Below are 144,179 nucleotides of genomic sequence, written 5' to 3' on the forward strand. Positions count from 1 at the left end.
TGATTTTAGTGATTAGAATCTTCCCCCCCCCCTTGGTCATTCACGCTGTGTCAATTTTGCTGATCTTTTCAAAGAATCAGTATTTGGGTTCATTAATTTTCTCCATATATTTTCTGTTCTCTATTTCATTTATTTCTATTCCAGTCTTTTATTTCCTTCCTTCTTTTGCTTTAGGTTTGGTGTGCTTTTCTTTTTCTATTTTTTTTTTTAAGGTGAAAAGATAGGTTGTTGATCTCAGGCCTTTATCTGTTAATAGAGGTATTACAACTATAACTTTCCTTCTAAGAACTGCTTTACTGTATCCAATGTGTTTTAGTATGCTGTGTTTTCATTTACATTGATATTAAGGTATTTTTCCAATTTTTCTTTTTATTTCTTGTTTGTTTGGTTTTTCAGAGGTGTGAAGTTCTTTTTTTAAATTTAATTTTATTATATTATGTTAGTCACCATACAATACATCATTAGTTTTTGATGTGGTGATGCATGATCCATTATTTTCATATAACACCCAGTGCTCCATGCACTACGTGCCCTCCTTAATACCCATCACTGGGCTAACCAATCTCCCCTCCCCTCTCCCTTCTAAAACCCTGTTTGTTTCTCAGAGTCCATAGTCTCTAACGGTTCATCTCTCCTTCCAATTCCCCCCTCCCTCATTTTTCCCTTCCTTCTCCTAATGTCCTCCATGCTATTCCTTATGTTCCACAAATAAGTGAAACCATATGATAAATGACTTTCTCTGCTTGACTTATTTCACTTAGCATAATCTCCTCCAGTCCCATCCATGTTGATGTAAAAGTTGAGTATTCATCCTTTCTGATGGCTGAGTAATATTCCATTGTATATATGGACCACATCTTCTTGATCCATTCATCTGTTGAAGGGCATCTCGGCTCTTTCCACAGCTTGGCTATTGCAGACATTGCTGCTATGAACATTGGGGTGCATGTGGCCCTTCTTTTCACTACATCTGTGTCTTTGGGGTAAATACCCAGGGGTACAATTGCTGGGTCATACAGTAGCTCTATTTTTAAATTTTTGAGGAACCACCACACTGTTTTCCAAAGTGGCAGTACCAACTTGCATTCCCACCAACAGTGTAAGAGGGTTCCCCTTTCTCCAACCTCTCCAACATTTGTTATTTCTCTCCCTATCCAGTTTTGCCATTCTAACTGGTGTGAGGTGGTATCTCAGTGTGGTTTTGATTTGGATTTCCCTGATGGCTAATGATGATGAACATTTTTTCATGTGTCTGTTAGCCATTTGTATTTCTTCTTCAGAGAAATGTCTTTCCATATCTTCTGCCCACTTTTTGACTTGATTATTTGTTTTTTGGGTGTTGAGTTTGAGAAGTTCTTTATAGATCTTGGATACCAGCCCTTTATCTGTAGAGTCATTTGCAAATATCTTCTCCCATTCTGTGGGTTGCCTCTTTGTTTTGTTGACTGTTTCCTTTGCTGTGCAGAAGCTTTTAATCTTGATGAAGTCCCAAAAGTTCATTTTTGCTTTTGTTTCCCTAGCTTTTGGAGATGTATCTTGAAAGAATTTGCTGTGGGCGATGTCAAAGAGGTTACTGCCTATGTTCTCTTCAAGGATTTTGATGGATTCCTGTCTCACATTGAGGTCTTTTATCCACTTTGAGTTTATCTTTGTGAATGGTGTTAGAGAATGGTCGAGTTTCATTCGTTTGCTTGTGGTTGTCCAATTTCCCCAGCACCATTTATTGAAGAGACTGTCTTTTTTCCATTGCAAGTTTTTTCCTGCTTTGTCAAAGATTATTTGACCATAGAGTTGAGGGTCCATATCTGGGCTCTCTATTCCGTTCCTTTGGTCTATATGTCTGTTTTTGTGCCAGTACCATGCTATCTAGGTGATCAGAGTTTGTAATATAGCTTGAAATGGGGCAACGTGATGCCCTCAGCTTTGTTTTTCTTTTCCAACATTTCCTTGGCGATTCGGGGTCTTTTCTGATTCCATACAAATTTTAGGATTGTTTGTTCCAGCACTTTGAAAAATGTCATTGGAATTTTGATCAGGATGGCACTGAAGGTATAGATTGCTCTGGGTAGCATAGACACTTTAACAATGTTTATTCTCTGATCCATGATCATGGAGTATTTTTCCATCTTTTTGTGTCTTCTTCAATTTCTTTCATGAATGTTCTGTATTTCCTAGAGTATAGATCATTTACCTCTTTGGTTAGGTTTATTCTGCGGTATCTTATGGTTCTTGGTGCTATTATAAATGGAATTCTCTAAGTTCTCTTTCTATAGTTGCGTTGTTAGAATATAAGAAAGCAACTGATTTCTGTGCATTGATTTTGTATCCTGCCACATTACTGAATTGCTGTATGACTTCTAGTAATTTGGGGGTGAAGTCTTTTGGGTTTTCCACATAAAGTATCATGTCATGTGCGAAAAGAGAGAGTTTGACTTCTTCTTTGCCAATTGGAATACATTTTATTTCTTTTTGTTGTCTGATTGCTGTGGCTAGGACTTCTAGTACTATGTTGAACAATAGTGGCAAGCGTGGGCATCCTTGACGTGTTCTTGACCTTAAGGGAAAGGTTCTCAGCTTTTCCCCATTGAGGATGATATTTGCTGTGGGTTTTTCATAGATGGATTTTATGAACTTGAGGAATGTTCCCTCTATCCCTATACTCTGAAGAGTTTTAATGAGGAAAGGATCTGTATTTTGTCGAATGCTTTTTTCTGTATCAATTGGGAGGACCATATGGTTCTTCTCCCTCCTCTTATTAATCTGTTCTATCACATTGATTGATTTGCGAATATTGAACCACCCTAGCATCCCGGGGATAACTCCCACTTGGTCATGGTGGATGATCCTTTTAATATATTGTTGGATCCTATTAGCTGGGATTTTGTTGAGGATTTTGGAATCCATGTTCATCAGGGATATCAGTCTGAAATTCTCTTTTTTTATTGGGTCTTTGCCAGATTTGGGGATTAAGGTAATGGTGGCCTCATAGAATGCATTTGGAAGTTTTCCTTCTGTTTCTCTTTTTTGAAACAGTTTCAGGAGAATAGGTATTATTTCTTCTTTGAATGTTTGGTAGAATTCCCCCGGGAATCCATCAGACCCTGGACTCTTGTTTTTTGGGAGGTTTTGATCACTGCTTCAATCTTGTTACTGGTTATTGGCCTATTCACGTTGTCAATTTCTTCCTGTTTCAGTCTTGGCAGCTTATAGGTTTCCAGGAAGGCCTCCATTTCATCCAGATTGCTCAGTTTTTTGGCAGCTTATAGGTTTCCAGGAAGGCCTCCATTTCATCCAGATTGCTCAGTTTTTTGGCATATAGTTGTTGATAATAATTTCTAAGAATTGTTTCTATTTCCTTGGTGTTAGTCATGATCTCTCCCCTTTCATTCATAATTTTATTAATTTGGGTCCTTTCTCTTTTCTTTTGGATAAGTCTGGCCAGTGGTTTATCGATCTTATTAATTCTTTCAAAGAACCAACTTCTAGTTTTGTTGATCTGATCAATGTGTTTCTGGTTTCTAATTCATTGATTTCTGCTCTAATTTTAATTATTTCTCTTCTATTGGGTGGCTTAGGCATTGTTTGTTGCTTTTTCTCTACTTCTTTAAGGTGTAGAGTTAGTTGGTGAATTCGGGATTTTTTGCTTTTTTTGAGTGAGGCTTGGATGGCTATGTTTTTCCCCCTTAGGACTGCCTTTGCAGAATCCCATAGGTTTTGGACCAATGTGTTTTTGTTCTCATTGATTTTCATGAATTGTTTAAGTTCTTCTTTGATTTTTGGTTGACCCAAACATTCTTGAGCAGAGTGGTCTTTAGCTTCCAAGTGTTTGAATTTCTGCCAATTTTTTTCTTGTGATTGAGTTCCAGTTTTAGAGCACCATGGTCTGAGAATATGCAGGGAATAATCTCAATCTTTTGGTATCGGTTGAGACCTGATTTGTGACCCAGTATGTGGTCTATTCTGGAGAACGTTCCATGCGTGCTTGAGAAGAATGAGTATTCTGTTGTTTTAGGGTGGAATGTTCTGTAAATATCTATGAGGTCCATCTGGTCCAATGTATCATTCAAAGGTCTTGTTTTCTTGTTGATTTTCTGCTTAATTGATCTGTCCATTGTTGAGAGTGGAGTATTGAGGTATCCTACAATTAACGTATTGTTACCAATATGACTCTTTATTTTGGTGAACAGTTGGCTTATGTAGATGGCTGCTCCCATGTTGGGGGCATAGATATTTACAATTGTTAGATCTTCTTGTTGGATAGACCCTTTAAGAATGATATAGTGTCCTTCTGTGTCTCTAAGTACAGACTTTAGTTTAAAATCTAATTTGTCTTATATATGAATTGCTACCCCAGCTTTCTTTTGAGGTCCACTGGCATGGAAGATGGATCTCCATCCCTTCACTTCCAGTCTGGATGTATCTTTAGGTTTAAAATGAGTCTCTTCTAGACAGCATATGAATGGGTCCTGTCTTTTTATCCAATCTGCAACCCTGTGCCATTTTATGGGAGTGTTTAGGCCATTCACATTGAGAGGGATTATTGAATGATATGAATTAATTGTCATCATGTTGTCTGTGAAGACTTTTTTTTTATAGATTGTCCCTGTAAATTTCTCTTGTATATCACTCTTGGGGTCTTTCTCCTTTTATAGAACCCCCCTTAATATTTCTTGCGGGGCCGGCTTAGTGGTCACATATTCTTTCAGTTTCTGCCAGTCGTGGAAGCTCTGCATCTCTCCATCCATTCTAAATGAAAGCCTTCCTGGATAAAGTATTCTTGGCTCCATGTTCTTCTCATTTAGTACCCTGAATATGTCTTGCCAGGTCTTTCTGGCTTGCCAGGTCTCTGTGGATAGGTCTGACATTATTCTGATGTCCCTTCCTCTGTACATAAGGAATCTCTTCCCCCTAACTGCCCTTAAGATGGTTTCCTTGGTTCAAAGATTTGCAAGTTTTACTATTACATGCCGGGGTGTTGGCCTGTTTTCCTTGATCTTGGGAGGGGTCCTCTCTGTCTCTAGCACTCGAATGTTTTATTCCCCAGGTTATGGAAGTTCTCAGCTACGATTTGATCAAATACATCTTCTAGTCCTCTCTCTGTGTCCACTCTCTCCGGGATTCCAATTATTCTGACATTGGAATGCTTCATGTTGTCACTTATTTCTCTCACTCTATTTTCATGGATTGTGAATTGTTTTTCCTTGGCCTTCTCTTTTCCCTTTTTATCTATTATATTGTCTTCCAGGTCACTTATTCTCTCTTCTGTCTCAGTGATCCTAGTTGTTAGATTATCTAGATTGGATTGGATCTCACTGATAGCATTTTTAAATTCTGCCAATTCAGCTTTCGTTTCTGCCCTTAGAGACTCTATGTTGCCATTAATTGATTTCTCCATTCTAGCCATTGTCTTCACAATTGCTAGCCTGAATTCCATCTCTGACATCTTGGTTATATCTGCATCCATTTGTAAATCTGCACCATAAGTCATAATCTCTGAGTCTTTTCTATGTTGGGGGCTCCTCCTCCTAGTCATTCTGTTGATGGGTGTTTTAGGGAATATATAGAGTCCAAATTATTGACCAGATCCCAAGCAAGATCCACCTGTTTTCTTGGGACCTTAGGGTTGCTGGCCTCTTGTTTTCCCAGCCTGTCTTCTGGGGGAGGGGTCTGCCACGCTGTTACTCAGGCAAACCTGTTTGGGCGGAGTTGCCCTGCCCCCCTGTGGCCGGGGAAGGGCTCAGCGGAAATCAGGTTTTGGGGCTTTTGTTCTCTGGCAGCTTTCCCTGGTGGCTTTCTGTGTCTCTTCCATGAATCAGAGTAGAAGAAACTGTTTCCAACCCTCTGCCTCAGAGCAAAGAGACTGCAGTCTGTTCTTCAGTGAGCTCTCCAGGCCACACCATCTCCATTTCTGACCGTGCTGCTATAAACTGCAGCAGCCTGCGTTGTGCGACCCTCTGCAGCACCCCCAGTCTTGCCTCCCGTTCGGAGTATGTCTCTGCCCTTTGTGCTTCTAAAACCGCCAGCCACTCCCAGTTCGCCCATGTGACCCCGCCGCTCCGGGTTTCTGTCCCAGTGGCTGCCCTAAAGTGTTTTTTCTGCTGCTACGGGTCTGCGGGTCTGTGCCTCATCCCCAGTGCACGAGGCTGTAGCTCAGCGTCAGTGTAAGATCCCCATGGCCAGGCACCATCCCGCTCCCATTTATCCTCTGATATCTGCCTGCGGAGTCAGGGCTCCCCACTTCATACCTCAAAACCAACTGCCTGCGCTATTCTGCTTGTAGCTATCCAGATCTTCTTAGATCTCAGGCTGGTTTTGTGGGTGCTCAGAGTGGTCTGGTAGATATCCAGCTCAATTTTGGGGACCAGTTGAAATAGGGTCCCCTACTCCTCCGCCATCTTTTCTTCCATGAAGTTATTTCTAATTAAACTCCATTGTGGTCATGAAACACACATAGTTTTATTTCCATTCTTTGAAATGATTGAGGCTTTTAAAAAAGATTTTATTTATTTATTTGACAGAGAGAGAGGGATATAGCAAGAGCAGGAACACAAGCCGAGGGAGTGGGAGAGGGAGAAGCAGGCTTCACGCTGAGCAGGGAGCCTGATGTACGGCTTGATCCCAGGACCCTGGGATCATGACCTGAGCTGAAGGCAGATGCTTAATGACTGAGCCACCCAGGCGCCCAGAAATTATTAAGGCTTTTTATGGTCTAGCATATGGTCTCTCATGATGAACGTCTCATGGGCACTTGAGAAGAATGTGTTTTCTGCATCATTGGGTAAAGGGTCCTATAGATTTCTGTAGGGCTAGTTGATTTATAGTGTTTTTCAAGTCTTCTATTTACTTGTTAATCTTCTGCCTACTTGCTCTATACATTAGTGAAAATTGGGTATTGAAGAATCCATCTATTATTGTTGTATGGTCTATTTCTCCTTTCAATTCTGTTTTTGTTTCATGTATTTTGAGGCTGTTCTGAGGTGCATATATGTTTAGAATTGTTATCTTTTTGATGGATTTACCATTTTATCATAAAATATCCTTTTTTGCTTTGAAAAACTGCTTTTTCCTTAAATTTTATTTTGTCTGATGAATACCAGCATCCAAGTTCCCATGTCACTGTGTGTATGTTATGTCTCTTTTCCATCATCTTTCAATTTATTAGTGTCTTTGAATCTAAAGTGTGTTTCTTCTACACAAGTTATCATTGGATTCTTGGATTCTCTTGTCCCTGCCGTTCATTTAGAGGTTCTAATCCATTTACATTTAATGTAACTACTGATAAAATAAGATTTACAATTGCCATTTTGCTATTTGTTTTCTTTGTGCCTTGTCCTTTTTGTTCCTCTATTTCTCCATTACTGCTTTTTGGGGTGTGCTAAATATTTTCTAGTGAACAGTTTTAATTCTTTTTCTTACACTATTTTTGAGTCATTTTCTTATTGTTTCTTTCTTTCTTTTTTTTTAAGATTTTTATTTATTTATTGAGAGAGATAGTGATAGAGAGAGAGCATGAGAAGGGGAGAGTCAGAGGGAGAGGCAGACTCCCCGCTGAGCAGGGAGCCCAATGCGGGACTCGATCCCGGGACTCCAGGATCATGACCCGAGCCGAAGGCAGTCGCCTAACCAACTGAGCCACCCAGGCGCTCTTCTTATTGTTTCTGTGAGGATTACATTTAACCTCTTAACTTTAAACAATCTAGAATGGATTAATACCCACTTCATTTCAATAGAATATTTTTTTTCCAATAAAGCTCCATTTCTTCCTTTCTCCTTTGTGCTATAACTGTCATACGGACTAATTTAAAAAATATCATCAGGTGTATGTGGGTGATAAATCACTAAATTTTACACCTGAAATTGGTGTTGAACTGTATGTTAAATCACTTGAATTTAAATAAAAACTTGAAAAAATTATCTGCCACGAACAGAGTTTTATAACAATTGCTTTATGTAGTTGTCTCTTACATCTGCCATGAACACAGTTTTATAACTATTGCTTTATGTAGTTGTCTTTTACATCATTTGGAGAAGGAAAAGGTTACAAATAAAAATATTTTTTACTGTCTTTTATATATACCTATGTAATTACCTTTATTAGTGATCTTTATTTTTTCATGCAGATTTGTAATACTCTCTGTGTCTACTTATCTCAACCTATAGAATTTCCTTTAGTATTTTCGTAGGGAAGATCTGATAAAGACAAATTCTCTTAATTTTTTTTTCATCTGAGAAGTCTTAATTTCTCCTTTTTTTAAAATTTTTTTTTAATTTTTTTTAAAGATTTTATTTATTTATTTGAGAGAGAGAGAATGAGAGAGAGCACATGAGAGGGGGGAGGGTCGGAGGGAGAAGCAGACTCCGTGCAGAGCAGGGAGCCTGATGCGGGACTCGATCCAGGGACTCCAGGATCATGACCTGAGCCGAAGGCAGTTGCTTAACCAACTGAGCCACCCAGGTGCCCAATTTCTCCTTTGTTTTGAAGGATATTTTGTCTGAACATAGAATTCTTGGTTGACATATATTTTCTTTTAGCACTTGGAATATGTAATCCCACTGCCTTCTGGTTTCAATGGTTTCTCATAAGAGTCAGCTGCTAATTTTATAGGGATCCCTTGTATATCACAAGTTCTTTTTTTTTTTTCTTGCTGCTTTCATGATGCTCTCTTTTTCTTTATCTTTTGACAGTTTTAATATGATTTGCCTCACTCTGGATCCTTTGGAGTTTGTTGTCTTTCTTAGTTTTACAGATTGTTTTTCATGAAATTTGGGAAGACTGGTCATTTTTAATCAACTATTCTTTCTGTCCTATTCTTTCTTTCTGAGTTTTCCCCTTATAAGCATATTTGTATGTTTGATGATATCCTGCAAGTCTCTGAGGCTCTATTCATTTTTCTTCAGTCTTACTTCTTCTTGTTTTTCAGACTAATTTTAATTGACTTATATATTGGTATCCTATGGTTGTTGTAACAAGTTACCACAAATTTTGTGAATTACAAAAATTTACTGTTTAACACCTTTGGCCAAAAACTGAAATAATGGTGTCAGCAGTGCCATGCTCCTTCTAGACGTTCTAAAGGAACACCCATTTCTTGTCTCTTCCAGCTTCTGGTGGTTGCCAAACATTCCCTGGCTTCAAACTGTAGGACTGCAATCTCTGCTTCCATCTTCAAATCTTCTGTGTGTGTATATGTGTGTGTGCTTGTGTGTGTGTGTGCAATCTCCCTCTAAAATCTCTCTTATAAGGGCATTACAATGGCATTTAGAGCCCAAGAGGATATTCTTATCTCAAGAATTAAGTTTAGGAACTTAATCACATCTGCAAAGACTCATTTTCCAAATAATGTAACAGTTACAGGTTCCAGGGATTAGAACATGGACACATCTTTGGGAGCCATTATTAACAATCCACACCTTCTTCAAGTTCACTGATTCATTTCTGTGTCAGCTCAAAGCAGTTATTGAGCCCCTTTATTGAATTTTTCATTTTGGTTATTGCACTTTTCAACTCGAGAAAATATATTTTGCACCTTAAAATTTTTCAGTCTCCTTATTGATATTCTCTATTTGGTGAAACATTGTTCACATAATTTCCTTAATAATTCCTTTAGGTAGCACTTCCTGTAGTATTTTGAACATATAGCCTATTTAGTCTTTTTCTATTAAATCCAATATCAGAGAATTGTCCTCAGGGACAATTTCTATTAACTTTTTTTCCCCCTATGTATGGGCTATACTTTTTCTTTTCTTTGCCTCTATCACTTTTTTGTTGTTGTTGAAAACTGAACATTTTGCATGATATAATATGGCAACTCTAGATATCAGAATCCTTTCACCCTTCAGGATTTGTTGCTGTTGCTGTTTTGTTGTCATTATTATTGATGTTATAATTGTTCTTTGTTTAGTGAGTTTCCTTGACTAATTCTGTACAGTTTGTGTTCACTGTTATATTAAGACACTCTAGTCTCTGCTCAGTTAGCTTAGTGGTCAGCTAAGGATTGAGCAGAGATTTCCTTAAATTCTCTGAACCAGTAAGCTTGTCAGCCTTTACTGTGGGCTTCTGTATGTGCCTTGGGGCACACCTTCAATGTTCTGGCAAGCAAGTGACAACTCAGTCTTAGCCTTCACTTCCTGCCTGTGCAGAGCCTCAAGGACAGCCAAGGGTAACAGCTTATGGTCTCTTCTTTCCTGGACACACATACAGGCCTGCACATGTACATGTCCTTCTAAATGCCTAGGAATATATTGGAGTTTTTCAAAGCCCACTATAGGCATTTCATTACACAAATTTTCTTATTTTGGCCAACCTTTTATTTGACCCAACTAGTATCACTGCCTCAGGCATCAGCAATATTAAAAAAAATGCCAGTGATGGGGCACCTGGGTGGCTCAGTTGTTAAGCGTCTGCTTTCAGCTCAGGTCATGATCCCAGGGTCCTGGGATCGAGCCCCACATCGGGCTCCCTACTCTGCAGGAAGCCTACTTCTCACTCTCCCACTCCCCCTGTTTGTGTTCCCTCTCTCGCTGTCTCTCTCTCTGTGTCAAATAAAATCTTAAAAAAAAATGCCAGTGATTGATTTGAACAAATGCCTTGGGGATAGAACTTTGCCTACTGAGCAGAGGCACTGAGTCAGGTAAAATAATGACAAGCTCTATTAATGGTGATTTTCTAGGGAAATTCCTGACATATAAAATGAAAACTTTCTGAGGATGGGCCTTTTTGAGGTATTCCAGACTCACTCTACTAAACTACTTGCTTTCATAGCTACCATGTTTGTGATGCTGCTAGTTTTCAAGGCTACCACAGAGAACATGACTGACTGTGTGCCCTGGATTTCAAAAGGCTCATTTCTTTTTACCTTTTTTTTTTTTAAGTAAGCTCCACGCCCAGCATGGAGCCCAACCCAGGGCTTAAACTCATGACACTGAGATCAAGACCTGAGCTGAAATCAAGAGTTTGATGCTTAACCAACTGAGCCATCCAGATGCCCCTCAAAAGATTTGTTTCTTAAAGAACTTCAACCCAGGGTGCCTGGGTGGCTCAGTCAGTTAAGTGTCTGCCTTCAGCTCAGGTCATGATCCCAGAGTCCTGGGATTGAGTCCTGCATCAGGCTCCCTGCTCAGCAGGGAGTCTGCTTCTCCCTCTGCCCCTCCCCCCAATATGTGCTTGTTCTTGCTCTCTCAAAAATAAATAAATAAGGGCGCCTGGGTGGCTCAGTTGGTTAAGCGACTGCCTTCGGCTCGGGTCATGATCCTGGAGTCCCTGGATCGAGTCCCGCATCGGGCTCCCTGCTCGGCAGGGAGCCTGCTTCTCCCTCTGACCCTCCCCCCTCTCATGTGCTCTCTGTCTCTCTCATTCTCTCTGTCTCAAATAAATAAATAAAATCTTAAAAAAAAAATAAAAAATAAATAAATAAATAAATAAATAAATAAAATCATAAAAAACTTTAATCCACAGAAGTGTTGGCAGAACATCACCAAAGATTATGGGAACAGCAAGGTAATAATTGACTTATCTACTTTCTCAAATATAGTGAGCTACTTGGGATATTCCATCAAGATCAGACATGCACCAAACTGCACCAAAGAAGGGATCAGAGCTCCACAGAGTATCTCTACATACAGGAGGCTTGTTCAAGCAGGGCTCACAGAAATGGAATTTCCCACTGAAAATACAACCTAATCTCTCTCCCTTTCACCAAATCCACTCACCAGTGTATGATGACCTTGAGTTAAGTGTGCAGTGTGTGTGTGTATCTCTGTGTATCTGTGAGCAAAATTTTCAGATGAAATTATCATTGGGTAAGTATGAAATTATGTTTCCATAGGAAATTCAGCCTGTACTTTGTTGTTATTTGGCAAAATAAAAGATAATATTTACCTTTTCTTTGGCACAAGTGGGTGATGTGATAGCCAGTAGCAGTAGAAGCTGTTTTCAGTTAAGGAAGTCTGCTACATAGAAGAGGTTGCTGATGGATTCTATATAGATTCAGAGGGCAGAACAAGAAGGACTCATAACAAACTCAGAAAAAGCTACCAGAAGATTTCAGTTCATCTTAAGAATATAGCTTCTGAGGAGTTAAGATGGCAGAGGTGTAGTTGACCCTAATTTTGTCTGGTCCCTGGATTTCAGCTAGATAGTTATCAAATTCTGAGCATGAGCAAAATCAAGTGGAGATCTGAGAAAAGAATTGTTACAATTCTACAAATAGGAAAGTGACCACTTTTTGCAAGGTAGGAAGTGCAGAGATGTGAACCCGGGGTGATATTTGGAAGATAAACCATGGAGGGAAGGGTGCCTGCTTAAGGACGATACCAGAAAATATTATAAGCAGCAGAGCGCAAAAGCAAAACTTTTAGAAGTCTGCTACAGTTGGGGATGTCTCTGGCATAAAGGTGCTCAGGTGGCAAAGTGGGCCAGAATCCCAGGTGGGACAGCATGACCTCAGGATCCCTGGGGTCACAAAAAGAATGGGGGAGCCTGAGTGCAGCAGAATTCCCAGGCATTGGATTGGGGAAACCAGTTGAAAAGAGCCAGTATAGGTGCAGGCTTTCTGCCCATTATTGCCATAAACTGTAAACTGCTGCATAGTCACGCAACCACTCTCCCAGCAAGGGCCCAGTCAAAAGCAGAAGTGTGATGAGAACACCCTCCATTCCTGCGGAGGAATGAAATGGGTCCAGGCCAAAGGAGTCTGAAAAGTTTGGAGGCTGGAAACTGGGTTGTGTGCCTGAGATAAAAATGTTCAGTCACAGGTTTTTTGGGGTTTTTTGGGTTTTTTTTTTTAGGATTTTATTTATTTGTGAGAGAATTTTTTTGACAGCTTTGGTTCATGTTTAATGAAAAATAAGTTACATGAATAGAAATGGACATAAAACAAAGAGATCTACTTGGGCAAATACGGTGATAGGTGGAACAAGGGAAAAATCATTTTATTCCTGAATTTATTCATATATTCCTATTTGTTATTACTGATCCAAAATATCTCCTTAAATCCAAAACAAAGTCATAGTTTTAGTTTTACTGCTGTTTTCATGGGGACTCACCAAAGTAATGTCCAAACAATACTCTTCCATCCGCCCCTCCATGCCCCCAGAACACACACAAGCAAAAGCAGAGATGTTTACTAGCTGGTAACGTGGCGTGAAAGAAATGCAGCCTTATCAGCTTTTTATTACAACAGCAAGTTAGCACTGGCATGATGGAAACTTGGGAGAGAAGAGTGATTTCTTTTCTGTGAGAGCTCACTGAAGAGTGAGGGGAGTGAACTTTCAGCTCCTGGGCTAGAGATTGAGATGTCGCCATTTTCGCCACCCCTCCCAACAGTGCTGAAAGCTTTCAGAGAGCAAAACAGCACCACATAGTGCAATCTGGAGACACTTACACTGAACCTGGCCCTCTGACAAGGGAGGGGCAATTCTACCCTGGCAAAGACACCTGAGATTCAGTGCAACAAGTCCCTCCCCCAGGGACAATTCCCTAGCATCAACTTTACTGATCATAAGAACTGCAAAACTTCAGCACTTGGGAAAAAGGTATATAGCATTTGAGGTTTTTATTATTATTATTATTATTATTATTATTATGCAGTAGTTTCTCAGTTTTATTTTTTCAGCTATTTATCAATTCTTAATTTTTTTAAATTTTTATCCTTATATGTTATATATATACTTTTTTATTTTTGGTTTCCATTCATTCTATTTTAATGTATTATTGTATATATATTTCTTTCTTTCCTATTTTGGAATCCAGTTTCCTTTAATAAACAGAGCAAAATACACTCAGGATCTAGTTTGTTGTTTTGTTGTGTTTTACTTCTTGTTTGACTTTTAAAAATTTTGTTTTCTTTTGGTTTGGTTTGTTTCTAATTTTCTGTTGTTATTTTGTCTTTTTTCTCTCCTTCATCTATTCATTTCTGGACATAATGATGAGATGGAAAAACTTACCAAAAAAAAGAAAGAACAGGAAGCAGTACTCATGGCCAGGGATTTAATCAACATGGATAGAAGATGTCTGAATTAGAATTTAAAAAAAGATTATAAGGATACTAGCTGGGCTTGAAAAAGCATAGAAGACACTGGAGAATCCTTTATGTAGGAAGAAAATAACTAAAATCTAATCAGGCCAAAATTAATAATGCTTTTACTGAAATGCGATCACAAATGAAGGCCCTACAGTGAGGAGAAGAAAGACAGAAGAGAGAGTCACAAGAAGGTAATATGATGGAAAATAAAGAAGCTGTAAAGAACAGAGAAAGAGAACTAAAGGGTCTTCAAGAACTCAGCAATTCCATAAAGCAAATAATAGGGGTCCCAGAAGTTGAAGAGTGAGAGAGAGGGACAGAAGGTTTATTTGAACAATTTATAGGTGAGAAGTTCCCTAATCTGGAGAAAGAAACAGGCATTCAAGTGCAGCAGGCACAGAGAACCTCCCTCAAAATAAATAAAAATAAATCGACATCTCAACATATAGTAAGATAAAGTGAAAATCCTAAAGGCAGCTTGGGACAAGAGGTCCTAAACCTACAAGTATAGAACATGACGCTGGCATCAGACTTGTGCACAGAGACATGGCAGACCAGAAAGGACTGGCATGATATATTCAACATAATAAATGGGAAACATATGCAGCTAAGAAGACTTTATCCAGCAAGGCTGTCATTCAAAATAGAAGGAGAGATTAAGAGTTTCCAGAACAAACAAAAACTGAAGGAATTTATGAACAATAAACCAGCTCTCAAGACATATTACAGGGAGCTGAGAGAGAGAGCCCCAAAGTAACAAAGACCAGAAAGGGAAAAACAAAATGTAAAGGAAGAGCAACTTTACAGATAACACAATAGAAATAAATTCATATCAGTCAATAATGTCTGAATGTAAATGGACTAAATTCTCCAATCAAAAGATATAGGGTATTGGGATGCAGGGGTGGCTCAGTCAATTAAGCATCTGCCTTTGGCTCAGGTCATTATCCTAGGGTCCTGGATCAAGCCCCAAATTGGGCTCACTGTTTGGTGGGAAGCCTACTTCCCCCTCTTCTCCCTGCTCGTGCTCTCTCTCACTATCTCTGTCTGTCTCTCTCTCAAATAAATAATAAATAAAATCTTTAAAAATATATAAAAATAATAAATAAATAAATAAATAAATAAATAAATAAATAAATAAAGATATAGGTGTATCAGACTGGATAAAAAAAGTAAGACTAATCTATATGCTATCTAGAAGATACTCATTATAGACAAAAAGACACCACCAGACTGAAAATGAGAGTGTGTAGAACCATTAAAAGTGCTAATGGACCTCAAAAGAAAGTTAAGGTAGCAATCGTCATATCAGACAAATTAGATTTTAAACCAAAGACCATGGTATGGGATGAAGAGGGACTCTATATCATACTTAAAGGTCTATCCAACAAGATCAAACAATTATACATATTTATGGCCCTAATATGGGAGCAGCCAATTATATCAACCAATTAATAAGCAAATTCAAGAAACACATTGATAACAATACAATATTAGCAGGGGACTTGAACACCCCACTCAGAGCAATGGACAGATCATCTAAGCAGAAGATCAACAAAGAAACAAGGGATTTGAATGACACACTGGACCAGATGGACTTCACAGATATATAGAGAGCATTTGATCCTAAAGCAACAGAATACACATTCTTTTCAAGACCACAGGGAACATGCTACAGAATAAATAACATACTGGGTCACAAATTACGTCTCAATCAATACCAAAAGAGTATTATTATTCCCTGCATATTTTCAGACCACAATGCTTTGAAACTTGAACTCAGTCACAAGAGGAAATTGGAAAGAACATAAGCACTTGGAGGCTAAAAAGCATGCTACTAAAGGAAGAATGGGTCAGGCTAAAATTAACAAGTCAGGAAATGACAGATGTTGGCGGGGATGCGGAGAAAGGGGAACCCTCCTACACTGTTGGTGGGAATGCAAACTGGTGCAGCCACTCTGGAAAACAGTATGGAGGTTCCTCAAAAAGTTGAAAATAGAGCTACCATATGATCCAGCAATTGCACTACTGGGTATTTACCCCAAAGATACAAAAGTAAGGATCCAAAAGGGTACGTGCACCCCGATGTTTATAGCAGCAATGTTCACAATAGCCAAACTGTGGAAAGAGCCAAGATGTCCATTGACAGATGAATGGATAAAGAAGAAGTGGTATATATATACAATGGAATATTATGCAGCCATCAAAAGGAATGAGATCTTGCCATTTGCAACAACGTGGATGGAACTGGAGGGTATTATGCTGAGCGAAATAAGTCAAACAGAGAAAGACATGTATCATATGACCTCACTGATATGAGGAATTCTTAATCTCAGTAAACAAACTGAGGGTTGCTGGAGTGGGGGTTGGAGTGGGAGGGATGGGGTGACTGTGTGATAGACACTGGGGAGGGTATGTGCTCTGGTAAGCGCTGTGAATTGTGCAAGACTGTTGAATCTCAGATCTGTACCTCTGAAACAAATAATGCAATATATGTTAAGGTGGGAAAAAAAGAAGTAGATAGCAGGAGGGGAAGAATGAAGGGGGGTAAATCGGAGGGGTAGATGAACCATGAGAGACGATGGACTCTGAAAAACAAACTGAGGGTTCTAGAGGGGAGGAGGCTGGGAGGATGGGTTAGCCTGGTGATGGGTATTGAGGAGGGCACGTTCTGCATGGAGCACTGGGTGTTATGCACAAGCAATGAATCATGGAACACTACATCTAAAACTAATGATGTAATGTATGGGGATTAAAATAACAATAAAAAAAAGAAAGAATGGGTCAACCAGAAAATTAAAGAAGAACGTAAAAAATTCATGGAAACAAAATGAAAATACAGCTGTTCAAAACCTTTGGGATAGAGCAAAGACAGTCCTAAGAGGGAAGTACATTGCAGTACAAGCCTCTCTCAAATACAGAAGCTAAACTTACACCTAAGGAGCTGGAGAAAGAACAACAAATAAAGCCTAAGTCAAGCAGGAGAAGAGAAAGTATATTAATTAGGGGAGAAATCAATGAAATAGAAACCAGAACAGTAGAACAGAATAAGGAAACTAGAAACTGGTTCTCTGAATGAATTAGGATTGATAAAACCCTAGAAAAAGTTTTCAAAAAGAAAAGAGAAAGGACCCGAATTAATAAAATCATGAACGAAAGAGGAGAGATCACAACCAACACTGAATAAATAGGATCAATTTTAAGAGCACATTATGAGCAAATATATGCCAAAAATTAGGCAATTTGGAACAAATAGATGCATTTCTAGAAACTTATAAACAACCAACTCTGAAACAGGAAGAAATAGAAGATCTGAACAGACACATAACAAGCAAGGGAATTGAAGCACTAATTAAAAACCTACCAAAGGGATGCCTGGGTGGCTCAGATGGTTAAGCATCTGCTTTTGGCTCAGGTCATGATCCCAGGGTCCTGGGATTGAGTCCCGCATTGGGCTCCTTCCTCAGCAGTGAGCCTGCTTCTCCCTCTGCCTGCCACTACCCCTGCTTGTGCACACTCTCTCTCTGGCATATAAATAAAATCTTAAAAAAAAAATAATAGTAATAAAAATAAATAAAAAATAGAAACCTACAAAAAAACAAGAGCCCTGGGCCAGATGGCTTCCCAGGGGAATTCTACCAAACATTTAAAGAAGAAATAATACCTATTCTACTGAAGCTGTTTCCAAAAATAGAAATGGAAGGAGAACTTCCAAACTCGTCTATGAGGCCAGAATTATCTTGATCCCAAAACCAGACCAAGACTCCATCAAAAAGAAGAATTACAGACCAATATCTATGATGAACATTGATGCCAAAATTCTCACCAAGTTACTAGCCAGTAGGATCCAATAGTACATTAAAAGGATTATTCATCATGACCAAATGGTATGTATTCCTGGGATGGAAGCGTGGTTCAACATTCACAAATAAATCAATGGGATACATCACATTAATAAAAGAAAGAACAAGAAGCATATGAATCTCTCAATTGATGCAGGAAAAGCATTTGACAAAATACAGCGTCCTTTCTTGATTAAAATTCCCCACAGTGTAGCAAGAGAGGGAACATACCTCAATATCGTAAAAAGTATCTGTGAAAAGCACACAGTGAATATTATTCTCAATGGGAAAAAACTGCGAGCTTTTCCCTTAAGGTCAGGAACACAAAAGGGATGCCCATTCTCACAACTCTTGTTCAACATAGTACTAGATATCCTAGCCTCAACAATCATACAACAAAAAGAAATAAAAGGCATTCAAATTTGCAAAGAAGTCAAACTCTCTGTCTTTGCAGATGACATGATATTTTATGTGGAAAACCCAAAAGATTCCACCACAAAATTGCTAGAACTGATATAAAAATCCTGCAATGTGGCAGGATATAAAATCAATGCACACAAACCAGTTGCATTTCTATGCATTGCAATGAAAGAGAAGAAAGAGAAATTAAGGAATCGATCCCATTTACAATTGAACCAAAAACCATAAGATACCTAGGAATAAACCTAACTGAAGAGGTAAAGGATGTGTACTCCAAAAACTATAGAATACTTATGAAAGAAATTCAGGAAGAAACAAAGAAATGGAAAAAGGGATTGGAAGAAAAATATGTTAAAATATCTATGCTACCCAGAGCAATCTACACATTCAATGCAATCATTATCAAAATAACATCAACATTTTTCACAGAGCTGGAACAAAGAACTCTAAAATTTGGATGGAACCAGAAAAGACCGGAATAGCCAAAGGAATGTTGAAAAAGAAAGCCAGGGTGCCTGGGTGGCTCAGTTGTTAAGCATCTGCCTTTGGCTCAGGTCATGATCGCAGGGTCCTGGGATCGAGCCCCACATTGGGCTTCCTGCTTGGCGGGAAGCCTGCTTCTCCCTCTCCAACTTCCCCTGCTTGTGTTCCTTCTCTCGCTGTATCTCTCTCTGTCAAATAAATAAATAAAATCTTAAAAAAAAAAAAAAGAAAGAAAAAGAAAGCCAATGCTGGTGGCATCACAATGCCTGACTTCAAACTATATTACAAAGCTGTGGTCATCAAGACAGCCTGGTACTCGCACAAAAACAGACAAATAGATCAATGGAACAGAATAGAGAGCCCAGAAATGGACCCTCAATTCTATGGTCAACTAATTTTTGACAAAACAGGAATGAATATCCAATGGGAAAAAAAAAAAGTCTCTTCACAAATGGTGATGGGAAAACTGGACAGCCACATGCAGAAGAATAAAACTGGACCATTCTCTTATACCATACAGAAAGATAAACTCTAAATGGATGAAAGACCTAAAAGTGAGACAGGAATCCATCAAAATCCTAGAGAAGAACACAGGCAGTAACCTCTTCGACATCGGCCACAGCAATGTCTTCTAAGACACACATCTAAAGGTAAGGGAAACAAAAGCAAAAATGAACTATTGGGACTTCATCAAAATAAAAAAACTTCTGGGGGGGGGGGAAGATGGCGGAGGAGTAGGGGACTCTATTTCAACTGGTCCATGGAATCGACTGGATATCTACCAGACCACTCTGAGCACCCACAAAACCAGCATGAGATGTAAGAAGATCTGGATCTCTACAAACAGAGTATCTCAGGCACTTGGTTTTGAGGTATGAAGCGGGGAGCCATGATTCCACGGGCAGATATCAGAGGATAAGTGGCAGGGGGAGGGTGCCTGGTCGTGGGGAACCTACACCGCCAGTGAGCGACAGCCGCGAGTGCTGCAGACAGGGCACAGACTCACAGACCTGTAGTGGCGGGGAAAGGACTTTAGGGCAGCCCCTGGGATGGAAACCTGGAGTGGCGGGGTCATGTGCATGTGAACTGGGAGCGGCTGGTGGTTTTAGAAGTACAACAGGCAGAGATGTGCCCCGACCTGGAGGCAGGACTGGGAGTGCTGCAGAGGGGCACACAACCCAGTGCAGTTTATAGCAGCACAGACAGAAACGGAGACAGTGTGGCCTGAAGAGCTCACTGAAGAAAAGACTGCGGTCTGTGCTCTGAGGCAGAGGGTTGGAAACGGTCTCTTCTGCTCTGACTCGCGGAAGAGACGTGGAAAGCTGCTAGGGGAAGCCGCCAGAGAACAAAAGCCCCCAAACTGATTCCTGCTGAGCCCATCCCTACAACAGGGGAGCAGGGCAACTCCGCCCAAATATGGTTGCCTGAGTAACAGCGTGGCAGGCCCCTCCCAGAGAAGATAGGCTGGGAAAACAAGAGGCCAGCAAACCTAAGGTCCCAAGAAAACAGGTGCATCTTGCTAGGGTTCTGGTCAATAATTTGGAATCTATACATTCCCTCAAACAACCATTAACAGAATGACTAAGAGGAGGAGACCCAAAATAAATAAGACACAGAGATTATGACTTATGCTGCAGATTCACAAATGGATGCAGATATAACCAAGATGTTGGAGATGGTATTCAGGCTAGCAATTGTGAAGACATTGGCTACAATGGAGAAATCAATGGCAACATAAAGTCTCTAAGGGCAAAAATAAAAGGTGAATTGGCAGAACTTAAAAATGCTATCAGTGAGATCCAATCCAATCTAGATAAGCTAACAGCTAGGGTAACTGAGGCAGAAGAGTGAATAAGTGACCTGGAATACAATATAATAGATAAAAAGGGAAAAGAGGAGGCCAGGGAAAAAATAACTCAGAATCCATGAAAATAGAATCAGAGAAATAAGTGACACCATGAAGAGTTCCAATGTCAGAATTATTGGAATCCTGGAGGGAGTGGACAGAGAGAGAGGACTAGATGTATTTGAGCAAATCGTAGCTGAGAACTTCCCTAATCTGGGGAAAGAAACAAACATTCGAGTCCTAGAGGCAGAGAGGACCCCTCCCAAGATCAAGGAAAACAGGCCAACAACCTGGCATGTAATAGTAAAACACAAATCTTAGAACCAAGGAAACCATCTTATGGGCAGTTAGGGGGAAGAGATTCCTTACGTACAGAGGGAGGAACATCAGAATAATGTCAGACCTATACACAGAGACCTGGCAAGCCAGAAAGCCTGGCAAGACATATTCAGAGTACTAAACGAGAAGAACATGCAGCCAAGAATACTTTATCCCGCAAGGCTGTCATTTGGAATGGATGGAGAGATGCAGAGCTTCCACGACCGGCAGAAAATGAAAGAATATGTGACCACTAAGCCGGCTCTGCAAGAAATATTAAGGGGGGTTCTAAAAAAGGTGAAAGACACCCAAGAGTGATATACAACAGAAATTTACAGGGACAATCTATAAAAACAACGTCTTCACAGGCAACATGACGACAATTAATTCATATCATTCAATAATCCCTCTCAACGTGAATGGCCTAAACACTCCCATAAAATGGCACAGGGTTGCAGATTGGATAAAAAGACAGGACCCATTCATATGCTGTCTAGAAGAGACTCATTTTGAACCTAAAGATACATCCAGACTGGAAGTGAAGGGATGGAGATCCATCTTCCATGCCAGAGGACCTCAAAAGAAAGCTGGGGTAGCAGTTCGTATATCAGACAAATTAGATTTTAAACTAAAGTCTGTACTTAGAGACACTGAAGGACACTATATCATTCTTAAAGGGTCTATCCAACAAGAAGATCTAACAATTGTCAATATCTATGCCCCCAACATGGGAGCAGCCATCTACATAAGCCAACTGTTCACCAAAATAAAGAGTCATATTGGTAACAATACGTTAATTGTAGGATACCTCAATACTCCACTCTCAACAATGGACAGATCAATTAAGCAGAAAAATCAACAAGAAAACAAGAGCTTTGAATGATACATTGGACCAGATGGACCTCATAGATATTTACAGAACATTCCACCCTAAAACAACAGAATACTCATTCTTCTCAAGCACGCATGGAACGTTCTCCAGAATAGACCACATACTGGGTCACAAATCAGGTCTCAACCGATACCAAAAGATTGAGATTATTCCCTGCATATTCTCAGACCATGGTGCTCTAAAACTGGAACTCAATCACAAGAAAAAAATTGGCAGAAATTCAAACACTTGGAAGCTAAAGACCACTCTGCTCAAGAATGTTTGGGTCAACCAGGAAATCAAAGAACTTAAACAACTCATGGAAATCAATGAGAACGAAAACACATCGGTCCAAAACCTATGGGATCCTCCAAAGGTGGTTCCAAGGAAGAAATACATAGCCATCCAAGCTTCACTCAAAAAAATAGAAAAATCCCGAATTCACCAACTAACTCTTCACCTTAAAGAAGTAGAGAAAAAGCAACAAATGATGCCTAAGCCACACATTAGAAGAGAACTAATTAAAATTAAAGCAGGAATCAATGAATTAGAAACCAGAAACACAGTAGATCAGATCAACGAAACTAGAAGTTGGTTCTTTGAAAGAATTAATAAGATCGATAAACCACTGGCCAGACTTATCCAAAAGAAAAGAGAAAGGACCCAAATTAATAAAATTATGAATGAAAGGGGAGAGATCATGACTAACACCAAGGAAATAGAAACAATTCTTAGAAATTATTATCAACAACTATATGCCAATGAACTGAGCAATCTGGATGAAATGGAGGCCTTCCTGGAAACCTATAAGCTGCCAAGACTGAAACAGGAAGAAATTGACAACCTGAGTAGGCCAATAACTAGTAAGGAGATTGAAGCAGTGATCCAAAAACTCCCAAAAAACAAGAGTCCAGAGCCTGATGGATTCCCGGGGGAATTCTACCAAACATTCAAAGAAGAAATAATACCTATTTTCCTGAAGCTGTTTCAAAAAATAGAAACAGAAGGAAAACTTCCAAACTCATTCTATGAGGCCAGCATTACCTTAATCCCCAAACCAGGTAAAGACCCCATCAAAAAGGAGAATTTCAGACTCATATCCCTGATGAGTATGGATTCCAAAATCCTCAACAAAATCCTAGCTAATAGGATCCAGCAATACATGAAAAGGATCATCCACCACGACCAAGTGAGTTTTATCACCGCGATGCAGGGGTGGTTCAACATTCGCAAATCATTCAATGTGATAGAACACATTAATAAGAGAGGGAGAGGAACCATATGGTCCTCTCAATTGATGCAGAAAAAGCATTTGACAAAATGCAACATCCTTTCCTGATTAAAACTCTTTAGAGTATAGGGATAGAGGGAACATTCCACAAGTTCATAAAATCCATCTTTGAAAAACCCACAGCGATATCATCCTCAATGGGGAAAAGCTGAGAGCCTTTCCCTTAAGATCAGGAACACATCAAGGATGCCCACTCTCACCACTATTGTTTAACATAGTACTAGAAGTCCTAGCAACAGCAATCAGACAAAAAGAAATAAACGGTATTCAAATTGGCAAGGAAGAAGTCAAACTCTCTCTGTGCACACGACATGATACGTTATGTGAAAAACCCAAAGGACTCCACCCCGAAATTACTAGAACTCATACAGCAATTCAATAATGTGGCAGGATACAAAATCAATGCACAGAAATCAGTTGCTTTCTTATACACTAACAATGCAACTCTACAAAGAGAAATTAGAGAAACGATTCCATTTACAATAGCACCAAAAACCATAAGATAACTCGGAATAAACCTAACCAAAGAGGTAAAGGATCTACACTCTAGAAACTACAGAACACGCATGAAAGAAATTGAAGAAGACACAAAAAGATGGAAAAATATTCTTTGCTCATGGATCAGAAGAATAAATATTGTTAAAATGTCTATGCTACCCAGAGCTATCTATAACTTCAGTGCCATCCCGATCAAAATTCCAATGACATTTTTCAAAGTGCTGGAACAAACAATCCTAAAATTTGTATGGAATCAGAAAAGACCCCGAATCGCCAAGGAAATGTTGGAAAAGAAAAACAAAGCTGGGGGCATCACGTTGCCCCATTTCAAGCTATATTACAAAGCTGTGATCACCAAGACAGCATGGTACTGGCACAGAAACAGACATATAGACCAACGGAACAGAATAGAGAGCCCAGGTATGGACCGTCAACTCTATGGTCAAATAATCTTTGACAAAGCAGGAAAAAACATGCAATGGAAAAAAGACAGTCTCTTCAATAAATGGTGCTGTGAAAATTGGACAGCCACATGCAGAGGAATGAACCTCGCCCATTCTCTAACACCATCCACAAAGATAAACTTAAATTGGATGAAAGACCTCAATGTGAGACAGGAATCCATCAAAATCCTTGAAGAGAACATAGGCAGTAACCTCTTTGACGTCGCCCACAGCAACTTCTTTCAAGATACATCTCCAAAAGCTAGGGAAACAAAAGCAAAAATGAACTTTTGGGACTTCATCAAGATTAAAAGCTTCTGCACAGCAAAGGAAACAGTCAACAAAACAACGAGGCAACCCACAGAATGGGAGAAGATATTTGCAAAGGACACTACACATAAAGGGCTGGTATCCAAGATCTATAAAGAACTTCTTAACTCAACACCCAAAAAACAAATAATCAAGTCAAAAAGTGGGCAGAAGATATGAGAAGACACTTCTCTGAAGAAGATATACAAATGGCTAACAGACACATGAAAAAATGTTCATCATCATTAGCCACCAGGGAATTCCAAATCAAAACCACACTGAGATACCACCTCACACCAGTTAGCATGGGGAAAATGGAAAGGGAAAGAAACAACAAATGTTGGAGAGGTTGTGGAGAAAGGGGAACCCTCTTACACTGTTGGTGGGAATGCAAGTTGGTACAGCCACTTTGGAAAACAGTGTGGAGGTGCCTCAAAAATTTAAAAATAGAGCTACCCTATGACCCAGCAATTGCACTCCTGGGTATATACCCCAAAGACACAGATGTAGTGAAAACAAGGGCCATATGCACCCCAATGTCCATAGCAGCAATGTCTGCAATAGCCAAACTGTGGAAAGAGCCAAGACGCCCTTCAACAGATGAATGGATCAAGAAAATGTGGTCCATATATACAATGGAATATTACTCAGCCATCAGAAAGCCATGAGAAAGGATGAATACCCAACTTTTACATCAACATGGATGGGACTAGAGGAGATTATGCTAAGTGAAATAAGTGAAGCAGAGAAAGTCATTTATCATATGGTTTCACTTATTTGTGGAATATAAGGAATAGCATGGAGGACATTAGGAGAAGGAAGGGAAAAATGGGGTGGTGGAAATTGGAGGGAGAGGTGAACCATGAGAGACTATAGCATCTGAGAAACAAACAGGGTTTTAGAGGGGAGGGGGAGGGGGAATTGGTTGGCCCTGTGATCGGTATTGAGGAGGGCACGTAGTGCATGGAGCACTGGGTGTTGTACGAAAATAATGGATCGTGGATCACCACATCAAAAACTAATGATGTATTGTATGGTGAGTAACATAACATAAGATAAAATTTGAAAAAAGATAAAAAACTTCTACAGAGCAAAGGAAACAGTCAACAAAACTTAAAGGCAACTTATGGAACTGGAGAAGATATTTGCAAATGACATAACAGATAAAGGGCTGATATTCAAGATTTATAAAGAACGTCTCAAACTCAACACCCAAACCAAATAATCCAGTCATGAAATTGGCAGAAGACATGAACAGACAGTTCTCCAAAGAAGAATATAAATGGCCAACAGACACATGAAAAAATGTTCCACACCACCTGCCATCAGGGAAATACAAATCAAAACCACAATGAGATACCACCTTACACCAGTTAGAGTGGCTAAAATTAACAAGACAGGGAACAACAAATGTTGCTGAGGATCTGGAGAAAGGGGAACTCTCTTACACTGTTAAGGGGAATGCAAGCTGGCACAGCCAGTCTGGAAAACAGTGTGGAGGTTCCTCAATAATTTAAAAATAGAGCTACCCTAGGACCCAGCAATTGCACTACTGGGTATTTACCGCAAAGATACAGATGTAGTGAAAAGAAGGGGCACATGCACCTCAATGTTCATAGCACCAATGTCCACAATAGCCAAATTGTGGAAGGAGCCAAGATGTCCTTTGACAGATGAATAGATAAAGAAGCTGTGGTTCATATATACAATGGAATATTACTCAGTCATCAGAAAGGATGAATACCTACAATTTGCATCTCCATGAATGGAACTGGAGGGTATTATGCTGAGTCAAGCAGAGAAAGGCAATTATCATATGGTTTCACTCATATGTTGAATATAAGGAATAGTGCCGAGGACAATAGGGGAAGGGAGGGAATACTGAATGGGAAAAATCAGAGAGGGAAACAAACGATGGGAGACTCTTGACTCTGGGAAAAAAATTGAGGGTTGTGTAAATGGAGTTGGGTGGCAGAATGGGGTCACTGGGTGATGGGTGTTAAGAGGGCAGGTGAGGTTATGAGCACTGGGTGTTTCATGCAACTGATGAATCATTGAACATTATATAAAAACTATAATGATGTATTATATGTTGGCTAATTGAATTTAAATAAAAAAACCTCTATCAAAATACCATCATCATTTTTCACAGAGCTGGAATAAACAATCATATAATTTGTATTGAAACAGAAAAGACTCTGAATAAGAAAAGTAATGTTGAAAAGGAAAACCAAAGCTGTACGCATCAGAATTCCCCACTTCAAGCTGTGTATCAAAGCTTTAATCATAAAGAGTGTATGGTACTGGGATAAATACTGACCCATAGATTAATGGAATATAATTGATAACCCAGACATGGACCCTGAACTCTATGGTCAACTAATCTTTGAGAAAGCAGGAAAGAATATCCAATGGAAAAAGGACAGTCTCTTCAACAAATGGTGCTGTGAAAATTAGACAGCCACACACAGAAGAATGAAACTAGACCATTGTACACTGTACAGCAAAATAAACTCAAAATGGATTAAAGAATTAAATGTGAGACAGTAATCCATCAAAATCCTAGAGGAGAACATGGGCAGCAACCTCTTTGACCTCCACGGGAGCAATTTTTTGCTAGACATGTCTCAAAATTTGAGAGAAACAAAAGGAAAAATGAACTATTGGGACTTCATCTAAATAAAAAGCTTTTGCACAGCAAAGAAACAATCAACAAAACTAAAAGGCAACCTATGGAATAGGAGAAGGTATTTACAAATGATATATCAGATAAAGAGATATTATCCAAGATCTGTAAAGAATTTATGAAACTCAACACCCCAAAAACAAATAATCCAGTCAAAAAATGGGCAGAAGACATGAACAGACATTTTTCCAAAGAAGACATACAAATGGCCGACACATGAAAAAATGGTCAATATCTCTCCGCATCAGGGAAATCCAAGTCAAAACCACAACGAGATACCACCTCACACCTATCAGAATTGCTAAAGTTAAGAACTCAGGAAACAACAGATGTTGATGAAGATGGGGAGAAAGGGGATCCCTCTTACAGTTTTTTTTTTTGGGAATATAAACTGGTACAGCCACTTTGTAAAACAGTATAGATGTTCTTCAAAAAGTTAAAAATAGAGCTATACCACGACCCAGCAACCGCAGTACTAGGTATTTATCCAAATGATAAAATCATAGTAATTCAAAGGGGCACCTGCCCCCCCCCAGTGTTTATAGCAGCAATGTCCACAATAGCCAAAATATGGAAATTGCCCAGTTGTCTATTGACAGATGAATGGATAAAGAAGATGTTGCATATCTATCATCTATCTATCTATCTATCTATCTATCTATCTATCTATCATCTATCTATCTATCTATCTATTATCTATCTATCTATCTATCTATCTATCTATCTATCTATCTATCTATCTGGAATGTTGCTCAGCCATCAAAAAATGAAATCTTGCCATTTGCATGGACATCAGTGGAAGTAGAGGGTATTATGCTAAACGAAATAAGTCAGTCAGAGAAAGACAAATACCACATGATTTCACTCATGTGAAATTTCAGAAACAAAACAGATTAACACAGGGGAAAGGAAGGAAAAATAAGATGAAAATAGAGAGGAAGGCAAACTGTTAAGAGATGCTGAACACTAGGAAACAGACTGAGGGTTGCTGGAGGAGAGATTGGTGGGGGGAAGGCATAACTGGTGATGGGCATTAAGGAGGGCGTTGATGTAACAAACCCTGGGTGTTATAGGCATCTGAAGAATCACTAAATTCTACCCCTGAAACCAAGAATACAGTATACATTAGCTAAATTGAATTTAAATAATTTATATTTTAAAAAAAGAATAGTTAAAATTAACAACTGAGGAAAAAACAGATGTTGGCAAAGATGTGGGAATGGAGAACACTCGTACACTGTTGGGAGGAATGCAAACTGGTGCAGCCACTCTGGAAAACAGTATGGAGGTTCCTCAGAAAGGTAAATTGGAACTACTGTATGACCCACAAGTTGCACTCCCTGGTATTTATCCAAAGGATACAAAAATAGTGATTCAAAGAGGCAAATGCACCACAATGTTTATAGCAGCACTATCCACAGTAGCCAAAATATGGAAACAGCACAAATATCCACCAACGGTTGAATGGATAAAGAAGATGTGGTATATATATGATGGAATATTAGTCAGCCATAAAAAGAAGGAAATCTTGCCATTTGTAATGACATGAATGGAACTAGAGTGTATTATGCTAATCAAAATAAGTCAGAGAAAGACAAATACCATATGATTTCACTCATATGTGGAATTTAAGAAACAAAACAGATCAAAATAGGGGAAAGGAAGGAAAAATAAAATAAGATAAAATTAGAGAGGGAGGCAAATCATAAGAGACTCCTAGGAATAAGGAAGAAACTCATGGTTGCTGGAGGGGTCATGGGTCAGGGGATGTAGTAAATGGGTGATAGGCATTAAGGAGGGCACTTGTAATGAGCATTGGGTATTATACGCAAGTGATAAATCACTAAATTCTATCCCTGAAACTAACACTACACTCTATGTTAATTAACTTGAATTTAAGTAAAATCTTGAAATTAAAAAAAATGAAATATGGAAGGAAAACATAAATCTTCAGATTAAAAATAAATTCATCCCCACTGTGTCAAAAATGTAAAGAGGTACCCAGACTGGGTTATTACAAGATTGGAAGACGTGAGTTCTAGTTATGGCTCTAGTTGCTCTTAACTTGCTTTGTGCCTTTGATGAAGTCAGTTCCCCTCTCTGGGTCTCATCTTTAAAATGTGAATGATAATAATACATGCAGGACTAACAGTACAGGGTATTAACATAAGCATCAAATGAGAATATTGAAAAGGTGCTTGAAGTGTAAATGATTTTACCAGTGCAGTTAACTTCCTTTACTCTCCTCCTCCTCAATCTTTTCTCTTTTTTTTTCTTTTTTTAAAAGATTTTATTTATTTATCTGAGAGTGAGAGAGAGAGAGAGAGAGATCATGAGCAGGGGGGAAGGGTAGAGGGAGCAGGGAGTCTGATGTGGTACTTAATCCCAGGACTCTGGGATCATGACCTGAGCTGAAGGCAGACGCTTAACCGATTGAGCCACTCAGATGTCTCCAAACTTGTACATCCCCATTGTCTTCTTATTTCACTCTATTTTTATTCCTTCTCTTTCCTTCTTTTCCTTTAAGCAGGTCTCAGACTTCCTGTCAGCAGTGTAGTTAGGCAGAAGGAACACAGTCTTAGAGGAAAAGGGACCTGGGTCTGACTCCTGGCTGTGCCTTTTTCTTAGCTGTTGGGCAATTACTTTACCTCTTTGAGTCACAGTTTTATCATTTATAAAATGGGCACAAATAGCACCTTCCTTGCAAGGTTGTTCGAAAATGTGGTAGATTGTCTGCAAATATGGCCAACAATTCCTCCCATCTCTGACAAGCATGTAGCCCTTCCCATTAGGATATTCCCCACTTCTTAAATCTGGGCTAGCTGTGTGACTTGTTTAGACCAATTAGAGTACAGCAGCAGTGTTGCTATATCACTTCTGGTCTTATGCCACAACAGGCTTTGTTTTTTACCCTTTGGAAGCCTGTCATCATGTAAAAAATATCTGACTACTCAGATGAGAGGCCAAGTGGAGGAGAGGCTGTGGAGGATAAAATACTAACAAAGGAGGTGGGAAGCCCAGGCAGCCCAGCTGAGGTGCCAGATATGAGAGTGCAGACATCATGGATCCTCTAGACCTTGCCAAGCTGTCTGAGGCAACACCACATGGAATATAAATAAGCTATTCCCAGCAAATCTTGTACAAATTGCAGGTCATGAGCAAATAAATTGTTGTTTTAAGCCACTAAGTTTTGGGGTGGTTTGTTTCACAACAATAGATAAATGAACCAAAGAAACTAAATGAGGTAGTAGCACTCCACCCAGTGGTTAGCAGGTGTAGGTGCTCAACACATGATTGTTCCTTCCCATTCAGGAGTGTCTCTGGGAAATGGCTGATCTAGTTAGTGGTGCTACAATTGATGTTTAGAATTGACGAATCTGACCTCCAGTGTGCAAGGATGCAGAGCAATAACCACTCCTCATATACTTACAGGGACCTACTGAGGCCTATACAGGTTAAGATATACCCCAAGTCACACAGCTGAGTGTCCTCCCTTTGCCCACAATGAGCCTGGGCCACCTGAAAAGCAGGCTTGTAGATGAACAAAGTCTGGGGTGATGAAGTAATATCAGGTAAGAAAAATAGTATTTCTTTGACCAGTCATTCAATCTACTTGAAGGAAATTAACACTTATTGAGTGCTTAACTATGTACCTAGCATTGCTTAAAATAGCCTCAGAAGAGGGTATTATTATTTTCCCCATTTTCCAGATGAGGACACTGAGGCACAGAGGCATTTTTGTGAGCTATTGGGTTACTGGGAAGCACTGGGACTATTTAATGTACAGGATGTTAATTAGGGAGGTCTTGGGATTAACACCTGTAGAGGAGAAGCATTAGAGGAGGCAGGGTTGAGCAGAGGGTGCTGATGAACCGCAATGCAGTCTTAATGGAAACCTCAGTCCACCCTATAGAGAGCTCTGAAACTAGGATGGTCTTTCACTGTTCTTCCCTATAGTATTTCTATAGGGAACTAGGCCTTTGTATTCCTGCATCAGTCACTGGATTCCTAGTCCCTAATTTCTAGTTTAGAGTTACTTCAACTACTCCATCATCAAACCATCCCAAAAGGGAGAAAGGCTTAAAGAAAAAAAAAAAAATGATCGTAGAGAAAAGTAGAAAAAAATGGGCTCAAGAACCAAATCTGGATTCAAATCTTGAAATTTCTCTTACCAGTTATTTAACTCTGGGAAAGTTAATTTCTCTGAGCTTTGTTTTACCTTTTTGGAAAATGTAATAAAAATACTTAGCTTGAAAGATTGTTTTGAAAATCAAATACAATCATGTACATAAAGCATCCTGCAGAGACCTGGCACAGAGTAATTACTGAATAAATGGCAATTATAATAATAATAAATTACTGTGCACTGGTATGTTTGGTTTCCTCATTTGTAGGGTTGAGTGAATAAAAGTGAAGAGCTACCCAGAAGGGGAAAAATCACTATATCTTTTCTATTACTTGGTACTTATAGGCACTCATCAGCATTCACTCCAATGAACAAATGTTTATTTAAAAGAATTTGTACAGACATAACACTCTCACTTTCAAAGAGCAGAGGAACTTTTTATATTATGAATAAAAAACACTGTGGCAAATTAAAACTACAGTTAAGAAAAGAAAGGAAAATATCCCCTTTCCCAACCAGGGACTGAGACTTGGATCTAAAGCCAACCCCCATCTCTGTCCTTTAAGTCTAAGAGTGACTTGACTAGAGATCTGATTTTGGTAGAGAGGAGAACTGTAGGGCCTGGGGAGTCCAGTGCCTTTTCTTCTGTAAGGGAAGGCGATCAACAGAATCTATAGGAAAGGGGGTGGCCAGCAGCTGACCTGAGCTGAGGCTACCTTATAGAAGAGGGTGGACCCAAGAGAGGGAGAGATGAATGGAGGGGAAGTCCCACACTCTTACATATGTAAAATGGTTGGCATTCACTTGACTCTCAACTCACGCCTCTAACTCCTAAGATATATCATTGAGTAAGTGCCAGAATAATGGTTTTGAACAAAAATGGTTTTGGACACTTGGCAACACAGATGTCAGCCTGGGGCTCCTCTCATCCTAAGGTAGCCCCTACAGTAGAGCCCAATGATTTAGGCAGCAAGTTATTTAGGATTTGTGGAGTGGATGTGGGTCTCTGATTTCACTGTGGGGAACTTCTGCCACTGATTTGAAAAATGAGAGTTATGGCGATCTCAGGATCTCTAGACACACAACCTGTACCTGAGAACTTTAGCATATCTGGGAGACTGGCATGGGAGTGAACTCCATAACAGCCAGGCCTCCCAAATGAAGATAAAAAGGTGGGCTTGTCCAACTTACCTCTGGCCCTTGCTTAGATGAGATGAAATGAAGGGGCACATGGGGAAGATATATACACCAAGTTTACTGGAAAGTCCAGCAAGAAGACTGTTGTCCCTTCAGAGCCTAAGGCAAAAGTACAGAGAAGGGGCACACTGGAGCCTTCACCTGAAACAAGGGCCTCCTCCAGCCCTCAGCCCTTAGGCCCCAGGCATCAGACACAAGAGGCAGAGAATCACATCTGGGCCTTGTGCCCTTCCTTCAGCTTCAAACAAGGGCAGGGGTTGAAATATGAGTGGGAGAGAAGGGATCATCAGATACACTGTCATTAGCACCTGAACCATATCTCTTCTTAAGTCAGAAACCCCAAGAGAAGAAAGAAATAAGAGCAAAGTGAGAGGGGTTGTGCTTCCATCACATTAAATAGGAAATTCAGTAGAGGTGGGGTAGGGTGGTTTCAAATCAGGACATTAATCACTCTGGCCAAGGGGAGAGGTTATGAGTAGCAGGGCTCCATGGGTTCTCCATCTCTTCATTCATCCTGCTTCCGTTTTGGCTTTTTGGGGTTCCGGGACCGACTCTTGGCTTTGCACAGAGGGCATATAGGTGCATTCCGATGAATTTGCTGATGACATGACAAGCAGGCCTGGTGGGAGGACACAGGACAAAGAAAGTTAGTGATCAGATTCTTCTAGCCTATGGTTCAGCCTTCTGATCCCCAAGGGTCCAGAAAGCAATTGTGATTTCCCAACAGGAAGAGGTTACTAGTACTTCTCAACAAGTAGAGAGATCAGTGCCAGATGTAAGGGAAGTAAAGGCTATAAGGGGATGAGGGTCAAAGAGGGTTATTGAGGAAAAATATCCAGAATTTGGAAATAAGGCAAAATGAGAATTGCATATCATTTTAACATTATATTGGAGCATAGTCCAACAGGCTCTATTAAGGATTATTTAATTCTTTAGGATAGGTATCAGTAAACGTTCTCTACAAATGCCAAAAGAGTAAATATTTTAGACTTTTCAGGTTACATGATGTTAGTTGCAACTACTCAAATATAATTGTTCTACATGAAAGAAGTTACAGATAATACATAAACAAAAAAGCATGTGTGTTTACCAGTAAAACTTTATTTACAAGCAAGTCAGACATGGCCTGTGGGTTCTAGTTTGCTGACCCCTGCTCTAGGAGAATGTCCCTTTGTTTGACTATTTACTATTGATTAGGGCCCAAACTGTTATTTATGCTAATCAGCTACAAATGGTTGTTATCCAGTAGAGATGCAGATTATTTCTGTTCCAAGGAAAAGATAATCACAAAGGTTACAGTTTATTGCCCTGTAGGACATCAATCAGTTCTGTATTTAATTTTGCAAACTTATTTCAGCATTCCTTTCCTTTTCTTACTATATAGTTATCTGTTTCTCAAATGCTTTTGGAACCAGTTTTGTAATCCTGCTGACTCCCTCATTAACAACACATGCTCACTATATATTTGCACATGTCTTGTTTCTAACTTTTTAAAATTATGCTTTAGCAGAATCTGCCAACCTTCCTGCATTGTAGCCCCTCGGGGAATATAAAACAATAAAATCAGCTGGTCTGCTATAGCACATATACACCAACCCTTCCTCTGTGTCCCAAACAAAGTCTGTTTTAGAAAGGCACAAATAGGTAACTACAAAGCCCCAGTCCTAGACTTCCATGGGGCTGCTTGAAGATACCTTGCTTCCTCCACAACCCCTACCCAGCTCACTTACCTTCATAGGTGGGGGCTGCTGCCTAAAGGTGGCTGTCTGCCGAGTGTCCTGCTTTCTAGCCACTTGGAGTTGCTGGGCAGCAGCAGCGGCAGCGGCCAGAGACTCAGGGATGGGGGGCTCCTGAGGCTCCGTCTGCCACTCTGCTTTCTGCTTCTCAAAGTAACTTTGGAGATGAAAGACATTAGCTGGATCATTCTGAAAGCAAGGAGAACCTTGCCCCTCTTAAAGACTCCATGACACAGGACCAAAGGGGTTGAGCTGTGGCTCACTATAGAAAGTTCCTGTACCCTCCCCAGCACAAGGTTCTTCTCCTTGGGTACCTGGGCCACTGTCTGCTGGGAAGGGTAATCCTCCTCCTCCTTGGCTCTGACACACCCAGAAAATCAAGACTCCCAGGGCTAGCAAAGTCCTTAAAGGGCATTTGCCTGCTGTTCCTCCCATGTACCCTTGCAATATTCCCATTAAGTGTCCTCAGGCCTCTGTTGACATACTTCTAGGAATATGAAGCTCACCACTTCCACAGGCAACCTGTTCTACTTTAAGGAAGTGTGCTTCCTTCTACTGAACTGAACTCTCTCTGTAAGGTGAGTGTAGTTCTTAATTCTGGGTCTTAAGATGAAGTTCCAGGCTAGCCCCTGGAGACCATGAAAGCCCAGCCTTCTATGTTTTCAAAGGTTTCTAGACACCCCTGCTAGATCTTGACTTGGGAAGTGACCTCTTAAGAGTCACACACACACACACACACACACATACACACACACACACATGGTCATAGACACAGTCTTATGTTATCAAAATTGCACAGAGAATTTTAAAAACTAGCTGGTAATACTAGTCTAACCATCCTTATTTTGATACACAGAGACTTGCCCAAAGTCATACAATGAGTCAGTTACTGACAGGCCTGAAGCTAGGACTGGGTACTATGACTTTTAAACCAGGCTTTATGTGTGTGTATGCGCCTCTGTATGTGTGTGTGTGTTGTGTGTGTTGTGTGTATGTTGCAGGGACAGGGAATAGGCAGCTTACTCCAAGGAGAGCTTCTCCTCCTCTTCACATAGGTCAGGGAGCCTCTGCAGGCCTAGAGTCATACGTAGGGCATCCACATGTTCCTTCAGTGGCTTATACTCATCATGTAGCCGCCGAGTAGACTCTAGCAACTTATTTAAGTCATTCTCAGATTGTTTGATGGTGTTTTCCATCTGGAACACAGAGTGAGGTAGGTACAGAGAAGACACCATCATTCTCTGCAAAGCTAAGTGGATAAAATAACCCAGGCTCCAGATCCAGACCAATCTATGGCCAAGTCCTCATGTATTCTATGTGACTCTTGTCAAGCCTCAGTTTTTTTTTCATCTTTATGATGGTGATAATAGTTCCTACCTCATATAATCTTATGAATTTTCAGTGATTGAATTCATATAAAGCTCTCAGTACAAGGGCTACCACAGAGAAAAGGTTCAATAAATGGTAGTTATTATTCAAATATAGCACCTTAAAGCTAGAATGGCCCTTAGAGTTCATTTAGTCCACCCCACCATTTTACAGATCAGAGAATTGAGACTCAGAAAGAAGAAACTTAAGAAACTTCCCCAGAGAAATACTTCTTAGGGGCAAAGCATAGACAAAGACTCGGGGATTAAGCTTCCAAGGCTGGTGGCTTTTCTCTTAGATCAGTGGTTTTCAAAATGTAGTCACCAGATCAGCATCATTAGCATCACCCGGAAACTCATTAGGAATGCAAATTCTCAGGCATGGCCCCAGACATATAAAAATCAGAAATTCTGGTGTAGAGTCCAATAATCTGTTTTAAGAACCTCTTCAGGTGACTTTTATTCAAGTTTAAGTTAGACATCCACTGGCTTAGATTCTCAGTCCCTCTGTGGCTAATATTTTGTTATTTGTATTGGCTTTGTATCCTTTGTTAGCTGGCAGCAGCTCATGAAACCCTGGAATCCTGTGATCTTGTGACACAGAAAATACCAAGTACCTACTGTCTAAATCACATTCCTATTTCTTTTAAGATCCTAGGCTTTGCAATATCAGGAAATAAGTATTGTCATGGAAATGAGTTTCCCAAAAATAGAAACAACTCCTTCAAATGTAATTTTTTAAAAAATGTTTCTCACTGTCCTAGGCTCTAAGGATTGAAAGGACTTTGTAAGTCAGCACCTCCAACTTTCCTCCTGGTGCATCAATACTGCAGCCCAGACAGGTGATCATTCAGGCTCTCCTTGAATAACTCCAAAAATTGGGAAACTTATCAACTTAGCAGGCAGTTCATTTACCCTGTTCCAAGTATCTCCAAAAGAGAGACTCTATAAAGGGAGCTACACTTTAGTAGACTGGCAAGGATCGTTTAGCCTACTTGGAAGTTTTAGAGCCCTTTGAGCTAGACCCCAGAGGCAGCTGTCTGCTCTGCTTTACCCCAAGGCTAGCTCTCAACTCCCAGACTCCCAGGATGAGAGCACATCAGTGCTCTGAGGTGACTGAATCCCTGTCATAGTAAAGAGAGAGAAAATGAGGCCCAGGAGAAAAAGGGACTTGTCCGGTGATATATAGTCAATCAGTGACAGTACCAGAGCTAGATCTCAGAACTCTTGGATTCTTCCATTCCACCACAGCCTGATGCTTACTTCCCCAAGTTGGCCACAGCCACATCTCAAGAGAGGCCACAGTACTCACTACTGTCTAGTCTTCAAAGGGCCCATAGGTAGGCTTTGGGAAGCCAGCCACGTACCACATTGATATCAGCATGGATCAGTCGGAGTTCCTCCACATGGGCCATCTTCTCCTGTAGCAGCAGGTCCATCTCCTGCTTGTATTCCTTCAGGTGCCTCTCCTCTGATTCAAGGGCCTCAAACTCAGCTTTCAAACGTGCCTTGATCTTCTCCATCTGCATGGTCTTGTTCCTACAATTACCGAAAAGCAAGAAACAGACCAGCAGGAAAAGGGAGGGAAATGGGAATGAAGTAGAGATTTAGGCTCTGAGCCAAGGTTATTTTTCTAAGCCATCTTTCTAAGCTTTTCTTTCTCCAGGCAGATCCAACCTGAAGCCATCCCCCCAAAAGTAGAAGATCCTTTATTCTAAGACTGAAGCTCAGTGGATATCAAAAGGGGATAATTTTATTTCCTTATGGGACATTTGCAGATGTGGAGGTTTTTGCTATTAGACTGATTCAAGAGAGAGCACGACTGGTATGTAGTGGACATGGGTCAGAGATGCTAAATAGCCTCTCAATGCACAGGAAAGTCCCACACCACAAATAATTCCCACCCAAGATGCCAACCATGACCTTTGATAAACTCTTAAAGGAGCACTGTCCATTAAATTTTCTACAATGATGGAAATTTTCTATACCTATACTTTCCCATACACTAGGCACATGTAGCTACTGGGTAGTTGAAATGTGGCTAGTGCAGCTGAAGAACTGAATTTTGATTTTTAAAAAATTTTAATTAATTTAACTTTAAACCATCACATGTGGTTAATTGGACAGCACAACTCTACAGGGTCCACTCCTTGGTTCCAGAAGAGGAAGAGTAATGGAAGAACTATAGCTTATTTCTTTTCCTAAAAAATAAAACCTGCATCTGGCTGTTAAATCCTAGTTGTATACTCTCTGGTTCAGTAATCTCACACCTGTGAATTTATTCTAAGGACATAATTAAGGGAAACAAAAAGTTAACACACAGGAATGTTCATTCTGGACTATGAGCAAAATTGCAATATTTAGGAAGCCATTAAAAGGAATCACTATGAAGACTTGTGACATGGAAAATGTTGAAGATATGATACTCAATGAAAAAGTATATACCCTTAGGTTGCATTTTTCAAAATATATATGCACAAAATATACTGGCACAGTTTCAAAGACTTTTAAGACCATTTGAAGCCTGCCTAAATGAAAGAGCCACAAAGCTTTGGAAGGAGGCCCCTCTAGAGCACATTGTTGTCCTCCCACTGGCTTTCTGTACTCTCTGGTTTTCAGGTACTGCCTAGCTGTTACCCATCACTCAGATTTGGCATTTCTTTTCTTCTGCATCAGTATCTGGCTTTCACCTTTGCTCCAGCCCATCCCATGGGTGCTCTTGCTCTACACCCTAGACCCTGGTCTCACTTTAGCCTGTTTCTGTCTTTAGTCTCTCTCTCCTCTGGCTCCTGCCTTAAGAGGTGACCCTCAGTGGCACAGAACCACGAAGAGAATTGTGTTAGGTAGATAGGACAATGGGAGAGATTTTTCTTCCTTTATTCAAAACCTCTTTTCATGTTATTATATTGTTACCTTAGAAAAGGGTAAAAACGATGGGTGTTATTACCCCATTTGTAAAAAAAAAAAAAAAAAAAAAGAAAAAAAGAAATTGAGATTCTGGGTAGTAACTTGCCCAAGACCACAGAACTAGTAAATGGGATGTTGGCATTTGAATGCAGGGCTCTCTAATACTACCCACTATTCCACACTGCCTGAGTGGGGTTGCCCAGACTAAAGAGCATAAACATATTGAGGGTTCTTGGTATACCTATTCAACTGTCTTGCAGAGGATGAAACTGACTTGTATTGGCCAATTATTTAAAGCCCCTCCTATCTAGACTTCCATTTTCCTCTTCTAGATTACATGCAGAGCAATCTGAACTTTACCTATCCTTATCCCAATTTACAGATGAGAAACTAATAAGATTCAAAGTGATACAGTATATCACACTAAGTCACAGAGCCAGTTTGTGGCAGTGCTCACCCTACAACCCATTTCTGTATTAAGCAGAGCAATATTACTAAAGGAACACAAGTTTAGATTCAGACCTGGGTATAAATCTGGGTTCTGCCCTTGACTGGCTATTTGTTTTTGGACAATAATAATAACAGCTGTTATACACAACTGATGAATTATTGTACACTGCATCTGAAACTCATGATATACTATATGTTGGCTAACTGAATTTAAATTTAAAAAAAAAAGAAAAAAGGGGAGGCAAGATGGCAGCAGAGTAGGGGACCTCGTTTCATCTGGTCCCTTACATTTAGCTGGATATCTATGAAAACATTCTGAACATACACAAATTCAGCCTGAGATGTAAGAAGATATATCAGGAACTCTACAAGCAGAAAAATGACTGCTTTTTGCAAGGTAGGAAGTGAAAAGCCATGAATCTTTGGGAAATATTGGAAGATAAAGGGACGGGAGAGGGAGCCTCCATAAGCTGGCTACTGGAAAGTGATATAACACCAGAGCACAAAATCAGAACCCTTAGAAATCTGCTCCAGTGAGAGACATCCTTTTCTGAAAGAGGCACAGGGGATGAAAAGAGCAGAATTCTAGGTGCATCATTGTGGTCTCAGGCTCCCAGGAGACACAGAAAAATGGGGGTGCCTGATCCAATAGAGTGCCCAAGCAGTGGAGTGGGGAAACTGGTGATGGTCAGTGAGCCCAGGAAGGACTCCCAGCTCCAGTGGCTATAAACTGCAAGCCAGGTGAGTAGGGAGACTGCTGTCTTCCTGAGCACCCTGAAAAGGACTGGAATGTGTGGGCCATTTAACATCCCCTGGGAGTGACGAAATGGCTGAGCCCATGACTGAGCAACAACTCTCAGGGTGGTGGTGGCCCCAGAAAGAACAGTAGGATGGCACCCAGCCGTGACCTGGGAACAGTGGAGCAGGGTGCACAGGCGAACCCATAACAGCTCACAGTTGCAAAGGCACAAAGCGAAGTGTCATTTGTGGGCCCCAGGGAGTCCTCCTGGGAGAATTGCAGTGGGGGCAAACCATGAGAGTCTGCGAGTTTGGTGAACACAGAAGTGGAGATGGTTTGACCTGGAGGGTTTACTGAAGAAGGGGGACCACAATCTTGCAGCTCTGGGCCAGAGATCCCAGCACAGCTATTTTTGCTTTGACCCTCTGAAAAGGTGCAGAATGCCACCAGGGAACAAAAGCCACATAGAGGACCGGCTAACCTTAAGCCCATTCCCCTGACAAGGGGTGGGGCAACTCCACCCAGGCAAGACACCTGACAGGCAAAACAGCAGGTCTCTCACCTAGAAGACAGACTGGAAGAACAGGTGAATGACAAGCTTATATATCTCACAGGACTGTAAAACTCCAGAGCCAAAGGAAAACAATATATATTGATCTCCAGGTGTTTCCTCCTGAATCGTTTATCCTTCAGTCTAAAATTTTACATTTCTTTTTTTTTTATCTTTTTCCCATTGCGACTATATTCTTATTTCACCAACTTATGCTTTTATGTTTTTATTTTTTAAAAGACTTTATTCACTTGCTTGACACAGACAGAGAGAGAGAGAGACAGAGGGAGGGAAAGAGTACAAGCAGAGGGAGTAGCAGAGGGGGAGGGAGAAGCAGGCTCTCCACTGAGCAGGAAGCCCAATGTGGGGCTAGATACCAGGACCCTGGGATCATGACCTGAGCCAAAGGCAGATGCTTAACCAACTGAGCCACCCAGGCACCCCCCAACTTATGTTTTTAAGTTGCTTTTTAACTTTTTTTCCCCTCACATCTACATTTTATAGATTTATGCCTCACTCTAGTCCTTTTTTCACTTTACCATATATATATATATATATATGAACATTGCTTTCCTTGCAATTTTGGGATGTAGTATTCTCTAACACACAACCAAAATCCAATCAGGAAAAAGATCACCTTGCTTTGTCCACCCTGTGAGATTATAGTCTCCCCCTCCTTTTTTATTGTTTTGGTTCATGTTGGGTTTATTTGCTTTTCTGTGGTGGCTTCCAACCACTCCAGATTTTTTCTAGGTTGAATTTTGCTTGGTTCTTGGTTGATATTTTGGAATCTGTTCATTCGCTCACCCATCCTCCCCTAGGCAGAATGATTAGAAGGAGGAACTCATAATAAAGGAAAGAACCAGAGGCAGTGTTCTCTGCAACAGAGCTAATTGATATGGATATAAGCAAGATGTCAGAGATAGAATTCAGGATAGCAAACACAAAGTTAATAGCTGGGCTTGAAAAAAGCATAAATGAAAATACAGAATCTCTAAGCGTGGAAATGAGATCTAATCAGGCTGAACTTAAAAATGCTATGAATGAGATGCAGTCTAAATTAGATGCTCTAATAGCTAGGGTAAATGAAGCAGAAGAGAGAATAAGTGATCTAGAGGACAGGCTGATGGAAAGGAAGTTGAGGAAAAGAGAGAAAGACAACTAATGGCCCATGAAGAAAGGCTTCAAGAATTTAATAATGTCTTGAAACAAACCAATGTCCAAATTATCGGGATCTCAAAGTGGGTGGAGAGAGAGAGGGCTAGAAGGTCTATTTGAGCAAATCATTACTGAGAACTTCCCTAATCTGGGGAAGGAAACAAGCATTCATGTCCAAGAGGCAGAGAGGACCCCTCCCAAATCAATAAAAACAGACCAACACCCTGGCATATAACAGAGAAACTTGCAAATCTTAGAGCAAAGGAGCCTATCTGGAGAGGGGCTAAAGGTAAGAGATTTCTTAAGTATGGAGGGAGGAACATCAGAATAACATCAGACATATCCATAAAGATCTGGCAAACCAGAAAGGGCTGCTAAGACATATTCAGGGTACTAAATGAGAAAAACATGCAGCCAAGAATACTTTATCCAGCAAGGCTGTCATTCAGAATGGAAGGAGAGATAAAGAGTTTCCAGGACAGTCAGAAACTGAAAGAATATGTGACCACCAAGCCATCCCTGCAAGAAATATTAATGGGGATTCTATAAAAGAAGAAAGACCCGAAGAGTAATATAGACCAGAAATTTACAGAGACAATCTACAGAAACAAGGACTTTACAGGCAGTATGATGGCACTAAATTTATATCTTTTTTTTAATTTTTTTTTTAAGATTTTATTTATTTGCAAGAGAGAGAATGAGAGACAGAGAGCATGAGAGGGAGGAGGGTCAGAGGGAGAAGCAGACTCCCCGCTGAGCAGGGAGCCCGACGCGGGACTCGATCCCGGGACTCCGGGATCATGACCCGAGCTGAAGGCAGTAGCTTAACCAACTGAGCCACCCAGGTGCCCCTAAATTTATATCTTTTAATAGTTACTCTCAACATGAACGGGCTGAATGCTCCCATCAAATGGCATAGGGTTTCAGATCAGATAAAAAAGCAGGACCAATCTATATGCTGTCTATAAGAGACTCATTTTGAACCTAAAGACACCTCCAGGTTGAAAGTGAGGAGATGGAGAACAATTTATCATGCCAACAGACCTCCAAAGAAAGCTGGTGTAGGAATCCATATATCAGACAAATTAGATTTTAAACCAAAGACTGTAGTAAGAGATGTAGAGGGACACTATATTGTACTTAAAGGGCTTATCCAACAAGAAAATATAACAATTGTAAATATCTATGCCCCCAACATGGGAGCAGCCAACTACATAAACCAACTATTAACCAAAATAAAGAATCAAATTTATAATAATACATTAATACTAGGAGACTTCAACACTCCACTCAGCAATGGACAGGTCACCCAGGCAGAAGAGTAACAAAGAACCAAGAGCTTTCAAGCATACATTGGGACAGTTGGACTTCATAGATATATACAGTACATTCTATCCTAAAACAACAGAATACTCATTCCTCTCAGGTACACACAGAACTTTCTCCAGAATAGCTCACATATTGGGTCACAAATCAGGTCTCAACAAATATCAAAAGATTGAGATTATTCCCTGCATATTTTCAGACCACAATGCATTGAAACTGGAACTCACTCACAAGGAAAACTTTGGAAGGAATACAAACACTTGGAGGTTAAAAAGCATCATGCTAAAGAATGAATGGGTCAAACAGGAAATTAAAGAGGAAGTTAAACAGTTGATGGAAACCAATGAGAATGAAAACACATTGGTTCAGAACCTATGGGATACTGCAAAGGCGGTCCTTAGAGGGAAGTACATAGCCATCCAAGCCTCTTTCAAAAAATTGGAAAAATTCCAAATGCACAAGTTATCCTTACACCTAAGGGCTCTGGAGAAAGAACAGCAGATAAAGCTTAAAACAAGCAGAAGAGAAATAATAAAGATTAGACCAGAAATCAATAAAATAGAAACTAGAAGAACAGTAGAACAGAAAAACGAAACTGGAAGCTGTTTCCTTGAAACAATAAGATTGATAAACCAATGGCCAGACTTATCCAAAAGAAAATAGAAAAGACCCAAATTAATAAAATCATGAATGAAAGTGGAGAGATCACAACTAATACCAAGGAAATAGAAATAATTATTAGAACTTATTACCAACAGCTATAGGACAAAAAACTAGGCAATCTGGAAGAAATGGATGCAATCCTGGACACATATTAACTACCAGGAACTGAAACAGGAAAAAAAAGACAAACTGAATAGACCATAACTAGTAACGAAATTGAAGCAGTAATCAACAAACTCCCAAAAAACAAGAGTCCAGGGCCAGATGGCTTCTCAGGGGAATTCTACCAAACATTTATTTTTTATTTTTTATTTTTTTAAATTAAAAAAAAATATTTATTCTTATGTTAATCCCCATACATTACATCATTAGTTTTAGATGTAGTGTTCCATGATTCATTGTTTGTGCATAACACCCAGTGCTCCATGCAGAATGTGTCCTCCTCAATACCCACCACCAGGCAAACCCATCCTCCCACCCTCTACCAAACATTTAAAGAAGAAATCATACTACTGAAGTTGTTCCAAAAAATAGAAATAGAAGAAAAGCTTACAGGCTCATTCTATGAGGTCAGAATTATCCTGATCCCCAAACCAGAGAAAGACCCCATCAGAAAAGAGAATTAGAGACCAATATCCCTGATGAACATAGATGTGAAAATAATCAACAAGATCCTAGCCAATAGGATCCAACAGTACATTAAAAGGATTATTCACCACAACCAGGTGGGATTTATTCCTGGGATGCAAGGGTGGTTCGACATTCACAAATCAATCAACGAGATAGATCCCATTAACAAAAGAGGAAACAAGAGCCATGTGATCCTCTCAATTGATACAGAAAAAGCATTTGACAAAATACAGCATCCTTTCCTGATTAAAACTCTTCAAAATATAGGGATAGAGGGAACATACCTCAATATCATAAAAGGCATCAATGAAAAGCCCACAGCAAATATCATTCTCAATGGGGAAAAACTGAGAGCTTTTCCCTTAAGGTCAGGAACACGACAGGGATGCCCACTCTTACCACTACTGCTCAACATAGTACTAGATGTCCTAACTTAAGCAATCAGACAATAAAAAGAAATAAAAGGCTTTCAAATTGGCAAAGAAGTCAAACTCTCACTCTGCAGATGACATGATACTTTATGTGGAGAACCCAAAAAACTCCACCTCAAAATTGCTAGAACTCATACAACAATTCAGCAACATGGCTGGATATAAACTCAATGCACAGAAATCAGTTGCATTTCTATACATTAACAATGTGACTGAAGAAAGGTAAACTAAGGAATCGATTCCTTTTATAATAGAATCAAAAACCATAAGATACCTAAGAACAAACCTAACCAAAGAGGTAAAGGATCTTTACTATAGAAACTACAGAAGAGTTATGGAAGAAACTGGGGAAGACACAAAAAGATGGGAAAACATTCCATGCTCATGGATTGGAAGAATAAACATTGGGAAAAGGTCTATGCTGCCCAGAGCAATCTACACTTTCAATGCAATCCCTATCAAAATACCATCACCATTTTTTCACAGACCTGGAGGAAACAATCCTAGCATTTGTATGGAGCCAGAAATGACCTCGAATTGCCAGGGGAATGTTGAAAAAGAAAAATAAAGCTAGGGGCATCACAATGCCTGATTTCAAGTTATATTACAAAGCTATGATCATCAAGACAGCATGGTAGTGGCACAAAAACAGACACATAGATCAGTGGATAAGAATAGAGAACCCAGAAATGGACCCTCAACTCTATGGTCAACTAATTTTTGACAAAGCAGGGAAGAATATCCAATGGAAAAAAAGACATTCTCTTCAATAAATGGTGCTGGGAAAATTGGACAGCCTCATGCAGAAGAATGAAACATGTCCGTTCTCTTATACCATACACAAAGATAAACTCAAAATGGATGAAAGACCTCAATGTGAGACAGGAATCCATCAAAATTCTAGAGAAGAACACAGGCAATCATCTCCTCAACATCGGCCACAGCAACTTCTTGCAATACACGTCTCAAAGGCAAGGGAAGCAAAAACAAAAATGAACTATTGGGACTTTATCAAGATAAAAACTTCTGCACAGCAAATGAAACAGTCAACACAACTAAGAGGCAACCCATGGAATGGGAGAAGATATTTGCAAATGACATAACAGATAAAGGGCTGATATCCAAGATTTATAAAGAACATCTCAAACCCAACACCTAAAAAACAAATAATCCAGTCATGAAATGGGCAGAAGTCATGAACAGACACTTTTCTAAGGAAGACATACAAATAGCTAAGAGACATTAAAAGATGCTCCACATCACTTGCCATCAAGGAAATACAAATCAAAACCACAATGAGATACCAACTGACACCAATCAGAATGTCTAAAATTTACAAGACAGGGAACAACAAATGTTGGCAAGGATGTGGAGATAGAGGATGTCACTGTTGGTGGGAATGCAAGCGGGTTGAGCCACTCTCAAAAAAAACCATGGCGGTTCCTCAAGAAGTTAAAAATAGAGCTCCCCTATGACCCAGCAATCACATTATTGGGTACTTAACCCCAAAGATACAGATGTAGTGAAAAGGAGCACATGTACCCCAATGTTCATAGCAGCAATATCCACAATAGCCAAAATGTGGAAGGAGCCAAGATGTTCTTCAACAGATGAGTGGATAAAGAAGATGTGGTTTGGTCGGGGGTAAAGATGGTGGAGGAGTAGGGGACCCTATTTCAGCTGGTCCCTAGAATTGAGCTGGATATCTACCAGACCACTCTGAGCACCCATGAAACCAGCCTGAGATGTAAGAAGATCTGGATCTCTACAAACAGAATATCGCAGGCAGTTGGTTTTGAAGTACGAAGCGGAGAGCCGTGATTCTGCGGGCAGATATTGGAGGATAAACGGCAGCGGGAGGGTGCCTGGCCATGGGGATCTCACACCGCCGGTGAGTGACCGCCTCGCGCGATGCAGACGGGCACAGACTTGCAGACCGGTAGCATTGGGGAAAGGATTTTAGGGCAGACCCAGGGACGGAAACCCAGAGCTGCGGGGTCACGCACACGCAAACTGCAACCCCGGGGACAGAAACCTGGAGCACCGGGGTCACGCGGGTGAACTACAGTCCTCGGAATGGAAACCCGGAGCATCGGAGTCGGGTGCACCCGAACTGCAGCCCCCCGGTTGGAAACCGAACTGGTGGAGTCATATGCGCGAATTGGGAGGGGCTGGCGGTTTTAGAAGCACAAAGGGCACAGACATGCCCCGACCTGGAGGCAGCACTGGGAGCACTGCAGAGGGGCGCACAACCCAGGACGCTGCAGTTTATAGCAGCATGGACAGAAACGGAGACAGTGTAGCCTGCAGGGCTCACTGAAGAACAGACTGCAGTCTCTCTGCTCTGAGGCAGAGGGTTGGAAATGGTCTCTTCTGCTCTGACTCGTGGAAGAGACGTGGAAAGCCGCCAGGGAAAGCCGCCAGAGAACAAAAGCCCCAAAGACTGATTCCCACTGAGCCCATCCTCCACCACAGGGGTGCAGGGCAACTCCGACCAAACATGGTTGCCTGAGTAACAGCATGGCAGGCCCGTCCCAGAGAAGATAGGCTGGGAAAACAAGAGGCCAGCAACCCTAAGGTCCCAAGAAAACAGGTGCATCTTGCTTGGGTTCTGATCAATAATTTGGACTCTATACATTCCCTCAAACACCCATCAACAGAATGACTAGGGGGAGGAGCCCCTGAAACAGAAAAGAATCAGAGATTATGACTTATGCTGCAGATTTACAAATGGATGCAGATATAACCAAGATGTTGGAGATGGAATTCAGGCTAGCAATTGTGAAGACAATGGCTAGAATGGAGAAATCAATTAATGGCAACATAGAGTCTCTAAGGGCAGAAATAAAAGGTGAATTGGCAGAACTTAAAAATGCTATCAGTGAGATCCAATCCAATCTAGATAATCTAACAGCTAGGGTAACTGAGACAGAAGAGAGGATAAGCGACCTGGAAGACAATATAATAGATAAAAAGGGAAAAGAGGAGGCCAGGAAAAAACAACTCAGAATCCATGAAAATAGAATCAGAGAAATAAGTGACACCATGAAGAGTTCCAATGTCAGAATTATTGGAATCCCGGAGGGAGTGGACAGAGAAAGAGGACTAGAAGATGTATTTGAGCAAATCGTAGCTGAGAACTTCCCTAATCTGGAGAATGAAACAAACACTCAAGTCCTAGAGGAGAGAGGACCCCTCCCAAGATCAAGGAAAACAGGCCAACACTCCGGCATGTAATAGTAAAACTTGCAAATCTTAGAACCAAGGAAACCATCTTAAGGGCAGTTAGGGGGGAGAGATTCCTTATGTACAGAGGGAGGAATATCAGAATAACGTCAGACCTATCCACAGAGACCTGGCAAGCCTGAAAGGCCTGGCAAGACATATTCAGGGTACTAAATGAGAAGAACATGCAGCCAAGAATACTTTATCCGGCAAGGCTTTCATTTAGAATGGATGGAGAGATACAGAGCTTCCACCATCAGCAGAAGCTGAAAGAATATGTGACCACTAAGCCAGCCCTACAAGAAATATTAAGCGGGGTTCTATAAAAGGAGAAAGACCCCAAGAGTGATATACAACAGAAATTTACAGGGACAATCTATAAAAACAACGTCTTCACAGGCAACATGATGGCAATTAATTCATATCTTTCAATAATCACTCTCAATGTGAATGGCCTAAACACTCCCATAAAACGGCACAGGGTTGAGATTGGATAAAAAGACAGGTCCCATCCATATGCTGTCTACAAGAGACTCATTTTGAACCTAAAGATACATCCAGACTGAAAGTGAAGGGATGGAGATCTATCTTCCATGCCAGCGGACCTCAAAAGAAAGCTGGGGTAGCAATTCTTATATCAGACAAATTAGATTTTAAACTAAAGTCTGTACTTAGAGACACAGAAGAACACTTTATCATTCTTTTTTTTTTTAAGATTTTTTATTTATTTAACAGAGAGAGAGACAGCAAGATAGGGAACACAAGTTGGGGGAGTGGGAGAGGGAGAAGCACGCTTCCTGCTGAGAAGGGACCCTGATGTGGGGCTTAATCCGAGGACCCTGGGACCATGACCCGAGCCGAAGGCAGACGCTTAATGACTAAGCCACTCAGGTGCCCCAGGACACTATATCATTCTTAAAGGGTCTATCCAACAAGAAGATCTAACAATTGTAAATATCTATGCCCCCAACATGGGAGCAGCAATCTATATAAGCCAACTGTTCACCAAAATAAAGAGTCATATTGGAAACAATATGTTAATTGTAGGAGACCTTAATATTCCACTCTCAGCAACGGACAGATCATCTTAGCAGAAAATCAACAAGAAAACAAGAGCTTTGAATGATACACTGGACCAGATGGACCTTATAGATATTTACAGAACATTCCACCCTAAAACAACAGAATACTCATTCTTCTTGAGCGCACATGAAACTTTCTCCAGAATAGACCATATTCTGGGTCACAAATCAGGTCTCAACTGATACCAAAGATTGAGATTATTCCCTGCATATTCTCAGACCACAATGCTCTAAAACTGGAACTCAATCACAAGAAAAACTCTGGCAGAAGTTCAAACACTTGGAAGCTAAAGACCACTCTGCTCAAGAATGTTTGGGTCAACCAGGAAATCAAATAACTTAAACAACTCATGGAAATCAATGAGAATGAAAACACATCGGTCCAAAACCTATGGGATACTGCAAAGTCGGTCCTAAGGGGGAAATACATAGCCACCCAAGCCTCATTCAAAAAAATAGAAAAATCCCGAATTCACCAACTAACTCTACACCTTAAAGAACTAGAGAAAAAGCAACAAATGAGGCCTAAGCCATGCATTACAAGAGAAATAATTAAAATTAGAGCAGAAATCAATGAATTAGAAACCAGAAACACAGTAGATCAGATCAACGAAACTAGAAGTTGGTTCTTTGAAAGAATTAATAAGATCAATAAACCACTGGCCAGACTTATCCAAAAGAAAAGAGAAAGGACCCAAATTAATAAACTTATGAATGAAAGGGGAGAGATCATGACTAACACCAAGGAAATAGAAACAATTCTTAGAAATTATTATCAACAACTATATGCCAATATACTGAGCAATCTGGATGAAATGGAGGCCTTCCTGGAAACCTATAAGCTGCCAAGACTGAAACAGGAAGAAATTGACAACCTGAATAGGCCAATAACCAGTAATGAGATTGAAGCAGTGATCCAAAAACCTCACAAAAAACAAGAGTCCAGGGCCTGATGGATTCCCGGGGGAATTCTACCAAACATTCAAAGAAGAAATAATACCTATTTTCCTGAAGCTGTTTCAAAAAATAGAAACAGAAGGTAAACTTCCAAACTCATTCTATGAGGCCAGCATTACCTTAATCCCCAAACCAGGCAAAGACCCCATCAAAAAGGAGAATTTCAGACCCATATCCCTGATGAGTATGGATTCCAAAATCCTCAACAAAATCCTAGCTAATAGGATCCAGCAATACATGAAAAGGATCATCCACCACGACCAAGTGGGATTTATCCCTGGGATGCAAGAGAGGTTCAACATTCACAAATCAATAAATGTGATAGAACACAGTAATAAGAGGAGGGAGAAGAACCATATGGTCCTCTCAATTGATGCAGAAAAAGCATTTGACAAAATACAACATCCTTTCCTGATTAAAACTCTCCAGAGTATAGGGATAGAGGGAACATTCCTCAAGCTCATAAAATCCATGTATGAAAAACCCACAGCGAATATCATCTTCAATGGGGAAAAGCTGAGAGCCTTTCCCTTAAGATCAGGAACACATCAAGCGTGCCCCTCTCACCACTATTGTTCAACATAGTACTAGAAGTCCTAGCAACAGCAATCAGACAACAAAAAGAAATAAAATGTATTCAAATTGGCAAGGAAGAAGTCAAACTCTCTCTTTTCACAGAACACATGATACTTTATGTGGAAAACCCAAAAGACTCCACCCTCAAATTACTAGAACTCATCTAGCAATTCAGTAATGTGGCAGGATACAAAATCAATGCACATAAATCAGTTGCTTTCTTATACACTAACAACGCAACTGTAGAAAGAGAAATTAGAGAAACGATTCCATTTACAATAGTACCAAAAACCATAAGATACCTCAGAATAAACCTAACCAAAGAGGTAAAGGATCTATACTCTAGGAACTACAAAACACTCATGAAAGAAATTGAAGAAGACACAAAAAGATGGAAAAATATTCCATGCTCATGGATCGGAAGAATAAACATTGTTAAAATGTCTATGCTACCCAGAGCAATCTATACCTTCATTGCCATCCAGATCAAAATTCCAATGACATTTTTCAAAGTGCTGGAACAAACAATCCTAAAATTTGTATGGAATCAGAAAAGACCTCTAATCGCCAAGGAAATGTTGTAAAAGAAAAACAAAGCTGGGGGCATCACGTTGCCCGATTTCAAGCTATATTACAAAGCTGTGATCACCACGAGAGCATGGTACTGGCACAAAAACAGACATATAGACCAATGGAAGAGAATAGAGAACCCAGATGTGGACCCTCAACTCTATGGTCAAATAATCTTTGACAAAGCAGGAAAAAACATTCAATGGAAAAAAGACAGTCTCTTCAATACATGGTGCTGGGAAAATTGGACAGCCACATGCAGAAGAATGAAACTCGCCCATTCTCTAACACCATTCACAAAGATAAACTCAAAAGGGATGAAAGACCTCAATGTGAGACAGGAATCCATCAAAATCCTAGAGGAGAACATAGGCAGTAACCTCTTTGACAGCACCCACAGCAACTTCTTTCAAGATACATCTCCAAAAGCTATTGAAACAAAAGCGAAAAATGAACTTTTGGGACTTCATCAAGATTAAAAGCTTCTGCACAGCAAAGGAAACAGTCAACAAAACAAAGAGGCAACCCACAGAATGGGAGAAGATATTTGCAAATGACTCTACAGATAAAGGGCTGGTATCCAAGTTCTATAAAGAACTTCTTAACTCAACACCCAAAAACCAAATAATCAAGTCAAAAAGTGGGCAGAAGATATGAGAAGATACTTCTCTGAAGAAGACTTACAAATGGCTAACAGACACATGAAAAAATGTTCATCATCATTAGCCATCAGGGAATTCCAAATCAGAACCACATTGAGATATCACCTTTCACCAGTTAGAATGGCAAAAATGGACAGGGAAAGAAACAGCAAATATTGGAGAGGTTGTGGAGAAAGGGGAACCCCCTTACACTGTTGGTGGGAATTCAAGTTGGTACAGCCACTTTGGAAAACAGTGTGGAGGTTCCTCAAAAATTTAAAAATAGAACTACCCTATGACCCAGCAATTGCACTGCTGGGTATTTACCCCAAAGACACAGAGGTAGTGAAAAGAAGGGCCATATGCACCACAATGTTCATAGCAGCAGTGTCCGCAATAGCCAAACTGTGGAAAGAGCCGAGATGCCCTTCAACAGATGAATGGATAAAGAAGATGTGGTCCATATATACGATGGAATATTACTCAGCCATCAGAAAAGATGAATGCCCAACTTTTACATCAACATGGATGGGACTGGAGGAGATTATGCTAAGTGAAATAAGTCAAGCAAAGGAAGGAAATTATCATATGGTTTCACTTCTTTGTGGAACATAAGGAATAACATGGAGGACATTAAGAGAAGGAAGGGAAAAATGGGGGCGGGGAATTGGAGGGAGAGATGAACCATGAGAGACTATGGACCTGAGAAACAAACAGGGTTTTAGAGGGGAGGGGGGAGGGCGGATTGGTTAGCCCAGTGATGGGTATTAAGGAGGGCACGTACTGCATGGAGCACTTGGTGTTATATGAAAACAATGGATCATGGATCACTACATCAAAAACTAATGATGTATTGTATGGTGACTAACATAACATAATAAAATTTTAAAAAAAGTAGATGTGGTTCGTATATACAAAGGAATATTGGTCAGCCATCAGAACGGATGAAAACCTACCATTTGCATCAACATGGGTGGAACTGGAGGGTATTATGCTAAGTGAAATAAGTCAAGCAGAGAAAGACAATTATCATATGGATTCACTAATATATGGAATATAAGGAATAGCACAACAAAGCATAGGGGAAAGGAAGGAAAACTGAATGGGAAGAAATCAGCGAGGGAGAGAAACCATGAGCAACTCTGGAGTCTGGGAAACAAACTTGAGGGTTACAGAAGGGAGGGCGATAGGAGATGGGGTAACTGGGTGATGGGCATTAGAAGGGCACATGATCTAATGGGCACTGGGTGTTATATGCAACTAAGGAATCATTGTATACTACATCAAAAACTAATGATGTACTATATGTTGGCTAATTTAACTTAATAAAAATAAAGAAAAAAGAGAAATTAATAATAATAACAGCTATATTTATAGTTTATATTTATTGAGCATCTATTATGCCAATTACATAGGATTTATATATAAAGTCCATTTATTCAGCAGATATTTTAGGGACATTTATCATGCACCATGCACTGTACCACTTGCTAGGGACAGGGCAATGAATAGAATAGTCTGTGGACAGGATGCTTCATCTTATGACTAAAATGGACCCTGAACACTGGTTTCCAGGATCTATAAAGAATTTATCAAACTCAACACCCCCCCAAAACCAAATAATCCAGTCAAGTAATGGGCAGAAGACATGAACAGACACTTCTCCAAAGACATGCAAATGCCCAACAGACACATGAAAAAATGCCCCACATCACTGGTCATCAGGGAAATACAAATCAAAACGACAATGAGATACCACCTTACAGCAGTTAGAGTGGCTAAATTTAACAAGACAGGAAACAACAAATGTTGGTGAGGATGTGGAGAAAGAGGAACCCTCTTACACTGTTGGTTGGAATGCAAGCTGGTACAGCCACTCTGGAAAACAATATGGAGGTTCCTGAGGATGTTAAAAGTAGAGCTATCATACAACCCAGGAATTGCACTTCACCCCCAAGATACAGATTTAATGAAACGGAGGGGCGCTTGCACCCCAATATTCATAGCAGCAATGTCCACAATAGCCAAATTGTGGAAGGAACGAATATATCTTTCAACAGATGAATGGATACAGAAGATGTGGTTTATATATACCATGGAATATTACTCAGTCATCAGAAAGGATGAATACCTCCCATTTACATCGACATGGATGGAACTGGAGGGTATTATGGTAATGAAATAAGTCAATCAGAGAAACACAATTACCATATGGTTTCACACATATGTGGAATATAAGAAATAGCACAGAGGATCATAGGGGAAGGGAGGGAAAACTGAATGGGAAGAATTTATAAAGTGAGACAAACCATGGGAGTCTCTTGACTCTGGGAAACAAACTGAGGGTTGCTAAAGGGGAGGTGGGTGGGGGGATTGGCAACTGGGTGATGGTCATTAAGGAGGGCATGTGATGTGATGAACTCTGGGTGTTTCACACAACTGATGACTTACTGAACACTACATCTGAAACTGTTGATGTAGTATATGTTGGCTAATTGAATTTAAATTAAAAATAACTAGAAGGTTAAAGTCTATATTATCAGGAAGAGCATTTAAGGTAGTAATGTAGAAAGGAATGGCAGACACAGAGTGAAAAACTGTGATCTCAGAATTTCCTCTACAATAAAATTTTAAGAATGGCCAAAAAAAAAAAAAAAGGACCCTGTACAGGTTTTTTTTTTTTAATTTAAATTCCCGAACTCATTGTTTTATGAAAAACTATGTGATGAGTAGTAGGGATGAGATGTAGAATGCAATAGAAAAACACAACAAAGGGATCTAACATAGTCTGAGGGACATTTTAGAGTAAAGAGGGCAGTCAGGGGATGCTTCCCTGAGAATCTGTGGATGTGACATTAAGCTAAGACCTGGAAAATGAGTAGGATGTAGCTGGTGAGTGCAGGTAGTCACAGAGGAAAGCAGTCCAGGCAGAAAGAACAGCATGGGTAATGTCCTTGGAGCAGAAAAGAATATGGCACATCAGAGGAATTAAACAAAGGTCAGTGTGGCTGGAGCATTTACTATAAGAGGGAAGAGGCCTGAGATGAAATTAGGGAGGATGCCAGAATGTGGCCTGCAGATTGAGATGAGGATTTAGGACTTTTATCTTTAGGGAGAGGGGGAATCATTGTAGTATTTCAAGCATCAAGAGAGTGACATAAATCTAATTATCTCACTTCTCTCGGTCTTAGCTTCCTCATTAGTAACACAGGAATAAGAATAGCACCTACTTTACTGGTTATGTGGTGAGGGTTAAATGAGATAAGACACGTAAAGTCCCCAAGCAGAATATGTGGCACTTGGTGAGCAGTCAACAAATTATAGTACCCTTCTCTCCCCACTCTGCCCAACTCTTCTGCTATGGTTATCTCCCACAGTTGTTTTAACTTTGTTATAAAAAGTCTACAATGAGTAGGGTCTGTGTGTGTGCGTGTGCATGTGTGCATTTGTGTGCATATGTGTACATGTACTAGCATGAGCAGCAAGACATATTAGCAGTTACTAAGATTACAATAATAATTATTAGCATAACCCACCTCATAATTTCAATATAAATAATTATATAGAACTGCTAATAGAACTCCTAATTTGTACCCAATTCAATTAAGATGCCGACGACTACTAAATGAAATCAGGGTGAGAGGACTCTCACTAACACTTCATAGAAACCAGCATGGTACATCTTTCCCTGCTTGGATGAGTGCTTTTTATGTTATCCTCTCCTTCCTTCCTCCATGCTTAATTCTGCTTATAGAACCTCATGTTTTAAGGCAGGAGAGACACTATGGTCCCAGATTAAATCAAAATAAAGCAAAGACTTTTCACCCGATTGGTTCATAGTCAAGTGCTCCCTCTAATTGGAAAATCAAAGGCACAATCTTCCTTAAAGCATCAGTGTTATTTCCTCTCTCTGAAAAGGAGGGCTGTCACCAGCAAAATGGCAGCTTCATCCTTTGGATATGAGGCCCAGGGAAGCCACAATGTCTGCCTGTATCCATGGTGTTTTGGAGCATTCTTCAATTGTCCACTGTGACAAGAAATAGCAAGGACTAGAAACCTTGATTAAGGGGCAGAAGGCCCAAGACTCCTGGTTAGAGGAGGGAAGCAGTTATGAAAATGGGTTTCAGAAACAGCCTCTCTTTAATGCTATTTCTTTTTTTTTTAAGATTTATTTATTTATTTATTTATTTATTTATTTATTTATTTATTTATTGAGAGAGAGTGAGAGACAGAGAGCACAGAGGGAGAGTGAGAAGCAGACTTCCCGCTGAGCAGAGAGCTCATCACAGCCTGATCCCAGGACCCTGAGATCATGACATGAGCCGAAGGCAGACACTTAACTGACTGAGCCACCCAGGCACCCCTCTTTAATGCTATTTCTGATGTCAGTTTCTGTGGGGGGAGTCTGGCCCATGCTTTAGTGGAGGGAACTGAGGCTTTGGTGGTACTACTGTTACCTCTCAGCAGTGGTATACCAAGGGCAGGAAAGTGGAAACAGTCCACCCTGGGTGCAGACAATAAAAGGTACATTGTGTGTAGATATTTAAAAAATAATCATAGAACCAACTAAAGTTGGCCTGCTCTTTATTATCACAATGCACTGACAATTCTAAACAATGCCCACTAAAGGACATCTGTGCTGATTCTATGTATTGGCAATTATGAATAAAGCTGCTATGAATATCAATGTAGAAGTTTTAGTGTGACCATAGTTTTCATTTCTTTAGAATAAATGACCAAGACTGAAATTGCTGGGTTGTATCATAATTACATGTTTACTTTTTCTAGAAACTGCCAATCTGTTTTCCAGAGTGGCTGTACCATTTCACATGCTCACCAATAATGCATGAGTGATCCAGTTCCTCTACCTGGTCAGCCATTTTACTTGAGCTGTTTTAGTAGGCATGTGGTGATACCTCAAAGTGATCTTAAAAAAAAAAAAAGATTTTATTAATTTGACAGAGAGAGGGAACACAAGCAGGGGGAGTGGGAGAGGGAGAAGCAGGCTTCCCACTGAGCAGGTAGCCTGATGTGGGGCTCAATTCCAGGACCCTGGGATCATGACGTGAGCCGAAGGCAGATGCTTAATGACTGAGCCACCCAGGTCCCCCCCACAAAGTGATCTTAATTTGCAGTCCCCTAATGGCTAGTGATGTTGAATATCTTTTCATGTACTTATTTGTCAACTGTATATCTTTTTCCATAAAATGGCTATGTATGTCTTTGGTCCATTTTTAATTGGATTATTTGCTTTCTAATAGTTGAGTTTTGAGAGTCTATATATCCTAGACATGAGTCCTTTGTCAGATATGTGGTTTGCAAATATGTTCTCCCAGTCAGTAGCTTGTTTTTCATCATCTTAATCAGATTTTTAGCAGAACATTAAAAAAATTTATGAAGTCCAATTTATCAAAGTTTTCTTTTAAGGATAATGCTTTGGTGTCAGGTCTAAGGCTCTTCACCAAGCTCTAGGTTTTGCAGATTTTCCCTTATATTATCTTTTAAAATTTTTATAGTTACATTTATATCTACAATCCACTCTGAGTTAATTTTTGTATAAAGTGTGAGGTTTAGGCTGTGATTCCCCCGCCTTTTTATTTATTTATTTATTTATTTGCTTATGGCTATCCAATTGCTCCATTACCATTTGTTGTAAAGACTGTCCTTCCTATGTTGAATTACTTTGCATCTCTGTCAAAAATGAGTTAGCCATACTTTTGTGGGTCAATTTCTCAATTCTCAATGTTGTTCCATTTATCTATGTGTCTGTCCCTTTGCCAACACCACATAACCTTGATTACTGTAGCTATATAAGTTTATTAGATCTAGGACTTTTTTGGGTTTCTGTTGTTTTCAATTTATTGGGATTTCCTACATAGACAATTACGTTATCTGCAAACAAGGACGGTTTTATTTCTTCCTTTTCATTTGTAGGTATTTTATTTATTTTTTTGACTAATTGTCCTGTCTGGAGCCTCTAGTGCTATATTGACTAGCAGTGCTGAGAATGGACATCGCTGCTTTCTTCCTGGTCTTGGGGGGATAACATTATACTTCTTTCACAATCAAGTATAATGTTAGCTACCTGGAAAGTTTTTATAGGTACACTTTATCAAGTTGAGAAAATTCTCCCCTGTTCCTAGTTTTCTAAGAGATATTATCATAAATGTGTTGAGTTTTGTGAAATGCTTTATCTGTATCAATTGACATGATCATGTGACTTTTCTTTTTTAGTCCATTAATATGACAAGTAACATTGACTTTTTTTAGTAGCAAACCAGCCTTGCATCTCTGGAATAAATCCCACTTAATTATGGTATATGATTCTTGTTATATATTGCTGAAATCTATTTGTTAATATTTTTATAAAGGTTTTTATGTCTTTATTCTTATGATTTTATTAATGCAGAGAACACTCTGTTTTCCATTCTTTTAAATTTGTTGGGGATTATTTTGTATGCCAGGATATGGCCTATGTGTCGTGGTATATATTCCATGGGCACTTGAATATATAACTTGTCTTTGGGATAAGTGTTCTATAAATGTTAAGTAGATCTTGTTGCTGATGGTGTTGTGGAGTTCTATACCCTTGCTGATTTTCTGTCTAGTTCTACCAAATGATAGAGGAATGTTAAAGTCTCCAACTATAATTGGATTTATCTATTTTTTTCCTTTGGTTCTGTCAGATTTGCTTCATATATTTGGCAGTTCTTTTGTCTGGTGTACACCCACTTAGGATTACTATGTCTTCTTGGTGGATTGACACTTTTATCATTATGTAATGTGCCTCTACGTACCTAGTAACATTCTTTGCTTTGAAGTCTACTTTATCTGATATTAATATTTCACCCTATTTTCCTGATTAATGAACCCACTGTATATCTTCTTCCATTCTATGCACTTTCAACATACATATATCTATATATTTGAAGTGAGTTTCTTGTAGATAGCATATAAATGGGTCACATTTTTTAATTCTCTTGGCTAATCAGTATCTAATTATTTAAGCCATTTATATTTAGTGTACTTATTGATAAATTAGGGCTTAAGTGTACCAATTCATTTTTGTTTACCATTTGATCTTTTATTTGATTCTGTCTTTTTTTAGCTGCTGTCCTGTGGTTAATTAATTTTATTTCAGAAATATATTTTGTCTATAGTGGGTTTTTTTTAAAGATTTTATTTATTTATTTTTTAGAGAGCAAGCGAGAGAGAAACAGCATGAGAGGGGAGAGGGTCAGAGGGAGAAGCAGGCTCCCTGCTGAGCCGGGAGCCCGATGTGGGACTCGATCCCAGGATCCTGGGATCATGACCTGAGCCGAAGGCAGACGCTTAACCATCTGAGCCACCCAGGCGCCCTGTCTATAGTGTTTTTAAATGTATCTCTTTCTATAGTTTTTTAGTGGTTGCTCTAGATATTACATTTCATAATTTTGTATTCTATTGTGTCATCATTTTATTGGTATGATAGTAGAAACATTACCTACCTTTATGCCCCTTTACCTTCCACTTTTTATAATTATCTAAAATATTTCTTCTACATACATTGAAAACCATGTTAGCACTACATTACTGCTTTCACCATCAGAACTGATTTAGAAAACTAAACAGGAGAAGGAAAATGTATTTTAATCATATTTTTATTCTTCGTTTTCTTTCTTTCTGAAATTTCATGTTTTCTTCTTTTAAAAGTTAATTCCTTTATTTTAGGGTAGATATAGATATTTTTGCTACATATAAAATTTGGCGTTTGGTTATGAACTGTATTGTGTCTCTCAAAAATTCCCATGTTGAAGCCCTAACCCCCAATGTGAGTGCATTTAGTTTGAGGTCCTTTAGAGAGGAAATTAAGGTTAAATGAGGTAATAAATGTGGTACCCTAATCCAATTGGATTGGTGCTCTTGTAAGAAGAGAGACACCAGAGATTGCTGTCTCTCTGAATGCACAGAGGAAAGGCCATGTGAAGACACAGCAACAAGGTGGCCAATTACAAGTCAGAAAGAGAGCTCTCACCAGAAAGCTAGTTTGCTGCACTTTGACCATAACTGCCTCCATAAGTAAGAAAATAAATGTCCGCTGTATAAGTCACCCAGTCTGTGATATTTTGTTGTAGAAGACTGAGCAGCTTTTGGTACTTTGAAGTGGGGTGTTACCTTAATACCTAAAAATGTGGAAGTAGCTTTGGAACTGGGTGATGAGTAGAGGCTGGACATGTTTGGGGTGCATGCTAAAAAAGCCTATATTGTGGATGCCTGGGTGGCTCAGTTGGTTAAGTGACTGCCTTCGGCTCAGGTCATGATCCTGGAGTCCCTGGATTGAGTCCTGCATCGGGCTCCCTGCCTGGCAGGGAGTCTGCTCCTCCCTCTGACCCTCCCCCCATGTGCTCTCTCTCTCTCTCTCATTCTCTCTCTCAAATAAATAAATAAATAAAATCTTAAAAAAATAAAATAAATAAAAAAGCCTATATTGCATCAAAGGGATTGTTGATAGAAATATGGACATTAAAGGTGTTTCTGATGAGTTCTCACAGAGAAAAGAAGAACATGCTTTTGGAAGCTAGAGGAAAGGTAATCCATGTTATAAAGTGGCAAAGAATTTGGCTGAATTTTGTTCTAGTGTTTTGTGAAAGGTAGTAAATGTGAGCAATGACATTGGGTTTTTAGCTGAAGAGATTTTTAAAGAAAATGTTGAAGGTAAGGCTTGGCTTCTCCTTGTTGCTTACAGTTAAATGCAAGAGGAGAAGGAGAAACTGAAAGAATCATTAAGGAAAAAGGAACCAGAACTTGAAGATTTAGAAAACTCTAATTCTATCTATATTGCAAAATATGATAAAACATGTTATGGAAAGAACACCAAGGATGTGGCTGGAAATCACTCTATGAGGAGATTACTTATCATTTTAATCAGGTATCTCAGCAGACTTCAGGAATAGAAATGTGACACTGTCAGTATGGACCAAGGAAAGGAGAAATAGAAAATAAAATTTTTGGAACTCTGGGATTCTACAGGAAAGGGCAACAGAGTTATTTGGCTCAAACATGCTTTATCTTTCAAGTAAAGGGAAGAATTATGCTGAACATGATTCAGAGATCATCAGGGCTGCCCCTCCCACCATAGGCCCGGACCTAACAGACCCAGGGGCCAAAGCTGTTTTCTCCTCAGTTTCAATAGGCCAGGATGCCTCTGAGTAGTGCCTCAGGAAAAAGGTGACTGCAAAGAGCTGTCAGGGTGTGGCTGCCACAAGGAGTTGTAGGGGTGATGCTGCTCAAATTGTCTAGCCAAAGAAGTTGATTCTTGAACCTTAAAAATGTAATGGAACTTAACATGCTAGGTTTTTGTACTTCATTGGGACCCGTCAATCTGATCTTTCTGATTTTTCCTTCTTAAGAAGGGAATGTCTATCCTATACCTGCCCTACCACTATACTTGGGAAACAGATAATTTGTCTGCTTTCACAGATGGAGAGAAATTTTGATTCTGGATGAATCATACCACAAGTCTCACCCAAACCTAATTTAGATGATATTTAGATGAGATTATGGGCTCGGCATATATGCTGCAATGGATTAAGACATTTGGAGTTATAGAAAGGAATGAATGACCTTTGCACATGAGAAGAATGTGCCTGGGCGAGCATACAGTGGAAAGTAAAGAATGCATTGGTCCTTCTAAAACACATATATTCAAACCTTAACCTCCAAAGTGACAGTATTTGGAGAGAAGATTTTTAGGGAGGCATAAGGTTAAATAAGGTCTTAACAGTGGGGCACAAATCCAATAGTATTGATGGACTTATACATAGAGGCAGGGATATATGAGCTGTTTTTATACTCATACAAAAACAGGATAAACTCAAAGTGGATAAAAGATCTAAATGTGAGACCTGAAACCATAAAACTTCTAAGAAAGAACATGAGCAATAACCTCTTGGACATAAGCCTTTGCAACATATTTATGGATATGTTTCCTCAGGCAAGGAAAACAAAAACAAAAAATAATCTATTGGGACAATACTAAAATAAAAAGCAAAGGAAACCATCAATGAAATGAAAAGGCAAACTACTAAATGAAGGAAGATATTTGAAAATGATATATTTGATAAGAGGTTAAAATCCAAAATATATAAAGAACTTATACAAATCAAGAGACACATAAAAAAAAAAACAAGTAATCTGATTAAAAATGGGCAGAGAATCTGAATAGCTAGAATAAAAAAGAAAAGAAATAAGTTTTTGGTGAGAATGTGGAGAAAAAGGAACCCTCATACATTGTTGTTGGTGATGTAAATTGGTACACCCACAGTGAAAAACAGTTTGTAGTTTCCTCAAAAAAATTAAAAATAGTAATAACATATGATCCAATAATTCCACTACTAGGTACTTACACAAAGAACAAAATCACTAATTCAAAAAGATATATGAACCTCTGTATTTATTGAGTTTTATTTACAACATCAAGAAATGGGAGCAATGCAAGTGTCTACCAATAGATGAATGCATAAAGAAAATGTGGTATAGAAATATATAATGGAATATTAATCAGTCATAAAAAGAATGAGATCTTGCCATTGTAACATATGGATGGACTTAGAGGGCATTCAGCTAAGTGGAATAACTCAGACAAAGACAAATACCATATGATTCCACTCATAAGTGGGATCAAAAAATAAAACAAACAAAAAACAGAAACTATTAAAAATGGAGAACAAACTGGTGGGTACCACTGAAAAGGTGGAGGGGGAAGCTGGGTGAAATAGATAAAGGGTATTAAAAAGTACAAAGTCTAGTTATAAATAAGTCATGGAGATGAAAAGTACAGCACAACAAATATAGCCAATAATATTGTAATAATGTAGTATGGTGACAGATGGTAACAACAATTACAGTAGTGAACAATTAGTAATGTACAGAATGGTTGAATTACTCTTTTATATACCTGAGGCTAATATAACATTATAGGTCCATTATACTTCAGTAATAAATTTTAAAAGCAACACTGACATATTGTCATAAAGATACACAAATGGAACTATGAAGCAAAAAAGAAAGTCCAGAAGCAAACCCACAAATATATGGACAACTGATTTCTGACAAAGGTGTAAAAACAATGCCATGGAGAAAGAATGTCCTTTCAACAACTGGTCCTGATACAACTGTATATTCACATGCAGAATATAAATAAATAAAAATAAATAAATAAACAAACAAATAAATAAATTCGACTTACATTCTGCATCATATACAACAATTAAATGGAAATGGATCATAGGCCTACGTGTAAAACCTAAAAAAACAAACTTTCTGGAAGAAAACTCAGAAGAAAATATTTGCGACATAAACATAGGAGAAAATTTTTGTGAATTTTTCTTAGGCAAAGATTTCCTTTACAAAAATGCAACCCATAAAAGAAAATACTAAAGATTTAGACTTCTTCATCACTATTAAGAAATTCTGCAATTCAAAAGACAGTTAAGAGAATGAAAAGACAAGTCACAGATTGGGAAACCATCTTTGTGATGCATGTATCTAAAGGACTTGTATCCTGAATATACAAAAAAATTAATAGTAAGTAAACAAACAACTCAATTGAAAAATAGGCCAAAGGTATGAATAGGCATTTCACTAGAGAAGATATATGGGTGGCAAATAATCCCATGAAGGAGATGCTCAACACAATTGGTCATTAGGGAAATGCAAATTAACTATAGTAAACTACAAAGAATTACTACTTCATACTACTATGGTGGCTAAAACGTCCTTTTTTAGACACCCAACTAACAAGTGTCAGGGATACAGAACAAGTGCAATCTTCATACACTACTTCTAGTGATGGAAAGTTCCACAATACTTTGGAAAACAGTTTCCAATGCCATAAAATGTTACATGTATGCTTATCATAGGACCCAGAAATTCCACTCCTAGGAATCTAACCAGGAGAAATTAAAATGTATTTCCATGCAAATAATCAACAAAACTAAAAGGCAACCTATGGAATGGGAGAAGATATTTGCAAATGACATAACTAATAAGGGGCAGTATCCAAATATATAAAGAATTATAAATGTCAACACCCAAAAAAACGAATAAACCAATTAAAAAATGCGCAGAAGACATGAATAGATATTTTTCCAAAGAAGACATCAGAATGGCCAACAGACACATGAAAAGATGTTCAACACATCACTCATTATCAGGGAAATACAAATCAAAACTACAATGAAATATGACCTCGCACCTGTCAGAATGACTAAAATCAACAACACAAGAAACAACAGGTGTTGGAGAGTATGTGGAGAAATGAGAACCCTCTTGCACTGTTGGTGGGAATGCAAAGTGGTGCAGCCACTCTGGAAAACAGTATGGAGGTTCTTCAGAAAGTGAAAAATAGAACTACCTTATGATCCAGCAATTACACTACTAGGTATTTACCCCAAAATATAAAAATACTAATTCAAAGGAATAATGCACCCCAGTGTTTATAGAAGCATTATGTACAATAGCCAAATTATGGAAATATCCCAAGTGTCCATCAACTGATGAATGGATGGATCCACATGTGCACACACACACACACACAATGGAATATTATTCAGCCATCAAAAAGAATCAAATCTTCCCATTTGTAACAACATGGATGGAGCTAGAGTATATTATACTAATGAAATAAGTAGTCAGAGAAAGACAAATACCATATAATTTCACTAATATGTGGAACTTAAAAAACAAAACAAACAAGCAAAGGGGAAAAAAGAGAGAGGTAAATCAAGAATCAGATTCTTTGTGGAGATTAGAGAGAGAGAGAGAGAAGAGAAGAGCACAGGGGATCACACAAGGAAAACACTTCTCCAAAGCCATTGACTGGGAAAACAAGAGGGGCTGATTTTTTTTTTCAACCAGCAGAGCTCAAAGACTGGAGTTTTAGAGGTCCATGGTGTAGCTAGTATATAGCACTGAGGACACTGCAGTGCTCTTGTAGAGAAGGCAGTCAGGTTGTAACCCAGGGGGCAGATGTCACCACGTCAGGACATCCTGGGACACACTGGGAGAGACAGTTCCCCCTTCTTGGAGCACATCTGAGAGAGCTGGCATTGCCTCTCTGGGGACAAAGGAGCTAGCGGGGGACATTACCCTCCCCTGCCCCTCAGCATAGGCACAGAGACATCTGCTAAAGGTGGCTAACCCAGACACTAGCTGCTTAGCAAAACAACTTGCTTTGCTCCAAATTCCACGTGCCTGAGCTCTGGTGCAACTGCTCTTTTGGGTCAAATCTGCATCAATCCCAGCATGGTAAGACCCTCCCCCAGAAGACCAGAATGGGTCCCCACCATGCCAGGTCTCTAAACTTTGGAGTTTTAAAACTCAGCTGGCCTGGATGGGATAACCTCACTGCACTTCTCCAGACCAGCAAGTGACCTGGATACAGACAGTGTGTAAGCAGTGATCTGAAAAATGCTTAGGATGCATGAGGGAAATTTATTCACTCTTCTAGGAGGGCTTCCCTGACAGCAGTGAACATGAATTACCCTCTCTGAAGACAAAGAAGCTGGCTGGTGCCATTTCCCTCCCCTGCCCCTTAGCATAATTTAATTTCAATAAATAGCACAGGGCCAACACTGGAGGCCTAAATTTCTTAAATGAAGCCTTGCCTCCCCTGTGCTTTGCTGGTACTGCTTTTCTCAAGCAAGTGTGGCTGAGAACCAGTGTACTGGGACCCTCCCCCAGAAGACCAGCACAAACCCAATACACACCATGTCTACTGACCATAAAGTTCTGCAAAGCTTCAGCACTGGTGGAAATAGTATCAGGTCTTTTATAACAAGCAGACCAGAGCATACCTAAGTTAAAACTCGTCACACTTGGGCCAAGGTACAAACACTCCCCACTGCAGGTAAGAAAAAGCTCTGTAGAGGACTGACTTGATAGAGCAGCCATAACACAGAACCAGACTGCATGTGGCATACACAAGAGACAATTCCTGAAGCACCAGGCTCTGGACATTATATGACCTCTTCTTCATAAAGCCATTACTCTCAGGAGCAGGAAACATAACAGGCTTTCCTAGCACAGAGAAGATGACCAAGACCTAGACAAAATGCCAAATAGAGAAATTTATCCCAAAAGGAAGAACAAGAAAAGCTCATGGCCAGGGATCTAATTGAAACAGATATAGGTAATAGTCCTGATTCAGAATTTAAAGCAACAATTATAAGGATACTAGCTGGGCTTCAGAAAAGCATAGATGACATCAGGGAGATCCATACCACAGAGATAAAGGAGGAAAAATGAATCAGGCTGAAATGAAAAATGCAATAACCAAGATCCAAAACCAACTGGATATAATGAACTCAAGAATGGAAGAAGCAGAGGAACAAATAAGTGATACAGAAAATAGAATTATGGAAAATAATGAAGCTGATCAAAAGAGGGAAAGAAAAATCTTAGATCAGGAAAGTAGACTTAGGGAACTCCATAACTACATGAAATGTAATAGCATTCATATCATAGGAATCCCAGAAAAAGAACAGAGAGAAAAGGGGGTAGAAGGTTTATGTGAGGAAATTATAGCTGAACACTTCCCTAATCTGGAGAATGAACAGATTTCCAAATCCGGGAAGCACACAGAACTCTCACCAAAATCAAGAAAAGCAGGCCAACACCAAGATGTATTGTAGTGAAATTTGCAAAATATAGAGATTTAAACACAACAACTACAACAAAAAACAGTCAAGACAAACAAACAAAAAAACCAAGACTAAAAGCAGCAAGGGAAAAGAAGTCCCTAACTTACAAAGGAAGACAAATAAGGTTAACAGCAGAACTCTTCATAGAAACATGGCAGGTCAGAAGAAAGCTATCTAGCAAGGCTTTCATTAACAATAAAAGGAGAGATAATGAATTTCCCAGACAAACAAAAACTAAAGGAGTTTATGACCATTAAAATAGCCCTTCAAGAAATATTAATGGGGACTTGTTGAGTAGGAAAAAGACTAGAAAGGAACAGAGAAAATCTCCAGAAATAATGACAAAACAAGCAATAAAATGGCACTAAATTCACTTCTATCACTAATTATTCTGAATGTAAATGGATTAAGTGCTCCAATCAAAAGACATAGGGTGTCAGAATGGATACAAAACCAAGACCCATTTTACATGTTGCCTACAAGAGACTCATTTAAGACCTAAAGACACCTGCAGATTAAAAGTGAGGGGATGGAGAAATATTTATCATGCTCATGGATGTTAAAAGAAAGCTGGAGTAGCTATACTTATATCAGACAAACTAGATTTTAAACTGAAGACTGTAACAAGAGATGACGAAGGGGGGGAGCACCTGGGTGGCTCAGTGGGTTTGGCATGTGGCTCTTGATTTCAGCTTGGGTCATGATCTCAGGGTCGTGGGATCAAGCTGTGGGCTCTGAGCTCAGTTGGGAAAATGCTTGAGATTCTTTGCCTCTCCCTCTGCCCCTTCCCCCCATACACTCTCAGTCTCTCAAATAAATAAATAAATGTTTTAAAAAAGAGATGAAGAAGGACACTATATCATAATAAAGGGGTCTATGCAACAAGAAGATCTAACAATTATAAATTGTTATCCCCTTGACTTGGGAGCACCCAATATACAAAGCAATTAACAACAAACATAAAGGAACACATTAATAATAATACAGTGATTCTAGGGGAATTTAACACCCCACTTACATCAATGGACAGATCATCTAAGCAGAAAATCAGCAAGAAAACAATGACTGAATGACACACTGGACCAGATGGACAGAAAAGATATATTCAGAACATTTCATCCTAAAGCAGCAGGACACATACTTGTGAAATGCACATGGGACATTCCTTAGAATAGATCAAACACTAGGTCACAAATCAGGCCTCAACAAGTACAAAAAAATTGAGATCATACCATGTATATTTTCAGACCACAATGCTATGAAACTTGAAGTCAACCACAAGAAAACATTTAGAAAGACCACAGATACATGGAGGATAAAGAATATCTTACTGGAGAATGAATGGGTCATTCAAAAACCAGGAAATTAAAGAAGAAATACAAAAAAAAAATACATGGAAACAAGTGAAAGTAAAAACAGGATGGTCCAAAATCTTTTGGATGCAGCCAAGGTGGAAATAAGAGGGAAGTATATAATAATACAGGCCTACCTCAATAAGTAAGTTAAATCACAAATAAGCAAACTAACCTTACACCTAAAGGAGCTAGAAAAAGAAAAACAAATGAAGCCTAAACCAAGCAGAGGAAGGGAAATAATAACGACTGGAGCAGAAATAAAAGATGTAGAAACAACAACAACAACAGAAACCAGTAGAACAAATCAATGAAACCAGGAGCTGCTTCTTTGACAAAACTAATAAAATTGATAAACTGCTAGCCAGGCCTATCAAAAAGAAAAGGGAAAAGACCAAACAAATAAAATCATGAATGAAAAAGGAGAGATCACAATCAACATCACAAAAATACAAACAATTATAAGAGAATATTATGAAAACTTATATGCCAACAAATTGGGCAATCGGGAAGAAATGGATAAATTCCAAGAAACATATAAACCATCAAAACTGAAAAAGGAAAAAAAAAACTGAAAAAGGAAGAAATAGAAAAGCTGAAAAGACAAATAATCAGCAAAGAATTTGAATCACACATCAATATCTCCCAACAAAGTTAAGTCCAGGGCCACATGACTTCCCTGGCAAATTCTACCAAACAGTTATTTTTTAAAAGATTTTATTTATTTATTTGAGAGAGAGAGCGAGCGAGTGAAAGAGAGCAAGAGAGAAAGTATGAGCAGTGGGGAGGGACAGAGGGGGAGGAAGAAGCAGACTCCCAACTGAGCAGGGAGCCTGATGCCAGGCTTGATCCCAGGACATTGAGATCATGACCTCCGCCGAAGCCAGATGCTTAACTGACTCAGCAACCGAGGCGCCCCTTCTTACAAACATTTAAAGAAGAATTAATACCTATTCTTCTGAAACTGTTCCAAAAAATAGAAATGGAAGGAAAACTTCTAAACTCATTCTATGAGGCCAGTATTACCTTGATTCCAAAATGTGACAAAGACCCCACTTAAAAGGAGTATTACAGACCAATATCCCCAATGAACATGAGTATAAAAATTCTCGATAAAATACTAACAAAATACTAGCAAATCAAATACAACAGTACATTAAGAGAATTATTCACCATGACCGAGTGGGATTTATTCATGGGCTGCAGGAGTGGTTCAATATTTGCAAATCAATCATTGTGATATACCACATTAATAAAAGAAAGGATAAGAATACTCTCAATAGATGCAGAAAAAGCATTTGACAAAGTATAGCATCCATTCTTGATAAAAAACCCTCGGCAATGTAGGGATAGAGGAACATATCTCAACATCACAAAGTCCATATATGAAAGACCCACAGTTAATATCATCCTCAGTGGGGAAAAACTGAGAGCTTTTCCTCTATGGTCAGGAACAAAACCAGAATATCCACTATCACCACTGTTATTTAACATAGTACTGGAAATCCTAGCCTCAGCAATCAGACAACAAAAAGAAAAAAAAAGGCATTCAAATTGGAAAAGAAGAAGTCAAACTCTCACTCTTCACAGATGATATGATACTTTGTGTGGAAAACAAAAAGACTCCACCCCAAAATTGCTAGAACAGATACACAAATTAAGTAAAGGTGCAGGATACAAAAACAATGTACAAAAATCTGTTGCATTTATATATGCCAATAATGAAGCAGCAGAAAGAGAAACCAAGGAATTGATCCCATTTACAATTAAAGCCCAAGCCATAAGATACCTAGGAATAAACCTAACCAAGGAGGTAAAAAGATTTGTACTCTGAAAACTATAGAACACTTATGAAAGAAATGAAGATGACACAAAGGAATCGGAAAACATTCCATGCCCATCGACTGGAAAAATAAATATTGTTAAAATGTCTATACTTCCCAAAGCAATCTACACATTCAATGTAATCCCTATCAAAATACCACAGCATTTTTCAGAGCTAGAACAAATAATCCTAAAATTTGTATGTAACTGCAAAAGACCCTGAATAGCCAAAGCAATCTTGCAAAAGAAAACCAAGCTGGAAACATCACAGTTCCAGACTTCAAGCTATATTACAAAGGTATGGTCGTCAAGACAGTATGGTACTGGCACAAAAACAGACACATAGATCAATAGAACAGAGTAGAACACCCAGAAATGTACCCACAACTATATGGTCAACTCATCTCTGGCAAAGCAAGAAAGAATATCCAATGGAATAAAAGACAGTCTCTTCAACAAATGGTGTTGGGAAAACTGGACAGCCACATGCAGAAGAATGAAACTGGACCACTTTCTTATACCATATACAAAAATAAATTCAAAACGGATGAAAGACATAAATGTGAGACAGGAATCCATCAAAATCCTTGAGGAGAACACAGGTAGCAACCTCTTTGACATTGGCTGTCACAACTTCTCACTAGACATGTCTCTTGATGGAAGGGAAAAGAAAAAAAAAATTTAACTATTGGGACTTCATCATGATAAAAAACTTCTGCATAGTGAAGGAAATAATCAACAAAACTAAAAGGCAACTTTCAGAATGGGAGAAGATATTTTGAAGTAACATATCTGATAAAGGGTTAGTATTCAAAATCTATAAAGAACTTATCAAACTAAACACCCAAGAAACAAATAACCCAGTTAAGAAATGGACAAAAGATATGAAGAGACGTTTCTCCAAAGAAGATATCCAGATGGCCAACAGACACATGCAAAGATGTTCAACACATCACTCATCATCAGGGAAACACAAATCAAAGCTACAATGACATATCACCTAACACATGTCAGAATGGCTAAAATTAACAACAGAAAAAAAAAATAGGTGTTGCCGAGGATGTGGAGAAATGGGAACCCTCTTGAACTGATGGAGAAAATGCAAAGTGGTGAAGCCACTCTGGAAAACAGCATGGAGGCTCCTTAAAAAGTGAAAAATGGAGCTACTCTATGACCCAGCAATTGCAATACTAGGTATTTACCCAAACAGCCCCCTGATGTTTATAGCAACACTACCTACAAAAGCCAAATTATAGAACAGATCAAGTGCCCATTGACTGATGAATGGATAAATAAGTTATGGTATATATAGACAATGGAATATTGCTCATGCATAAAAAAGAATGAAATCTTGCTATTTGCAATGACATGAATGGAACTACAGAGTATTATGCTAAGTGAAACAAGTCAGTCAAGAAAGATGAATACCTAATGATTTCACTCATATGTGGAATTTAAGAAACAAAATAAATGAAGAAAGAGGAAAAAAAGAGCGAGACAAACCAAGAAATAGACTCTTAACCATAGAGGACAAAGTGATGGTTATCAGAGGGGAGGTGAGTGGGAGGGATGGGTTAAATGGGTGATGGGGATTAAGGAGTATACTTGTGATGAACACTGGGTGTTGTATGGAAGTGTTGAATCGCTATATTTTACACCTAAAACTAGTGTTATACTGTATGGTAACTAACTGGAATTTGAATAAAATCTTAAAAATAAAACGTATTTCCATGCAATGACTTATATGCCTATGTTCAGAGAAACATATTCATAGAAGCTGAAAGGTGGACACAATCCAAATGCTCATTAATTGGTCAGCAAATGAACAAAATGTGGTGTACCCATACAATGAAAAACTATTTGTCAATAAAAAGGAAAGAAACAGTGGCATATGCTACAATGTGTATAAGCCTCAAAACCAACATGCTAAGTTATATGCAAAGTCCTGTAATGGCAAATCCGTAGAGACAGAAAGTGCATTACTGGTTGCCTGGAGCTGTGGGTGGGAATGGAGATCAATTTAAACTGGGCATAAGGGCTTTTTATGGGATGATGGAAATGTTCTAAAATTGTATTGAGGTGATAGTTGTACAACTCTGTAAATTTACTAAAAGCCACTGAATTGTACACATAAAATGGATGTTTTCTACAGTATGTAAATTACAACTCAATAGAGCTGTTAAACATATATCCTCCAATGAATTCTTACTGTACTCAGAATTAAATTTAATTCACAACACCGTCTAAACCCAAATTCTAAGCTCTTTCTACTCCTCTGTTCCTGTTTCTCCAGGAAAATAAATGACACACCAGAAGGCTTGTGTAGAGGAAATAGATTTTTAATGGAGTTGGTCAATGGAGGTACCCAGGAGGACTAGGGAGGGGGTTAATGATGAAACAAAAAATGCAGATATGTTACCCTTGTGGTTAATTGCCTTTACTATGCTCTTCACATTCAGTATCTAATGCCCCACTTTCTATGCTCTGTCCAGTAACTGGATAGTTTGGGCTAAGATTAAATTTAAGGAAAATGTCCCTCCTTTCTCTAACCTACAGAGTAGACATCATGCTAGTTTCTTTCTCTTCACAGTTTCTATCAATCAAGTGGACAAAGAAAGTTTATTAAGCAAGTACCATTTACTCCAACAGTGTGCTGGATCTTGTGGGTGACTGATGAGTAGACCTCTTCCTTCAAATAAAAAATTGTGACCCAATATAGAAAATAGAACAAATTGTAACTGCTATGGCTGAAGTGGAAGTGGGACCCCCAGAGTTCCCTCTTCAAATCCAACTCTGCCTGACTCTATTAGAGTGGCCCGTGATATACCTCCATGGAACTCCCAGGGCTCCTCAGAGAATATTTCAAAGCTACCAATCAAATTCATCCTCTTCATTTCAGAGATGAAGAAACAAATGTCCAAAAAGAGCAAAGAACTAGCCCAAGAGAATGCAGCTATGGTCCTCTGGGTCCTCTACATGTACAGACTTACACATGAAGCCATTTAAAATCCAGATAATTATACACACAAGAGCTTTCTGGAAACCATCACAATTTCATACTTCTCTCTGTAAACTCCCCGTCATCCATCACACTGCTTTGGCCATAAGCAGGGCTCAGCAGTTACATTTGGAGTGACAAAATGAAACCAAATAGGTAGTAAGTTTAGGGTATTGACTGTAATTTAAGTAGCCTCAGAGAAAGAAAGACATTACCATGGGGGGGCCGCAGGATTTGATTCATTCAGTCAACATTTATTAAGAGTCTATAAGTGCCAGGAACTGAGAAGAAATTGGGTGTTCAGAAAAGTTCTGTTTAATAATAGTAGGTGTGTGTATGTGTGTGTGTCTCCTATGTTCCAGCAATTGTGCTAGGCATTTTATATGTCATGTAATTTAATCTCCATCATGATAATATCAATAGGTATGTTTAGCTTCATTTTTACAGATGAAAATTCTGAGGCTGAGAGAAGTGGCTTGCTAAAGATCACAAAGCCAGTAAGTGGAGACTCTATTGTGGTGAGCCTAATCAACCTTGCCACCATACCAAGGAACTTTCTTCATATGATAGATCTCAAGCGACAAAAAATAAACAAATGGAGGTGAATTCTTGTCCTGGTGTAGTCACCAATTTTCAGGGTGAAACAGGGCATATCATGGAACCTCCTGGAACCTTGGAAATTCTACCTGAGAAGTAGAACTCAGTGTAGCCTTGCACAGAGGTCTTAGATGACTCCATGAGGTAGAATCTGTGGCATATTTGGCCTTACAAGTGAGGAAAGCATCCAAGTCATTAAAGATGTGATTTTATGTGGAAAGTTTTATAATGAAATCCTCCCAAGAGGCTAAAGTACACCAGGTTTGACCACAGAATCACAGGAAAACAACAATATACTTCCTTAGGGTTACCCACAATCACTGGGGTCATAGTCTTTCTTAACTGTTGAACCAGGATATCTGACCTTCCTAGGCCACAGCTATCCAGACAGAATCCTGAGTCAAAACAAAAACCACTCAGCTGGCTGACTTCTTTCCAATGGCTTTTTGCTGGCTAACATAGAGTAGGAAGTGTAGAGAGGAGGGGAGGTTCTAGGGCAATGGAATATCATTCCTGGGCCAAACTTGGCAAGCTCATCTGTCATCCAGCTTCAGAGGTGACAGCCCCAATACTCACACAATAAGCAGGGTAGGACAGCTGGGACGTGTAGAACTTGAGGATGGGCTGATCAAGTGAAGCCACTGGGTAGTGAAGATGGATGGAAAACTGCACAGATTTGTTGATGAGCTATGAAAATGGTGAGAAGTGGACAGATTCAGAATATATTATATAGGTATAACCTACTAGGTCTTACTAATGCAGTGGTTTTTCAAGTGTGATCCCTGAAATAATAGTAACACTATTGCCTGGAAACTTGTTAGAAATGCATATCCGTAGGCCCCACCCCTGATCTACTGAATCAGAAACTGGAGATGGAACCCAGCAATCTATTTCAATGGTCCTCCAGGTAAAGCCTGATGCAAAACCAGTGTGCTAATGTTTGATTAATCACTACACTATTGTTTCAAAAAGAAAGAGGGAGGGATGAAGAATGGTTCCAGATTTGGGGTTGGGGAGACATTTACTACTGATGGGGTAGACTAGGAAAGGAGAATGTTGCTGTGGGAGTGGAATTGAAAGTTCTGTTGGAGGTTGTTTGAGATGCCAGTGACACATCCAATGGGGTTGGTTAAGTGGGAAGTTGGATATATGAGTCTGGAACTCAGGGGAGAGATCACAGCTATTCACCTTAATTCTAAGATCCTTGAGAACATGTCTAATTTACCTTAATGGTCCCCCAAAATATACCAGTCCAGTGTAGGGCCCAGAACAGGTGGTTGGTAAATGTCACTGAATGAAGAAAGGCGAGCAAGCTTTTCCTGCTTTCTCTAGTAGCCAGAACACTCCCTAAGTATCAAGTGTTCCTCCATTTAATATGTATTTGCTCATCTGGGAAAACAGCTACTCTGAGAAAAGCAGATACCTTAGAATAGATGAGTTTAAAGACTTTCTTACAGCTCACTGACAAATGTCAACTCCTTCCCATTCTTTTTCCTGTGATCAGCATTGTTTGGCTTGACTTACCCATATCTAAATTCCAGAGGTACCAGATCTCCTGTAACTGGCAGTTGAGTGAGCACTGAGGCTGTGTCATTTCTCAAGCTAGGTGACAGAGGAGCCTGCTGAAGCTGCCAGAGCAATGACTGAATGAAGGAAGAAAGGAAAGGAGATACATGCCAATTCAAACCTTGATAAGACAGAATAACCTGAGTGCAATAATAAATCTTCCTGTGGGAGCCCAAAAAGGTAGTGACCCATTTGGACTGGCGAATTTGGAAGGTTTTGGACAAGAAGTGGGGTTTGTTCTGGGTCTTCCTTGAAGAATGATTAGGAATTACAGGCTTGGAATGAGGGAAGGGTGTTCAAGGAGGGACTGACATTGGCAAAGGCCTGGGGGAGTAAAAGTGTATAAGAGAGCAAGGAACGTTCATGTAGATAAAGGATAGGTTGAATGAAAAGGAGTAGTAGCAGGTAAGATTGGAAATGTGGGTCTGGGCCAGACATGTGGAGAAGAGGGGCATGAATGCAACAAATGTATGCAAATATCTGTCCAGTAGACATACAGTAAGAAATGACCTACAGCAAGAAATGATTTTCATAGTGTGACCCAATACACACATACATAGATAAAAACTTGAAACAAAAGTTTCTGAAAAGAATACTTACCATTTCTTATGTATATATGCTGATATTTTCTATCATATTTTGTTATTTTAAAAAATGTTTTACAGGACTGGGACAAGATGGTGGAAGAGTAGGGGACCTCATTTCATCTGGTCCCTTGAATTTAGCTAGATATCTATTAAATCATTCTGAACACCTATGAATTCAACCTAAGATGTAAGAAAAGGATTGCTGGAATTCTACAAATAGAAAAGCAACCACTTTTTGCAAAGTAGGAGGTGCGGAGAAGAGAATCACAGAGGATATATTGGGAGATAAAGGGTGGGGGGGGGGGAGGGATCCTCCATAAGACAGCTACCAGAAAGTGATATAGCCCCTGAGTGCAAAATCAGAACTTTTAGAAGTCTGCTCCAGTGAGAGATGTTCCTGCCTGAAAGGTGCTCAGGTGGCAAAGCAGGGCAGAATTCTAGGTGGGTCAGTGTGGTCTTAGGATTCTCAGGGTAACAGAAAGAATGGGGGTGCCTGAGCTGGGAGAGTTCCCAAGCATTGGAGCAGGGAAATGGCTATGGTCAGCAAGTCCAGGAGTGGGCTGTCATCTCGGTTTGCCATAAACCACAAGCTGTGGCATGATCAGGTGACCGCTCCCCATGTGGTGGCCCTGCAAAGGGCAGAAACGTGGCAACCCTCCTCCTTCCCCTGGGAGTGGGGGCAGGGAGCACCAATGATTGGGCAACTGCTCTCAGTGTGAGGGGCTTGCAAGTGGCCGGCCCTCTGTGACCCTCCCTCCCCCAGGAGGATCAGTGAGGGTACGCACAGCAGTAGTCTGCAGAGTTTAGTGAAGACTATTTTTCCCTGAGGGTTTACTGAAGAGAGGGGGCCCTGATCTTTCAGTTCTGGGGCTGGAGATTGGGGTGCCACCATTTTTGTTTTCATCCCTAAAGCAGCTCAGAAAGCCTTCAGGAAACAAAAGCCACATAAAGCAACCTGGAGCAGCTTACACTGAGCATAGTCCCTGGAAAGGAGCAGTGCAACTCTGCCCAGGCAAACACACCTGAGATTCAGTGCAGCAGGCCCCTCCCCCAGAAGACCAGCTGGAACATCAGGCAAATACCAAGGTTACAGAGCACACAGAACTGCAAAACTCCAGCGTTAGGGGAAAATAGTATACAGAATTTGAGATTTTTTCCCATGATTCTTTTATCTTTCAGTTTAAAATTTTCCTTTTCTTTTTTTCTTTACAAGTTTCTTATTTTATCAGCACTTAGTTTTTAAGTCTTTTTTAATTTTTTTATTTTTTAAAAATATTTTATTTATTTACTTGACAGAGAGAGACACCGTGAGAGAGGGAACACAAGCAGGGGGAGTGGGAGAGGGGGGAGAAGCAAGCTTCCCGCGGAGCAGGGAGCCTGAGGCGGGGCTTGATCCCAGGACCCTAGGATCATGACCTGAGCCAAAGGCAGCCGTTTAACGACTGGGCCACCCAGGCGCCCCTTTAAGTCTTTTTTTTTAAATTTCAGTTTTACCTTTACATTTTCTAGATATATTCTTCATATTTGGCTTCCTATCAATGTATTCAAATTTTATACATATATATATGTATAAATATATACATATATTTAATGTAACATATATTTTATTTAACAAAAATATATACATATATGTATACATATATAATATATATATATATATTTTTTGCTTTCTTTACAATTTTGGGATTTAATGTCTTCTAACAAACAGAACAAAACACATGATGTGATGATTGCTGGGTGTTATATGCAACTAATGAATCACTGAACACTACATCAAAAACTAATGATGTACTATATGTTGGCTAATTGAATTTAAATAAAAAAAATACATGTAGGAGCAAGTGGATCACCCTGTTTTGTCCACCTGGGAGATTATATTCCCTCTTTTTTTCCTTTCTCTTTTCTTTTTTGGCCTCACCTCTTCAGATTTGTCTAATATGTATTTTGCTTGGGTCATGGTTGACATTTTTTATTTTGTTCTCTCATACATCCATTCTACTCTGGGCAAAATGACTAGAAGGAGGAATTCACAACAAAAGAAAGAACCAGAGGTAATACTCTCTGCCACAGATCTAATTGATATGAATATAAGGAGGGGTGGGTTAGGTGTGCCCATGAACAGGCAACAGCTCTCAGGGTAGTGGCCCTGTAAACAACAGTATGGAAACACTCAGCTGGGGGGGGGGGGCGGGGGCAGAGTGGGAATGTGCACTATCCCAGGACTGCTCTTAGCACCAGGGCCCTACAAAGGGCAGTAATGCAAGGCCCTCAGACTCCCCCTGGGAAGATTGCTGTGGGCATGCACCACACATTCTATGGAGTTTGACACAAAAGAAAGTGAAGACCTTTTATCCCAGAGGGTTTACTAAATAAAGGGGACTGTGATCTTTCAACTCTGGGGCTGGAGAATGGGGTATGGCCATTTTTATTTTGATCCTCTAAACAGGCAAAGAAAGCCTTCAGGGGACAAAAGCCAGGCAGAGGACCAGCTCATATTGAACCCCCTCCCCCCCAGCAAAAGGGTGGTGCAAAGCTGTCCAGGCAAAGACACATGAGAAGTACCACAGCAGGTCCCTCCTCCAGAAGACCAACTGGAAGAAGACATGCACAACAAATTTACGGATCCCACAAGACTGTAAAAATCAAGCGCTAGGGAAAAACAGCATATAGAACTTGTGGAATTTCTCATGATCCGTTTATCTCTCAGTCTAAAATTTTCCTTTTTTTTTTTTTCACTTTTCAACTAGTTTCTAATTTTATCAACACTTTGTTTCTAAGTTGCTTTTTAACTTTTATTTCTTACATCCACAGTTTATAGATATATGCTTCATTTTTGGCTGTTTTTCGATCTATTCAATTATATATATATATACGTTTCTTTGCAATATTGGGATTTTTAGTGTCTTCTAACACACAGACCAAAACTCATTCAGGAATAAGTGGATCACCCTGCTTTTTCCACCTGTGAGATTATATTCTTTCTCCCCACCAACTTTATTTTTGTTTCTTTTTTTTTTAATGTTTTGTTTTTATTTGCTTTTCTGTTTTGGTTTCTGACCGCTTCAGATTTGTCTAGTGTATATTTTGCTTGGGTCATGGTTGATATTTTTGATTCTGTTCACTCACTCATCCATTCTTCTCTGGGCAAAATGACTAAAAGGAGGAATTTGCAATAAAAGAAAGAAGTGGAGGTAATATTCTCTGCCACACACCTAACTGATATGGATATAAGTAAGATGTCAGAGGTGAAGTTCAGGATAACAATTATAAAGTTAATAGCTGGGCTTGGAAAAAGCATTAAAAGACACTAGAGAATATCATAGTGCAGAAATTAGATCTAATCAGGCTGAAATTAAAAATGCTATAACTGAGATGCAGTCTAAATTGGATGCTCTAACAGCTAGGGTGACTGAGGCAGAAGAGAGAGTAAGTAATCTAGAACACAGGTTGACGGAAAGAAAGGAAATTGAAGAAAAGAGAGAAAAACTACTAATAGCCCATGAAAAGAGACTTTGAGAAATCAATGATGCCATTAAATATACCAATGTTAAATTAACTGGGGTGCCAGAGGGTGAAGACAGAGGCCAGAAGTTATATTTGAGCAAATCATAGGTGAGAACTTCCCTAATATGGGGAAGGAAACAGGCATTTATGTTCAACAGGTAGAGAGGACCCCTCCCCAAATCAATAAAAATAGATCAACATCCTGACGTACAATAGTGAGGCATAGTTCAGAGAAATTTGCAAATTTCAGAGAAAAAGAGAAACTCCTAGAGCAGCTCGAAATATAAGTCTCCTTACCTACAGAGAGAGGAACATCAGAATAATATCAGACCTATCCACAGAGACCTGGCAGGACAGAAAGGGCTGGCATGATATAGTCAGGGTACTAGTAATGAGAAGAACATGCAGCTAAGAATACTTTATGCAGCAAGGCTGTCATTCAGAATAGAAGGAGAGATAAATAGCTTCCAGGACAGACAGAAACTGAAGGAATGTGAGACCACCAATCCCGCCCTCAAGAAATATTAAGGGGGATCCTGTAGTCGAATTGAGAGCCCAAGAGTAACACAGACCAGAAAGAAACAGACAAGCTACAGAAACAGGGACTTTATAAGTAATACAATGGCAATAAATTCATATCTTTCAATAGTTATTCTTAATGTAAATGGGCTAAATAAATGCTCCAGTCAAAAGACACAGGGTATCACACTGGATAAAAAAGCAAGACCTATCTATATGCTGTCTATAAGAGACTTATTTTAGACCGAAAGTCACCTCCAGACTGAAAATGAGGTGGTGGAGAACCATTTATCATGCTAATGGACCTCAAAAGAAAGGTGGGATAGCAATCCTCATATCAGACAAATTAGATTTAAACAAAAGACTGGAGAAAGGGATGAAGAGAGATACTATATCATATTTAAAGGGTCTATCCAACCAGAAGACCTAACATTTGTAAATATTTATGCCCCCAACATGGGAACAGCCAATTATATAAACCAATTAAAAACCAAAGTAAAGAAATATATTGATAAGAATAAATTAATAGTAAGGGACTTCAACACCACACTCACAGCAATGGACAGCTCATCTAAGCAGAAGATCAACAACGAAACAAGGACTTTGAATGACAGACTGGACAAGATGGACTTCACAGATATATGAAGAACATTCCATCCTGAAACAACAGAACACCCATTCCTCTCCAGTGCACAGGGAACATTCTCCAGAATAGATCACATACTGGGTCACAAATCAGGTCTCAACTGATACCAAAAGATTGGGATTATTCCCTGCATATTTTCAGACCACAGTGCTTTGAAACATGAATTCAATCACAAGAGGAAATTTGGAAGGAACTCACACACATGGAGGTTAAAAAGAATCTTATGAAACAATGAATGGGTCAACACAGAAATTAAAGAATTTTCATTGAACACTTCACCAAAACTAATGATGTACTATATGTTGGCTAATTGTATTTAAATAAAAAAGAAAGAATTTTAAAAATTCATGGAAACTAATAAGAATGAAAACATATCTGTTCAAAATCTTTGGGATACAGGAAAGGCAGTCCTAAGAGGGAAAGTACATTGCAATACAAGCCTCTCTCAATAAATTAGAAAAATCTCAAAAACACAAGCTAACCTTACACCTAAAGGAGCTGGAGAAAGATCAGCAAATAAAGCCTAAACCAAGCAGGAGAAGACAAATAATGAAGACTGGAGGCAATTTCAATGAAATAGAAACCAGAAGAACAGTAGAACAGATCAATGAAACTATAAGCTGGTTCCTTGAAAGAATTAATAAGATCGATAAACATCTGGCCAGACTTATGCAAAAGAAAAGAGAAAACACCCAAATTGCTAAATTCATGAATGAAAGGAGAGAGATCATGACCAATACCAATGAAATACCAACAATCTTAAGAATATATTATGCGCAACTATATGGCAACAAATTAGGCAATCTGGAAGAAATGGATGCATATCTAGGAACCTATAAACTACCAAAACTGAAACAGGAAGAAGTAGAAAATCTGAACAGACCCATAACCAGGAAGGAAATTGAAGAAGTATTCAAAAACCTCTGAGAAAACAAGATTTCAGGGCCAGATGGCTTCCCAGGGGAACATTTAAACACATGTTTAAATAAGGAAATAATACCTATTCTACTGAAGCTGTTTCAAAAAACAGAAATGGAAGGAAAACTTCCAAACTCATTCTTTGAGGCCAGCATTACCTTGATACCAAAACCAGAGAAAGACCCCAACAAAAAGGAGAATTACAGACCAATATCCCTGAATAATACGGATGCCAAAATACTCACCAAGATACTAGCCAATAGAATCCAAGAGTATATTAAAAGGATTATTCACCATGAACAATTGGGACTTATTCCTGGGATGGAAGGGTGGTTCAACATTCACAAAAAAATCAACGTAATAGAGTATATTAATAAAAGAAAAGGCAAGAAACATATGATCCTTTCAATTGATGCAGAAAAAACATTTGACAAAATACAGCATCATTTCTTGATTAAAACTCTTCAAAGAGTAGGGATAGAGGCAACATACCTCAATATCATTAAAGCTATCTACGAAAAGCCCACAGCAAATATCATTCTCAATGGGGAAAAACTGAGAGCATTTCCTATAAGGTCAGGAACATGAAAGGGATGCCCGCTCTTACCATTGTTGTTCAACATAGTACAAGAAGTCCTAGCCTCAGCAATCAGAAAATAAAAATAAATAAAAGGCATTCAAATGGGAAAAGAAGAAACCAAACTCTCACTCTTCATAGATGACAGGACACTTTATGTGGAAAACAAAAAGACTCCACCCCAAAAGTGCTAGAACTCATACAGGAATTGAACAACATGGCAGGATATAAAAATCAATGCACACAAATCAATTGCATTGCTATACAATAACAATGGGACTGAAGAAAGAGAAATCAAGAAATTGATCCCATTTACAATTGCACCAAAAACCATAAGATACCTAGGAATAAAAGTAACCAAAGAGGTAAAGGATCTGTAATCTAAAAACTATAGATCACTTATGAAATAAACTGAGGAAGATACAAAGAGATGGAAAAACATTCCATGTTCATGGATTAGAAGAACTAATATTGTTAAAATGTCGGGGCACCTGGGTGGCTCAGTTGGTTAAGCGACTGCCTTTGGCTCAGGTCATGATCCTGGAGTCCCAGGATCAAGTCCCGCATTGGGCTCCCTGCTCAGCAGGGAGTCTGCTTCTCCCTCTGACCCTCCTCCCTCTCATGCTCTCTGTCTCTCATTCTCTCTCTCTCTCAAATAAATAAATAAAATCTTAAAAAAATATATTGTTAAAATGTCTATGCTGCCTAGAGCAATCTACTCATTCAATGTGATCCCTGTCAAAATACCATCAACAATTTTCACAGAGCTAGAACAACCAATCCTAAAATTTGTATGGATCCAGAAAAGACCCTGAATTGCCAGGGGAATGTTGAAAAATAAAACCAAAGCTGGGGGGCATCACAATGCCTGATTTCAAGCTATATTACAAAGCTGTGACCATCAAGACAGCATGGTATTGGCACAAAAACAAACACATAGATCAATGGAACAGAAGAGAGATCAGAAATGGACCCTCAAGTCTATGGTCAACTAATCTTTGACAAAGCAGGAAAGAATATCCAATGGAAAAGGACAGTCTCTTCAATAAATGGTGCTGGGAAAATTGGACAGCCACATGCAGAAGAATGAAACTGACCATTCTCTTACATCATACACAAAGATAAATTATAAATGTATGAAAGACCTCAATGTGAGACAGGAATCCATCAAAATCCTAAAGAAGAACACAGGCAACAACCTCTTCAACCTCGGCCACAGCAAATTCTTGCAAGGCATGTCTCTAAAGGCAAAGGAAACAAAAGCAAAAATGAACTATTGGGACTTCATGAAGATAGAAAGTTTCTGCACAGCAAAGGAAATAGTCAACAAAACTAAAAGGCAACCTATAGAATGGGAGAAGATATTTGAATATGACACATCACATAAAGGGCTGGTATCCAAGATCTATAACAAACTTATCAAACTCAACACCCAAAAACCAAATAATACAGTCAAGAAAAGGGCAGAAGACATGAACAGACATTTCTCCAAAAAAGACAAAAATGGCCAACAGAGACCTGAAAAATGCCCAAGATCACTTGTCATCAGGAAAATACAAATCAAAACCATAATGAGTTACCATCTCACACCAGTCAGAATGGCTAAAATTAACAATAAGGGAAGAACAAATGTTGGCAAGGATGCAGAGAAAGGGGAACCCTCTTACACTGTTGGTGGGAATGCAAGCTGGTACAGCCATTCTGGAAAACAGTATGGATGTTCCTCATGAAGTTAAAAATTGAGCTACCCTACGACCCAGTAATTGTACTATTAGGTACTTACCCCAAAGATAGAAATGCAGTGGGGGCACCTGCACCCCAATGTTAATAGCAGCAATGTCCACAATAGCTAAATTGTGCAAAGAGCCAAGATGTTCATCGACAGATGAATGGATAAAGAAGTGGTATACATATACAATGGAATATTACTCAGCCATCAGAAAGGATGAATACTTACCATTTACATGGACATGGATAGAACTAGATGGTATTATGCTGAGCAAAATAAGTCAATCAGAGAAAGATAATTATCATATGGTTTCACTCATATGTGGATTATAAAAAACAGTGCAGAGGACTATAGGGGAAGGGAGGGAAAACTGAGTGGTAAGTCATCAGAGAGGGAGAAAAACCATGAGAGACTCTTAACTATAGGAAAGAAACTGAGGCTTGCTGAAAGGGAGGTTGGTGGGGGGAAGGGGTAATTGGGTGATGGGCATTAAGGAGGGCACATGATGTAATGAGCACAGGGTGTTATACGCAACTGATCAATTATTGAACACTACATCTGAAAGTAATGATGTACCATATGTTGGCTAACTGCATTAAATAAAAGAATAATAAAAATATTTTAAAAATATTTTATAGATGCTACTGGCAACTGATTGATTTTCTCATGAAACATATTGTTCATGACCTGTGTTTTGAAAAATATTGCTATAGGCAATGGGAAGTTGATAAATGTGTTTGAGAGAGAACATAATAATAACCAGTGCTGGGGCACCTGGGTGGCTCAGTTGGTTGGGCAACTGCCTTTGGCTCGGGTCATGATCCTGGAGTCCCTGGATCGAGTCCCGCATTGGGCTACCTGCTCGGTGGGGAGCCTGCTTCTCCTTCTAACCCTCCCCCCTCTCATGTACTCTCTCGCTCTCTCTCATTCTCGCTCTCTCAAATAAATAAATCTTAAAAAAAATAACCAATGCTTTAGGAAGATAGTTCTTATAGCAATGTGGATGGCATTGAATACAGGGAAGGAGAATGAAGACAGGAAAGTAAGTCTATAGGTAGAATTACAAACATGCAGTTCAGTCTTGATGAAGGCATAAAATGTGGCAGTTATTGTGGAAGTGGAGGGTGGGGCAGGGATTTAACCCATATGGCAAACATAGAAACAGTAGGACTTGCTAAGAGTCAGAGACAATTTGTAAAAAAGAAAGTGTAAGCAACACTGACATTTAGGTTTCAATAGTTATATTCGGAGAATAATGGCATTAAACCAGAACCTGGACTGGGGTAGGGAGAGACAAAGTCATAAGAGTTGGCCAACTTAAGCACCATCTGTGGAACAACCAGGTGGACAAACCCACTGCAGTGTGGGATGTATTGGGCTGAAGTTTGGAAGGAAGGTAGGGGGATAGAGATTGGGGATTTGAAGGTAATATTTGAAGTCGTAAGAGTATAGCTGGTCACCCAGGAGAATGTGTAAAGAAAAAGAGAGGACCCAGAACAGAAACTTACACTTAAGGAAATCTACTTCACACCACAAAACAGGCATGTCTCTGAGATATTGTGGATTCTGTTCCAGATCACTGCAATACAGTGAATATTGCAATAAAGAGAGCCAATATTTTTGTTTGTTTCCCAGTCCATAAAAAGCTGTTTACACTGTACTGTAGTCTATTAAGTGTACAATAGCATTATGTCTAAAAAAAGATGCCCCTACATTAATTAAAAAATACTTTATTGCTAGAAAACTGCTAACCATGATGTGACCTTTTAATGAGTCATAATCTTCTAGCTAGTGGAAGGTCTTGCCTTGATCTTGATGTCTGCTGAATGATCAGGGTGATGGTTGGCAAAAGGTGTGGTTGTTTTGTCAATTTCTTAAAATAAGACAATGAAGTTTGCCATATCAATTGACTCTTCCTTTCATGAATGATGTCTCTGTGGCATGTGATGATGTTTGATACCATTTTACCCACAGAAATTCTTTCAAAACAAGTCAATCCTCTCAAAAGCTGCTGCTGCTTTATCAACTAATATTTATGTACTATTCCAAATCTTTTGTTGTCATTTCAACAATCTTCACAGCATCTTCACAGGAGTAGATTCCATCTCAAGAAACCACTTTCTTTGCTCATCCATGAGAAGCAACTCCTCATCTGTTGAAGTTTTATCATGAGATTGCAGCAACCCAGTTACATCTTCAGGTTCTACTTCTAATTTCAGTTCTCCTGCTATTTCTACTACATCTGCAGTTACTTCCTTCATTGAAGTCTTGAACCCCTCAAAGTCATCCATGAGGGTGCAATTAATTTCTTCCAAACTCTTGTCAATGTTGATATTTTGACTACTTCCCATAAACCATGAGTGTTCTTAATGACATCTAGAATGAACATTTTCCAGGTTTTCAATTTACTTTGCCAAGATCCATCAGAGGAATCACTATCTATGGCAGCTATGCCCTTAGAAAATGTATATCTAAAAGGTGAAATTACTTCTTGATCCATAGGCTACATAATGGACGCTGTGTTAGCAGGTATGGAAACAACATTAATCTCTTGTTTGTTTTCATCAGAGCTCTTGGATGACCAGGTATCTTGTCAATGAGTAGCAATATTTTGAAAGGAATCATTTTTTTTTTCTCAATAGTAGGTCTCAACAGTAGGCTTAAAATATTCAGTAAGCCATGTTGTAAACAGATGTGTTCTCATCAAGGCTTTGTTATTCTGCTTATGGACCACAGGCAGAAAAGATTCAGGATAATTCTTAAGGGCACTAGGATCTTCAGAATGGTAAATGAGCCTTGTCTTCAACTTAAAGTCACCAGCTGCATCAGCCCATAACAAGAGAGTCAGCCTGTTTTTTGAAGCTTTGAAACTAGGTGTTGACTTCTCTCTAGCTATGAAAGTCCTAGATGGCATCTACTTCCAATATAAGGCTATTTAATTTACATTGAAAATCTGTTGTTTAGTGTACCCACCTTTATTAATTATCTTAGCTACATTTCTGGATAACTTGCTGCAGCTTCTACATCAGTGCTTGCCTTCACCTTATACTTCTGTGTTATGGAGAAGGCTTCTTAAAACTCATGAACCAACCTCTGCTAGCTTCAAACTTTTCTTCTGCAGCTTCCTCACCTCTCTCAGCCTTCACAGAAATGAAAAATGTTAGGGCCTTGCTCTGGATTAGGCTTTGGCTTAAGGGAATGTTGTGGCTTGTTTTATCTTCTAACCAGACCACTAAAACTTTCTCCATATCAGCAATAAGGCTGTTTTTATTTCTTATTATTCACTGGAGCAGCACTTTCAACTCCTTCAAGAAATTTTCCTTTGCATTCACAACTTAGTTAACTGGCACAAGAAGCTTAGCTTTTGGCCTATCTCAGCTTTTGACTTGCCTTTCTCAATAAGTTTAATAATTTCTAGCTTTTGATTTAAAGTGAGAGATGTGTTTCTCTCACTTCAACACTTAGAGATCATTGTAGGCTTATTAATTGGCCTAATTTCAATATTGATGTGTCTCATGGAATAGGGAGGCTCAAGGAGTTGGAGAAAGATGGAAAAACAGTTGGGCAGTAGAGCAGTCAGAACAGACATTTACTAAGTCCACCATTTTATATGGGTGCAGTTCATGGCACCCTCAAACAATTACAATAGTACATCAAAGATCACTAACCACTGATCACCATAACAAATACAATAATAATGAAAAAGCTTGAAATATTACAAGAATTACCAAAATATGACATGGAGACATGAAGTGAGCAAATGCTATAGGAAAAATGTCACCCAAAATCTTGCTTGATGCAGGGTTGACACAAACCCTTAATTTGTAAAAACAAAACAAAACAAAACACTATCTGCAAAGCACAAGAAAATGAGGTACACCTGTTTATACTTCCAAAATGTGTTTTCCTTTCTTAAGCAGGGAAAACTCATTGTGTATAGATATGTGTGCACCAGGGCATGGTTGGATGTAATGTGTGTGTATGAATGGAATGTGCATGATAAGGAGATATTAGTATGCATCTGGGGAGCTGGTGAAGGGCTCTGGTTCATTTAGTGATGGCTGCACTCACTTTCTCTCCCTCATAGCTTCTTTTCTTCCCTCTTTTCTATCTCCTTTCTTTTGTTCTATTCTCCCTGTCCCCTTTCTACATATCTGCATGTTCCATCACCACCAATTGAAAGCCTAACGAATAGGTTGGCAAAACAGACCAGTGTGAGATTTGGGGGCTATGGTATGAAGCATAGTATTGGGAGTGTGGTTGGGATTGAGAGAAAAGACAGGGCTGGACCTGTGGTCAGAGTCAGGAGTAGGGAATGGTCTGTGGTTGGAGAATCTATTCCTGAAACATTTCCCATTTCAAATTCTGCCACTGGTATGCATGAACACTGAATATGAATGAGTTTCTTTCTGGGCCTGGGCCTGGGGGGGTCTGTCTAGCTTCCAGCTTGTCTTAATCATGTCTTTTGATGATGTTGCCATCATCACTGCTACTTAAGCTCAGAAGTGACATTATTATTATTTTTTAACAGAAATAGGCTGCTCTGCTCATACCTTCTAGGGATTTGAGACTAGAGCAGTTAAAGAACTGTAAATAATAGTTAATGAGAGTATCAGCATTTGTTGAAATGCGTATGCCATGTGAATAGGAGGATGTATTCTCTCTTCCTTTTCTTAGCTGTGTGACCATAGATAGGTTATCTAACCTCTCTGAACCTCAGTATCATTACTATAAAATGGGGATAATAATTCCTACCACAGATTTCCACTAGGACAATCAAATATAAATGAGCCAAGAGCTCTGAAATTAGGTGATCAACAAATGTGAGCTCCTTTCTCCAGTTCCTTCTACCCCTTCCTTTGCTCCCTCCTTCTTTCCCCCTCCCATACATGTTTACCTGTCCCATGTGTGAACATCAGGTATGTATTTATAGTACTTTCCCCACTTTAAATTCTTAAACCAAGTGATGTAACCTTTGTATATTACTATAAAATTGTCTAAAGCAAGCTAATTTAAATGACTTTGGGGGCATACATATTTAGAATTGTTATGTCCTCTTGGTGGTTTGACCCTTTCTCATTATGTAATATCCCACTCTGTTCCTGGGATTTGTCTTTGCTCTGAAATCTGCTTTATCTGACATTAACATAGCTGCTCCTGGTTTCTTTTAAAGTTTCCATGGTATCTTTTCCCCTCCTTTTACTCTTAGCTTCCCTATATCATTATATTTGAAGTGCATTTACTTATAGATAGTATATAGTTGGATTGTTTTCTTTTTAAATCCACTCTTTCACATTGGTGTCTAGACCATTTATATGTACAAAATTATCGATATGTTAAGGCTCAGCCTGCCATTTTAGTTATCTGTTTGTTCTATCTGGTTTTAGTTTTTGTTCTTTTTGTTTTTGTTTTTTTGTTTTTTGTTTTGCCCTGCTTTCCTGTGGGTGACTTGAAAATTTTTTTAATTCCATTTTGATTTATCTATAATGTTTTTGAGTGTATCCCTTTGTACAGCTTTTTTAGTGTTTCTTCTCATTATTACATTATGTATACATAATTTATCACAGTCATCTAATGTCATCATTGTATCAGCTCAAGTGAAATATAAACCTCACCTCCCTTTACACTCCCCTATTTGTGACATGAATGTCTTAAGTGTTTACATACACTGAGAACTGCATGAGACAGTGTGATAAATTTTGATCCAATCATCAAGCATAATTCAGACAACTCAAGAGGAAAAGACTTCTCTTGTATTTACCCATGCTTTTGCTCACTGTATTCTTCCTTGCAAAATTCCTTTTATTGTTTGTTTTGTGTTTGAAGAACTTACTTTAGTCATTCTTATAAGGTAGACCTCCTATTGGTAAATTCCCTGCTTCAATTCACTTTAAAATGTCTTGATTAATCCTTTTATTCATGTAGGATATTATCACTGGACATAGGATTTGGGGTTTCATTTGGGATTTCATTCAGGATTCATGATTCTCTTCTTTCAGCACTTGGAAAATGTGTCACTTTCTGCTAGGGCCTCATCAGTGTCTGATGAGAAATCTGTTGTCTTCTAAACTTTTTCCCCTGAAGGTATAGGTAAAGTGTTGTTTCTCTTTGGTTGCTTTCTAGATCTTTCCTTTGCCTTTGTTTTCAGAAGGTTGATTATGATGTGTCTTGGTGTGAATTTCTTCACATTTATCCTGATGGTGTTTGTTTTGCTTGTTGAATCTGGAGGTTCATGTCCTTTGCTCAATTTGGGAAGTTTTACCCACTATTTCTCTAGGTACTTTCCTAGTCCTGAATTTTTCTCCTCTCTTCCTGAGATTCTGTTGACATAAATGTTAGATCTTTTGTTATAGTCCCACAGGCCTGGAGGCTCTGCTTAATTCTTTCTTTTTTCTTATTTTTTTGGAATCTAATTTTCCTTCATTCAGATTGTGAGATTTCTACTGTTTGATGTTTAAGTTGTCTTATTTTTTTTCCTATCTTCTCCATCTTGCTGTGGAGCCCATCCACTAGTTTGTATAATTTTTTTTGGCCATTGTATTTTTTCAGTTCACAAATTTCTATTTGGTTCTCCTTTATGTTTTATATAACCTTGCTAAGACTTTCTATTTATATGCTGAGGTATTTGATTTTATCATTTGTTTTAAGTGTGTTGCAATCACTTAGTGAATACTTCAAAATCTTTGTAAGATAATTCTAACATCTGTGTCATCTCAATGTTCACAAGGATTTACTTTCTCTTGTCATTTAAATTGATAATCTTGGTATGGCAAGTGATTTTTCTAAAAATTATATTTGGACAATGGATCTCTTTTAAAACTTTTGGTTATGCAGACCTGCCATGTTCCTTTTGCAGCAAGTGAGCAGTTTAATCCAGGTTCTCCACTGGGTCTCTGGTTGACATCCAGGTTTGCAAGGGGCTCCTTATTACTGCTGGCTGCTGGTGGGAGCTCAGCCCTCTCTGTAGGCCACTGATGTAGCCATCCCAGCTAGCAGTAGGAATGCCTGACTTATAATGGTAAGGGTAAAGGCTCCCCATGTGGTCTGCACTGGGAAGGGTTACTTCCCTTTCTCCCAACTGTACCTTCTTTTGGGGTGGGAAAGAGGTTTCTTTAAAATCCAGTAAGAAGGGGCGCCCGGGTGGCTCAGTTGGTTAGGCGACTGCCTTCGGCTCAGGTCATCATCCTGGAGTCTCTAGATCGAGTCCCGCATCGGGCTCCCTGCTTGGCGGGGAGTCTGCTTCTCCCTCTGACCCTCCCAACCCTCCCCCCTCTCATGTGCTCTCTCTCTCTCAAATAAATAAATAAAATCTTTAAAAAAATAAAAATAAAAATAAAATCCAGTAAGAACAGAAATCTAGGCTCTTCACTTGCAGGCCTAAGCTTCTTATTAGCTATATTGTTATTATGATAGCTGGCCTTCTGACACACCAAAGTATCTCACTCTTTATTTCCTTATGATTTTGCAGAAAAATATTGCAACATAACCGCCCACCCCCCCAGCCTTTCCTAGACCCTCTGTGGGATAGAGTGGGAAAACCAGCACCTCTGCACACAAATTGACTGGGTTCCTGTCAAAATCTGGCATTTTCAAGCTGTTTGACTCTGGGAAAGTTACCTAAATGTTCTGACCTTCCATTTTCCCAGTTGTAATGAGGTGTAGGAAGCTCTCAGGACTCTTGCTGAAATAAGCAGTAGTGGGTCAATGAACTTGGCATACCATGTGCTCAATAAATAATAGTTCCCTTCCCTTTACACCCCAGCAGAAGTAGAGATGCAACCCCTCCAAAGGACAAAAAAGCTCAAGTACTTCCCTATACCACCTACATGTGTGAGTTTCACCAAAGACATCAACTCCAAGGGTTAAGTCTCTTGGTCTAAAGTCTTATTTCTTAAAGAGACACACTTGATATCCACATCCTTTCCCCCAGGTTCCATGAAAGCTCTAAAGGGAGACTGTCCAACCCAGGCCACCCTCAAAATGAGGGTGGAAGCTGGGGCGGGCGAGGGGGACTGGTTCTGGCAAAGCAGAGTAGGTGAAGGAAAGCCTGGTGTGATCCCAGACAGTCTACTTGACTGGCGATACTGTGTTCTGAGCAAGGACAACACCATCACCTTGCCAAAGCTGCGCCTGGAAGGAAAGGGTCAGTACGCAGGCAACTCCCACTTTGCTGGCCTGCCCTTCACCTCTGGCACCTTAAAGCTGCAGCTGAGTTCCCACCATCTGGCACAGCCACCGCCTCCCCCCATCTCCATTGCTCCCATCCCCCTTACAGAGCACCGGGTAGGAGAGGAAGAAGGTGGTGAATGTGTGAATGCAAAAAATAAACACGCGCGAGTGCTTGCAGTCCCACCAGTCCCAGCTTGCCGGATACTTCTGCACCCCCAGCTCTCAGTCCCTGGCGGCCGCCACCAGCCCCAGTGTGCTGGACTTTGCTCTCAAAGGCTAGCCTGAGCTCTAGGTCCTGAAGTTGATCAGGAGACTGAAAAAAATCTTGACTCCGAAAGAGCAAGGAGTCACATACACCATGGAGCCAACAAACCCTAAAAAAATAATGGATCTAAGAATGCTGTCCCCCAACTACCACCCCAAGATGAAAAAAGCTGTCTTGGAACCAACACCACCACCACCACCCACCGCCCACTCCCACCCCGTCCTCCCCAACCCCCGTGTGTCTCCATCTGGCTTTCTCTCTGACATCTGGCAAGAGGTCTCTCTTGGTCAGTTTCTCCGCTAGCCTCAGTCCCGACACCTTCCAGCCTCCCTCCTATCCTTGAATTCCGTGAATGTGTTCCTTTCCCGCCCCTCTCCACAAGTAGCTTAACAATAGATACTTTCCGTAGGTAACTCAGCTCTCTCCCGCAGCGGGGTATTTCGGGGGCCTCAAGGGGTCTGAGGGGGCGCTGCAATGTTCCACTTACCTGATCTCTTTAATGCTTTCCAATTTGCACATGATTTCTTGCTCATCTGCCATGATTTTCACTCTCAATTTCACGTCCCGAGAAATGTACAAACACACACGACCAGGGATACAATAGACACAACGTAACCACCGCCTCCGGGCATGGGGCTCTGAGCTTGTGCGGTAGGGATTCAGAGCAGCCCTGGGAGCTGTAGTCCGCAGCGCCTGGACCAGCCAGGCAGCCCAGGGACCAGCGGGACTACAACTCCCAGAAGGCCAAGCGAGACGTTCCTGTTTCTCTTCCTGCTGTCATGTTTTAAATCAATTTGTCACAGATAATTATGTCAAAGGTTGTGAGGTGTTCAAGGGAACGAGGATATTCGTCTGGCCCATGCGGGAAAAATGGGAAAAAGTACCCCAGAAGGCAACTGGAGAGATAAGAGACGTACTCACACCCTTCCATTCCCGGGGCCCTTATGCCTACCCACTCCCAAAAGATAACCAGGAGTCCCTAATTAGTGGACGCTTTCTCGCTGGAGAGAAACCCTGCAGAAGAATTCTCTTTTGAGATGTTGAATGTTCTGGCTGCTGCATGGGAATTAGTGGCTTTGGCATTCAGATGGAGATGAGGGGGGTGGGATTAGAGAAGAGGCGGGGGAGGAAGGAGGGAGCAGCTGCTAAAGCTGGGGGAATGGGGGAGTGACCTAGTTCCTTCCAGCCCTCCATTCATTCTAAAAACAGTTACTGAGCTCAGATCTTTTTATTCTTTTTTTTTTTTAATTCAAATCGGTGTAGTGTTTAATGATTTATTAGTTGTATATAACACGCAGTGCTCATCAGATCAGGTGCCCTCCTTAATGCCAATTACCCAGTTACCCCATCCTCCCACCCACCTCTCTTTCTGCAACCCTCAGTTTGTTTCCCAGAGTCAAGAGTCTCTCATGGTTTGTCTCCCTCTCTGATTTCTTCCCATTTAGTTTTTCCACCCTTCCACTATGATCCTCCCTGCTGTTTCTTATATTCCACATATGAGTGAAACCATATGATAATTGTCTTTCTCTGATTGACTTATTTCACTTAGCATAATCCCCTCCAGTTCCATCCATGGTGATGCAAATGGTAGGTATTCATCCTTTCAGATGGCTGAGTAATATTCCATTGTATATATAAACCACATCTTCTTTATCCATTCATCTGTTGAAGGACATCTCAGCTCCTTCCACAGTTTGGCTATTGTGGACAGATTTTGCCAGTCAATGAAAGAGGTACTGGGGGGGGAGGTCACTGGGTGAGGCAAAAATAAATAAAAACAAGTCCTTGGCTTTGAGGAACTGGAGACTGTAAGGTGACCCATTAATTATAGTGCAGTATTCTATCATAATACAGGAATGGATAAGGTGTAACCTGAGCAGAGAAGATGTAAATAGGTCTCAAAAAGTGACTGAGAATTTGCCAGATGATTGAGGAGGATGGACTTTCCAGGAGAGGGCACAACAGATATAGGAAGGAAAGAACAAGTGGGCCATGGTGTCGAGGTATAAGGTTCATAATCTGGCATGTGGAGATGGGAAAGAGGAGTGGGAAAAGTATGTAGAAAAGGTAGGTTGGAGCCAGAATGTGAAAGACCTTGAATGTCACACTAAAGAATTTGGACTTAATCATATAGCCACACATTTATTCAATATACATTTATTAAATGCTTACTGTGTGCCAAATAATGCCAAATTATTTTATGTTTCAAAGCATGGGAGTAATAAGATTGCAGGATGTCTTAGGAAGGTGACTCTAGGGGCAAAGTGGAAAATGATTTAGAGGCGATGAGAGTATGTAAGAAATAGTTACTCTCAGAGCACAGGCCCAGAGAGCTGGGCTTCAGACAAAAAGAGGAATTTGGTTCACTCCCAACTAAAGTGAATCAGAACTCTCTCTGAGCTTGTTCTTTCTTTTTCTGGGCCTCAGTTTTCTCATTTGAAAAATGAACCTATTTAGCCCCACTTTAAGGGCTTGTTGTGAGTACTCAAAGAAAACATCCCCAATGGTGCAGAATACAGGGCTTGATATTTTTTAGGTGCTAGAGAAAAGTTAGTGGAATATAAATCTCAGGACATTCTGGGAATGTCCACACTGATTTAAAGAGTTCTCTAGGGAAAAAAATAAAGCCCTTCTCTTCTTTGGATCCCAGACATACCTTTCACAACCAGGAAATTCTCAAGGTGTTGTCTAATACTTTTTTCATGGTCTTGAAGATCCCTGTCATGTAGTGCTACTAGCAAGCATTTGAAGACTATACAGTTAGTTGGTCACAAAGACTGTGGGTCTGAGCTACCCTACCATAGAGTCCAGAGGCAAGAAGTGGCCCCAGCCCTATCTTATAAGAGGAGGGTAAAGGGAACAAGTCCGTGTAAATGTCTGGCCTGTATCAGCTACTGTGCTGAGAGGTGCATGTGCAGTCCCTTATTTGATCTTCACAACCACTATGAAGGTGGTAAGTAGATTCATCCCCTTTGACAAGGAAGAAAACTGACTCATATAAGGACAGTGGCTTGGCCCAAGGCCACATGTTAAGTTACAAAGCTAGAGCCTGGGCTGGGTTGGACCAAGTTAGTTGGAGATTAAAAAGGGTGTATGTGGGTGCCTGGGTGGCTCAGTTGGTTAAGCGACTGCCTTCGGCTCAGGTCATGATCCTGGAGTCCCGGGATCGAGTCCCGCATCGGCCTCCCTGCTCGGCAGGGAGTCTGCTTCTCTCTCTGAACCTCCCTCCTCTCATGCTCTCTATCTCATTCTCTCTCTCAAATAAATAAAAAAAAATCTTAAAAAAAGGTGTATGTATGAAAAAATATGGAGATCAAAAGTAAAATGGGGTCTTAGATGTATGTACTTATGTCAAACATACATTGCTTTATACTATGAGTTAACTCTGGTTTGAAGAGAAATGGAAGGTGTGTTTGGTAATGTGTGGGAAGCAGTTTAGGAATTTCCTTAGAGATTTTAAAACTAATATTTCTTCTTTCACTATCCACTTACTCTTTGAATCTTAATCTTGCTCTGTTCACATATCTGGTAAGGGTCTAGATGTGGCTTTGCATCTGTTTAAATTAAATGTATTAATAGCTTCACAGTCTGATTTTGAAAGTAATTTTGCAAATATCTTGTCTTTCAAACCTCACTAAAACTAAGGAAACAGGCCAAGAGGGGCAAAGGACTTGTCCAAAGTCACCCACCCCATCTGACACAGAAACAGGACTCCTAACTCAGGACCTTGTGCTCTTCCTATAGCCCCACATGCCTTTATCAAGCTGCTGTGGTCCCCATGGAATCCAATGTCTCTGTTACTTTAGCCAGATGGTATTCTCCAATATGGGGAGCCTATGGAGGGCCAAGTATGTCCTATGCCCCCAATCCATAGACATTAAAAGGAAATTACAGTTAATGTGGAAGGAGGGATCTTGGGAGCACCTAAAGCTTGGAAGGTTTGTGCTATGTGTAACAATCAAGGTATCCAATCAAGGAAAGGGTTCTTAAGCCTCTTAACTTCTATGAGTTTATCTTGGCTTCTTGACCTCTTAAATGACAGGTATCTCACCTGCTGTTTACTGAGTTGTAAGAAACCAGGCTAGCAAGGAAGGGAAGGAAAACTTTAAAGATAAGAGAGGGGAATAGAAAGAAATTGTAGCCCTCTGCCCCTTCTCCTGAAGCAGTACTTAAAACAATACCTTCAAGCCAAGCTGGTAGCCTTCCTATAGTAAGTGTTCAATAACTCTCAATTGATTAGAAGTCTGTAATGGATGAGAGAATATATAGGAGCTGTACTAGTGGTGAGTTCTAATGCATTATTTTATTAGAAAAAATGATTGATTTGGGGTGGCGAGGGAAAAACAAACTTAGTCCTATCAGGACCAACACTGTCCTTATTAGTAAGACATAGGTAAGAAGGGCAAGGAATGTTGGGGTGAATACCATTAAAATGCAAGGAATTAGCAAAGGAGAAGCCAGCCAGTTGCTTGTTGACATGATGCTTTCAGGAAGTAGATCAAGAATTAAGAGTAGAGGCCAAAATGTTTGAATTCATGTATCTTTTTCTGTGCTTCAATACTGAACTGAACAAAAAGAGGAGGCAGAGGTGCAACAACAACTTTAAATCTGAATTACCTTTCAAAAAGTGCTGCCAAGTACTTATTAAGTTTCTCAAATCATGTTTCTTTTTTTTTTTAAGATTTTATTTATTTGACAGAGAGAGACACAGCGAGAGAAGGAACACAAGCAGGGGGAGTGGGAGAGGGAGAAGCAGGCTTCCCACCGAGCAGCGAGCCCAATGCGGGGCTCGATCCCAGGACCCTGGGATCATGACCTGAGCCGAAGGCAGACGCTTAATGGCTGAGCCACCCAGGAACCCCTCAAATCATGTTTCTTAAGTAGCATTTCTTAGAGAAAAATGAGTCAAAGTTTTTGGGTCATTCAGCTAAAAAATATTTATTGTATACCTATTATGTCAGGCATTATGGTATGCAGGCGAGATTCCATAATAGATATAACAAACATAGGCCCTGCCCTCAGAAAGCTTGAAGTTTTTTTGTAGAGAGACCAGTTATATTACAAAGATCACATACAAATATATAGCTATACCCAGCAATTAGGGATTGGAAGAAGTCTGGGTTCTGTGAGTAGACATAACAGGGGAACAAACTTAGTCTTGGGCAGAGGGCAGGGTTATAGTCAGAGAAAATCTTCCCAAAGGAAACTAGGAAGGAAAGGAGAGAAGGAATAGAAGGCATCAAGGATTCATTCATGCAGTCAGCCTTCAAATATTTCTTGGCCACCTACTACATGCCAGACACTCTTCTAGATACTGAGGATATAGTGCTTTGCATGCATTCAGATTAATTTTTGCAACAACTCAAAGAAGTATTACTGTTATTATCCCCATTTTATAGAAGAGCAAGCTAAGGCATAGAGAAGTTAGGTAACTTTCCCAGAGTCACTCAGCTAATAAGTGGCAGAACTGAGATTTGAATTTAGACAGTTTAGCTCTGGAAGCCATGCTCCTAACCACTATGTTCTATTGCTTCCCTAAGTTTCCTGTCCTCATGAAGTTTACATTCTAGTGGGAGGAACAAGACAATAATCATGGAAAAGAAAAAAATATATAATTTTAGGTAAAGATAAAGCCAATAAACACACTAAAAGAAGACAATGGAATTAGAGTAGTATAATATTTTAGGTAGAATGGCCAGGGAAGGGTTCTCTTTAGAGATGACACCAAAAAGGAATTCCTGAGAAGGAATCAGTCATGCAATGATCTGAAGAAAGAGTATTCCAGGCAGAGGGAACAGCCAGTGTAATAGTGTCCTGAGGCAGAAACATGCTTGATCTATGAAAGAAAGTAGGCAGGACTCTGGCTGATTGAGGGGAGCCGTAGTAGATTGAGGAGATAGGCAGAGATAATATCTTGCAAACCCTAGTGAGAAGTTTGGATTTTATTCTAATAATTACAATGGCATCCATTGAGGGTTTTAAGTAGTGGAGTCCATGATCTAGTTTTATTTTTATTTTTTTAAGATTTTATTTATCTGAGAGAGAGAGCTCATGTGAGCACCAGCAGGGGGAGGGGCAGAGGGACAAGCAGACCTCCCATTGGGTGTGGAGCCCAATGCGGGGCTCCATCCCAGGACCCTGAGATCATGACCTGAGCCAAAGTCAGACTGAGCCACCTAGGTGTCCCATGATCTAGTTTTTAAAGATCACTCTGACTGTTGTGAGAATAATAGATTGTATTGGGTCAAGAGTGGAAGCAGGAAAACCATTGAAAGGCTATTGCAGTTATCCAGGAAATAGATGATGGTGGCTTGGATTGGGGTAGTAACAGTAGGTATGAAGAAAAACAGACTGATTGGAAACATATTATTGGATGCAGAACTGGTATGATTTGCTCACAAACTGGATAAAGAAGTATAGAGGGAAAGATGGGGCATCTTATATGACTCCTAGATTTTTAGAGTGGATAATAGGGTAGTGCCATTCATTGAGACAGGGAAGAATGGAAGAGAACCATAGGATATTAGATATAGAAGGGCTCCCACATGTGGCATATGGAAAAACTGAAGATCAGAAATGGTAATTGACCTGTCTGGGGGGTCAACCAGTTAAGTTGGGAGCAGAGATAGGCAATCCCATTTTCACAGAAATGTTTATGTTCTCCATGTCTCCAATTAATCTGGCCTAATAATTCTTATAGTGTGTGGGGGGGGAGGGGAGTAATTGAAAACTTACTCAAGATTCCCTCAGGAGATGGGAATTGTGGATGATTAGCATATAATTTGCATCTGCCTACATGGATTGTGCTAGGTATCTTCCGGCAATGTTTCAGCTGAGATTCTTGCTATTTTTGATGGGTTTTTGTCACTGAACTTTCTGGCTCCTCTATCCTTTCTCACCTACCCAATGTCACTGACCTAAATCCCCCAAAAGAAAGTGCAGAGTATAAAGAAATGCTGTCAGAATAGGGAAGCTCCACTCCAAGTCTGTAAACCCTATTGTGAAAAACCCTATTATAAAAGTAGCCTAGTGAACCTCTACTGAATTTTCTTAGTAAACATTCATCAGCTTCCTCCAGAACTAAAGGAAAAAGATACACTGACTACTGAGCCTATGACCTTGGATTTAAATCCCACCTTTCACACTGCCTCCCTGTGTCTTGGGAAAGTCCCTTCCCCTACTGGGTCTCAGTTTTCCCATCTTTAAAATGATAGGACGGCATTCTCTAATGTACCCTGGAACATAAAAGAAAATATCTAACAGAGTGTACATGCTTAAAAGCCCCATTTTCTAAGCCCAACAAAATGTGAACCTAGGGCCCTCTCTTATTTGTTTCCCTGTGTCACCCATTCCTCCAACTCCCAGTAGATGTGAGTCATTTAAGCCATCTGCCCTTGCTCTTTCCTGTTTATCCTGTTCTAAAGTATACAGTCATTCTCTCTTTCCTTGAACTTTCTCCTACGTGCTTGTTCCCACAGCACTTGTATTCTGACTAGGACAGGTGAGAAATCATGTGAACAACTGCTTTGTTGTATTTATTTCTTGAATGTATGCAGGTTTTCTAAATCTGTATGGATTAGCTTCCATGGAGGGGCAGGGTAAGGAAGCAGGAGAACTGCGTTGAGGGACTGGCTGCACCACTAACCAGCCAAGCACTCTCTGGGCCTCAGTTTCCTTATTTGTAAAATAACCTTACAGTAGATGATGAACTCCAGGGCCTGCTCTATTAATAACATTCTGAGATTCTATTTTTTACCACATATACTTTTAAAAATTCATCAACTTACTGGGAACATTTGCCACCATTCCTTTCCTTGTTCATTTCTCATTTACTCTGAATCATGCAAAGGAGAGAAGGAGGGAGGAGAACTGGTTTCTCTGCCCAGCTTTACCATTAACTCTCTGTGTGACCTCTGCAGGTCTGTTTCCTTCTCTATGTTTCCAACATTTCTAACACAAAAGGGTTAGACTAGCTGGTCTGGTATTCTAGTTAATCACTTTGGGATTCTATGATGCTGTAATTGACTATCTTTGAGGATTGCTGGGTAGACAAAAGAGCTGGATAACTATATTTGTCACTTTTCTTACTCCTTGGATATTGCCCCCCAAACACATAAGCTGGTAATGGTCAGAATTTTCCGACATGTGTGTTCACCTGTGTGTGAATATGTTTGCTGTTCTACTAAATGATTTCATCTATATGTTTCATTTTTGCTGCAACCTGTCCTAGTTCTCATTTGGCTTCTGTGGTAGAGGAGTAGCAGGCTTGTTGCTGGGCTCCATCTATGTTGCTGCCCAGGGAGATGGTCAGAGCCATGTTCCCAGAATGACATCATACTGAACTGTCTTTCCTTCCCTTGGCTTTCAAGCTACAGCACAGCTCTTACTGCCTTTTTCTCTGAGTGCATTTCTCCTCCTTTGCTCCTTTTCTTCCCCCTGACTTCAAAATAGAAGCAATCCCCAAGGTATTGACATCAAATCTCTTCTTTTTTTCTGCTGTCTCCCTCAGGAAACTGACAACAGCCCTCCCTCTTTCTTTAATTCTTACCTCTTTAAGGATGACAAACTGCTCAGATCACCTTCAGACCCTCATTACCAAATGCCTGCTTTATATCTCCAGGACCGAGTATGGAGCTAGGCTTCCAGAAGGGCTGAATGTTACCAGGGTCCTCTCACATTTTTCTCAGTTTAGGGCACCTTGGAACCACCCATAGGTCCTTCCTCCCCCTCATACAGCTGTTTAAGGATTAAATGGAAAAAGATGAGGTGTGAAAAACACCCAGCACAGTGGCTGATACATAGTAGGCATTCAGTACCTGTTAATACATTTACTGTCCTCTCCACTTCTCCTAATTCTCAGGGTTGCTTTGTGCCCCCAAATTCGGAGAGAATTTAGTGAATAGAAATAGGAGCAGAGCATGAAAAATGATAGTTTGTCTTGATTTATGCATAAGAAGACAACGATAGAGGTTTCACTTAGAAATCTCAAAACAGACAGAGCAGCATATGATATGAAGGTTGGAGTCATTGTCCCTCCCTGAATATAAGGCAAAAACAGCTTTAATTATAGTAGTCTTAGAGGTATGATAACTTGTAAACAGAGAAACAACCCCAAAGGAAAATATGGACAGATTCAACTGTATAAAGATTGAAACTGTACAATAAAAAATGATACTCATAAAATAAAAATAAAAACAGACTAGGAAAATAAAAATAACTCCTAAGTCTTACTGTTACCTCACCCAAGGGTTAGTTGCATTATGAACAGCAGACCAAATCTTAACTGAAAGGAATGAATCTCAATTAATGAAACATCATCAGGCATCTTCAAGTGAATGAATTGAGAGATAAGTGAAAAGGAAAATGTCTTTTCCCTGAGTTTTCAAAATCCCCTTGCATAGAGCCCATATAATTGCCCAGCTTGACTGCCCCATATATCCCTTCCTTTCTTAGCACAGGTGGCAGTATGCAGAGTGCTGAGACACCCAGAATCTGCAGTCAGGCTGCATGTCTGTGCCCCAATATGTTTATTTTGTTTGACTTATGGGCAAATCACTTGCTTTCTCTGAATTTTGTTCTTCTTATCTGGAAAATGTGGATAATAGTAATTATAACTACCTTTTAGAGTTGCAAAGAGAATTAAATTGAGTTAATATTTGGAACTGGCTTAAAACCAGTTCCAGTTACTGGCATAATAAGCAATATAGAAATATTTGCTATTATAAGATGGATATATTTCAATAAACTTCTTGTCATCATCTTATTTACCACCATTGGCAGCCTAGCCCCACATCAGTCAGGTTCCCATTTTCCTCTAAATCCTAAGGATTGAAAGGAAGGATTGAGCCTATTGTAGCCATATCACCAATATGTCATAAAATTGAACATTCAAAAAACTTAAATTTCTGACATCATTTAAAAACAGAGAAATCATGGGACACCTGGGTGGCTCAGTCAGTTAAGCAACAGTCTTTGGCTCAGGTCATGATCCCGGCGTCCTGGGATTGAGCCCCAAGTTGGGCTTCCTGCTCAGTGGGGAGCCTACTTCTCCCTCTTCACCCCCATGCCCACCCCCCTATGCTTTCACTATCTCTCTCCCTCTCAAATAAATTAATATAATCTTTAAAAAAATAGAGAAACCATATTCCTGGTCCTTTAAAATGGCCATCAATTTACTATACACATTGATCACATGATCTTTTATTCATGTTAATAAAATAATATTAGATAAACCCTACATATAGTACACTGGCACATAAAAATGCATCTCAACTTTATCATAAATCAGATTAAAAATTAATACACTAACTCTATTGAAGACTAAAAATTTAATTAATATAGTTTGCTTTCTTTAAATTAAGATATGCTTTTTGGAGAATGATTTGGATGATTTGGGTTTCTTAGGGGGAAGTATTCAAGGAAGGAACAAAGGAATTCAAGAAACATTTTTTTCTTTTCTTAATTTTATTTTATTTAAATTCTAAATTGATTAACATATAGTGTATCATTAGTTTCAGAGGTAGAGTTCAGTTATTCATCAGTTGATTATAACACCCAACGCTCATTACATCATGTGCCCTCCTTAATGCCCATCACCCAGTTACCCCATCCCCCCCACAACCCTCCAGCAACCCTCAGTTTGTTTCTTATAGTTAAGTCTCTTGTGGTTTGTCTCCCTCTCTGATTTTGTCTTATTTTTCCCTCCCTTCCCCTATGATCCTCTGTTTTATTTCTTAAATTCCACATTGAGTGAAATCATATGCTAATTGTCTTTCTCTGATTGACATATTTCGCTTAGCATAATACTCTCTAATTCCATTCACGTTATTGGAAATGGTAAGATTTCATTTTTTTGATGGCTGAGTAATATTCCGTTGTATTTATATACCACATCTTCTTTAGCCATTCATCTGTCAATGGGCATCTGGGCTCTTTCCATAGTTTGGCTATTGTGGACATTGCTGCTATAAACATTGGGGTGCATGTGCCCCTTCAGATCACTATGTTTGTATCTTTTAGGTAAATACCTAGTAGTGCAATTGCTGGCTTATAAGGCAGCTCTATTTTTTTTACAGTGTGTGAATGATTTTATTTACATTGACTCTTCTTCTTTTTTTTTGTAGTGTTCCATGATTCATTGTTTGCCTATAACACCTAGTGCTCCATGCAATACGTGCCTCTATTTTTAACTTTTTGAGGAACCTCCACACTGTAGAAACATTTTTTTCTTGATCCAACATTTCACTTCAACAAATATTTATTGAATAAGCTCTCTATTTTTGGTGTTATTCTTGGGGCTGGGGGTCCAGAGAAATAACAGTTCCTACTTTCAGAAAGTTTAAAGCCTAATTTGAGATGGACTGGTAAACAAGCAATAGCAATACATTGTCAGTTGTGTTATAATGAAGAAGTGGATTGCATGCTCTAGGATCACATAGAAAGGATGAAGGAACTCCAAATTGGATAATCAGGAGGGTTTTCCCAGACAGATATTATCCGAACTGGGTCTGCTGCAGGCACCATTAAAAAGCTTGAATTAATTTCCCTATGGCAGGCAAAGGCATGCATATTCCTAGAACCCATGCCCCTCTAAACGAACACATCTTGAATAAAGACTGACTCAACATTTCTCCTTCTCTTGACCCTCTTACTTCTTGGTTTATTTAATGCTACAAAAGCTAGTAATATCAGCTCTGGAAAGGCTTCTCAGAAGTCAACTAGATCAGTGGTTTTCAAATTGGGTTTGAGAAAGCTCCAAAAATTTCAGAGTAAAGGAAAGCCACCCCATTCCTGGTTCAACTAGAGCTCAGCTGGTATTGTTTTTATATTTGGGGTTTTCATAAAAGAGATTTTCAACATAGTACTCTGTTGCTTAAAACAATACTGGATTTTAAAGAAAAACAGTATTTTAGTCCTACTTGTCTTTATTTTAAAGATAGGTAAATTGAGGATCAGAGTAAGCAGGACCTGACCAAAGACCAAAGAAATGCAAGAAGAAAACAAGTGCTGTGAAGACAAACATGCTTATCTTCTATTTGTCAAAAACAGCTTTGCCAAAGTGCCTTTTTTAGACTCTAAGTCCTCCAGTCCCAAGCCAGAGGCCCTGCCTAGAGGTACCTGGGTGGCTCAGTTGGTTAAGCATCTGCCTTTGGCTCTGGTCATGATCCCAGTGTCCTGGGATGGGATCCAACCCTGGGTCAGGCTCCCTGCTCAGTGGGTCTTCTTCTTCCTCTCCCTTTGCCCCTCCCCTCAAATTGTGCTCCCTCTTTCAGTTACTCTCTCTCTCTCTCAAATAAATAAATGATTTTTTTTTTAAAGAAGCCCTGCCTAGTGTGGCCTTGTTAGCAGTGGAAAACCAAGTAAAGCTGAAGGGGACCAGAATCCAGAGCCAAGAATCCTCCTCATTCCTCTGTTACCACATATGCACATTGGTGTTAGATGAGTGTTTGGGGAAGACTGAGACCCCACATAGAAAGCTGGACTCAGTACATTAACTGACAAGCCACAGACCAGAGAGTTAGTTGGAGTGTGATGTGAATTAACAAGAGTATCCCCACAGGTGGGAGATGCAGAGCAAGAAGGTTCCAAAGGAGTAACATATTTGGAAGATCCTAGTACGCAGCTGCCTCCAAAATGGTGTGTCCATAAAGACAAGAGCTCTATCCACTAGACTTCAGTTAGTCTCTGATATGAAAGCAAAGGAGGAAGGTAGATACACTGTCCAGTGAGATAAAAGCAGGTCTCTGTTGTAGAGAGATTGGTGACCTGGGCAACAAATAAGGCATAGGGAACAAGGTGAGAGCCTAATGATTAACACTGGGACAAAATGTTGACACTTTTCAAATTGATACATAAGTTTAATGCAATTTATACCAAAATACAGGTAAAAAATGGGAGTAGCTAGAGGCAAGATAATTCTAAAATTGATATGGAAAGGCAAAGGAACTGAAATAGCTAAAAACACTTTTGAAAGAGAAGACTGAAGTGAAAGAAATCATTGTAACCTATTTCAATACTTATTAAATAGCTACATTCTTTAATACTATGTGATATTGGCAGAGGAATAAACACAGAAATCAATGGAATAGCATAGAGAGCCTAGAAATAGACCCAGACAAATATACCCAACAGATTTTTGGCAAAGGTACAAAAGCATTTTAGTGGAAGAAGGATGGGTTTTCAATAAATGATGCTGGGCCAAGTGGCCATCCAATGGCAAAACAACAACCAAAAAATTAATCTTGACCTAAACCTCACATCTTATGCAAAAATTAACTCAAAATTGATGATGGACTTAAATGTAAAATGTAAAACTATAAAAATTTTAGGAAAGAAAAACAGGAGGAAATCCTTGGAATCTAGGGCTAGGCAAATATTTCCTAGATTTATGCCAAAGGCATAAGCCATAAAAGGAGAAATTGATAAATTGGACTTTATCAAGATTTAAAACTTCTGTTGAGAGAAGATGAAAATACAAGCTCTAACCTGTAAGAAAATATATGAAAAAGACATATTCAACAAAGGACTAGCATCTAGAATATATAAAGAACCCTCAAACTTCAACAGTAGAAAACAACCAATCTGATTAGAAAATGGGCAAAAGATATGAAGAGATATTTCACAGAAGAGGATATACAGATGGCAATTAAGTACATGAAAAGATGTTCAACATCATTAGCCATTTAGGAAGTACAGATTCAGACCACAATGAAATATGCTACACAATGATCATAAAGGCTAAAATTTTTAAAAATATTGATAATACCAAATGCTGGCAAAGATTCAGAGAAACTGGATCACTCATATATTGCTGGTGAGCATGTAAAATGGTGTGGCCACTCTGGAAAACAGTTTGGAAGTTTCTTTTAAAAAAGGAACATGTAACTATCATAAAATATGGTAATTGCACTCCTGGGCATTTATCCAGAAAAGTGAAAATTTATGTTTACACTAAACCCATACGTTTATAACTGTTTTATTTTTAATAGCCAAAAACTGGATGTTCTTCAACACATGAATGTTTAAACAAGCTGTGGTACATGCATACCTTGGAATACTACTCAGCAATAAAAGCATAATTATGCTAAGTGAAAAAAAAAAAAGCCAATCTCCAAAGGTTACATGCTATATGATTCTATTATGTAACATTCTTTAAATGATAAAATTATAGAAATAGAGAACAAATTAATGGTTGCCCGGGTTAAGAGAAAGGATGGTGGTAAGAGGGTATAGCTATAAAAGCGTAACATGAGGGATCCTTGCAGTGGTAAATATGTTCTGTATCTTGACTGTGTCATCAGTATCCTCTTTGTGATATTGTACTATAGTTTTTTGCAAAAGTTACCATTGGGAAAAACACAGTAAAGGGTACCCAGGATCTATCTGTATTATTTTTGCAACTGTATACGAATCTACAATTATCTGAAAACTAAAAAAAAAAAAAAAAAAAAAACTAAGAAAAATATTGTTTATCTTAATTACTATATTTGTTGGGTCCCCTTAAAATTCTTCCCAAAGCAAATACCTCACTCATTTCACCTTAGTTCCAGCCTTTCTCCTTCTCTTTTGTGTCTCAGGGCCTAGCATAGACCAGGCTCTCAGTGGATTCACACTGTACAGGTGGGGAGTGGATAATTCCCTTCAGATAAGTTATTCCCAGTAATGCTACCTTCACAAGGAAAAACAGAATTCCTTGTCTCCTTCTGTCCATGTTTATTTATTTTCCTTTTGTCATAAAGATTAATTTTCAACATTGTTGAGGTAATCTGGATTCAGTTTATGAGCCCAAATGTATCAGTGATCTTCCACCTTTTCTAGAGATGTTATAGGGCATACACTTTAGTGTAAAAGGGTCTAGACCAGGTGTTGAAAGCCTTAGCATCTAATGTAAGACTAGAAACTCACTGATTTTAGACAAGTCACTTTGACTTGTCACTTTACCTCTTGGAGCCTCAGTTTCCTCATCTGCCAAATGGGAATAATGATGCCTTCTTGTCAAAAAAAGCTTTGTAACCTGGAAAATACAGTGTATCTGAAAGACATATAAAAATCCATTTTACACCTCCCTATCTCCATGAAGTAAATAGATACAAGAGGGAAGGTGTGGGAAGAATGGAAGTAAGACCTCATTTGGGGGTGGCAGTGTTATATTGGTATAATTCTTTCTATTGGACCTTGAAGATCATCCCAGTAGTGAAAATTGGTTAAGGGCAGGATTTCTCAGTGGTGAAGAGTCTCAGATTTATTTCCATTTTTGAAGGCTCTTGGGAATATTAAAAAGGAAAAGTTGATAGTTCCTCAATAAGTCAAAGTTATCATGTAACCCATCAATTCCACACGTAGGCATATACCCAAGAGAAATGAAAACCAAATTAAAAAAAGAAAAAGAAAAGAAATGAAAACATATGCCTATGTCCATACAAAAACTTGTATATGAATATAGCAGCATTATTCATAAAACCCCAAAAGGTAGAAATAAACCCCTAAAGTCCATCAACTGACAAATGGATAACTAAGATATAGTCTGTCCTTACAATGAAATATTATTTATCCATAAAAGAATGAAATACTGATCACCTGCTAAAACATGGATGAACCCTGAAAACATGCTAAATGAAAGAGGTCAGATAGAAAAGACCACATATTGTATGATTCCATTTATATGTAGTATTCAGAATAGACAAATCTGTAGACAGAAAGTAGATTGCCAGAGGATCGGAGGGGTGAGGAATACAGAGTGACTTCTTAATGGGTATGGGTTTTCTTTTGGTGGTTATGAAAATGTTCTAGAATTAGACAGTGGAAATGGTTGCACAATACTGTGAATGTAATAAAAGCCACTGAATTGTACATTTAAAAAGTAACTGTACATTTTAGGGGCGCCTGGGTGGCTCAGTTGGTTAGGCGTCTGCCTTCAGCTCAGGTCATGATCTCAGGGTCCTGGGATCAAGCCCCGCATCAGGCTCCCTGTTCTGCAGGAAGCCTGCTTCTCCCTCTCCCACTCCCCCTGCTTGTGTTCCCTCTCTTTCTGTCTCTCTCGCTGTCAGATAAATAAATAAAATCTTAAAAAAATAAATAAAAAGTAATTGTACATTTTAAAAAGGGTGAAATTTATGCTATGTGAACTATATCTCAAAAAAACAATGTCAAATCATGTCTTATACCAGTGACAGTATTTAAACTCATTTGGAGAAAATGCCACAATTCTTAAGACTCTACATGAATGTGACTTTTAGGCCAAATGAGTCTTCTCATCCCCCATACCTCCTGACCCTCCCCTATGATAGGCTGTGATTGAGAAACCCTCAATGTATGCCACCTACATGTCTGTTAAAATTGTAGCTGAATCCACTAATGCTGCTATCCAGGCTCAGATCTGCCTGTGTCTGAGCACTTGGCAAGACATATAACCCTGCTGACTGCTCTGTGGGGCTTAGAATTACATTCTCAAATTTGGATGTCCCTTCACAATAGCTGAACATCCCAAGCCTTCTTTCTCCCCGGCATACTCATGATTCAGTAATCTCAGGGACCAGACCTGGTCATGTTATTGATCTTATTCCCTAACTCCAACTTGCTCGCTCTGCCCCACTTGTGCTCAAGTCTGCAGAGCCAAGTTTCTGCTACTTTCCCATTTTGGTATTGATGGTTACTGTGGTTGATACTGCCAAGTTTCACTCCCTCTTTTCCTCCCACAGATACAAAGCACTACCATGGCTTGTTATTCTTCACGCTGCTTGTATTGCTTGCCACTGCCTTTACTTGGGACGGATCTGACCCCCACCCTTCCTAGCCACTGATTATGTCCTGAAGTAGACTATTCCAGAGCCCAGGTCCTACCTCCCTGATGATTCCTAAGTATTGTGCAAGCGTCTGGATACATGGCTGCCTGACCCACCCACCACAAGGCTTAACTTAATGCTGCCACGTCAGGAACTGGGCCTTGATCTTAGACCACTTAACTGTGCAATCTTTAGCTAACCTCTGCAAATGGGACTATTGCATCCCTCCCCCCAGATACGATTGTTAGATTTAGCAAATAAAGTACAGGTCACCCAGTCAAATTTAAATTTCAGGTAAACAATACTTCTTTAGTATGTCTCATGTGATATCTCAAACATACTAAATTTTTTGTGCTTTGTCTGAGATTCAAAGTTAGCTGGGCATCTTGTATTTTATTTGACAACCCTGTCACTATGGGAGTTGGCATCAGCTTAGCCACCCCATCCCTTTAAGCTCCTTATCTTTGTGTTATCCCTGCTCCCTTTATGTGCTGCCTGATTGATTTATTTAATTCTTAATCTCAGACTTACTGGTTATTTATTGTTAAGGGTTCTCTTTTTCCCCACTCTCCTAGGGCTCCTCTCCTCTATTTTAAACCTGCCTATTCTTTATTCCAGAATAATAATAAAAGCTATTTGAGCACTTATGTGTCAAGCACTGTGCTGGGTATTTTATTTCATCCTCAAAGAAGTTATTATTTCAATGCCCACTTTACAGTTGAGGAATCTCAGGTGCAAATAGGTGAAACAAAATTACCCAAAGCCACTTGCTAAATAGCAAAGCCAGGATCCTAGTCATACTTATTTTCATGATTCTAAGATAATTATTTACCGTTAAAAGGGGTCTATATCAGAATTTCTAAAATTTTGTTTTCATTTTAAAAATTAACTCTTTTTGGGCGCCTGGGTGGCTCAGTTGGTTAAGCGACTGCCTTCGGCTCAGGTCATGATCCCGGAGTCCCGGGATCGAGTCCCACATCGGGCTCCCTGCTCAGCGAGGAGCCTGCTTCTCCCTCTGACTCTTCCCCCTCTCATGTACTCTCTCTCTCATTCTCGCTCTCTCAAATAAATAATCTTTAAAAAAATTAACTCTTTTCTAGCTAGTTATAGAAACACAACTTCATTTTTTTGCATGTGATTCATCATTAAATAATAACTAACATTTATTGAGTACTTACTATATTCTAGGTACTATGTTAAACCTTCACATATATAAACAAATTTATCTTAAAAGAACTTTATGAATTATACATTACCATTACATTCATGTTAAAGCTGAAGAACCAGAATCAGGGAGAAGTAGGGCATATAACTAGCCCAAGATCACTTAGTTAATAAGCGATGCCCCTAGGATCAAACCTAGGCAAACTGGCTGAAGAGGTCATGTGCTTAACATTATGTAATATTCTATATGAATAAGTTAAATAAAATTTTAGTTTATTAGATCTGTGTTTTTTAAATCAAGGTGTTCTTAGGGATCCAAAATGCATTTTTCTTTATATTAGTCAATGTCCAGAAACTTTGTACTCCTTTGTATTGCTGAGTTGTTGCAGTAATCTTCATCTCTTCCATTTTATGGGCTTTTATTTGAAAGGCAGGTTCAGGAACACAATTATGAATTATTAGCTATGATATTCTTTTTTGTTCTCTTCTTGCCTTTTTTTTCACTGATGCAATGATATATTGTTAAAGCAACAGGATTTCAACAGATACTTAAGATGAATTCTTTCCCAGTTTTAAGATGGTTAGGTAGTAAGTGAAAATATTGGAATTTTAATCATATTCTCTTCTTTATATCTCACCTCCTTCCACAAAAAGAATTTCATGCAGCTTACAAAGATACACACATTGTAAAATAAATAAATAAATAAAGTGAAAAAAGAAAGAGGAACAAATGGGAAATAAATGCATAAAATAAGATAAAGGCAGAGGTAAATACAATCTGTTTGTGTAGCCACAATCTATCTTTGAGTTTCTGAACAGCCAAGGTTGGAATGAAATTACAAATTCAATCATGCTTCCCATAGGATTCTTTGGAGAAAAAAAAAAAGCAAATTAATTTCTCAGGATTCCCTTTTCCTTAAAAAAAAAAAAAGATTCTAGGTGACATCAGGAAAATGACAGAGCAAGCAGCTCCATTCCCATCCCATTAACAAAACAATGAAAAACAAACAAAATATTGTTAGAACCAACTTTGTTAGAATTCTGGAAATCAGTCAAAGGTTCACAGCAATCAAAAGATTTTTAATCAAGAAATTCTTGTGGAAAATTATTGCAGGAGTTTGTGGTGTTTTTATTTGTCATTGTCCCACCCTCTCCTCAGATTGACAATGATGTTGAAGAGGGCAGTTACATTTACAGAGTGAGACTCTGGTACCTGGTTCCAGGAGAAGCACAACGGACTTCATTTGCAATTTATCATATATGCTGTTCTAACCTGTCTGTGGGTTAACTAAAAGACTGATGAAGGCATTCATGTCTGTTTTGCCTAACTTGGAATTTACCCAAGCCAGCAAAGTCACTAGACAGACTATTACAGCTTTAAGAAGCCCATAACAGTAAATCCTGGGAAAGAATGATAATTGACCATGTGAAAGATGGTGGAAGAGTAGGAGACTTCATTTCATTTGGTCCCTTGAATTTAGTTAGATAACTATCAAACCATTCTAAACACCCATGAATTCAACCTGAGATGTAAGAAAAAGTATCTGGAACTCTACAAGTAGAAAAGTGACCACTTTTTGCAAGGTAGGAGGTGTGGAGAAGTGAATCTGAAGGGAGATATTGGAAGATAAATGGAGGAGGAAGGGAGCCACACCCAGAAAGTGTGTTATAGCCCTGGAGAGCAAAATGGATATCCTTAGAAATCTGCTCCAGTGAGAGTCACCCCTGCCTGAAAGGTGATCAGGGGATGAAACTGGCAGAATTCCAGGTGGGTCAGTATGGTCTGATCAGGATCCCAGGAGTCAAAGAACTATAACAGGGGTGCCTGAACCGGTGGAGTTCCCAAGCAGTGGAGCAGGAGGGGGTTCCCAGCTCTATTCACCATAGACTGCCACCTGGGGCCGATCAGGTGATTGCTCTCTGCCCAGAGACCCTATGCCATCCCCCAGGAGGGGCAGAATGAGTGCACACATGACCAGGGAAAAGCTCTAAAGGTGGGGTCCCTGTAAAGGACAGTACAGGGTGACCCTCCATCTTCCCAGGAAGGGGGCAGAACAGTACGTGCAAGATCCCATGACTGCTTTCAGTGTTGGGGCCCTACAAAGGGCAGTAACAGGGGACCCTCTGACTTCCCCCAGGAAGATCACTGTGGGCCTGCACAGCAGGAGTCTGTAGAGTTTGGCACACACAAAAGTGAAGACCTTTTATCCCAGAGGGTTTATTAAAGAAAGGGGACTGCGATCTTTTGACTCTGGGGCTGAAGATTGGGGCACAGCCATTTTTATTTTGATCCTCCAAAGAGGCAAGGAAAGACTTCAGGGAGAAAAAGCCACACAGAAGATCAGCTTACACCAAGCCCAGCCCCCTGGTGAGGGGCGGTGCAACTCTACCCAGGCAAATACACCTGAGAAGCAGCGCAGCAGGCACCTCCCCCAGAAGACCAACTGGAAGAACAGGTGCACAGCAGGTTTACGGATCCCACAAGACTGTAAAACTCCAGTGCCAGGGGAAAATAGTACATAGAATTCAAGGTTTCTTCTCATGATTCGTTTATCTTTCAGTTTAAAATTTCCATTTTTTTCCTTTTCAACTAGTTTCTTATTTTATCAACTCTTTGTTTTTAAGTCTTTTTTTAACTCTCATTTTTTACATCTACATTTTATAAATATATTATTCATTTTTGGCCTACTTTCACTCTATTCAATTATATATATATATATATTTTTTTTTTTTTGCTTTCTTTGCAATTTTGGGATTAGTGTCTTCTAACACAGACCAAAATACACTCAGGAACAAGTGGATCACCCTGTTTTGTCCACCCTGTGAGATTATATTCTCTCCCCCACCCCCATTTTGTTTTTGTTTGTTTTTCTCTTTTGGTTTCTGACCTCTTCAGGTTTGTCTAGTGTGTATTTCACTTGGGTCGTGGTTGATACTTTTGATTCTGCTCACTGGCTCATCCATTCTTCTCTGGGAAAAATGACTAGAAGGAGGAATTCACAACAAAAGAAAGTAACAGAGGTAATGCACTCTGCCACAGATCTAACCAATATGGTTATAAGTAAGATTTCAGAAATGGAATTCAGGATAACAATTATAAAGTTAATAGCTGGGCTTGAAAAAAGCATAGAAGACACTAGGGAAACTCGTAGTGCAGAAATGAGATCTACTCAGGCTGAAATAAAAAATGCTCTAATTGAGATGCACTCTAAATTGGATGCTCTAACAGCTAGGGTAAATGAGGCAGAAGAGACAGCAAGTGACATAGAAGACAGGTTGATGGGGAAAAAAAGGAAATTGAGGAAAAGAGAGAAAAACAACTAATAGCCTATGAGGAGAGGCTTCTAGAAGCCCACTGATGCCATAAAATGAACCAACATCAGAATTATTGGGTTGCCTGAAGGTGAAGAGAGAGAGAGAGGGCCAGAACATATGTTTGAGCAAATCACAGCTGAGAACTTCCCTAATCTGGGGAAGGAAACAGGCACTCATATCCAAGAAGTAGAGAGGACCCCTCCCAAAATCATTGAAAATAGATCAACACCCCAACATATAATAGTGAAGCTTGCAAACTTCAGAGATAAAGAGAAAATCCTGAAAGCAGCTTGAGACAAAAGGCTCCTAACCTACAGAGATAAGAACATCAGACTAACATCAGACCTATCCACAGAGACCTGGCAGGCCAGAAAGGACTGGCATGATACATTCAGGATACTAAATGAAAAGAACATGCAGCTAAGAATACTTCATTCAGCAAGGCTGTCATTCAGAATGGAAGGAGAAATAAAGAGTTTCCAGTACACACAGAAACTGAAAGAATACATGACCACGAAGTCAGTCCTGCAATATTAAGGGGGATCCTGCAAGTGAAGAAAGACCCCAAGAGTAACATAGACTAGAAAAAAACAGAGACAATCTACAGAAACAGGGACTTTACAGGTAATACAATGGCACTTTTGGGATGCAGCAAAAGAGGTCATATGAGGGAAATAGATAGTAATACAAGCATACATCAAGAAGCATGAAAAATCTCAAATAAACAACATAATCTTACACAGAAATAAACTAGAAAAAAACTACAAGTGAAGCCTAAAGCAAACAGAAGGAAATAAATAATAAAGACTGGAGCAGAACAGCAAAGGAAATAATCAACAAAATTAAAAGGCAGCCCATGGAATGGGAGAAAATATTTGCAAATGACTTATATGATAAAGGGTTAGTATCCACAAAGATTTTACTAAACTTTGCACTCAAAAAACAAATAATCCAGTTAAGAAGTTCAATTAGCCAACATATAGTACATGATGTACTATAAAAAAAAAGAAAAGATAAAGAAAAGAAAAAGAACAATAATTAAAAAAGAAGAAGAAGAAATAAAAGAAAAAGAAATGGGCAGAAAACATGAATGGATAATTTTGCAAAAAAGCCATCCAGATGGCTAACAGACACAGGAAATATGCTCAACATCACTCATCTTCAGGGAAATAAAAATCAAAACCACAATGAGATACCACTTCACACCTGTCAGAATGGCTAAAATTAACACAAGAAAGAACAGGTGTGTGTGAGGATGCAGGGAAAGGGGAACCCTCTTGCACTGTTGGTGGGAATGCAGATTGGTGCAGCCACTCTGGAGAACAGTCTGGAGGTTCCTCAAAAACACTAATAAAATTAATAAACCCTTAGCCAGACTTATCAAAAAGACAATTGAAAGGATCCAAATAAATAAAATCACAAATGAGAGAGGAAAAATAACAACCAACACCACAGATATACAAACAATTTTAAGAGATTATAAAAAACTATATGCCAACAAATTAGACAAACTGAAAGAAATGATCAACAACAAGACAGGGATGTTTACTCTCACCACTGTTATTTAACATAGTACACGATGTCCTAGCCACAGCAATCAGACAACAAAAAGAAATAAAATCATCCAAATCATCAAGGAGGAAGTAAAGCTTTCACTGTTTGCAGATGACATGGTACTCTATATAGAAAACCCCAAAGTTTCCGCCAAGAAATTGCTAGAAGTGATACAAAAATTCAGTAAAGACACAGGATAATAAGTAAACCTACAAAAATCTGTTGCATTTCTCTATACCAATAATGAAGCAGTAGAAAGAGAATTCAAGGAATTGATCCCATTTACAATAGCAACAAAAACCATAATATACCTAGGAATAAACCTAACCAAAGAGGTGAAAGCCCTGTACCCTGAAAATTACAAAACAGTGGTGAAAGACATTGAAGATGATACAAAGAAATGGAAAGATAGTCCATGCTCATCAATTGGAAAAACAAATACTGTTACAATGTGTATACAACCAAAAGCAATCTACACTTTTAATGCAATTCCTATCAAAATAACCACCAACATTTTTCACAGAGCTAGAACAAACCATCCTAAAATTTCTAACAGAACACAGAAAACCCTGAATAGCAAAAGTAACCTGGAAAAAGAAAAGGAAAGCTGGAGGCATCACAATTCCAGACTTCAAGTTATATTACAAAGCCATAATCATCAAGAAAGTATGGTACTAGCACAAAGACAGACTCATAGATCAATGGAACAGAATAGAAAACCCAGAAATGAACCCACAAGTATATGGTCAACTAATCTTCAGCAAAACAAGAAAAAATATCCAATGGGGGAAAAGAGAGTCTTTTCAACAAACCATGTTGAGAAAACTGGACAGCAGCATGCAGAAGAATGAAACTGGACCACTTTCTTACACCATACACACACACAAACATTGCAAAATGGATTAAAGACTTAATCTGAGACCCAAAACCATAAAAATCCTAGAGGAGAACACAGGTAGTAACCTCTTTAACATCAGCCATAGCAACTTCTTTCTAAATATGTCCCCCGAGGCAAGGGAAACAAAAGCAAAAATAAACTGTTGGAACTTCATGAAAATTAAAATATTCTGTATAGCAAAGGAAACAATCAGCAAAACTAAAAGGCAGCCTATGGAATGGCAGAAGATATTTGCAAATGACATATCTGATAAAGGGTTAGTGTCCAAAACATATAAAGAACTTATAAAACTCAACACCCACGGGCACCTGGGTGGTTCAGTTGATTGAACATCTTACTCTTGGTTTTGGCTCAGGTCATGACCTCGTGGTCATCAAATCAAACCCTGCATTGGGCTCCATACTCAGCATGGAGTCTGCTTCAAATCTCTCTCCATCCCCCTGTCCCTCCCTCTCTGCCCCCCTCCCCATTCATGCATGTGCATTCTCTCTCTCTCGAATAAATAAATAAAATCTTAAAAAACCCCTCAACACCCCAAAAATCCAGTTAAAAAATGGGCAGAAGACATGAATAGGTATTTTTCCAATGAAGACTTAAAGACGACCAACAGGTACATGAAAAGATGCTCAACATCACTCATCATCAGGGAGCTGCAAATCAGTAGTACAATGAGATATCACCTCACACCTGTGATGTTGGCTAAAATCAACAACACAGGAAAGAAGAGGTGTTGGTGAGGATGTGGAAAATGAGGAACCCTCTTGCACTGTTTCTGTGAATGCAAACTGGTGGAGCCACTCTGAAAAAATGTATGGAGATTCCTCAAAAAGTGAAAAATGGAACTACTCTATGGTCCAGCAATTGCAGTACTAGGTATTTACCCGCAGAATACAAAATACTTATTCAAAAGTTTACATGCACCCTGATATTTATAGTGTTATCTACAATAGTGAAATCATGGAAAGAACCCAAATGTCCATTGACTGATAAAGAAAATATGTAAATATATATTAATATCAATTAATATTTATAATGTCAATATATAGTTAATATATTAATATATAGTTAATATATTAATATTAAATATATTATATATAATGGAATATTACTCAGCCATAAAAAGAATGAAATCTTGCCATTTACAACAATGTGGATGGAGCTACAGTGTATTATGGTGAGCAAAATAAGTCAGTCAGAAAAAGACAAATATCATATGATTTCAGTCATATGTGGAATTAAGAAAGAAAACAAAGGAGAGGGTAGAAAAAAGGGAGAGGCAAACTGAGAAACAGGCTCTCAACCAAAGAGAACAAACTGATGGTTACCAGAGGAGAGGTGGATGGGGAGATGGGTTAAATAGGTGATGGGATTTTAGAAGTGCACTTGTTGTAATGAACACCAGGTGTTGCATTTAAGTGTTGAATCAGTAAATTGTACACCTCAAATGAGTATTACACTGTATGCAATCTAACTGGAATTTAAATAAAAACCTGAGTGAGCTAAGACAGTGGAGTAGTAGGGGGACCCTAGGATTGCCTCCTTCCTTGAACACAGCTAGATAAATATCAAATCATTCTGAATACCCAAGAAATCCATCTGAGCACTGACAGAACAAACTGCCCAACTAGAGGAAGAGAAGAGGCCATATCATGGAAGGTAGAAGGTGTTGGAGATGTGATTTGGTGGATAAAAGGATTGCAGGTACTGCAGAGAGGATGGAGCCCTGATCATGGAGAGAGGTGAGAAAGAGACAGAAAGAGAGGAGTGCATAGGGGATCACAAAAGGAAAACACTTCCCCAAAGCCATTGACTGGGAAAACTAGAGGGGCTGATTATCATGAATTTTTCCAACCATTGGAGCTCAAAGACTGGTGTTTTAGGGATCTGGGTTGTAGCAGGTTTTGAGCCCAGCCGACACTGCACTGTTCCTGTGGAGGAGGGCAGATAGCACAGTAGCAGACTGCATGATTTGAGGATCCTCTGGGATGCATTGGGAGAGACAGCTCCCCCCTTCTTTTTAAAAAATCTTAAAAAAAAGATTTTATGTATTTATTTGAGAAGAGAGAGCAAACACAAACAGGGGGAGGGGCAGAGGGAGAAGTAGACTCCCTGCTGAGCAGGGAGCCCAAAGCAGGGCTTGATTCCAGGACGCTTGGATCATGACATGAGCCGAGGGCAGATGTTTAACTAATTGAGGCACCTAGGTGCCCTGACAGCTCCCCCTTCTTGGAGCACATCTGAGAGAGGTGGCATTGCCTTTCGAGGGACAAAAGCACTGATGGGCATCATTACATTCCCTTGCTCCTCATCATAGGTGCAGAGACACCTGTTGAGGGTGGCTAGCCTGGACACTGGCTTTTCCTGTGCCTTACTCCAAACTCCAAGCTCTTGCACACTGGTGCAATTGCCCTTCTGGACAAACTGGCACCAGCCCCAGTGTAGGGAGAACTTGCTGTAGAGGACAACTGCAGGTCCAGGCCATGCCAAGTCCCTAAAGTTTGAAGTTTTAAAACTCAGATGGCCTGCCTGGGATAAAACACAGGTTCACTGCACTGCTGGGTGGGCAGATGGCCTGGACACAGACAGGGTGAAGGCAGGGATCTGTGGGATGCCTGGGACACATGAGGGGAGATTGTTCGCTTTTCTGTTTGCTTTCTGGACAGCAGCAGGCACAAACTACCTTCTCTTGGGATGAGGGAGAGGGCTGGGGACACTTCCCTCCCCTGCCTCTTAGCATAAGCTAACTTTGGTAAGCAGCACAGCACCAACAGTGGTGGCTAAAACCACTTACACCAATCCCCTCCCTGCTGCACTCTGCAGGTATAGCTTTCCTAGGGCAACAGTGCCTGGGAACCAGAGCAGTGGTCCCCTACCCCAGACTACTAGCACAAACCTTCCCACCTGCACCATGTCTATAGACCACAGAGTGCTACAAAGCTTCAGCTCTAGTGGAAATATCATCAGGTTTCTTTTAACAACCAAACCAGAGTACACCTAGTTAAAACTCACCACACTCTGACCAAGGTCCAAACACTCCCCACTGTTGGCAAGGAGAAACACTGCAGAGAACTGACCTGAGGAATAAAGCAGACACAACACAGCAGCAGAGTGCCCACAGCACACACCAGAAACACTTCCTGAAGCACCAGGCCTTGGACATTATATGATCTCTTCTTCATAAAGCCATTACTCTCAGGAGCAGGAAACATAAGATTTCCTAACACACAAAGAACACAGACCTAGACAAAATGCCAAGATAGAGGAATTCATCCCAAAAGAGAAAACAAAACAAGGTCGTGGCCAGGGATCTAATTGAAACAGATATAAGTAATATGCCTGATCCAGAATTCAAAACAAAAATCATGAGGATACTAGCTGGGCTTGAGAAAAGCATAAAGACACCAGGGAGTCCATTAACCCAGAGATAAAACACCTAAAAACTAATAAGGCTGAAATTAAAAATGCTATAATCGAGATGTGAAACAGACTGGATGTAATGACCACAAGGATGGAAAAAAACAGAGAAATGAGTAAGTGATATAGAAGATAAAATGATGGAAAACAAATAAGCTGACAAGAAGAGGAAAAGAAAAATATTGGATCATGAAGGTAGACTTAGGGAACTCACTGACTCCATAAAGCATAATAACATTCATATCATCAGGGTTACAGAAAAAGAAGAAAAGGAAAAAGGGGGGCAGAAGGTTATTTAAGCAAAAGATAGCTAAAAAATTCCCTAATCCGAGGAAGGAAACAGGCATCCAAATCCAGGAGGCACAGAGAACAGCCATCAAAATCAACAATGGATGGCGAACACCAAGACATATTGTAGTAAAATTTGAAAAATACAGAGATAAGGAAAGACTCCTGAAAGCAGCAAGGGAAAAGAAATCCCTGACCTACAAGGGAGGACAAATAAGGTTAGCAGCAGATCTCTCCACAGAAATTAGACAGGCCTGAAGAAAGTGGCATGATATATTCAATGTGCTGATGGGAAAAATATGCAGCCAAGAATATTCTATCCAACAAGGCTGTCATCCAGAATAGAAGGAGAGGGGCGCCTGGGTGGCTCAGTCATTAAGCGTCTGCCTTCGGCTCAGGTCATGATCCCAGGGTCCTGGGATCGAGCCCCACATCTGGCTCCCTGCTCTGCGGGAAGCCTGCTTCTCCCTCTCCCTCTCCCCCTGCTTGTGTTCCTTCTCTCACTATCTCCTCTGTCAAATAAATAAATAAAATCTTTAAAAAAAAAAGAATAGAAGGAGAGATAGCTTTCCAGACAAACAAAAACTAAAGGAGTTTGTGAACCTTAAACCAAACCTGCAAGAATTATTAAAGAGGACTCTTTGAGTGGGAAAGAAAGGCCAAAAGCAACAAAGACTACAAAGGAACATAGAAAAAATCTCCAGAAACAATGAATTAACAAGTAATACAATGGCACTAAATTCATATCAATGAATTGCTCTGAATGTAATGGACTAAATTCTCCAATCAAAAGACATAGGCTGTCAGAATGGATTAAAAAAAAATAAGAACTATCTATATGCTGCCTACAAGAGTCTCATTTTAGACAGAAATACAGCTGCATTTGAAAGTGAGGGGATAGAGAGCCATTTATCATGCTAATGGAGGTCAAAAGAAAGTGGAGTAGGCATACTTACATCAGACAAACTAGATTTTAAACCAAAGACTGTAACAAGAGATGTAGAAGAGCACTCTATCATAATAAAGGTGTCTATCGAACAAGAAGATATAGCAATTGTAAATATATATGCCCCTAACTTGGGAGCACCAAAATATATAAAACAATTAAAAACAAACATGAAGGAACTCATTGATAGTAATACAATAATAGTAGGGGACTTTAACACCCCACTTACAGCAATGGACAGGTCACCATACAGAAAATCAACAAGGAAAAATGGCTTTGAATAACACACTGAACCTGATGGATGTAACAGATAGATTCATAACAGTTCATCCTAAAGCAGCAGAATACACATTCTTTTCAAGTGCACATGGGAGATTCTCTAGAATAGATCACATACTGGGTCACAAATCAGCTGCCAAGAAGTACAAAAATTTTGAGATCATACCACGTTTATTTTCCAACAAGAACACTATGAAAGTTGAAGTCAACCACAAGAAAAAAATTGGAAAGACCACAAATGCATTGAGGTTAAAGAACATCATACTTAAGAACGAATGGGTCAACCAGGAAATTAAAGAAGAAATAAAAAATACCAGAAAACAAATGAAAGTGAAAACAGGATGGTACACAACCTTTGGGATGCAGCAAAAGCTGTCATTAGAAAGAAGCATATAGCAATACAGGCCTACCTCAAGAAGGAAGATAAATCTCAACTACATAACCTATCCTTTCACCTAAAGGATCTAGAAAAAGAAAAACAAATGAAGCCTAAAGCCAGCAGAAGAAGGGAAATAATAAAGAATAGAACAGAAATAAATGATATGGAAAAAACAAACAAACGAAACCCCAGTACAACAGACGAATGAAACCAGAAGCTGGTTCTTTGAAAGAATTATTAAAATTGGGGTGCCTGGGTGGCTCAGTCGTTAAGCGTCTGCCTTCGGCTCAGGTCATGATCCCAGGGTTCTGGGATCGAGCCCCGCATCGGGCTCTCTGCTCTGTGGGAAGCCTGCTTCTCTCTCTCCCACTCCCCCTGCTTGTGTTCCCTCTCTCGCTGTGTCTCTCTCTGTCAAATAAATAAATAAAAAAATCTTAAAAAAAAAAAAAAGAATTATTAAAATTGATAACCCCCTAGCCAGACTTATCAAAAAGAAAAGAGAAAGAATCCAAATAAATAACATTTTAATGAGAGAGGTGAGATGACAACCAACACCACAGAAATACAAGAAATTATAAGAGAATATTATGAGAAATCATATGCTATCAAATTGGGAAATCTGGAAGAAATGGATAAATACCTAGAAACATATAAACTACAACAACTGAAACAGGAAGAAATAGAAAACTTGAACAGACCAATAACCAGCAAAAAAAAAAGTTGAATCAGTAATGAAAAATCTCCTAAGAAAAAAAGTCCAGGGCTAGATGCTTTCCAAGGGGAATTCTATGAAACATTTAAAGAAGAGTTAATACCTATTGTCAAACTGTTCCAAAAAGTAGAAATGGAAGGAAAACTTCCAAACTCATTCTACGAGACCATCATTACCTTGATTCCAAAACCAACGATCCCACTAAAAAAGAGAATTACAGGCCAATATCCCTGATGAACATGGATGCAAAAATTCTCAACAAAATACTAGTAAATCAAACCCAATAGTACATTTAAAGAATCATTCACAAAAAAAAAAGGAAGGAAGGAAGGAAGGAAGGAAGGAAGGAAGGAAGGAAGGAAGGAAGGAAGGAAGGAAGAAAAGAAAAGAAAGAAAGAAAGAAAGAAAGAAAGAAAGAAAGAAAGAAAGAAAGAAAGAGCACTCACCACAATCAAGTGGGATTTATTCTTGCTCTGGATAAGTGGTTCAATATTTGGAAATCAATCAAAATGATAAATACGATCCTCTCAATGGATGTAGAAAAAGCATTTGACGAAGTACAGCATCTTTTCTCAATAAAAACCCTCAACAAAGTAGGAGTAGAGGGAACACACCTCAACATCAAAAGGGCCAGATATAAAAGACCTACAGCTAATATCATCCTCAGTGCGGAAAAACTGAGAGCTTTTCTTCTTTGGTCAGGAACAAGACAGGGATGTTCACACTCACCACTGTTACTTAACATAGTACTGGAAGTGCTAGCCTCAGCAATCAGAAAACAAAAAGAAATAAGAGGAATCCAAATCATCAAGGAAGAAGTCAAACTTTTACTGTTCACAGATGATATGACACTCTAGGTAGAAAACCCAAAAGGCTCCACCAAATACTTGATAGAACTGAGGCACGAATTCAGTAAAGTTACAGGATATAAAATTAATGTACAGAAATCTGTTGCATTTCTCTTTAAAAAAGATTTTATTTATTTATTTGAGAGAGAGAGAGAGAGCACAGCAAGAGAGAGCATGAGTGTGGGTGAGAGGCAGAGGGAGAGGGACAAGCAGACTCCCCGTTGAGCAGGGACTCCCTGATGCGGGACTCCATCCCAGGACCCTGAGGTCATGACTTGAGCCGAAGGCAGATGCTTAACCAACTGAGCCACCCAGGTGCCCCAAATCTGTTGTGTTTCTATACACCAATAATGAAGCAGCAGAAAGAAAAATCAAGGAATTCATCCCATTTGCAATGGCACCAAAAACCATAAAATACCTAGGAATGAACCTAACCAAAGAGGTAAAAGATTTGTACTCTGAAAACTATAGAACTCATATGTAAGACATTGAGGAAGACACTAAGAAATAGAAAAACATTCCATGCTCATGGATTAGATGAACAAATATTGTTACAATGTATGAAAGCAATCTGCACTTTTTTAAAGATTTTATTTATTTGTCAAAGAGAGAGAGAGCGAGAGACAGCATGAGCAGCAGGGAGAGGGAGAAGCAGGCTCACCACTGAGCAGGGAGCCAGATGTGGGGTTCAATTACAGGACCCCGGGATCATGACCTGAGCCAAAGGCAGATGCTTAACCAACTGAGACACCCAGGCACCCCAGCAATCTACACTTTTAATGCAATCCTTATCAAATAACAACCAGTACTTCTCACAGAGTAGAACAATCCTAAAATTTGTATGGAACCAAAAGACACCCCAAATAGCCAAAGCAATCTTGAAAAAGAAAAACAAAATTGGAGGCATCACAATTCTGGAATTCAAGCTGTATTACAAAGATGTATTCATCAAGACAGTATGGTACTGGCACAAAAACAGACACATAGATCTATTGGAACAGAATAGAAAACCCAGAAATGAACCCGCAACTAATCTTCAACAAAGCAGGAAAAGAATATCTGATGGAAAAAGGACAGTGTCTTCAACAAATGGTGTTGGGGAGACTGGACAGCAACATGCAGAAGAATGAAACTGGACCAACTTCTTACACCATACACAAAAATAAATTCAAAATGGATGAGAGACCTAAATGTGAGACAGAAAACCATGAAAATCCTCTAAATCCTAGAGGAGAACACAGGCAGCAATATCTTTGACATTGACCATAGCAACTTCTTACTAGACACGTCTCCTGAGGCAAGGGAAACAAAACAAAAAATGAACTATTGGAACTTTATCATGAGAAAAATCTTCTGCAAAACATAGGAAACAATTAACAAAACTAAAAGGGGACCTTTGGAATGGGAGAAGATATCTGCAAATGACATATCTGGTAAATGGTGAGTATCCACAATCTATAACAAACTTATCAAACTCAACACCCAAAAAACAAGTAATCCAGTTAAAAAATGGGAGAAGACAGAAATACATATTTTTCCAAAGAAGACATGCAGATGGCTAACAAACATGAAAAGGTGCTCAATATCACTCATCATCAGTGAAATACAAATCAAAATTACAATGAGATATCACCTCACACCTGTCAGAATGGCTAAGTTTAACAACAGAACAAGCAATAGATGTTGGCAAGGATGCACTGAAAGAGGAACCCTCTTACACTGTTGGTGGGAATGCAAAGTGGTGCAGCCACTCTGGAAAACAGTATGGAGTTTCCACAAAAAGTTAAGTCAACTACCTTATGATTCAACAATTGCACTACTAGTTATTTACACAAATAATACAAAAATACCGATTCAAAGGGACACGTGCACCCCGATGTTTATGCAACATTATCAACAATAGCCAAATTATGGAAAGAGCCCAAGTGTCCATCGACTAATGAATGGATAAAGAAGAGGTGAGTTATATATATATATAATGGAATATTACTCAGCCATAAAGAAGAATGAAATCTTGCTATTTGTAATGACATGTATGGAACTGGAGTGTATTATGCTAAGTGAAAAAAGTCAGAGAAAGACAAATACCATGTGATTTCACTCATATATGGAATTTAAGAAACAAACCAGATGAACATAGGGGAAAAAAGAGAGAGGCAAACCATAAAACAGACTCTTAAGTGTAGAGAACAAACTGAGGGTTACTGGAGTGGAGGTCAGTAGGGTGATAGGCTAAAGTGGTGATGTGTATTAAGGAGGGCACTTGTTTAAATGAGAACTGGGTGTTGTATATAAGTGATGTATCAATATATTCTATTTCCAAAACTAATATTAGTTAACTAACTGTTAACTACTTGGAATTTAAATAAAAACTTGAAAAATTTAATTAATTAATTAAAACTTAGAAAAATAGAATTGCCCCATGATCCGTTCATTGTACTACTGGGTATTTATCCCCAAAATACAAAAACACTAACTTAAAGTGATACATGCACACCTATGTTCATAGAATTATATTCAGTGTCCAAATTATGGAAACAACCCTTTTCTTTCCTTTTTTTTTTTTTTTGTTTAAATTCAATTTAGTTAACATCTAGTGTACTCTTAGTTTCAGGGGTAGAATTTAGTGATTCATCAGTTGCTCATAACCCCAGTGCTTTTTACATCAAGTGCCCAATTACCCCATCTCCTTACCCAACTCCCCTCTAGCAACCCTGTTTGTTTCCCATAGTTAAGATCTCTTGTGGTTTGTCTCCCTCTCTGATTTCATCTTATTTTGTTTTTCCTCCCCTTCCCCTATGTTCCTCTGTTTTCTTTCTTAAATTCCACATACGAGTGAAGTCATATGGTATTTGTCTTTCTCTGACTTTTTCACTTAGCACAGTACCCTTTAGTTCCATCCATGTCATTGCAAATGGCAAGATTTCATTCTTTTTTATGGCTGAGTAATATTCCATTGTATGTATATACCACTTCTTCTTTATCCATTCATCTGTTGATGGACATCTGGACTCATCTCATCCCATGTTTGGGCTATTGTGGACATTACTGTTATAAACATTGGGGTGCATGTGCCCTTTTGAATCACTATTTTTGTATCCTTTGGATAAATACCTAGTAGTGCAGTTGCTGGGATGTAGGGTAGTTCTATTTTTAATATTTTGAGGAACTGCATACTGTTTTCCAGAGTGGCTGCGCCCAGTGTGCATTCCCACCAACACTATAAGAGGGTTCCCCTTTCTCTGCATCCTCACCAACATCAGTTGTTTCCTGAGTTGTTAATTTTAGCCCTTCTGACTGGTGTGAGGTGGTATCTCACTGTCATTTTGATTTGTATTTCCCTGATGCCAAATGATGAGGAGCATTTTTTCATGTGTCTGTTAGCCATTTGTATGTCTTATTTGGAGAAATATCTGTTCATGTTTTCTGCCCATTTCTTGACTGGATTTTTTATTTTGGGGGTGTTGGGTTTGATAAGTTCTTTATAGATTTTGGATACTTATATGTCACTTGTGAATATCTTCTCCCATTTCATAGGTTGCTTTTTAGATTTGTTGATAGTTTTCCTCACTGATGAAGTCCAATAGTTCATTTTTGCTTTTGTTTCCCTTGTCTCTGGAGACGTGTTTAGCAAGAAGTTGCTGTAGCAGAGGTCAAAGAGGCTGCTGCCTGTGTTCTCCTCTAGCATTTTGATGGATTCCTGTCTCACATTTATGTCTTTCACCCATTTTGAATGTATTTTTGTGTATGGTGTAAGAAAGTTGTCTAGTTTCATTCTTCTGCATTTGGCTGTCCAGTTTTCTCAACACCATTTGTTGAAGAGACTGTCTTTTTTCCATTGGATATTCTTTCCTGTGGAAGCAGTCCTTTTTCATGGATAAATGAATGGATAAAGATGTTTTAAGTACATACAATGGAATATTATACAGCCAGAAAAAAGAATAAAATCTTGCTCTTTGCAAAGAAGTGGATGGAGCTAAAGAGTATAATTTTAAGCCAAATGAATAAGTAAGAGAAAGACAAATACCATATGATTTTACTCATAGGTGGGATTTAAGAAACAAGCAATCGAGCAAAGGAGGAAAAAGAGAGAGACAAACCATGAAACTGACTCTTATCTATATAGAACAAAGTAATTGTTAGCAGAGGGCAGGTAGGTGAGGGTTTGTGTGAAATAGGTGATGGATATTAAGGAGTGCACTTGTTGTGATGAGCACTGGGTGATCTATGGAATTGTGTAATTACTATATTAAACACCTGAAACTAATATAACACTATATTTAAAAAAGATATCATACAGATTTTGCAGCTTAGAAGTATAATAACTGAAATAAAAATAAAACTACAGGGGTTCATAAATGAATTTGAGCAAGCATAAGACAGAATCAATGAACCTGAACATATGATAACTGAAGCATCCAGTCAGAGAAGCATGAAAAAACAATAATGAAAAGGGGGGATCTGTGGTATACCATGAAGCAAAGCAAGAGACATTCCATGTGATTCCCAAAAGGCGAATGGGGAAAGAGAGAGAGGGAGCGAAAGAGACAGAGGGAGAAAAAGAGAGAGTGAGGGAAGGGCAAAAATATATTTGATGAAATATTGGCTGTAAACTTCACAGATTTGATGAAAGACATGACAGGACACATTCAATAAATTTAATAAATCCCAAGTAGGATAAACTCAATGTGATCTGCATTAAGACATATTATAATCAAATTGTCAAAGGCTAAAAAGAGAAACTTAAAATCTGTAAGAGATAAGCAAATTGTCACATACAAGTGACCCTCAAGAAGATAAACAATTCATCCCTTTTTTTTTAAAGATTTATTTATTTATTTATTTGACAGCCATATAGAGAGAGCACAAGTAGGCAGAGCGGCAGGCAGAGGGAGAGGGAGAAGCAGGTTCCCCACTGAGCAGGGAGCCTGATGTGGGGCTCGATCCCAGGACCCCGGGATCATGACCTGAGCCGAAGGCAGCTGCTTAACCGACTGAGACATCCAGACACCCCTAAAAAAATCATTCTTATCAGAAACTATAGAGTACAGATGGCAGTGGAATTACATATTTAGAGTGTTGAAAAAAACCAAAATGTCAACCATGAATACTATATTCAGCAAAACTTTCCTTCAAGAATGTGGGAGATATTGAGACAAATACAGAAAAACAAAAGTTGAATGAGTTTGTTACCATTACACCTAACCTGTAAGAAATGCTAACAGGTTAAGATGCTTCTTGCTGAAATGAAAGGACATGAGGCAGTAAGTAGCTTAACCCCATATAAAGAACTAAAGGTCTTTGGTAAAGGTAACTATATTGGGAAATCTAAATGCCATTATTATTGTTATATTTTTGATTTGTAACTCCACTTTTTATTTTCTACAGGATTTAGAAGATAAGTCCATAGAAAAGAATCACAAGTCTTTATTATTCAGAGCATATTATATAAACATAATTTGTGGCAACATAAAAGGGGAGCAGAGATGCACAGAAGCAGTTTTTATATGCTATTGAAGTTAAATTGGTATAAATTCAGACTAGATTGTTATAAATTTAAGCTGATAAATGTAGTCCTCATGGCAACAGCAGAAATATCCAGAAATAAACATAAAAGGAAATGAGAAGGTAATCAAAATGGTGCACCACAAAAAGTCAACTAAACACAAAAGAAGGCAGTCATCAAGGTAATGATGGACAAAAATGTTTATGACATATTGAAAACAAATAGCAAACTTATAGAAGTGAGTCCTTATTGGTAATTACATCAAATGTAAGTGAATTAAACCTTCAACCAAAATGCAGAGATTGGAGGATGGATTAAAAACATGATAAACTGTATACTGTCTACAAGAGATTCCCTTTAAATCCAAAGATGCAAACATGTTAAAAGTGAAAGAATGGAAAAGATATTCCATTCAAATAGTGTCCAAAAAAGCTGGGTGACTATACTAGTGAAACAATTAGACAATAATAAAAAACTGTTACAAGAGAAAAAAATAGGACATTATTTTCTTTAATTTTTAATTTTTAGTTTTTTTATTTTTTAAATTTTATTATGTTATGTTAGTCACCATACAATACATCATTAGTTTTTGATGTGGTGATCCACGATCCATTGTTTTTGTATAACACCCAGTGCTCCATGCAGTACGTGCCCTCCTTAATACCCATCACTGGGCTAACCAATGCCCCCTCACCTCTCCCCTCTAAAACCCTGTTTCTCAGAGTCCATAGTCTCTCATGGTTCATCTCTCCCTCCAATTCCCCGCCCCCATTTTTCCCTTCCTTCTCCTAATGTCCTCCATTCTATTCCTTATGTTCCACAAATAAGTGAAACCATATGATAATTGACTTTCTCTGCTTGACTTATTTCACTTAGCATAATCTCATCCAGTCCCATCCATGTTGATGTAAAAGTTGGGTATTCATACTTTCTGATGGCTGAGTAATATTCCATTTGTATACATGGACCACATCTTCTTTATCCATTCATCTGTTGAAGGGCATCTTGGCTCTTTCCACAGTTCGGCTATTGCAGACATTGCCGCTATGAACATTGGGGTGCATATGACCCTTGTTTTCACTACATCTGTGTCTTTGGGGTAAATACCCAGGAGTGCAATTGCTGGGTCATAGGGTAGCTCTATTTTTAAATTTTTGAGGAACCTCTACACTGTTTTCCAAAGTGGCTGTACCAACTTGCATTCCCACCAACAGTGTAAGAGGGTTCCCCTTTCTCCACAACCTCTTCAACATTTGCTGTTTCTTTCCCTGTCCATTTTTGCCATTCTAACTGGTGTAAGGTGGTATCTCAATGTATGTGTGGTTTTTTTAAAGATTTTATTTATTTGACAGAGAAAGGCACAGCGAGAGAGGGAACACAAGCAGGGGGAGTGGGAGAGGGAGAAACAGGCTCCCCGCTGAGAAGGGAGCCCGATGCGGGGCTCGATCCCAGGATGCTGGGTTCATGACCTGAGCTGAAGGCAGATGCTTAACCGACTGAGCCACCCAGGCACCCCTCAATGTGGTTTTGATTTGAATTTCCCTGATAGCTGCTGATGATGAACATTTTTTCATGTGTCTGTTAGCCATTTGTATGTCTTCTTCAGAGAAGTGTCTTTTCATATCTTCTGCCCACTTTTTGACTTGATTATTTGTTTTTTGGGTGTTGAGTTTGAGAAGTTCTTTATAGATCTTGGATACCAGCCCTTTATCTGTAGTGTCATTTGCAAATATCTTTCCCCATTCTGTGGGTTGCCTCTTTGTTTTGTTGACTGTTTCCTTTGCTGTGCAGAAGCTTTTTATCTTGATGAAGTCCCAAAAGTTCATTTTTGCTTTTGTTTCACTAGCCTATGGAGATGTATCTTGAAAGAAGTTGCTGTGGGCGATGTCAAAGAGGTTATTGCCTGAAAAGAAATGAAATCCTAGTACTGGGGAACACTGAACAAGACATGTGTGTACCTGTCATATCAGTGTCCTAAACTTGTTTCTGCAGTACTTCATTAAATAAAGCACCCACTTCTAAATAAAAAAAAAAAAAAGAGGTTACTGCCTATGTTCTCCTCCAGGATTTTGATGGATTCCTGTCTCACATTGAGATCTTTCATCCACTTTGAGTTTATCTTTGTGAATGGTGTTAGAGAATGGGCAAGTTTCATTCTTTTGCATATGGCTGTCCAATTTTCCCAGCACCATTTATTGAAGAGACTGTCTTTTTTCCATTGCATGTTTTTTCCTCCTTTGTCAAAGATTATTTGACCATACAGTTGAGGGTCCATATCTGAGCTCTCTATTCTCTTCCATTGGTCTATACGTCTGTTTTTGTGCCAGTACCATGCCGTCTTGGTGATCACAGCTTTGTAATATAGCTTGAAATCGGGCAAGGTGATGTCCCCAGCTTTGTTTTTCTTTTTCAACATTTCCTTGGCGATTCGGGGTCTTTTCTGATTCCATACAAATTTTAGGATTGTTTGTTCCAGCACTTTGAAAAATGTCATTGGAATTTTGATCGGGATGGCACTGAAGTTATAGATTGCTCTGGGTAGCATAGACATTTTAACAATGTTTATTCCTCTGATTCATGAGCATGGAATATTTTTCCATCTTTCTGTGTCTTCTTCAATTTCTTTCATGAGTGTTCTGTAGTTCCTAGAGTATAGATCCTTTACCTTTTTGGTTAGGTTTATTCTGAGTTATCTTATGGTTTTTGATGCTATTGTAAATGGAATCGGTTCTCTAATTTCTCTTTGTACAGTTGCATTGTTAGTGTATAAGAAAGCAACTGCTTTCTGTGCATTGATTTTGTATTCTGCCACATTACTGAATTGCTGTATGAGTTCTAGTAATTTGGGGGTGGAGTCTTTTGGGTTTTCCACATAAAGTATCATGTCGTCTGTGAAAAGAGAGAGTTTGACTTCTTCTTTGCCAAAAAATAGGACATTATATAATATAGAAGTGTCAATTCATCAAGAAGATATTAAAACTGTAAACATACATACACCAAACAACAGAGCCGCTAAACATGAAGCAAACACTGACAGAATTGAAGGGAGAAATAAATAATTTTACAGTAATAGTTGGAGACTTAAAAACAATACTTTCAATAATGGATAAGGAAAGTAGTCAGAAAGCAATAAGAAGGCCTTGAACAACAATATAGATGAACTAGACCTAAGAAATGCATACAAAACACACTGCCCAGCAACAACAGAATACACATTCTTTTCAAGTGCACATGAAATGTTATCCAGAGCAGATACGATAGGCCACAAAACAAGACCCCTACCTCATACTATGTACAAAAATAATTCAAAATGGATCAGTGGCATATATAATCTAAAACTGTAAAACTCTTTTTTTTTTTTAAAGATTTTATTTATTTATTTGACACAGAGAGAGAGAGCACAAGCAGGGGGAGCGGCAGGGAGAGGGAGAGGGAGAAGCAGACTCCCTGAGGAGCAGGGAGCCCGACGCGGGGCTCGATCCCAGGACCCTGGGATCATGACCTGAGCCGAAGGCAGACGCTTAACGACTGAACCACCCAGGCGCCCCTAAAACTGTAAAACTCTTATGAAAAAACATATGTGTAAATCTTTGGATTTGGCAATGGATTCTAAGACATCATAAAAAAAAGTCATGAGCAACAAATTAAAAAAATAGATAAATTGGACCTAATCAAAATTATGTATGCATACATATGTTACATTGTACATCAAAAGAATTATTAAGAAAGTGAAAAGACAACTTACACAATGGGTGAAAATTTTGCAGATCATATTTCTGAGAAAGGAGTAACATAAAAATATAGAAAATAACAAGTGTTGACAAAGTTGTGGAGAAATTGGAACCCTCATACATTGCTAGTAGGAAAGTAAAAGGTATAGCTTATGTGGAAAACATTTTGGTACTTTTTCAAAAAGTTAAACAGAATTTCTATATGACACATATATACCGCAAAGATTTCATAACAGGGACTCAAACAGATACTTGTATGCTAGTGTTCATTGCAGCATTACTTGTAATAGCAAAAAGATGGAAACAACCCAAGTGTCTATCAACAGATGAAAGGATAAACAAAATGCATTATATCCATATAATAGAATTATTATTCAACCATAAAAATTGGAGTTGTGATACATGCTACAATATGAACGAACCTTGAAAACATGCTAATTGAAATAAGCCAGGCACAAAAGGACAAATATTGTATGATTTCATTTATATGATATAGCTAGAATAGGAAAATTCATAGAAACGGAGTAGATTAGAAGTTACCAGGAGTTGGGTAGAAGGGGCATAGAATGGGGACTTATTGCTTAATGGATACATACTTTCTGTTTGGGGTGATAAAAAAGTTTTGGAAATAGTGGTGATGGTTGCACAGCATTGTGAAAGTAATTAATGCCTCTGAATTTTACACTTAACAATGGTTAGATTGCATATTTATGATATTTTTTACTGCAATTGAAACCGTTAAAATGATTTTTTTCCTTCTCATGTTTTTCCTTCATTAATTAAAGCACAGCAGTAGAAGAATCTCAAATCAAATCAATAAAGACTTATTAATTGCATAATAGGAAGTCAGTCTCCTATCAGTCAGTAAGAATTGAAAGTATATTTAAATGTACCTAAGTGATTGGGTTGAGAACTTAGGGCTTGAGAGGTATCCCACAGTTATAGTACCCTGTGCCATGGTGTCCATTCAATCGGTCAACAAATATTTACTGTGCATACTCTATTCAAATGATTTATCCACTCCCATTATATAATGACTATTTGTATGTTGATGACTTCTAAGTCCATACCTTCAGTTTACAACTCTCTACTTCAGATTCATACACCCCACAGCTTGTTGACCATCTGCCCTTCAATGTACTATAGACATTTCACATTCAACATATCCAAAATTTATCAATTATCTTCCCCCATACACATTTACCTCTCTTCCTTTCCCGAATCTCAGTGACTACACCAAAGTGCAGTCAAGAAACAGGAAGGAAACCAGTTATTTTTTACAAAATATACAATAATATAAAGAATTGTTTTGGAGAACTTGAAAAAGCAAAAAGGAGACACTGAGGTATCACAAAAGTAGTAACTGCAGGAAGCAGCTACCATCTCTAGAACTGGGAAAATAAAGGGAAGAGTTTGGGGTTATTAGACATTAGAAACTTAAAGTAGGAGTGCTAGGAAGATTAAGTCCCCTTGAGAAGGGGACCCTGCTCTGATGGTGCTGGGATCTCTGAGGGAGCATAAAAAGGCTGGTTGTGGGAGTTCTGGGAGTGTGGCAGAAACTGGAGATTAGAATGACTTGCTACTAAAACCAACTGCCACCAACTAGTGAAAGTCCTTCGCAGAGGCAACATGAACAGGAACAGAAATCATGGCAAGAAGGAAAAGTTTCTTTTCCTTCCTCCTGCCCTGCAGCCTCATTCTAGTACCCACTGTTGGCAGAGCCTAACAGAAAGCCAGTTGGCAAAGGAAAATTTGGTTTGTAGTGCCCCAGGTCATAAAGCAGAATTTATAAGGCTGGGTTTAGAGCTGAGAGATAATTTCCTCCATGGTATCAATTATCTTCACCGAGACAGCTGTATCATGGAGGTTTCTTTAATTGCAAGAAACAGAAAATGCCTCTGGTTAATTTAAGTAAAAAGGAAATGTTTCAGAGAGCTACAGAATCAATAGGAATTCTGGAAAAGCATAATAAGGGTAGCTCCAGAGACCAGATAACCAGAAACTGACTGTTTCTTCAGGGTGCTATCACTTGAGTGAATCAGCTCCAAATATTTTTCTTCATACATGCATTACTTTATTGAAGCTTTATAGTTTCAGAAAAGGCATTCTAATTGGCCCAGATTTGGTCATGAGACTACCCCTCAGCAAGGATGGGCAGGTTATCTTCCTGAATTAATAATCTTACCAAGTTTACACAGAATGGTGTAAAAAATTCATTTTTAAAATTATTTTCTTGAATAAAATCAGAGTGATACTACCAAAGAAAGGTGCAATGAATACTAGGTAACCAAACAGCCACAAAAATCCACTTGGCATCCCAAAAATAAAACTAGGAGTCATCACCGACTCTTCCTTTGCCCTCATGACTCATTTTCAGTAAGGCCTAAAGTTTGTTCATTATTACTCTTTCAAATCTCTTGAATCTACTCACTTATATTTGACTCTAAATACTATATTTTAAGCCTTTAATTTCACATCTTGATTAATGTAAAAATTTCTAGTCTTGTTTTCCTTCTCTTTCTTGCCTCCAATTCATGCTCCACACAATTGCCAGTGGCCTTTCTAAAGTGTTAATCTTAGCATGCCACTCTGGTAAACCTGTAATCCTACTTCTATCTAATCCCTTTCCTCCTGTCCATCAAATTCCATCTATGGATCCTTATAGCTTTCAGGATAAAATTCAGAGTAATTTGTTGGCTTTTGCCTAACTCTCTAGCTTCATTTAACACCACTTTCCAGAAAACCCCTTATCTCCAGCCATAAGTAACTACTTTTTATTAGATAGGACATCCAAACAGAATTAGACATCTTAATGACAGCATCCTGAAAAGAGTCCTACCTGGTTTTATTATCTCTGGGCATCAGAATCTTGGCTCTAATGGTAAGGAAGAGTCTGCATGTTAGGAGATAATTCTTCGTGGGATTCTTATACCTCTGTACATTTTGTAAGCAGAGGTACTAATGGCCCTTTTGTTTTCAACTATCTTTTCAAGTTTATTTGTATAGACAACAACCTTGAAAATTAGAGATACTGTCTTCCTCCAGAGCAAACAACAGGTTTGTTTACTGTCCAGTATAATAAAGGTAATGTCTCCCTCCAAAGCAAAAGTCAGGCAAGTTTTCTTACCACTCATTATAAAAACTAAGGATTCCTCAGTTTGATACAAATCCACTGCATATGCAGTATCCAACCTGGCCCCTCTATATGAACTCTGTGGGACTTGGGTGGAAAAGGGAACCAACACAAGCATGATGCTCATGATGCTTGCTATGCTATAATGAATTTCTTTGTCTTTAACCCAGGAGTTCATGTCTTCTGTCAATACTTATGAAACTGTCAAGGTAACCCTTACAAGATAGGGTAAAGTTCTCAGACTCTGTAGGTTTTGGCACTAAACAGCTTAGGTAGGAAAGACTGGAGGAGTCACATTTAATTCCAGAATTTGAAAAGATACCAAAGGGATATATTGAGAATTATTAAACCTATTCTCTTGAATAAGAACAATATGAATTTTTACTCTCTGTTAACCTAAGCTAATGTATAAAACAACTGTTAAAAGATGTGTATCAGGGGCGCCTGGGTGGCTCAGTCATTGGGCATCTGCCTTCAGCTCGGGTCATGATCCTGGAGACCTGGGATCGAGCCCGCCTCGGGCTCCTTGCTCCTCAGGAAGCCTGCTTCTCCCTCTCCCACTCCCCCTGCTTGTGTTCCCTCTCTTGCTGTGTCTTTCTCTATCGAATGGATGAATAAAATCTTAAAAAAAAAAAAAAGATGTGTATGAACCTCCAAGTACCCACCACTCACAAATTAGTGTAAACCCTTATTTTCTCTTTTGGTCCTAGCTAAATTTCTCTTTGTTTTGGCTCTGTTGAACTTTATCTTGGAATTGGATGTCTTATTACTTCAGGATCCTTATTTATTTATCGCTCATATGTGTAATAGACATGATATTTTCAATCTGTATACTCAGATGTGCAAAAAAGTATAACTTTATTGCTCCACAACCAAACTTATGTTAAGTCACATCAGGGTTTTCCTCAGTCACACTCAAACAATTCAGGATTTTCTAATCTTCCTTTTCATTTTTCTTTGGGTTTAAGTTCCAAGAACATACATAAGGAATATATCTGGCATTCTGGGCTGGCATCCACTGAGAGGTATATCTTTTTGTTCCTTGGGCATGGTCAGGAAAGTTCAGGTGCTCTTTCTACCACTCCAGGTCTATGAAATATTTTGCTTTAAGCTATCTGCTTCTGTTACCATACTTAGCCCTCTCCGTTTTTATACCATAATATCACAGAAACCCTTGCAAGGCTGTCCCCCACTCCCAAGTTTTCAGGTAAAAAGCAGGCATGAGTATTGTCTGCTCTTGATCCCCAATCTTTCTGTAGGCTCCACTCTTCCTGAAGCCATTTCTTGATAGGAGTAGGGGAGGATTAAGTAATGGGGTACTTTTTAAGAGAGCCCATGAACTAGCTTGTTTTCTTCTTCTATTCTCTCTTACTCTTACTGAAGTTCAGAGGATCTCTATCTAGTCTTTTAAAGAAGGTAGGTAAGCAAGAATTTTTCCAAAATATTTATATTCTAGCCACGTAAATAATTTAATTTAATTTGGGAGAAAGATCACATGTTTATTTATTGACTGCTTTTGGATTATGTATTTCCTTAGATATATTCAGTAAAATATATAATATAAAGCCAATATAAAGAAAATATCATTGATAGAACATAAAAGGGTTATTTTATATAAATACAGAATTTATTTCCATAGTTACTATCTTCAAACTACTATTTCGATCCTTAAAAAAAATAGTACTTAATTTAGTCCAATCACATAAAATGAGGACATTTAAAAAATTTAAGTAACATTGTTGGTAAGTTGTTTTTTTTTGTTTTTTTTTTTTTCAATTTCAATATCAAGGCTTACTGAATAAATGGAATTTGAGCTTGGTCTTGAGAGTTGGATAAGACTTCACTAGGCAGAGAAAAAAGGGTAAGCTTTAGATACTTTTTCACTGAAAGTACACCTTATCATGCCAGGCACAAGATAAGGCAATGTACTTTTTAGAAACATTGCCAGTTTTATTCCTCATTATCATTACCTCACTAGATATTATTATTCCTATATTACTGTTGAAGAATCTGAGGCTCAAAGAGGTGACCTACTTATTTAGAATCACTCAGCTAAGAAGTGGTTGAGCCTGGATTTGAGTCTGTTAGACTCTAAAGCCCATGCTCTTTTCCCACTGTGTTATGTTACCTCTTCACTCAAACCTTTCTCTTAGCTCTGTTCTTCTGATCTGATTCTTGGCCCAGTGGCCTGTGAAAGAATCAGCAGGATTTAGAGAGGCCCCAGGAGAGGGAGAGGTCTGGGACCTAGTCTTGTTATTTATATAAGGTGTGAGGCAGCAAAGGTATTCTCCCAGAGTTCTTATGGCCTTTGTGTGACCATCAGATTATGAGTGGTAAACAAAAAGGTGACATCCCTATAGATCAGGACACAAACTGAGATCTACATATGCACATCAAGGAACTAGGTATTCTGTGGGGGCTGAAGAGTTCCCTTTTGACTCAATTTACAGTGACTTGGCCAGTAAGGTTTAGAGGCAGGGGATAAACTATGCCATCTTTGATACAGCTTTCTGATAGACTCCAGTCAAAGATTGTTCTAGAGCTATAGAAGCCATTGGGAAATTTAGTACGTTGGACTATTTGCAATCTTTCAGTCTCCTGCCTTTTTTTTTTAATTTTTATTTATTTATTTATTTATTTATTATTATTATTTTTTAAAGATTTTATTTATTTATTTGACAGAGAGAGACAGCGAGAGCAGGAACACAAGCAGGGGGAGTGGGAGAGGGAGAAGCAGGCTTCCCGCCGAAAAGGGAGCCCGATGTGGGACTCGATCCCAGGACCCTGGGATCATGACCTGAGCCGAAGGCAGACACTTAATGACTGAGCCACCCAGGCGCCCTTTTTTTTTTTTTTTTATTAACTCAAGTATTCACACAAGGCATATTTAGTTGTTAGTTACAGAAATTAACTGAAGTAAAAAGGATGTTATTGTAATGATATGGTAGACAATCTTGTGGAACCCAATTAGAGGAACTCGATCATGTCTCAAGGGACTGGAAACCTTTTTCTAGGGTGCCTGGGTGGCTCAGTTGGTTAAACGTCTGCCTATGGCTCAGGTCATGATGCTGGAGTCCTGGGATCAAATCCCGCTTTGGACTCCCTGTTCAGCTGGGAGTCTGCTTCCCCATCTCCCTCTGCTGCTGCTCTCTTTCTCTCTCTCTCTCTGTCAAATAAATAAATAAAATATAAAAAAAAAACTTTTTTTTTTTATTTCTTGCTCTCATTCACTCTCTTGGACTGCATATCTTACTTTTTTTCTTGAAATATCTGCTCAACAATCCTATTTCTTCTTGCAATCCAGCATCCTCTTCTTATTTATCAGAACCAATCATTAATTTATTACAGCCAATCATGGCTATTCAAAAATGGAAGTTTCAGTCCTCCAGTCTATATGACTACACAAGATAGGCATGCTTTCAGCAACAATAAACAGGAACAACTATAGTGACTTAAACAAATAAGGATTTTTTTTTCATTTAATAAGTCTAACAATGGATGAATGGATTAAAAGCTGTGATACACACACACAGAGGAATATTATTCAGCCATAAAAAATAAAATCTTGCTATTTTGTACAACATGGGTGGACCTTGAGGACATTATACTAAGTGAGATAAGTAAGTCAGGGAAAGATAATCACCATATGATCTGTTATATGTGGAAATCTAAAAGTAAATAAATAAATAACAAAGCTCATAGATATAGAGAACAGATTAATGGTTGCCAAAGGTGAGGGATGAGAGGGTAAGAGAAATGAGTGAACTGTTTTTGTTTTTGTTTAAATAAATTGAATTAAATAAGTATAGATGCAGGGGGTTATTGCTGTTAATAGACTATTTCAATGATGTTAGAGTCAATATTTCACGGTCCTACCTCACATGGTTGCAAGATGGTTGCTATCATAGCCAAAATCATGGCAGGGAAAGGGAGGACAGGTGTATAGTAGAACGTGCTAACTGTTTTTGTCCCTTTTTATCAGGAAAACAAAGCATTCCAAGAAATGCTTATCAAGTTTTTCCTTACATTTCACTGGCCAGAATTAAGTCTTATAGCCACCCCACACTACAAAGGGTGCAGAGAAAAAGAGCTAGGCACATTGTTGCCCTGAACAAAAATCTCAGTTCTGCTATCAAGAAAGAATATGAAAATGGATACTACCGGCAGCTAAAGATCTCTGCTACAATGACCTGCTGAGCTCAGTTCCCTGCATCAAGCTACCCGGTCTCGGTTTATCCTAATCTAAGTCATTGTCCAGCTCAGGGAAATGAGGGAACACAGTGATAAGGGCTGCCTTGTTGGGGCTGCACCTGGGATAGCTTCCCTAAAAGGAATATAGAAGAGTCTGTGTAGTAGGTGGATTTCTACAAGGGCCCCCAATAATCCCTACCTCCTGATATCTATCGCCCTGTGAAATCCCCTCTCCTTGAATGTAGGCTTGGTCAAGTGAGTTGCTTCTGAAGAATAGAATATGGTCAAAGTTATGGGATGTCTCCTGCAAGATTATATTACAAAAGATTGTGACTTCTGTCTTGCTAGCTGACTCTATCAATTTCTTAGCCTACAGCTTTTATGAAACATATGTTTGTGTTGAAGAGACTCATGTATTAAGGAACTGAGAGGAGTGTCTGGCCAAGTGCTAGCAAGGAACTGAGGCATCCCCCATAGCCCCAAATACACAGTTGAATCTTGCCAACAGCCATGTGAACTGGGTAGTAGATTTCTCCAAAGTTGAGCCTTGAGATGACTACAGTCCAGCCAATATCTTGCTAATTGCCTTTGAAAGACCTGGAAGTGGTAGACCCAATCAAGCTGTGCCTAGATTCCTGACCTACAGAAACTCTGAGATAAAAAAGTGAGCTGTTTTAAGCTTCTAGATTTTCAGGGCAATTTGTTTTAGAGCAAAAATAATACAGAAGGAAATGATAGACATTTCCAAGATATCAAACTTTCTCCCATGGACTGACAAAGCATGATTCAGATATTTTCTCTTCTACTCTTTCTTACCCCAGCTTTCTGCTTGCATAGAGAGAAAAAAAAATTCTAACATTTAGGTTAGAGAAGCCTAAAATGAAACTGAATAAAAATAGGTGAATGACTTCTCCATCTCTGGAGGTATTTAAGCAAAAGCTATATAGCCATCTGATGTGGGGAACAAAGGCAGAAGAAAAACTATTAAATTTCCTTACTACCTACAGCCCACTGACAAGTCCTTGAAACAAGCAGAATGACATTCCTCTGGAGACTCAACTGCCTTGATGTTGATACTTTGCTAAGGCCAAAAGACAACCTTAGCCCAACCCCCAGAATCCTGTAAGTCTACTTTAACATATAAAAATTCCTTTAGAAATTTCCTTTATCTCGGGCGCCTGGGTGGCTCAGTTGGTTAAGCGACTGCCTTCGGCTCAGGTCATGATCCTGGAGTCCTGGGATCGAGTCCCATATCGGGCTCCCTGCTCAGCAGGGAGTCTGCTTCTCCCTCTGACCCTCCCCCCTCTCATGCTCTCTCTATCTCAGTCTCTCTCTCAAATAAATAAATAAAATCTTTAAAAAAAAAGACATTTCCTTTATTTCTAAGCCCCCAAGATACATGTTGGCAATCATCCTCCAAGCATATGGCCCACTGATATACATCTAAAGGTTCTCATGACTAAGGTTTTATTAGACAGTAATAAATGACCATTTCCCAAAAATAGCTAGCTCCCTCAAGGTCCTGGAAACCTTGTTTCCAAATTCCTTAGAGACTTATGTTATCCTTCACTCCCTCCCAACTTGAAAGTATATAATGGGACACTCTTCATGACCCAGGTGCAGCTCTTTCTGCCCAAGGGCCCTGTTCCGTGCTTTAATAAAACCGTCTTTTTGCACCCAAGATGTCTCAAGAATTCTTTTTTGGCTGTTGGTTTCGAACCCCAACTCCTTTCTTACATTACCATCTATTACAGATTAAAAAAAAAAAAAAAAGATTCAGGCATCACATAAATGGTTGGACCAGATCAGTGCTTTCTAACTCTTTTACATTATAGAATAATAAAGATTTTTATGGCACACCAGGGATAAACAACAAAGCTATTTGTGGCCCAAGGTAACCAGTTACTTCAGGTTCCCCCCCCCCCCCCGTTCCCAGCCATTCTAAGAGTGAAAGAGATTCAATACATCTGCGTATCGGTCATTCTTTCTTGTCATACCACTCTACCCTAGTCCACTGATTTGGAAGCTCAAGCTTAGATGACTTAAGGCTTTCACAACACTTAGATTCTCTGGTGCAATATTTTCACAGTGTAATCCCCATAACAGTAGGGTCAGCATAACCTGAGAACTTGTTAGAATGTGAACTGTCAGTCCCACCCTAAATTTGTTTAATCACAAATTCTGAAAAAAAAAGAAATTCTGGGAATGGGGTTCAGCAATTCCTGTTTCACCAGGCCTTCCAGAAAAAAAAAAAAAATTAAAAAACCCGGGTTTAAAACTTTACACTTGAGCTGAATTCTGGGGAAAATCACTTTGCTTCTTGGAACTCAGTTACATCATCCATAAAATTGGCTGAATAATAAAAAAGAATGAAATCTTGCTGTTTGCAACAACTTGGCTGGGACTAGAGAGTATAATGCTGAGTGAAATAAGTCAGTCAGAGAAAGACAAATACCACATGATTTCACTCATATGTGGAAATTAAAATACAAAACAAATAAGCATAGGAAAAAAAAAGAGAGAGAGAGAGAGAGAAACCAGGAAATAGACTCAATTATAGAGAACAAACTGATGTTTACCAGAGGTGAGGTGGGTTGGGGGAATGGCTGAGAGAAGCCTAATGCCTTTCCTACATCACACTTATCATGATGAACACTGAGAAGTTTATAGAATTGCTGAATCACTATATTATACACCTGAAACTAATATAACGCTGTATGTTAAATATACTGGAATTAAATAAAAAACTTAAAAAATGGCTAAATAAGGTATTACCAAAGATTAAATAATGTAACATTTATTCACACTCAACATTATAATCCCTATCATTCCATTATTTTTCTACACCTAGTTATAATAAATGAACTGCAATTTCTAATTTCCAGTTTCTAATACTTCCAACTGTTGTTTTAAAAAGTTTACTTATTTATTTGAGAGAGAGAGACCATGCATGTGAGTGGGGAGGGGCAAAAGGAGAGAATCTTCAAGCAAACTCCCCACTGAGTGCAGAGCCCCATGCAGAGTTCGATCTCAGGACCCATGAGATCATGACCTGAGCCAAAACCAAGAGTTGGACACTTAACTGACTGAGCCACCCAGGCATCCTAATACTTCCAACTCTTGATTATCTACTTGACTGTCTACTTTATGGATCATTGGTGGCAAATTAAAATCCCATGCTGTTTTCTCTCTGCCACACAGCACATGCCTGTGTTACCTTCCCCGGCCATCAATTAATATTTGCCTGGGAATGAAAATTCATTTTCATACTGGCCTAAGGGAAAAAAGCTGCCAAGAAATCAGAACCTACATTCTAGAACACACTAGAAATGTGACTTAGATTACCTGAGACTTCTTTATCCCTCTCCATTAAGTCAGGACTCTGAAAATTGGCTTTTTTGGTACATACTATGTTCAAGGCACTTTATTTAAAAAAGAGATGAATCACAGAATAGAGCACTGGGTGTTATATGAAAACAATGAATCATGGAACACTACCTGAAAAACTAATGATGTAATGTATGGTGATTAACATAATAAAATAAAATAAAATAATTTATATTAAAAAAAGATGAATCAGACACTCATTTTAAAAAAGATTTTATTTATTTATTTGACAGAGAGTGAGAATTCATAAGCAGGGGGGAGTGACAGAGGGAGAGGGAGAAGCAGGCTCCCCGCTGAGCAGAGAGCCCCATGTGGGGCTCCATCCCAGGACCCTGGGATCACAACCGAGCTGAAGGCAGACACTTAACTGACTGTCATCCAGGTGCCCTGAATCAGACACACTCTTAATGGAGATTTCAATTTACTAAGGGATTTAAGGTAGGTATATTGAGAATTACAATATAGGGCAGGTCAGTTTAATTTAATTCAAGAAATATTTATAGACTATCCACTATGCTTCATGCATCTGGCTAAGTGCTGGAATGCACTGATGAATAAGATGTTATTCTAGTCCTCATACGGCCTTTATTGTTCCATGATATATGAACTCCTGACTCTCCTTATGATTTCTATGGTCACATTTAGAGCTTACACCTTCTTGCTTTCCTCAGGTTCTGGCCTATAGGTCCCGTATCTATACATGCTGTCTGTGTTTTACTCCAGTACAACTTACACATAGAGTTCAACCCTTCACCAATTTTCACAAGAAATCTATTCACAATAATCCTTTCATGAGTTCTAGACTTTAATGAAGATTTGGAGGTAATAGGGAAATCTCAGAACACAAACCATGTGGCTTTCTACCATCTACTTTCTCCTCCTATCTCTTCTCTTATCTCCCAGATTGCTCCTAAAGTTCCAAACACTTCCTCCTTTGTTATACAGAATACTTCTGTCTTCCCCAGCTTTTCCTTACTAGATTGCCTACCCTAACCCATAAAAGATATACAGACAAACAAAGATCCCCCTTTTAAATGGATATTTTCCTTGCAAGACAATTAGGTTTATATTTAGTAAGTTTGTTTTTGTATTATATTCTATAAATAAATGTATTAGTGTGGCAGACCTTGTAAATTGGTTCCCCAAGACCTATTCCACATTTTTTTCTTGCCAACATAACCCTAAATTTGTTTCTGGGAAGCAGTGTGACTGGCCAAGGCAGGTACTCACTTTTCCAGTTTCCTCAAAGACAGAGTGGCTATGCATCCAGTTTTGACCAATGATCATAAGGAGGAATCAGCTTGAGGGGGCTCCTGGGAAAGCTTTTGCTCTTTTAATAAAAGGGAGAGGAATAGCTGGTGCTGCCTTCTTACCTCAGAGAAAAGACCCAGAGAAAAGGACCCCTTAAATTATGTGCTCACCACTTACCCCCAGTCCAATCAACTATGGTTAGGGACTATGATTATGTTGTAATAATATGGCAACTCTTATTACAACCAGGTAGATGGTGGAGTGGAGGAACAAGATAAGGGGAACAGAATTCCTAGAGAGAATTTCTAGGTAGATAATTACATAGGTACATTTTACAACAAAGTTAGATGATGAATAGTATTGGGAGTGTGAGGAGATTTTGTTGGTATTGGCTAGAATACCCAAGATGCCCAAATTCTGCCTTACTCTTCTTCCTAATTTGCTCCCTGAGGGCAGAACAATAAAAACTGGTAAACAGAGCACCATGTTATTTTTTTTTGTTTTGTTTAAAGCTTTTATTTATTTATTTGAGAGAGAGAGAATGAGAGAGAGCACATGAGAGGGGGGAGGGTCAGAGGGAGAAGCAGACTCCCTGCCGAGCAGGAAGCCCGATGCGGTACCCGATCCTGGGACTCCAGGATCATGACCTGAGCCGAAGGCAGTCGCTTAACCAACTAAGCCACCGAGGCGCCCCAGAGCACCATGTTATTATTAATCAGACCTGGGCTCAGTATTTGAAGTGAATGGCATAAACTTGAGGTCTAAGACAGGCTGCTACCCCCACAACACAGTATAAATAAAAATACTACAACTATTTTATCACCTGCAGGGCATAAGGACCTTATATGAAAAGAAAGAACTTTGACGATCCCAGCAAAATGGAAGGAGAAGCAGCTGAGAACAAGGCCATGCCCAGCTGCCTGATCTTTAGTCTATGACCCCATTCATTAGCTCACAGGTAATTGTGACCCAGTCATTGTATTGCTATTTGATTTATCAGTTTGACACTCCCTCTTGCCTAGGAGGAGGGAAGAAAATAGTAGGAAAAAGTGTGGAAACCATTTGTTAGAGATTTTTCTGTTGTCGGGAAAGGGAATGAGAGCTCTCACCT

At 39.2% G+C, this 144,179-nt stretch overlaps 1 protein-coding gene across 4 annotated transcripts; it reads right to left on the bottom strand.

Moving 5' to 3' along the window:
- Positions 1 to 31,517: 31,517 nt before the first annotated feature.
- Positions 31,518 to 91,954, bottom strand: ZC4H2 (zinc finger C4H2-type containing). Of its 4 annotated transcripts, none has more exons than XM_045878924.3 (6): positions 91,779 to 91,954; positions 73,388 to 73,498; positions 36,822 to 36,993; positions 35,111 to 35,283; positions 34,082 to 34,244; positions 31,518 to 32,970 (listed from the first exon to the last, which is right to left on the bottom strand). In XM_045878924.3, exons 1-6 carry the CDS (start codon positions 91,829 to 91,831, stop codon positions 32,857 to 32,859), a joined length of 786 nt encoding a protein of 261 aa, XP_045734880.1. In that variant the 5' UTR covers positions 91,832 to 91,954; the 3' UTR covers positions 31,518 to 32,856. The 4 variants fall into 4 exon arrangements, with proteins under 4 accessions (XP_045734880.1, XP_054364221.1, XP_045734890.1 ...); XM_054508246.2 differs by lacking the exon at positions 91,779 to 91,954 and adding an exon at positions 74,336 to 74,438; XM_045878934.3 differs by lacking the exon at positions 73,388 to 73,498 and having other exon boundaries at positions 91,779 to 91,953.
- Positions 91,955 to 144,179: the final 52,225 nt, after the last annotated feature.

The sequence above is a fragment of the Mirounga angustirostris genome, unplaced genomic scaffold, assembly GCF_029215605.1.
Source record: "Mirounga angustirostris isolate CCGP_5_RB_7025 unplaced genomic scaffold, mMirAng1.0.hap1 SCAF_11, whole genome shotgun sequence".
NCBI lineage: Eukaryota > Metazoa > Chordata > Mammalia > Carnivora > Phocidae > Mirounga > Mirounga angustirostris.

Excerpts from the sequence above, each read along its gene's own strand:
- ZC4H2 (XM_045878924.3), bottom strand. The coding sequence starts at position 91,831 with ATGGCAGATGAGCAAGAAATCATGTGCAAATTGGAAAGCATTAAAGAG. Across the intron at positions 36,994-73,387 it reads TGTCCTACCCTGCTTATTGT|GAACAAGACCATGCAGATGG; the intron begins GTGAGTATTGGG and ends CGGTAATTGTAG. Across the intron at positions 35,284-36,821 it reads TCCATGCTGATATCAATGTG|ATGGAAAACACCATCAAACA; the intron begins GTACGTGGCTGG and ends TCTGTGTTCCAG.